Source organism: Lepidochelys olivacea (genome assembly GCF_965140295.1).
Source record: "Lepidochelys olivacea isolate rLepOli2 genome assembly, chromosome: 9".
Taxonomy (NCBI): domain Eukaryota; kingdom Metazoa; phylum Chordata; order Testudines; family Cheloniidae; genus Lepidochelys; species Lepidochelys olivacea.
In genome coordinates, this window is record NC_140419.1 from 61,069,764 (window position 1) to 61,186,408 (window position 116,645).

Below are 116,645 nucleotides of genomic sequence, written 5' to 3' on the forward strand. Positions count from 1 at the left end.
ATTCTATGGGGAGCCAGTGTTAGTCTATGGGAGGACAGCTCAGAGAAAACTTGTGCTGCTGAGGAGATGCTCTGCAGCGCTCTGTATTAGTTGGTGTTTCCTAAGTGCTGTTGGCTTCCTGCCCAGGTGCCCCACATTGCTGTAGCCCAGCCCAGTGGGGATGAAGGCATGAATGACTGAGCCCGGGTCATCATCTGGCAGGACGGGCCGGAGCATCCTTGCCAACCGGAGGTGACAGAAAGCATTCCTTGCAGGTGCTACTATGTGAGAGCTCAGCACCAGCGAGGAGTCCAGGGGCCTCCTGAACTGCAGACTGAATTGCCCAATTGTGTGGGGGTGAACCTTCAACAACAGGATGCTGCACCATGGCTGCAAACTTCTCAATGTGCAGAAGGTCCACTTAGCTGATGACCTCGCAGGGCAGCATGACTCTTTGCTCCTAGACTGTCCACAATGGGCCCTCTCCCCTGTACATTGCCCCCAGGGGTAGAAACCTGTAACAGATGAAGCGTCCGGGGCAGAGGGGAGAGCTCCAGTGGACGCTGTTCCCGGAGGCTGATCAGTCATGGCCTAGAGCAATTGTCAAACTCTGATGATACGAGGGAGGCAGAGGCAGCTTCCTCCCCTCCATGCAAGCATCTGCGCAGATTTGTCTGGGTGGAGTCCCCCAGGCACTGGACAGCCCAGGGAGTTGTGCTGCCCTCGACTGGAAGCAGGTCTGAGTATTTCTTGCTGTAAGGAGTGGCCGAGTGGCTTGGGCTGAGACTGGCCTTGACTGGGACTGGTATGAGCCTGCCTGCAGCAGGGTGAGCATCTTCCCTGCTTGAGTGTTGCTCAGTCTCAAGGCCTGAGTGTTTACATGGGACATACAGACTGTCTAGGCCTGGTGCTGCCTTCTTTCCGGGGGAGAGGGAAGGTTCCTGCAAAGATGGGTAATTGTTGTTGAAATCTAGTTGCAAGTTGCTTTACTGAAGTATCCTGGCGGGGCAGTGGGTTGGTGCAGCATGTCCTGTGGCTGGGTGACATGGCCGCGCCCACGCCCAAGTGCAGGTCTGCCACGCACACCTGCAGCCATTCACGCCCACCTGTGCCCACGTCAGTCAAAGAGGAAATTTCTTTTGCCAACTTATGCTAAGTACTGATTCAATTTGTTCCTGTTTCCATAACAACCTCCCAGTGCTTTCTGGTCCTCTGTTGTTACACAGACATTGAGATTTGGCATGTAAGTGCTCCACAAAATTCATCACGTTGGGAAAGAGAGTCGGGCTCTGATAAATAATAATTCCCAGACCCTGCAGGTTGGGAATGGGCCCAACCTCTGCCAGTGAGCCCCCCATCTCCTTGCCCTATGGGGCGGTGCTGGTGAGTTCAGATCACTCTGCTGCACCGCCCCCCTGGAAGGCATTAGTCTAGTTTTCTCCCCTGCATGCCTGAGTGAAGCTGATGAGTTTTAGGGATTGTGAAGATGGGAGGCTAATAGCAGTGATGTGTGCCCAGCTTTCCAGGGGCAATGGGCGCTTCCCCACCAACAGAGCTGTCAGTAGACTCCCTTCCTTACCTGCAGGCCCCTGGGCTCCCTGCAACCCTCAGCTCTGCTGGTGCCCCTCAGTCCCAAACCACAGCCACCTGCTGTCCCAGCCCTGGGCTCCCCACAGCTCTGCCAGTTCCCTCAGTCCCAACCTGCAGTCCCAACACTGACCTCCCCTCCCCCAGCTCTATGAGTGCTCCTCAGTCTTGCCTACAGCCCCCTCTCTGAGCGCAGAGTTTTGTCTGGTGTATTTTAACTCTGTAACTGCCACATAGGCGGTCGAACAGCTGTTGGAAGTGGGAGGGTTAAAACAACTGATGTTTGCATAGGCCTCCAGAGTTCCTCTGAGCGTGGGGGTGTTTCTGTCTATATGGGGGGGGGGAACTATCAAATACATGAGTCCCAGGCAGTGACCGGGCTCCTCCAAGAGGCAAGTGATGTCTCCTGGGCTCTGTGCCCAGCTCACTGCATGAACCAGAAGCCCCCTCTGTCTGCATGCCCCTATCTCTGAAGGGGGTGCCGATGCAGATCTTCCCAGGGGTCGCTAGGAGGGGGTGCTCAAGAGCACTAAGGATTCCTGTGCTCCGCAAGGCTCCTGTGCTCAGTGATCTGTGCTGGCTGCCTTCTCCTAACCCAGGCACAAGATGAGCTCTTGGCTCACATCAGGCCCAGGCTGGGCAGCCTTGGCCATGCCTCCGGCCAGTGACCCTGCTACAGTGAGGATGGGGATGCTGGCTGGGCATGCGCAGCACCAGGCAGGCTGGATGGCAGGAGGCTGGCACCTTTAAATGTATTTCGGTTGCTCCTGCAGCATGTGCTGGGCCTGCCCCCGAAGTCCACTGAGATACCAGGGCACCCAGCAACGGCACTAGTGTTGGGAGGGATAGTCCCCAGGTGCAGTTCTTAGGGACCCTGGCACCTTGCGGTACTCCCCAGCACAGGCCCACCATTAACTCAACACCCACACAGATGTAGGGATGTCCATTTTTATTTGCAGGGTATTAGCTCCCGCAGGGAGAGAAGACTCCAGTGACCTCCAAACCCACCCGCTGCCTTAACCCTGAGCTCATGGACTCAGCTGTTCCCCATGCCAGTGGCAGTACACCCTCAGGATGGGCTCCCCAACCGAAGGGGTAAAACCCCAGAGAGCCATCCCTTTGTCTCTAGCTGCTGATGCCTCTTGGCATGGGCTGGTCACAGAACAATCCTGCCATGCGGGAGCACTAGAGGGGGCCTCTTGACACCGGGCTCTATATGCAAGTCACTTCCCGTCTCCATTTCCCTTCCTCCCCTTTGTCTGTTAAAGTGGAAGCTCTTTGGGGCAGGAGCCCTGGCTGGGGGCCTGTACTGGGCCCTGGTCTCACCTGACTGATGCTAGACAAATGATTAACCTAGATACCCTGATTTCTGTTCAGTCCCTAGAGGCTGAGCAGCTTGATCCCTGTTCAATTCAGTTGTGCCTATGCCCTGGGGGAGCAGCAGGTGGGGCCATGGGACTTGCTGCAGGGTCCCCCGCCCCCCTTTCCCCAGGGCAGCACAGGCATCTCCAAGCCCAAAGCCTGGAAGAGCTGCCAGGGCAGGCAGTAGCTGAACCTCCCAGACCCCTGAGAGCCTGCAAAGCCCGCAGTGGCCCCGGGGGAGCAGCGCTCCATGTGGGGGTGTGCACACACGCTCGCACGTTTACATTCCTAAAGGGGCTGCTGAACGGAGCCATGCCATTGGCTGCCAGCGATGCAGCTCCTGGGTATCCGGCTTCGCAGCTCCTCGAACAGCAGAGACCCCTCGGCACAGCAGTGGCCGGCCTGTCTCCCCGGAGAGGGGCAGGGCCTGGTTCCGATCTCACTCCAGTTCCACATCTGATTCCCCTGGGGTTCCTCCCGCCTCCCAGGTGTCCCTGGCCGGAGCGTGGCCATGGGGTGTCAGTCCGGAGCGGCTGCTCCGGCGCCGTGGGCGTGAGCGCTGCAGAGACCCCCGCTCCCGGCGCGAGTCCGGCTCGGCCGCAGGTCCCCATGGTGTGAACGTGCCGCGGCCGGGGAGCCGCAGCCTGGCGGGCCCCCTGCCTGGGTCCGGCGCGGGGCCGCCGACGTGCCGGAGCGCGGCGCGGGGGCCGGGGAGCGCGCCGCGGGCCACCCGAGCCCGGCCTGGCCCAGGGCGGCATGAGGGCCGGCTGCCCGCTCCGCGCCCTGGCTCCCGCCCGCCCCGGGGGCCGCTCCCCTCAGCCCGGCGCAGCGCTACAGGACCCCCCGAGCGCGGGGATGCTGGAGTCGGGGCGCAGCGGCGCCGAGGCGCGGTGACCCCCGGGCGGAGCCGCCGGCGCCCAGGTATGGGCAACTCTCAGCGCAAGCCGCCGAGGAGCCCCCGGCCAGGCAAGATGGACTCGGCAACAGGTACCGCCGCGGCGCCCGGGCTGGGGGGGTCCCTCTCCGTGCCCGGCTCCCCGGGGCCCTGCCTGGGTGCGCTCCGCAGCCCCTGTTCCGCCCCACCACGCCCGCGCCCTCTGGCTGTGTCACCCCCAGCACTCGGTAGTCTCCCCTCCCCTCGTGCTGTGGGTGCAGTGTAAGCCCCCGCTCTCCCCTCTCCGGCATGAGCCATGCAGCTGGGATCCTGCATCTGCCTGGGGGAGGGTGTGGGCAGCACCATAATCCACCTCTTATATTGCCTCTGCCATGCTGTGCTGCCCAGCCCCCTGCCAACCCAGTGTCAGGGCAGGATGAGCCTGCCCCAGCCCTGGCAGCCCAGGCACCGGCTCTTTCTGCTAGCCCCCTGCCAGTGCAGCGCCAATGCAGGGTGAGCCTTGGCAGCCTGGGCACCGGGCTCCTGCCAAGCAGCTTCTTGCCTGCCGTGCACTCCCAGCCCTGCGCCCTAATCCTCCTCCTGCAGCCTAGCTTGCCCTCCTGTTGCTGTCACACATGTTCCCGCCAGGTCACAGGCAGAACACTTCCTCTCCTCTCCCTGGAGACCCCTCCTCCTCAGGCCAGGCAGGGGCAGGTGGGGAGGCTGCCTAGCTGGGCTGCAGGCTCTGTTCCCTGGAGTGCTCTGAGTTGCGGTGGTGAGGGGGGGCTGACAATACATGCTGAGTATCTGCAGGTGCTCTGGGGTTTGCTATAGCAACAGGAATGACACTGGGCTGTGTGCTCCAGCAGTTCCCCAGGGAGCTTTCATTCCCCCTGGCTGGCCCAGAGTGTGGGCCTGCTGCATGCAACCCCCTGTTCTAGCTGTGTCACATCTGGAGAAAGGTTAAGGGACTTGCCCAAGGTCACACAGTGAGTCAGAGCCAGGACACCTGGGTTCTGCTCTTGGCCCAGCTGCTAACTAGAATATGTCACCTTCACTCCAGGTTGTGTGTGTGCAGGTGCTGGCTTGCTGCTGCCCTCTATTGGCTGGAATGTGGGTGACTGGCTTCAGTGGCTCGGGGGCCCCCCTGTAACCAGCCCAGCTGTGTTAGCCCAGTGGAGGGAGGCAGGCTTCTCGGTGTTGCACTGTAACGCTGTGTGTGGGAGAGAGACATGCACTGCTGATGCCCTCTGGTGTCTGGGCCTGCAGAGAGGATAAGGCACTGGTGTTGCTGCCAGCTCAGGGAGCTCTCCTACGTGTTTGGAGCTGACTGAGACTGGCTGTGTGTTGGGGCAGTGGCGATTTGGAGAGGAGTTGGACCGTCTGCGGCACTTGAATTTGTTGCACATGTGTAGTGTGATATGGGGTCCATATCTCAGCACCCACTGCTCATTTGCAGGGAAACTCCAGCTGGAGGGCCTGGGGTCTGTTCTCTCCCCTCACTGCATGGGTGCAAGTCTCTTACCGACTCCTGGGCTTGAGTCAAGCACCGTAGAGGGTGCGTTACGACTCGCTGTGTCACTGGAGAGACCCAGGCAAGGAGGCAGTGACAGAACCTACCCCCAAGGGACCTGTGCGGGTTACCAGGATTCACTGCAGAGCTCTTGGACTAGCAAACTAGTCCAACCTTGTCTAGCCCTGACCTTGCTTCACACAGGGCTGTCTATTCACTCCTCTGCCCTCCCCTGGGCTGACCTCGGCAATTCAGCTACTTGGGAATCTTGCCTCCACCTCTTTCTGACCCCTGGCTCCAGGAGATGTGAGGATGTGCTCTGCACATGCTCAGATCTTGCCGTTTTCCCAGTGCTTGGGCTAACCTTTGTCAGGTCTCCTCAGACTATTCCGCATTCAGTTCAGCCAATCCTTAGAGCTCAAAATGCTGCCCTGTCTCTTACAGATACCTAGTGAATGGGAATATGACAGCTCAGGGAGAACTTCATGCCTAGGAGTCCTGGCTGATGTTAGCCCTGCAGAGCCCACACAGCTGAGAGAGGGGGAGCTGGAGGCTAGTCTGGCTAGATGCAGGAGAAGGGAAGGCCCTGGCTTGCCCCAGATCCCTGGGGAGCATGCAGGGCCAGCTATTTAGAAAACAAACCTGTATCTCTTTACTTGTTAACTGAGTGCATGTATACCATGGAGTCACCCCCACTAATATGACCCCTCTCCAGTGCTGCGGTTTAATTTTGGGTAACTTCTCACAGCAAAGCTGCCCTTGGATCCTAGTCGATGTGCTATGTTGAGGGTTTTAGCTAAGTCATAATTGCGAATTTGCCTGCTAGAGAATTTTCACACTCATCTCATATGTAAAGTGGGGACAACTGAGACACACCCAGTCCTGTTAGTGCTAGAAGGCTGTTGGGATTCTGATGGCCCAGGCATTCCTCCTGGAAAGGTACCGCCCTAAAACCAAAGCTGAAGGTGAAGCCTTATCTGCTGAGTAAGAAGCCACTGAAACTCGATAGCTCTTAGTGCCTGCTATCCCCAGAAAAAACCAGGCCTTTGGTGGGTCCCCTCCCCAGACAGGTCAGAACCAGATCAAGTGATTGCAACACTCAATCACAGGGCTGGGCAGTGGGACTGCAACCAGTCTCAGATAGGCTAGAAGGGCTGCGGAGGCTTCCATGGACCTGCTGGGTGGGGACATGTTTCCTGACCTAGGAGGGTTTTTTCCAGCAGTGTGGGCAAAGCCTAAGTCAGCCCCTGGGAGCAGAGGAAAGAGGATCCATTTTGGGAGCAGCAGGGCAGGATGCATGGCTGGAGTCCAACCTGAAGCTGACCACTACCCTGGGAAAGTCCAGGCTAAGGGTAGGAAATGCCTTTGTTGGCCTCCCCTATCCAGTGAAGTCCTGTGCTCACACAAACAGCCTGTGCTGTGTGCTGTGCTTGCTCCTTGTGCTCTCCTTAAACAGCTCTTTGTTCTCATCAAATACGCATTGGTTCTGACTCTTCTATGGGGAGCAGCCCTGAGAGCTTGTCAGTCACCTGCCTCCTTTCCAGCAGAGGTGGGGAAGGAAGGGGCTAAGGCCTGCGGGCTGCGGGGGACCCAAGTCAGAACCGACCCACCACCACCACCAAAAAAAAAAAAAAAAAATACTGTCGTAGGCCGGGTTCTGACCACGTGGGCAACAGCAAGTATGTGGCAGGGGAGGACTGCACTGAGGTTCTGTCTGGTCCGGTGCGGCAGGGCGTGGCCGTGCCGATGCTCTGACCTGGTGCAGCAGGGGCTGTCTATGGAAATGGCCATCCTGAACTTCTGACCCAGTAGGGCAGGGGGGACTGTGCCGATCATCTGATCCGGTGGGGCAGGGGGTGGCTGTGCCGATGTTCTGACCAGGTGTGGAATTTCCTATGTCCTTATGAAGACGAAGTGACTGGCAGGGAAAGGCCAAAGCTTTGCAGGGGAGGGGCTCTGTAGTGAGCCAATCTGTCTGTTGTAACTGGTCGCAGTAATAAGGTCTGTGGGAGTTACTAACCATGGCTCCAGAACTCTCACTAACATGCAGCCCCCCCAGTACTGTGCAGTGACTGCCAGTGTGAGGGCAGGGAGATGCTGGTGACGTCCCCCAGGACAGTGGCCGAGATGAATGGCAGTGACATCCAGCACTGGACGTCTGACCTCAGTCCCTGCAATTCAGGTTTGTGACACTCCATCAGACCCTGCATATATGCTGTGGCCTCATTGCAGAGTGACACAGTCTGCATGGACAGTGACTGCACACTCCAGGCACCTGTGTGCAGTGTCTGTGTAATCCAGTGCTGCACAGAGTGACCCTGGTTACCATGTGTCACCCTGGGGACCTAGGGCTTTAAGAGCACGTCTGCACTGCAGCTGGAAGTGTAATTCCCACCTCAGGCACATGTGCATGTGCTAATTCTGCTCACGCTAGCACGCTAAAATCAGTGGTATAGCTGTGGCAGCCTGGACTAGCCACCGGAGTCCAATCCACCCAATCCGTGGGGTACGTACTGGGTGCCTAGCCTGACCCACTTGTGCTGCTGCAGCCATGCTGCTATTTTCAGTGCTCGAGCAGAGCTATCACGGGTATGTCTACCCAAGCTGGGAATCCCACCTCTGACTGTTGTGTAGGCAGGCTGTAACTGTCCTGAGAGCCCCCAAAGTGAGACAGACCCATGGAGACTGGTGGGTTTGGTGGAGGCCTCTGGCCCTGACGGGTGAGTGAGTGAAGCAGAGCCATTTTTTGACTGTGACACTGTCATCTGCGGCTGGAGCTCTGGGCCACAGTTCACTGCCTAGTGTCAGCAAACAGTCTTGAGATGTCTTGGCTGAGCAGGCTGGAGATTGCTGACCTGATAGCGCATGAGGCTGTCTGCTCCGCTGAATGATAGACTCTGGGGCGGAACTGTACCGCTGCCGTCAATGGAGGTACACTGGTGGAACTGAGCAGAATCAGGCCATCTGCATCTAGCCATGGCTTAATCCCTTACATTTAAAGTCCTTTATGAGGGGGAGTGGAAGTGCACAACAGCCTCTGCAAACAGCTCCTCTGTTCATGCCTCACCCCAGGACAGAGGGCAATGCAGGAAGGAGTCTTTATACCCACTCACGCTTACAGCTGTTCCCCAGTAATGGCTGGCTTAGCCAGGAATACGTGCTCAGACACAGCCTCCACAAAGTGGAGCTAACATTGTTAAATACGTATCCTAGTTAAAGGTAAAGCATAGGTCTTACAAGAATGCATTGGGGTTAAAAACCTCTGTTGGAAAGCCAGGACACTCTAAGTTAGCGTAACACCTTAAACAAATGTCACTGTTTGGGACCCTTTGGTAACCTTAACTCTGCCCTTCTCCATCTCCCCATGTGTCCTCAGTATACGGTAGAGAGATGTCTGAAACAAGCATCACAGATTGGCATAGGGCCTGATGGCCTAGTATACCCACAGCTCCTCCCCATTTCACCAGGAAGTAAGTGTGTGTGTGTGTAAGTCTCCTTAAATTTCTTAGTGTTTTTCACAAATTCCTCTGTGATGCCTGGATGATTCCTAGGCTGGCTTTGTGAAGCAGGAGTGCCGAAGGACAGTCCTTGTAATGGATCTAGTGTTGCCAGGGATCCTGTGTAGATCTGCAGGAGACCTTGTATCAGCTTGACTCTGCATCAGCTCTGCAGGAACCTCCCTTTGAGGTTCCACACACCAATCTGTTGTATTGCAGAGGCTCCCTCTCCTTCCCACTTCTGTATGAACCTGAAACTTCTCTCCTGCATCAGGGTCCTGGACAGCAAAGCTTCTGCAGAAAGGCTGGAATAGAGAGTACAGTGTATGCCCGAGAGCCAAACCCAATCAAATCTCTATTCGACATTGGTGAGGCCTCATCTGGAGTACTGTGTCCAGTTTTGGGCCCCACACTTCAAGAAGGATGTGGATAAATTGGAGAGAGTCCAGCGAAGGGCAACAAAAATTATTAGGGGACTGGAACACATGAGTTATGAGGAGAGGCTGAGGGAGCTGGGATTGTTTAGCCTGCAGAAGAGAAGAATGAGGGAGGATTTGATAGCTGCTTTCAACTACCTGAAAGGGGGTTCCAAAGAGGATGGCTCTAGACTGTTCTCAATGGTAGCAGATGACAGAACGAGGAGTAATGGTCTCAAGTTGCAGTGGGGGAGGTTTAGATTGGATATTAGGAAAAACTTTTTCACTAAGAGGGTGGTGAAACACTGGAACGCGTTACCTAGGGAGGTGGTAGAATCTCCTTCCTTAGAGGTTTTTAAGGTCAGGCTTGACAAAGCCCTGGCTGGGATGATTTAACTGGGAATTGGTCCTGCTTTGAGCAGGGGGTTGGACTAGATGACCTTCTGGGGTCCCTTCCAACCCTGATATTCTATGATTTACATGCATTGCTGCCCTCTACTGGACTCAGCTCTGCTCGTTCTGGGTAGAATCTGTCTCCCTCTGGTGGCTGGAGGCCTGCAAAGAGGAAGAGGCTGAGTGAGAAGCATTGGTTTTGGAGGTTGTGGCCTGGTTCTTTGGCTGATGTCATGCATGCTGTTTGTTTGTAGATTTGCTAGTGTGTGCTGGGGCTGATTAGGGAAAGCTGCCTTTCTCCCAGACTGTTTGCAGTAAGCAGTTCATCAGATGAATTAGCCCCTCTCCTTGTTTGAGGATTAGTCCCAAACAGGCTTTGGTTTCACGGATGTGTTGATTAATCCACAAGTGGCTGTGCAAACCTATTTCAGCCTGTGGAATGCTCGTGAACTCTTCACTGCCACTATTGCTGAATATTTGTGCTGTGAGATTAGTCACAGAGTTGCATGGTATTGTTTCCACTTCACAATTTGAGAGTTGCCAGATCTGCTAAGAACTTTTAAGCTGGCCTGGGGAACATGGCCATTGTGAATAATGATGCACACACCCTCATGTGCAAGTATGCCCGATGCTTTCAGTTTCCACAGGGTTTCTTGAGGACAACATTTTGCTCACAGAAATGTGTGCAAAAAGTGACCGAGGAAGGTGGTGGGTCCGGGAAGTGATGTGTGTATTCTGTCCTGAGCGTCTGAGTGTTCACCTGCTGCCTGGGTGCAGGGTCGCTCGATTCTAAGAGATTGATTGCAAAGGTAAGCCATGCAGCTGTGGAGCATGACGGCTCGTGCAGGGTTGGAAATGGAATTCCGGCACTGCATTGTGAAACCTGCAGAAAGGTCGCATCCAGAGAGCTGCTTCCCTTCTCTGTATTTTTCACATTTTGCTTGTCATGTTTGTTGGTTCAAAGAAAACGAACAAAGAGCAGCAAGGAAGATTCAGTCCTGCAGCTACGTGGAGTGTCAGGCCTGCCGTAACCTGTGGAGGAATGCTGGGGAAACGGCAGCAAACACTAGCTCAGCAACACCAAGTCAGCAGCAAGCAGGGGCTGTGCTGAGAGTCCATTCCAGGTGGGCAAAGGAATCCAGTTCCAGTCCCTAGTCTATCTCCACATGAATTGCAGGACAAGAGCCCCCCTTCCTGTCCGACACTTGCGCAGATCCTGCTAGCTAAACAGTTTGATCTCTGGTGGTCACATGTAAACTATGGCCTGGCTAACCTGTGTCTATGGGAAATGGGTTCTGCCCATATTTCCCCACACCTCGGCCACTACACTGGTATTTCTTTGTATTACTGTAGCACCTAGGAGCCCCAGTGATGGGGCAAGACTCCATTATGCTATGTGCTGTGCAAACAGAGCAGAAAGATGGTGTCTACCTCAGAGAGCTTCAAGTAGGCATCTTGGCAAAGGAAAGCTGGGAGGCAGGATCTGAAGGAAGAGAAGGGGTCACTTCTGCAGATGTTTACAGTGAGCTCCTCCCAGATGTGGGGACAGCACGGGGGAAAGCGTGAAGGGGCTTGTTTGAACATGTAACTCATAGGTTACCCATGAGTGATGGAGTCTGGATTCATGGCTCGGCTGGAGGTGAGCCTTGTCATGATGAGAGGTCGGGTGGGGATGGTCTGTGGAGGGACTTGGAAGTGAAAACAAGTAGCTCCTGTCTGATGCAGTGGAGAAGGGGGAGCCCGTGGAAGGATGCAGAGAGGATGATGTGGTCAAAGCTGCGGGCTAGAAGAAGGATCCTTGCAGCAGAACCCATTGTTCTGAATGGGTATGAGTGGGACGAGGTGACATTGGTCAAGGCTGGAGAGAAGGATGTTGCAGTGGGTGAGATGCAAGATGAGATGAGAGCCTGGGTGAGGGTTTTAGCTGTGTGGATGGCTCGGAAAGGCGTAGCTTAGACATAGCCTGGATGTGAGGACCTAGAGAGAAGGCCCTGGCAAAGATGATGCCCAGGTTATGGGCCTGAGCGCCAGGCAGGGTTGTGGTGTTGTCCACAGTGATCGAGCAAGGCAGAACAGGGAGGGACTGGGGGACATGAAGAGCTCTGTTTCAGCCATGTTGGGCAGCTAGACATCCCCGAGGAGCCATCAGAGACAGGCTGCGATGGCAGTTTGAACAGACGGAGCCAGGTCTGGAGAAGAGAGGTAGGGCTGGGAGCTGTCAGCGTAGAGATGAGAGCTGAATTTGTGTGTGGATGAGATGACCCATGTCCCCAGCTTACTCAGGCTATCCCTGGGGGCTGGGTGGCAGGGGCGGTTGCTGAATCTGTGGTGCCTTAAATACCGGCTCTCTGGGAGATGTGATGCCCTGGTACCTCATCTTCCACTTGTAGTGGGCAAGTAGCAGCCAATACCCAGTTTGGGTTGCAGTGGAGTTTCCGTCAGCACCCCTGGGTTGGCTCCTTTCTGAAACCCACAAACAAAGGAGCACTGGGCTTGATTTTGAAAGTGCCTGCGTGATTTAGAATCCACGTCCTAGTCTCAGAAGTGACATGGGCACTGAAGGGCCTAGCCCCCGTTAAAGCCAATGAGATGTAGGTGCTGCAGTGCCCAATTCTCTTTGGAAACAGGCCGTAGACACCTGAGTCACTTAGGTGCTTTCAGAAATGTTGCCTGTTGGCCTTACAGCAGGGTGGTTAGTCTGTGGCTGAGGCAGGATCAGGGGTGAGTGGGTTCTGGCAGCCTAAAGATAGAGGAGTTGGTCAGAGTTCAAAACTCAAAACTTCTCCTGTCTTTTTGCCACTTTTGTAGGAAAAAGCCCCATGAGAAGGCGGCTCCCTGGCCTGGCCCCCAGTGGGACTGAGCACCCAGCCCCAGCGATCAGGGACTGGGCATTTGCTGCCCACGTTATGAAAAGGGAGCGTCAGCCCAGGTAGCGGGAACTGGTGTGCTGGCCTTGGCAGGACTGGAAGCAGGAGTCAGCCCTGCGTGGGGGCACCACTGAAATTAGCAAAGGAAAAGGCCCATTTGGTTCCTGACAGTTCAGGAGTATCCCTGACTGTACCAGGGGACTGCATTGTCCAGCCTAGTTTGAACTGTCCTAAGCATTGGGGCTCCTGGAGAGACTTCCCCAGTATTCAGCCTAAATTTCCCTTTAGTTCCACCCTCCTGACCCACCCCAAATAATTTCTCTCCAATTCTGTGGCTTGCACCTTCCAGCATGTGCAGCCTGTTCCCATGTCCCCACCTAGCTGTGAGTCCTCCAAGCTTGTATTTCCTGTACACACACACACACACACACACAGATAAGCATGCACGCTCTGCCTGGCGGTGATGTCTAGTAGCCAAGAAAGAACAAATACAAAGTTTCCAGAAGAGTGAGTGAGAGCACAGTGTGTGGTCACCCTGCCTGCACCCCCTCCCAACTGGCTCTCAGTCTCACATTTAAAGGGGAACGACACTATAAAGTACACATGCCCCGTGAAAGGATCTGAGTCTGCATCACTTAACCAGCACACATTCATCAGTCCCTCCAGATCCCAGTGACATGTGAGTGATGTGCTCCATGCCCACCCCCCACATCTCTGCTACAAAAGTGATTGACAGATACAGAGCTGGCAAGGTCCATGCCCCTCTCTTCTCACTGCACAGAGCAGAGCAGGAAGCATGGATTCACCAAGGGAAGGTCATGCCTGACTAATCTAATCGCCTTTTATGATGAGATTACTGGTTCTGTGGATGAAGGGAAAGCAGTGGATGTATTGTTTCTTGACTTTAGCAAAGCTTTTGACACGGTCTCCCACAGTATTCTTGTCAGCAAGTTAAGGAAGTATGGGCTGGATGAATGCACTACAAGGTGGGTAGAAAGCTGGCTAGATTGTCGGGCTCAACGGGTAGTGATCAATGGCTCCATGTCTAGTTGGCAGCCGGTATCAAGTGGAGTACCCCAAGGGTCGGTCCTGGAGCCGGTTTTGTTCAATATCTTCATAAATGATCTGGAGGATGGTGTGGATTGCACTCTCAGCAAATTTGCGGATGATACTAAACTGGGAGGAGTGGTAGATACGCTGGAGGGGAGGGATAGGATACAGAGGGACCTAGACAAATTGGAGGATTGGGCCAAAAGAAATCTGATGAGGTTCAATAAGGATAAGTGCAGGGTCCTGCACTTAGGACGGAAGAACCCAATGCACAGCTACAGACTAGGGACCGAATGGCTAGGCAGCAGTTGTGCGGAAAAGGACCTAGGGGTGACAGTGGACGAGAAGCTGGATATGAGTCAGCAGTGTGCCCTTGTTGCCAAGAAGGCCAATGGCATTTTGGGATGTATAAGTAGGGGCATAGCGAGCAGATCGAGGGACGTGATCGTTCCCCTCTATTCGACATTGGTGAGGCCTCATCTAGAGTACTGTGTCCAGTTTTGGGCCCCACACTTCAAGAAGGATGTGGATAAATTGGAGAGAGTCCAGCGAAGGGCAACAAAAATGATTAGGGGACTGGAACACATGAGTTATGAGGAGAGGCTGAGGGAGCTGGGATTGTTTAGCCTGCAGAAGAGAAGAATGAGGGGGGATTTGATAGCTGCTTTCAACTACCTGAAAGGGGGTTCCAAAGAGGATGGCTCTAGACTGTTCTCAATGGTAGCAGATGACAGAACGAGGAGTAATGGTCTCAAGTTGCAGTGGGGGAGGTTTAGATTGGATATTAGGAAAAACTTTTTCACTAAGAGGGTGGTGAAACACTGGAACGCGTTACCTAGGGAGGTGGTAGAATCTCCTTCCTTAGAGGTTTTTAAGGTCAGGCTTGACAAAGCCCTGGCTGGGATGATTTAACTGGGAATTGGTCCTGCTTTGAGCAGGGGGTTGGACTAGATGACCTTCTGGGGTCCCTTCCAACCCTGATATTCTATGATTCTATGAAGCAGATTACCCCAAATGAAAGAGCTGGGGGAGGGGAAGGGGAACGTCTTTACTGGGTGCAACCAAACCCCAGGTCTGACTCTGTCTGCCTGCAGCAAGCTGGAATCCTGACCCAAATCAGCACCCCTCCAAGGGAGGCTTTTGAGCTGTGGGTTTGCATATGGTCCCCTCTCTACTAATGAGCCACAGCTGGAGCTCAGATCCAGGCCCAGGGCTCGGACCCAGCCCTAGCTGCTGTTGGATGTAGGTGTTTGTTTTGCTGGGAGGTGAGCCGCTGTTCCCCAGCTCTTGCAGCAAGAAGGCCCCAGGCTCACTCCTGATCCCCACCCACCCCAAGCCGAGGGGCTGTAGGAGGAGGAAGTGCAAAGAGAGCTTGGGAATGGGCTCTGGGCCTCTCACCGCCCTGGGCCTGGCCTGGAGTGACTTGTTGGAGGGCTGTTCTGAGCTCTGTGGGAGCTGCACTGGAGCAGTCTCCAGCCACACCTCATGCCGACAATAATCAGGTTCTTTGGGGGTAGCATCATGCTCCAGAGCCCAGACTCCTACTCCCCAAGACGTGATTCCTCGGCAGGAAAGCCATGGAGGGAGGCAGAGTGTGCCCTGCCTGTGCTGTCCCTGCGCTAGGGATTCACAGGCCTTTCCTCTCCAGGGCTGGCAGTCTGGCTTCCTCCCCAGTGCTCTGCCCCTTGCAGTGCAGTCACTCTGGGGTGAGGGGCCTGCGGGCTGGGTGCTGCTAGTCGGCGAATGCTGGTAGGGAGGCAGTTGAACACCCTGGCTGGCTGGCTGGGTGGTGGCAAATGGGCCATGCGATGTGGGGCTAATGAAGAGCGAGGGCTTCGTTCACTGCCCCACGGAGCTCCGGGTCCTTCTCCTTTGAAAGCTGCACGCTTTTCCAACCACTTCCTCCCTCGTCTGGATTAGACCTAGGACAGGGCCATTTGGGTCATGGCTTTGCCAGCCGGGCTCTGCTGCGCCCTGCGTTTGCAGCATGCCTTTGGAGTGACTGGAGGGGGGCTGTGACTGCCATCCTGTGTGGAGGGACAGCCTGGCCGGCAGAGGCCCTGGGGTTCTCCCAAGTGGGTGAGTTGCCAGCACCAGCAGTACTAGGGGTTCGGCAGGGATCAGCCTCCCAGCAGCACGCTTCAGGCAGAGGCCTAACCCTTTGGCAACTCCAGAGCTTCATGGAGTGCCCCCTCCTCCTCCCTCCCCTTCCGCTCGCCCAGGGTTGAAGGTGGCGCCTGCATCTCTCTAGGGGCTGCCTCGTGCTCTGCAGGCCAACAACTCTGCCCCACGGAGCAGGAGCCCTGAGCCAGCCTGGCCAAGTGAACACTGCAGTGCCCCTGCTCCCTCCAGCGCCATGGACAGCCCACAGGGCGGTCAGGCATGTGCAGATGGGGTGGGACAAACGGGGAGTGGCAAGGGGGCTGAACCGCTGGGAAGGAAAGGGGTGGTTGGGCTGCAGTGCGACTCCCCACATTGGCCCAGAAGTCTTTGTGCCAGTCACGCTGTGCTGCCTGGGGTAGGGTCTGCGCCTGTGACCCAACCGCCGCCCCCCCCCCCCACCCCACCTCACCTCACCCCACCCCCTGTACACACAGTGCTGGGCAGCCTCCTCTCCCACTGACTTTTGGGGTTGAGGGTGCTCAGCACCTGGCAGCACCCAGCCCCTGCCTAGGGCACCCATCACTGTGGCAGCTGGGTGCAGAGAAATGGCCCTGGGAGTCGACAGGAGCATTCTGGGGCACTGGGAGGGCTCCAGTTCCAAGGGCTGGCATTAACCTGTGTCTCTGGGAGCTGGCAGTGGGCTCCTTCGGGGAGAGCCACAGCCCAGGAACTATTGCCAAGGGGGGAGTTTTAGACGACAAACCTGCATCCCTGATCCTCCGCTGCAGGCCGGGCCAGCCCCTTGGTGCTGCTTGGGGTGGGGGGTTTGATATGGCTGTGGTGGGGAGCAGCTGAGAGGCAGCTCTGCTGCCTTGGGTGGAGCTTCTCCATTTCCCAGTGGCTGGGCATCTGGCCATCAGCGTAGGACTATAGACAGGCCCAGCCTCCCACAGGGGCTGGCTCCAGCTAGGAACCCTGGGAGGGGTTTCTCTGCCTGGGGATAACAGTCCAAAGCAGGGTCCAGATGTGTCTGAGGAGGGAGGGAGAGAATGCAAAGCAAGGCCCCTCCCCCAGCCTCCTGTGCACTTGGGAAGGAAGAGGGGACAGGGCCAGGACAATGGGCTGCAGGGAACTGACTCCAACAGCCGGTTCCTGGTCATTTCCTCCCTCTGTCGCTGGAGCGGGGTGGGGAGGCAGAGGAAGTTCACCCCTCGAGGTGTTTATGACATAGGACCCAGTGGGCACCAGAGGCAAGCGCCGTCCAGCCTGTGAGCGGAGCTGTGGGGACCCCCAGCCAGAGGAGCCTTGGCTGCCGGGGCCGGCTGGGGGACCCGCCCCCTCCCCTCCACGCCTGGCTGGAGCGAAGGCACTATTTGGAAGCAGAGTTGACCCGAGCCGTGGGGTGTGGCCAGGGGTCTCCGGCGCAGACTCTTCTGTTGTTTTGGTTGGATGTTCCCATAATCCCTGCTCTACCGCGGGGGTCGGCACTTTATGTGGAGTCATGGGCAGCTGCCGCACGGCCATGGACTGGTCTGAGTCACTGGTCCTTTCCCGGCACAGGGCAGGTAGGATGACAGCGCGGTGAGTCCCATGCCAGTGGGGTGGAGGCCAGCTGGGCGTTTGGTGAGGAGCACAGGCAGGACACCAGAGAAACCCTGGAGCATTGGGGATGGTTTGGTTAGGTGCCAGTGATGAGCTTGGCACTGGACATGGCACATACAGGGGCATCTTGCTCTCCAGTGGGGCAGCATGGACTTGGGGCCCCTCCAAGAATTCTGAGGTAGACTCTGAATCTGGTGGAGTCCCACCTGTCTGGACTGGGCCCAGGGCAGAGATCACTGAACCTGGCCTGCATATTGGAGGCAGTTTCAAAGACGTCAGGCTGGTTCTGACCACTGATGTGGGGGCTGCAGCACGGGGCGGCAGCCTCTGCCTTTGCCAACAGCTTTTGGGGCTTGTGACATGGCACTGGGTCCTAATGCAAGGGTTCCCTTAGCAGGGCAATGGGGGCGTTGGTGTGCACAAACCAGCCCCCCTTTATAAAGCTATTCTGGGGTGTGCTCAGCACTGGGCTGGAGTCCTGGGCAGAATGGTGCTCACTGTGTGCTAAGGGCTGCACCTGGTGGCGAGTAGCTGGGTTAGCGAGGTGAACTTGATGCCAGAGGCAGCTCTGGAGCCAGGCACAGACATCCTGGTCCACAGCTGCGCACCCAGCACGTCACCCCTTTGCAGGGCAACAGGTAAAAGAGACTGGAAGCCCCCACTCCCAGGGACACTGCGGCGCTGCTGGGTAGACAGAGCAATAATGGTCCCTTGCTTGGGTGTTTCTCTGTCGGGGAAAGTGAGGAGATGCAATGAGTGAGTCGCACACCCAGAGTGCAAACTGCCTCTGCTTCCTTCTGCCCCTCTAATCATGCCCAGACTCAGTGAGCAGCCCTCCCTTCACTGGCAGCCAGGGCGGGGAAGCCACCTGCCCTCAGCCTGGCTCACCTTCATCTCTCCAGTGGGCTGCTGTCTCCAGAGTGGCCTGTGCACTGGGGGCTGTGGCCATGCTGACACACTGTAACTTGTGTTCATTCTGCCCCACTGATCCTAGGGGGTGGGGACAGAGCCGGGATGTGGCATGAGCAGCAAGGAAGTGCAGCGAAGCACCACTTGGAGAGTGTCCTGTCTGGCTGGGACCTGGCAACTGCTTCCAGAGCCTCTCTCCTGCATATGCGATGGGAATATCTCAGGGCCAGATGGTTGGTGGGGCGGGGCATAATACAGCTTAGAACCAGAGCTAGAAATGGGATAGTTGAACCCGCCAGAGCCCAGCCAGGTCCATTCAGCTCCAGCGTTGCCCTGTCAATGGGCAGTTGGTCTGGCTAGTTAGCTTTAGTTACTGTTGGTGACACTGTGCTGTGGACACTCAGGATTTTGGATGTTCCAGCTAAATGAGGGTTCATATTTAGGGTCCAGCTGCTCTGGATTCTATGGGGCTCTCCTTCATGTTCTGGTACAGGTCCCTGCCAGAGGAAAAACATTGAGCTACGTGGACCAGGGATCTGATCTGACGTGGCAGCTGGTGGGGTGCAGGGCGGATGGACCAGGAGTACGGTCTGATGTGGCAGCTGGTGGGGTGCAGGGCGGATGGGTCAGGCGTCTGACCAGGACTAGACCACATGGAGTCTGGTCACTTGGCAGGAGGCAGGTTTCCAGTCCAGCTGTGTCAGCGATCTGATCGGGAATGGTTGGAGCTAGCTATTGGGCTGGAGGGCCAGAGGTCTGATCTGTGCAGGAGCTGAGAGATCAGTGGGCATGGAGCAGCAATTAGTGCTTCATGCAACTGCTGTGGTGCATCCCCTGGATTGTCCATTGTGCTTTGGGGACGTATTTGGTGGCCAGGGCTCGCACTGATGGATTGTGCAGGGTTCTCCAGCTGTGCTGCCCTCCTCCACAGCCAGGTGATGGGGCTGGTGCCTGGCTGTGCAAGCCAGCACTGCTGTAGTCCTTGCCCTGCTTTCTAGTGCTACCCCCATGCCCCGGGGTTGTAGCTCAGTGCTGCCTTGCTGAACCTGGCCAGGAGCATGAGGTTTTTCCTTCTCCCTCAAGTGCTTGTTTGAGTTTCCCAGCCCCTTGGGATGTAATTACTCTGCTGGCAGCTGTGAACATGGCAGGGAGCCCTGCTGAGCATGCATTTCCATCCATCCAGTGCTACAGCAGGCTCACAGGCGGGTGTCTGAGAGCTCTGAATCAGGAACTGGCTCCCTCCAGCACTCGTGGCTTCTGCCATTGTACTGTTTGGATGTGCAGTAAAGTACAGGGCAGCACCGTGACCGGGAGAGGAACAGTGACTGACTCCAGGACTCCTGCGTCCAAATGAATGGGAGCACAAGGTGGTCTCCATGACCCATGGTCTGTGGGGCACTAGGAGGAGGGGGATACGGAGTGGAGGGGGATATGGAGCAGCCAGAGGGGATGGAGTGGGTGTCAGAGCTGAAATCATATTGGGAGGATCCAGAGCTGGAAGGCGAGAGAAGGAAGCTCTTTATAGCTATGGGAATGTGCCCCCTTGTTGCTGAGAGGAGGGTGGCACTGCCCTATTGGCACTGAGGCCATGTGAGCCGGGAGGTTCTTGGGACTCCAGGCTTCTGCCCCAAAACAGCTTACACAATACACTGAAGAAAATGGAGAACATGGCTCCATGAAAGAGACCCAAATGTCATTGAAAGGCAGGCGCATTCCCGCTGGGTACGTGGGACCTGCGCTGGGGAGTGCAAGGGCTGAGCAAGGAGTTTGTGTGATCACCAGTGGCAGGGGTGCTTGTGTGATGGCCAATTGGAAAGGCATGTGGGCATGAGTGGGGTATCCTGGGCTGGGTGTCGTCTGGCTTACCGGACAGGTGTGTGTGTCTGAGATGCTGGCTGGCTGCCTGGCCCGTGGGAGGTAAATGCTGGGGTCCCAGAGCACAGGGTTTGCATCCCCTGTGTTCCGGCTCCCCTCCTGGGCTGGGGTGGGAGTTCAGGGCTGCATTATTTGGGTGGGGAGGGGGTGCTGGGAAGGTGCAGGCAGTAGAGCGTCTGCCATGGGTGCTCTGGATGACTGAGTTCTGGGCATTGCTAATGGCTTCCAGCCGATTGTCCTTACAGCTGGGTGCTAACTCTGTGTGCTCTTCCCCACAGGCCCCGCTTCCCTTTCTGTTGGGTAATGGTATTCTCTTCCTGCCCTGCACCGTTGAGCAGTGGTGCTACGTGCTGGTGACAGCCATTGCATCCCCCAGAGGCAGCTGCAGGGCTGGGAGGGGTGGGGGTGGGGCCAGGACCTTTAGGCAGAGCCCTTTGCTATAGACTTGGGGATCGATGTTATTTCAGCAGCTGCGTGCGGGGTCAGGTGTCTGCCCTGCCCTCCCAAGCCCTTTCTGATCCCACGTGTCGTGTCGTGCCTCTTGGTCCCCTTGTGCAGCCTCATTCCTCTAACACACAACTTCCTTACATTGCCCTTGGGGACGGAAGAACCTGCATTGCCGTGAGGGTAGCGAGGTGCATGGGGAAGCACCATCTTCCTGGAGTCTTGGGTTCCCCGCAGCATGTTAGTGCCTGGGAGCTGCAGCTCCCCCAGTCAGCAGCCGTCAGCACTTCTGCAAGGGCAGAGCTCAGCAGCGACTGTGACAGCAGCCCTTCTCTGGGGGACCCTTCCTTTGTGGCAGGGCAGATATAGTGCTGCCCACAAGCGCAGCTGTCCTCCCCCATCGTGCCCACACACTGCCCTGCCAGTGCGCCTCAGCCATGACTGGGGGCATCTCTAGGGGGAGAGAGGAGTCCAGCCTCTGCCAAGACTGACAAAACAGCCAATGGTGGACACCTGCCCTCTAGGAACTGCACTGAGCCCTCCCCTCCCCAAGGCCACTGGGATCCTGAGCAGTGACTCCAGCCTGGGCTGGAATTGCACCAGGGCCTCCATGCCCTACACCCAGCCCCGGGTGTGCCTCACCCAAGTCCCTGCCCATGAGCCTGGGTCTTCAGCACGGCAGTGGAGAGCCTGTGTTGCTGCTAGGCCATGAGGCTGGCCCGTGGCCCATGCCCATCGCAGCTGTCAGCCTCCCCCATTCCATCATGACAGGAGAAGCCAGGCTTTCACTGCTGGCTGGTTTGGTACCGGCATGATGGGGCGTGTGCCGCTTGGAAACTGGGCAGTGCAGCCTGCAGGCAGCTCCCACATCCTCTCCTTCCTCTGTCTGCCCTCTATGGACGAGTTGACAAGCTGCCCTGCTGGCTGCTCCCTCCACACCAGCATGCTTCCACTTTCCTCTACACTAAGCTATTTGGGGATTCTGTGCACTGGAGGGGCTCTTCTGTCTTCTCTGTGCACTTGAGACACAGACAACATTGCTGACCACTAGGGAGGGGGTGCAAAGGGGAAAACTAGGAAGAGCCCCCTCCCCACAATAATAAACCAGGCCTAGGTCAGTGAGGCCTGGCTGGGACAGCCTGAGCCGGTCTGTGCTGTGTGACTGAAAGCGCGATGCGGTGAGTTAGGAACCCAACAGCTGTCTTTTTATTAAGTGCTACAAGCACCTGAGGCCTGGTCTCTGTGCAAAGTTGCTCCAGTTTCCCAGTGAACTGTTTTTTATAGAAAGCAATCAAGTGAAGCTAAGTCGATAGGAGCCAGATTTAAATTGAATTTGAATGTCCACACAGGGCTTTGCACCATGGTACCGAAACCGCTTGAAAATCTTGGTGGTAGTGAAAGCAGTGCCGCAGGGATTGCAGGCGAGGCCTGAGGTGTGCCCAGGCGGAGTTCAGATCTAGATCCAGACCCACCCTGAGCGGGTCACTTCTCTCTCGCGGCTGGGCCCTGGCCCTGTGACAGCATGCTGCAGCTAGAAGGCTCTCCGATGGCAAAGTTGTAGGGCTCTGTAGGCTCCCCTGGAGCTCTTGCATTCATCCCCTGGGGTGACTGTGCGTACCTGGCCATGGACTCTTACTTTTGGTCTGGGCTTTGGTTCTGGTCCGTTTCGAGAAGTTGGTGTAAATAGATGGCTGTTGGTTGGGGGTGCGGGGCAGCGCCTGAAGGCCCCCTGGGGAATCAGGGCCCCAGCGTGCTGGGCTTTGCACATACAGTGCATAGAGGCAGCAGGGGCCGCTGTGGGAGGGAAGGCGGAGGGCAGTGACCGACAGTTTCCCTGGAGGAGATGGGAGCCTCTTGGTGGCGCCAAACCACCGGGAAGTGTGGGTGTCGGTTTTTTGTTTTAAATAAATAAAATCAGTTGCTCCCACTGCCCCCCCCCCAGGGCCGTTCTGGGGGGATCCCTGGGGCCTGATCTGGCAGAGTGGGGACCTGAGCTTGGGGGCAGGGGGCAGACTGACCCTTTTATCCCATTCAGTTTCCAACAAATTCAGCTCCCAGAGCTGCCGCAGAGTGTGAAGTGACAGCGCCCTCAGACAATGAGAACGCAAGCTGGCCTCACTACCATTGGCCCAGCCCTGACCCTGGCAGCTGGTTAGCCCCTTCCTGGGGCCGGTCTGGGGCTCCCAGGCAGGCCCTTCGGCACGGGTCATCCCTCGCTGCGTTCTTGGCCCTGGCCCGCTGTTGGCTGGATGGCACTCACTCTACCAGTGTTTGTGGGTGTTTGTGGGTGTCATGGAGTCCCCGGGCAGACTCCATGACACCCACAAACCCAATGCTCTGGAACTGCTCCCTACGAAGCCAGGCAGGACTCTGGGGAAGTCTCCTTTCTGTGAGCAGACTGTCTGCAGGACACACAGCTCACACAACTTCCACCTTCCTGGGTCTGACCTCGGAGCATTCAGCATCCTCTGCCCCTCCGTGCACTTCCCACAGCGAGTCCGCCCAGGCAGGCTCCTGGGGAAGCCAAAGGATCCTGCACCCCAACTCCGCAATCAGACGTGACTCTCAGCCAGCCAGTAAAACAGAGGTTTATTAGACGACAGGAACATGGTCTAAAACAGAGCTTGCAGGTGCATAGAACAGGACCCCTCAGCTGGGTTCATTTTGGGCGGCAGTGAGCCAGACAACCACGTCTGCACTTCACTCCATGTCCCAGCCAGCCCCAAACTGAAACTCCCTCTGGCCCCTCCTCCTCTGGGCTTTTCCCTTTCCCAGGCCAGGAGGTCACCTGATTCCTTTGTTCTCCAGCCCTTTAGCTCTCACCTTGCAGGGGGGAAGGGTCCAGGCCATCAGTTGCCAGGAAACAGGGTGTCGCCCATTCTCTGTGTCTAGACCCCTGCACACACCTGCCCTCTAGGGCTCTTCTATGATCATACACCCATATCCCACCCCTAAATACTTAAGAACTGCATAGGGGAAACTAAGGCACCCCCACACTATTCAGAGGAAACATTAAGGACAGTCCCAGTTCATCACAGTGAGCAAGAGCTGAATGGGGCTGCCCACACCCTGCGCTGCGGGGCTGCCGCCAGCCCTGAGCACGGGCTCGTGGCCTCCCAAAGGGGGGGCAAGTGGGGCAATTTGCCCTGGGCCCCCACAAGAGTTTTCAGGGGCTCCTACAAGAGTTTTCGGCAGCAAGGGGTCCTTCAGTGCCGCTGAACACACCCAGAGTGAAGGACCCGCCGCCGCTTCTTCTGCTCTGGGTCTTCGGCGGCAATTCGGCAGCGGGGGTCCTTCCCGCTCCGTGTTTTTGGCGAAGTGCCCCGAAGACCCGGAGCGGAAGGACCCCCGCCGCTGAAGACCCCAGGCCCCCTGAATCCTCTGGGTGGCCCTGCATGGGTTACAGCTCAGCAAGGTACCCCAGGCGGGGCGGCCAGCAGGGTGCCTACCGCCGCTCTGTGCCAGGCACTGTCCAGCTCTTCGTGCAAAGCTCTGGAGCCCCCTAGTGCACTGCTGCCTGGTAGGACACGTTATCCCCCTACCCCCAGGGATTGTTCCCCAGCAGCTCATGGCAAAGCGTTGTTCTGTATCCCTTACAGAGGACTGGCAGCAGTGGTACAGGTGCCTTCCCTGTGCATGGAAAAGGGGGCTGCTTGGTGCTGGAGATACCAGGGGTGACCTGACCTGCCTTGCCTGTTTCTGCTGGAGCTGTCCTTGGAGGATCAGGGGTCTGAGGAGGTGCTTTCCTTGCCGTCCAAGGGCTGGGGGGCTAGAATCTGTCCCAAAGAGCTTTTCTCCCAAAGGGGCAGTTTAGGCAACAAACCTGCTAATAATAAAACAAACAGCTTGAAACAGCCTGAAAAAAACTACTCCCCCTCTGCAGTGCTCAGTGAGATCCTGCTGCTCTCTGTTTGTCCACAGGGTCCTTCAGCAAAGACAGTCAGGCCTAAAGCCTCCAAGAGTTAAAAGGGCACAGATCTCATTCGTTTCCTTTCCCGGTGATCCTTCGAGCCTTGGGTCTGTGGATCCAGGAGGTAGCAGGAGAGAGTACAGGAGATGAGTGGCTCGATTTGGCTTTCCTGTCTTGGGGGATTGCAGCACCTGGTACCTGCCCAGGGGACAGGAGAGAATGAGAAACCAGGGGACAAAGAAGTGGTAGCTCCTTGCATACACAGCCTCCCTTCGCACTCAGATGAGAGTGGCACAGAACTGCCCTGTCCCAGCACTGGTAATACTCGGTGTGCAGCTCGGTCTTGCCCGGTATTTGTGAGCCATGGTGCCATTGGCAGCCCTGCACCTGGCTATTCCGGTTCTGGCTGACAGAATCAGGCCCCCTCCTCGTAGCTTTTGGCCGTTGCTCCCTCGAAGGGGCTGAGTGAGTTAATTTGATTAATGGCTGAAGTACTAGGTCAGGCTGCATGCCACTTCCATCTCACACAGCAAGAGCACAAGACATGCTGGGCCTGATCCTGTGCCATTGGCTGACTGGGCCAGCTGCTCAGATGCGGTGAAGCCATGGGAATGCGCTGACGTCAGTGGATCAATGGCACTTCACCCCAGCCAGGGTCTGGCTCTGTGGCTCCAGACTCAAATAAGCCAGCCGTGGCATTTCAGTTAGCTACAGGGACTCTTAATGGGATCTGAGCAGCAGGCAAATTAATGCCCAACTTGTTAGCATAAGTAGAGGTGGGCGTATTCCCAAGCTGTACCCAGCCCACTTCCTGCCTAGTCTCAGCTACCAGTGCAAGCTGCTAAGTGCTTCATACTCTACCTACAGCACTCCTCCTTAAAGGGGCAGTGACCATACAGCCACCAGCGTTCCCCTCTCTCCGCCCAGCAGCACATCCTCACTGCCCATCACTCCTGTTACAGGCTAAGGTGCACTAATTTGCCTATGGGCAAATCTCCTGCTAACCCAGGAGGGTTGTGGCTGGCTTCTGCCCTACAGCATGAGGCTTGTGGTTGAAAGTTGTTCAGATCTAGGGGTGAGGTCTGGCTAGGGTTGCCAACTGTCTAATCACACAAACCCAAACACCCTTGCCCCGCCCCAGGCCTGCCCCTTCTCTGAGGCCCCGCCCTATTCAGTCCATCCCCCCTCCCTCTGTTGCTCACTCTCCCCCACCCTCACTCACTTTCACCAAGCTGGGACTGGAGGTTGGAGTACAGGAGGGGATGCAGGCTCTGGAAGGGAGTTTGGGTGCAGGATGGGGTTCAGGGCTGTGGCATGAGATTGAGGTGTGGGAGGGGGTTTGGGGTGCTGGCTGTGGGAGGGGGCTCAGGGCTGTGGCAGGGGGTTGGGGTGCAGGAGGAGATGCGGGGTGCAGGCTCCGGCCAGGAGGCACGTACCTTGGTCGGCTCCTAGTTGGTGGTGCAACAGGGCTAAGGCAGGCTCCCTGCCTGCCTGCCTTGGCCCCATGCTGCTCCAAGAAGCAGCTGGCACATCCCTGCGGCCCCTGGGTGAGGGGCCAGGGAGGCTGTGCGTGCTGCCTCTGCCCACAGACACCACCCCTGCAGCTCCCAATGGCTGCAGTTGCCAGCCAATGGGAGCTGCGGAGTTGATGCTCGGGGGGAGGGCAGCGCAAGCAGACCCCCTCCTCCCCTGCCCCAGGGCCACAGGGATGTGCCAGCTGCTTCCGGGAGCGGGGCCAGGGCAGTCAGGGAGCCTGCCTTAGCCCCGCTGCGCTGCCAGACTTTTAGCAGCTTAAAATCTCCTGGTTTGGCTTCATTGGCCTCCAGGAGATAGAGCCCGATTCCGGGAGACTCCTGGCAAAATTGGGAGGGTTGGCAACCCTAGGTCTGGCTCATTTACAGAGATAAGGGTCATCGGTAAAGTCTGGGCTGAAGGTCAAACATGGGGGGGTCTCTGGAACTGGGGTTTTGCTGGGCCAATCTGTGGTGGAAACACCTGGGTTGGGGAGAGCCTCCAGTTCCCAAAGTATGCAGGGCTGCTTATCTACATACGGATCCCTGAAAGTGGGGTCAGCTCACAGCTAGTCTCTGCCAAGCGGGGGTGTCAGTGGTGGGAGCAGGCAGAGGCATGCTGAGTTCTTTCCTACACTGTGCTGTGTGAGCACCTGGAGAGAATGGTATTGTGGTTAAAGTACTCTTAGGTTCAAGTCCTGGCTCTGATACTGATTTGCCTGTGGCCTTCAGTGGGTCCCATTGCCTTCTTGTGCCTCAGTTTCCCCACCTGTAAAATTCAGCATGCACTGGGGCATTACAGGGCTCATTGAGGACTAATGTTTGTGAAGCATGAAGATTGTACTGTTTGGAGCACCATTCAAATGCCTAGAAGTAAACTACTGTTTTCCTCGTTTTGGCTGTCATCTTCTTACTGGGGTGGGTGCAGCGTCCAGCAGCCTAGGTTACAGGGCAGGCACAGAGAAAATGGTTTGTGGCTTGCTGTCCCACACATCCCCCATGCTGGAGCGAATCACCCGGCTTGGCATGGGAACAGAATCTGGAGTCCCATTTCCTCTGCTATCCAGATTCAGGAGGGTGAGTGTGAGAAAGTGCATGACTTCACCTCCTTCCCCTCCCCGCAGGGGGAGCGGAGCTGCAGGAGGGGTTTGGACAATGTCAGAAGGCTGTTCTCTGAGTCAGGCCAGTCACTGCCCTCCCTAATCCAAGGGCTGAGCAGAGAGTGGTGGAAGAAGTGCTCACAGCAGGCACCGAGGGGTCCAGGGAGGATGGTGGGGCTTTGCCACAGTCTACACAGGGCCCGTGAGCTTTGCCAGGCTTTTTGTAAAAGTGCCACGTTTGATGAGGAGGACAACCAGATTTCCCCTCTCTAATGGTGACCATGGAGCATCTGGAGCTCTGCAGAATGGATCATTCTGAGACCCGAGCAGGATCTGGGTCCTTTAGAAGAGCTGCCTCATGTGGAGCATCCCCAGAATGGAAACCTACCCTGGTTTGTTTTGATTTCCTGACTTCCAGACAGGAATAAATGAATTCTCCTGACTCTGTGAGGTAGGATGGAATCACGGTTTCTCCATGTTACAGGTGGAGATACTGAGTAGGCAAGAGACTCTCACGCAAGATCACCCAGGGAGTCAGTGGTGGAGCTGCGGATAGAATCTGGGCCTCCTGATTCACTCATTCCAGCTCTAACCACGAGACCCCACTCCTCTCCCAGAGCCAGGAGAGAACCCAGGAGTCCTGACTCCCAGCTTTGCCCTCCCCCCCCGGCTCTAACCACTAGACCCCCCTTCCTTTCAAAGAGATCAATCTTCACTGTCTCCTTTATGATAATCTCCTTTCCCACCCTCCATACCCCGCACTGTGCCTCCCCTAGGAAGTCGCCCAGCTGGCCTGCGTGGGGCCGTGTCCAGCTGCGCTGTGCTGTGGGGTCTCTAGGACTGTATCCCAGCAGGTTCCCAGCTCTTTGACTGGCAGCGCCTCTTTGGCTGTTGCTGTTTTCACCTTTTATGGCTGTTCTGTCCCTGAGTAGGTGACAGTGCTCCCATTGCCATGGTGACCGCTCCTGAGTACTGGGGAGCAGGGGAGCCTCTGGGCATCCATTGCTCCTGCCAGGGCTCTGGGAAGGAGGGGCTGAGCTGGTGCAGGTTTCAGGCCAGCCCAGTGGATCCTGAATGTAGGGCACTGCCATTGGAGGCCCAGATGGCTTGGGGCATTGGGGATGCACAGGGGGCTGAGGCGCAGGCCAGTACAGCTGGTCAGGGATTGCTAGAGACAGTTGAGGGGTCAGTGGAGGAGGCACTCAGTAGCCCCGTGTCAGCAGAGAGGCCAAGGACTCACCAGGCCGTGGAGACCGAAGTCCTAGCTGAGGCTCCCTGGTAGGGTGGAAGCTGACCCTGGCCCATAGATAAAGACAGACTCCATGTCTCCCGACCCCTGAGCTGAATCAAAGCTTTCATTGAAAAAAAATTGTGTGTCTAGCACAAAGGAGACTCTGAAAAATAGGAGTTTGTATTTACAAATCAAAATAATGGTCTCTTCCCGTTCCCAGGCTGGAGAGGAAACAGTGGGATGCGCCTCTGCGGGGTGGAGGGTGCAAAGGAGTTAGTGAAGGAAAGTTAAATCAAAGAACAAGGTGAGCATTGCTTTCCTGGATCTGTTAACTGAGTGTAACTGCTACCATGTCACCTTCATGAATCTGCAGCTTGAGAAGGGTGAATTGCCCCATTCATCTCTATGATCTGTTAACTCTGAACCCTAACAATGATACTGTACATACTAACATTAACTATTGATGAATATTTTAGCAGAAACAACAACCAATATGCTTATCTCACAATCCCAATTTGTCTCCTACCTACTAAATGCCACAAATGTCCCTTACTCAGCTGCCAAAACCATTCACTCCTCCCACGACAGCTTTGCCAATGCAGTTCTCTCCTGCAAGGGAAAAATCTGCTGCACAGTGAACAGTGGAAATGTGGGACTGGTATAAACTCCATTGAATTGAACAGTAGATTAAATAGCACAGGGCCCACTGTTTAGATTGTATTAATTATTGTCATTGAATTCCATCAGAAGTGGCATTGTTTAATTGAAGTGAAGCCGGTGCAGAAGTTCCAGCCCACTGCATCGGAGTGCTGCAGCATGCAGTGATTTTGCCCTGGAATGATTGGTGCTCCTGGCTGTCCCCCTGGTTGCTGCCTGAGACTTTCTAAGACCGTGTTTTCAGTTGCTTATACCTTTGCAAGGCTTTAACCAGCCAGGCTGAAATGTCCCATGCCGGGGATCTGACTTAGGCTGGCTGAGTTTCAGCTCAAACAGTGCAGCCATTTCTGAGACCAACATTAGGGGAAAATATGCTATTTTGCCCATGCTAAAACCATTCTTCCAACTTTCACAGAGAAGTTCTAGCACCTCCATGCTGTTAAGCAGGGGCTTGAAATTTGGTGGAGGAGTTTCCTTTGTGTCGGGGATGTGCGTTAACTGTCCCCTTGGGAAAATGCCCAAACTAAGTCAAGCCTTTGAAAAATCTCAGTTTTCACATACTCAGTAGAAATTTGTTTAGAGTTTGGTAGCTAAATTCTCCCAAAAGTCTCCCTGTGCCAAGCATGCTCTAGCCCCTCCCATCTCCTAGTGCTGATCAGACTGTGCAGGCCTGCTCCATCCCCAGGTCGGGACAGAGCATGCTCCAGCCTGGGAATGCAGGGGCTGAATGGGGCTACTCTACAGTTGCTGTCATGTTGAACTGACATGTTGACTGTTGAACTAAGAGCAGGGAGTCTGTCTCCTGTGTTCTGAGACCTCCCACCCCCAGCTGGCACCCAGGCAGCCTGGAGAAGGGAGAGGAAACAGTTTTGATGGGAATGGAGGGGAAAAGATGAAGGGGACGGGGGAATAGGAGCCTGAAGAGGAGATGGGTTAGGTGAAGGAGTGCGGGGGGAGTATGGGGGCAGAAGCTGGGATGGGGGTTGTAATAAGGGTTTGGGGGGAGAAGGGGCAGGATCTGGGGGTGGGGAAAGGATAGGACTAGGGGGAGAGAGGAAGGATAGGTTGGTGATGGGGCAGGAGTCAGGGAGAAGGAGATGGGAAGGGTAGGAGCAGGGGGGGCAGGAGTTGGGCATGAGCTAGTGGGGAGAGGAGCAGTGAAGGGACAGGAGCAGAGGAAGAGGCTGATGTGCAGGGGCAAAAGGGTCTGTAACCACCAGAGTGCACTTCCCTAACCAGTCTGGAATTGAATGTAACATTTCTGAGTCTCACCAGTCCTCTGCTGTCAGCAACTAGCAGGGAAAGCCCAAAGCAGTGTGTGTCTCATCCCTCTCTAGTGGCAGGTCCCAGCCTTCTCCTGCTACCCGTCACTCCCTTAGCTCAAGTCATGTATCTAAAGATTCTTGCCCTGTCTGTATGGTTCACAGTATGACAGTTTGGGGATTAAATAAAACCTTGGAAATTGCATCCAATACACCTTCATTAAAGAACATTATTAAGGTTGCAAAGCCAAACACTGAAAACATAGGAAATGCCAAATGAAGGTTGCCCAACAGCCTTAATTTGGCCCCTTTGTGCGTGAGCATTATGATATGATCTTCAGCATCCAGAGCTGTTAACTTGGCACATTTAAGTGGGGCAGCTGCACCAGCCTGTGTGTGAGTTCAGTGTGAGTCAGGCTTCAGATGAGAAACGTTCTGTGCAATCCCTTCTAAATCCCGTTGGTTCCTATTTTCTGCTGCTCTCCCAGTGGGCACTGCCCAGCATGCATTTCAGCTCAGGTACCACAGCGAATGTCACCCAGCTCCTCTGACAGAGCGCTGGGGCTGCTTCTCTTCTCACTTACGCTGGAGGAAGCTGAAATCAGTGAGGCATACCAGAGGAGGAGCAGGCCTGTTATTGCCTTGGCATGCCCAGTCAGAGCGAGTGGCAGGAAGGGGGTGAGCGTAAGGCTTGCCATTTTGGTGCCTTTTGTTTCCAGTGCTTGAATTCAGATTGTTACCAGGACTGAGGTCACCGAGCTCCCTGTAACCGTCCTCCAACTGCTCTGAAAATCGGCCATTGTGTTACCATTGCGTTGCTACCACACCACCTGCTGTGGCCACTGGTGCTTTGTTACTGGTGCTCCACCAGCTGGAGCCACTGCAGAGTTTGTTTGTATGTCTGTGCCACCACTTGTTGCTAGTGTCTGGCCACCGTGTGTTACCACCTTCCATCAGCGAGGACCAGAGTGGCAAAATCTGCATTGCTATTGCTTTGTGTTTGCTTTGAGACTATTCAGTGAGGAGAGTTTTGATGGTGCCATGGATTTTCTCATTCTTTGCGCTCTCTGCTGTCTGCTCTTGTTCTCTCCCCACCAGGACTGGCGCCTCAGGTACAGGCAACCATTGTAGAGTGACGCCACCAAATATTAACATTACCCAGAATTAAAATGACTCTCAGGAACTCTGCTGAGCTTTTCTCTATGAACTGGTGATGCCCAGGCACTAGGGAAAGGCTTGGAGGGTCCTGTGGGTATGATTCCCAGGGGTACCCTCTGGGGGGGGTACACACATACACCAGTCCAGGAATAAGATGGTAACCCAGCCTGTAGGGCATGCCCTTCTCCTAGGAATCTCAGCCCAGCACCAGTGCCCAGCCCCCAGGCACCAATGCCTCCTCAAGGATTAACGCTAATCAGAACCCAAGGCAGAGAGCACACGCACCTGTTGCTAACACAGGTCCCCCTGCCCAAAGCCTCACAAACCGCAGTACAGTACAGGCTGAACATTTGCTTGCACACTGTGATAAAGAACTTGGAAGACTATGTGTAGCAGCACCATCTGGTGACCCCTGTCATGCCAGTACCTGTTAAGCAAAGCAGTGCAGGCTGGACTGTTAGCCTGGTAACCCATTTAATGATAGCGATATCAGTGCAAGATCCCCTGGGTCTATGTTTGTGGTTGGTACCTCTAGCATGGCTTTAATCCTTAGCTGCAAGTGTGCGTGCAGAGACCCCCTTGTACACGCATTTTGGGTTATCTCTGGTGACATCTTCCATTTAACCATGTGGAGCCAAGTCCAGCTCTGATGCAAATGGCGGTGAAAATGGGTGTAAGTGCAAAACAAATGTCATTGAGTTGCCTGGGGCTGGGAGGGAGAAGTGTGGGTGGGGGTTTGAAACACACAAGCTGTGGTATCTTTCACTGCCCCTGATACCTCCAGGCCCTTGTCTAAGCCACCCCTTCCCCGCCCTCCCCAACTTTGGGAGGGAGGAGGAGGCCCCATGGCATTGGCGACTGTAGCTTGTGCTGCTGCTGGACTTTGTATTGCCTGCCCATGGGGATGAGGAGGAGTAGCCTTTCAGTGAGGTGGGGTAGGATCTGAGCAGGAGACTGGGAGCGAGGAGTCTGGGCTGGCTCCCTGTGACACCTTGGCCTTGTTCTGCCATCAGTCTGTGCCTCAGTTTCCCCTGGGTAGCATTCAGATAGTGAGACTTGACTAAGGACTGTTTGTAAGGCACTTGCGGAGCCTCGGGCTAGGGAAGGGCCTGGGCTATTCTTTGCACACCATATTCCTCTGCCAGGAGGAGGGAGGGGGGAGTGGTCAGGCACTGAACTATACCTCCAGTTAAAGGCCTCCCTGTGACAGCCGTCCCTGAGTGACTGGCTTATTTTGAGCTGACCTGATAAGGAGAGGCCAGGGAAGGGGAAAGATGTGTGAGAAGGAGAGAGTGGTGCTGAGAGGTCACAGCAAGGGGCTGGGGGTTGCTGTGTCAGTGGGCTGAGCCTTGCTCTGTGGGCTCTTTGCCTAACTCTGGGGAGCTCTGAAGGTCAGGACTGTGTCAGTCAATCCAGGGCAGTTCCTTGCTGGCTCTGGCTGGGGTGGACAGGCAGGAGCTGAAGCAGGGGGCAGTAAGCACAGTAACAGGAGGCGTAGTGGGGGAAGCAGCAGCTCCAGTGGGGAGACTGCTGCCCTGCAAGTCTCAGACCTGGGGCCTGTCCCAGCCCTGCGCTGACTTGCGCTGTCTGTGGGTGACTGAGCCCCTCTCTCTGCCTGACTGCCCCTCTCTGTGAACTGTGGGTGACCAGGGCTGTCAGTCTGGCTCTAATTTAAAAGCAAACTGTCCCAGTCTGTTAGCATTTGTTCCTGGGCCTGGGGAGGGTTGGTCGTGCCAGCCCCTGCTTAGACCCAAGCAAGCCCAGCTCTTCTCTGTGACACTACCAGCTCCCAGGGACTTCCTCCCTGCTGGCTGGTCTGATGATGTCCCCTTTGTAAAGAAAGCGCCAGTCTCTTTCCTGGCAGAAAGGCTCACTATTAACCCTCTCCTCTCCCCGCACGCTCAGCGTGCTTTGCAAACATTAGGGCAGTGAGTCTTAGCTGTCCCTGGGAGATGGGAACACTGCGGCACAGAGATTGTCCCAGCCGGAGCCAGTGCCAGAGCATTGCTCCGGGGCCTAACTCACTGTAGCCCCAGAGCCACAGGAGGGTGTGGTGGGACACAGCCACGCTGAGCAGTGTGTTTTGTGTGTGTGTGGGGGGGGGTGTGGAATGGTTTGTGTGAGGGTGCTGACACACTAGAAATGATTCAGTTCTGCGGGGACCTGGTGGGTCGTTTGTTTTCAGTGTCCATCACCTGCAGACCGCGCTGCCCCTGGAGGGATGCTGTGCAGAAGGGCCACCTCAGCTGGGAGGGTAGAGTTATGGGAGGGGGAGCCTGACAACCGTGGGGCCACCTACGGTGGAAGGTTTGGGGGGTTTCTCACTGCCTTGTGCACCTGGTTTTCGTATCCCCTTGCTTTGCAGTTGTGATGGCAATCTGGATGGGGAATAAAGCTCGCTGTCTGGGCCAGCCACAGCTCTGACCTGACAAGGCCCCGCAGTGATCTCACCCCATCATAACATGGGATTCAGAGCCTCTTCAGCCACACAGACTCTATCCGTCTAGCCAGGGTGGTCTCCCAGGGTCAGGGCAGCTGTCACCACTGCTCAGCTGGGGTTAACAGAACTCTCCATCTCCGCTAGTGCTTTCCAGCCCCTGGGCCCCAGGCTGGGCTGAAGGATGGAATCCACAGCTGCTCTGGGTTGCAATCTGAGCGTAGGGGAGGGTCTGTGAGCAGGGCTGCCGTGTGCCCGGGGGCTTGTAGCCAGCGTCAGCACGACAATCCAGGGTACTCTTCCCCTTTCTCGATGTGACTTCATCTGAGCACAGGCCCCAACATGCAATGTGCCCTCTTGAGCTAAGCACCAATGGCTGGATCTCACCTGCTGCAACTGTCTGCTTGGAGGCTGCTCCTCAGCAGGAAAGACAGGGCAGCTGCAGCCTGCTCCTCATATATCCATAGCTGTAACCGCGGCACTTCTGCTCCATGTGAGGGGCCACCGGGGTTACCAGCTGGAGACAGTTGAACTGGAAAAGCAGGGGGAAGGCAGCTTCCAGGGACACCTTTGAGGTGTGAATCCCCCTTCTACTAACACAAGAAATGCCCTATTTATTGCCAGCTTGTGGGGAGTCAGCTGCAGCCAGCAGAGAGGCTGCCGCTCTTATGGAAACACCCGACAGGATTGGATGGGCTGTATGGAAACCTGTTCCAGCCTCGGGGAGGACACGGAGCCACAGCATGCAAGCCTGGGAAATAGCCTCTGCCCTGGCATTCTAGTACACAGGCGCTCAGCTGTTAGTCCTATTGGCTGGCCCAGTCTGCAGGGCATGGGTGGATGGGCTGACACCCTTTCCCCTGCTGGGTCTGCTGCTGCTTACGGTGTCTGGGTTCCCATGCAGCCTCCCTTCCCATGTGGCTCCGCCAGCCACCTAGCGCACTGTGCCTGGTAGTGCTGTCTGAGGATCAGACCACCTTGGAGTGACGGCAGCCCAGCCCCAGGCCTAAGCCCTGTCCGGCTCCTGGGCTGAGCTGGCGGAAATGGCTCCTTTACTGCACAGGTTCCCACTGGGTTTCCATGGGAACGCAGAACTTGACGTAGTGCTGCAAAGTTGCTCTTCGACTGCGAACCATAGAAGAGCCTGGCCCTGCTGCGGGAATGGGAACGAAATGGCCTGATGAGCCCTCGGGGCTGGCTGAGGCAGCTGATGGGGCTGTGGTATGGGGAGAAGGGGGCTCCTTGGTGCCAGGCATTGCAGGAGCTTCTGCACTCAGTTAAAAATGAAAGATCTTGCCACGTCCATGTTCCCAGGCAATATGGGCAACCCCTGAGCCTGTCACACACCCTGTGAGGAGGGCAGCTCTGCCCTGCTGGCCTCAGAACCGATGGAAACCTGCAACTCTGGCTGGAGATGGCAGGCTAGAACATGTGACCCCTGGTGGCTCGCTGGATGAAGAGAAGGGGACAGCTGCAGATTACAGCTCCGTGATTCTCACACCCATCTGCACTGACTCACTCTTTCCTCTCCTGAGTTAATAATACTCGCAGTGAGGGAAGTGAGTTTGAGCGCTCCCATCTCCTTTCCCCCAGCTGGGGGTGTCTGCTCCTCTCAGTTTGGATGGTGAAACTAGAATCCTTGGTCCCACTGATTTTTCGCTCTCAGGCACAAGCCCAGGGCTGCAGGCTTTGTAAGGATCAACAGGACTTGAACCCAGGCCCACAGGGCTATTTGACAGCCCCCACTGCCACCTGGCACCTGCTATTACCGGGCTTCTCCTTGGGACCCTAGTGCAAAAAAGTTACATGCCACAGCAAGCTCAGCCTCAAGTGGTCTTAGCGATCCCTGATTGGCTCCTTGTCCCTGTATTGGCCCATGGGGTATACCAGAAAATGCCCAGGTAATATTGTTGATTCCTAGCTATCTGTTGCGATTGCCCTGCTTTTCCATTGCCAAGCTCCCTGACTCTGAACCTCAGCTCTGACTTGGAGCCTGGCTCCCAGGAGACCCCAGGACCCCCAACAGGGGCCCTGAGACCTGCTATTGCACCTCAGCCAGATTCCTGACTCTTGACTCTGGCTTGACCTGATAGTGCTCTGTCCCTGGCTTCAGTTACTGCCCTCAGTCCTGCCCCCCTTTGCCCAGGATCCCGACAGGCAGGGGTTTGTCTGGGTATTGAGAAAGTTTGCAACTTGCAGGGGGACAGTAGTGACCGCAGACAGAATTTTGTGGGAGATGGGGTTTGGGGAAGTTGGGTTTGAACAAACCCTGCGCTGCGGGGGAGATGTGCCATGGCCCAGCTCCATAGAGGTGTCGAGGTTCTTCCCTTCCACGCATATCAGTGGGATTTAGGAGCCTGAGCACCTCTGAGGATCTGGGCCCAGGTGACTTCTCCAGCTAATGTGAATTCCCTGCTCTGCCATGTGCCAGGCACTGCCTTCCCCTGCCTGATCCCTAATGAGAGGCATTGTCCCCCCATCTGTGTGATTGATTCGTTAACAGTTAGGCAGCACTGGGAAGGTGTTTTATTACTGACTAGCAATGACAGGCCCCTCCCCAGCATCAGCCGGGTGGAGAGAGTGCAGCTCCTGGGATGCTGGCCCATGGAGAGATAGCAGAGCTAGCCAATGAGTTCCATTCTCCGTAGCAAGCTCAGCTTTTCCCCGCAACCCTCTCTTTGGGCTCTGAACACAGCTGATGGGAGTGGGGCAAGCTCTCTACCCTCCCTGCAGGTCCTGGCGGGAGCTGAGCAGCACAGAGCCATAGCAGGGAGAATGGCCTGGAAAGGAGAGGATGGAGGCTGCCGAAGTTTCCAAGAAGCACAGAGACTCTTACAGCAGGGTGGGGCTCAGCTCTGCTCTTGGCCTGTCTCTGCTGGACATGGGGCTCCCCTGACCTGCAAAGGATACTATTGTCAGCGCCCCCTCTCCTGCACTCCATGGAGTCAGGCCCAGCCTCCGTCTCAGGGGCTCTCATCCCTCACCACTGTTGGGTTCAGTCAGGCCTGAGCTTCATCGATTCCGAGGCCAGAAGAGACAAGTGTGATCATCTAGTCTGGCGTCTCAGGTTAGAGAACCTCCCTGAAATAATCCCTAGGGCAGATCGTTTAGACAAACAGCCAGTCTGGATTTAAAAATGGTCAGGGATGGAGAATCTATCACTGTGACCTCTGGTAAATTGTTCCAATGGCTAATTATTCTAATCGTTAAAATGTTTGCCTTATTTCCAGACTGAATTTGTCTAGCTTCAACTTCCAGTCACTGGATCATGTTAGACCAGGGGTCGGCAACGTTTCAGAAGTGGTGTGCCAAGTTTTCATTTATTCACTCTAATTTAAGGTTTCGCTTGCCAGTAATGCATTTTAACGTTTTTAGAAGGTCTCTTTCTATAAGTCTATATTATGTAACTAAACTAGTGTTGTATGTAAAGTAAACAAGGTTTTAAAAATATTTAAGAAGCTTCATTTAAAATTAAATTAAAATGCAGATCTTATCAGTTTAGTGCAGTGGTTCTTAACCTGGGGTGCACGCACGCCCTGGGGGGGCAAGATGCCCTTTCTGGGGGTGCGAGATATGCCAGATTTTTTTAGAAGGTAAATCATGGAAAACAAATTAAGCACAAGCACATAAGTACAACTACTTTGTTGCATCAAACCTATGTATTTATTAACATTATACATTTTTAACGATTACTGTAATATACAAACAAAGTTTTTAAGTTTTCAAATTTTTACGCTAATTGTAGTGTAATTTTTGATAAGGGGCAAGAGAACATATTTTGAGAACTCCAGACCATCAGCGGGCTGAGCAGGGCCAGGTGTAGGGTATTAAATTGTTCCCCATAGGAATGTGCTACTTACAGTGTACTACTTAGGGTTGCCAGTCCTGATGCTCTGAGTGGCATGGTAAGGGGCCAGGGAATAGGGGTGGTTGGATAGGTGTGGGAGTCCCAGGGGGCCTGTCAGGGGTGTGGATAGCGGTCGAGGCAGTCAGGGGACAGGGAGCAGGGGGGCTTGGATGTGGGGGTGGATAGGGGTGAGGGGTCCAGGGAGGGGGAGGTCAGGAGACAAGGAGCCGGGGGGGGGGGAGTGGGGATTAGATGGGTGGAGGATTCTGAGGGGGGCAGTCGGGGCGGGAAGTGGGCCTGCTGTTTGGGGACACAGAGCCTTCCCTACCCTGGTGTACTAAATTTCTCCCTGTAGGAATGTGCTACTTACGGTGTACTACTTACAGCTGCCAGTCCTGGTGCTCTGCAAGTAGCACATTCCTACGGGGAGAAATTTAATACACTACACCTGCGGACAGAACCCCAGACCGGCAGCAGGCTGAGCAGCTCAGCCCGCTGCCGGTCTGGGGTTCTGGCCGCTGGCTCCTGCCAGCCGGAGTCCTGGCCGCCGGCCCCTCTCAGCCTGCTGCCGGTCTGGGGTTCTGTCTGCCGGCTCCTGCCAGCCGGAGTCCTGGCCGCCGGCCCCTCTCAGCCTGCTGCCGGTCTGGGGTTCTGTCCGCCGGCTCCTGCCAGCCGGGGTCCTGGCCGCTGGCCCCGCTGAGCCTGCTTTCTGCCGGGGTTCCATTCACCCAGGCCGGCAGCGGACTGAGCGGGGGCAGAGGCTGGGACCCTGGCTGGCAGCAGCGTGCAAGTAAAAATCGACTCACATACCACCGGTTGCTGACCCCTGTGTTAGTCCTTCCTCTGCTAGACTAAAGAGCCCATTATTAAATATTTGTTCCCCGTGTAGGTACTTAGACTATAATCAAGTCACCCCTTAACCTTCTCTTTATTAGACTCAAGGAGCTCAATCTATGTAGCTTATCTCTCTAAGGCAGGTTTTCTAATCCTTTAATCATTCTCAAGTCACTTCTCTGACCTCTCACCAATTGATCACCATCTTCTTGAGTTGTGGGCACCAGAACTGGATACAGGATTCCAGCAGTGCTCGCACCAGTGCCAATGCAGAGGTAAAATCACTTCTCTGCTCCTACTTGAGATTCCCCTGTTTATGCATCCCAGGATCTCATTGGCTCTTTTGGCCACAGCATCATATTGGGAGCTCATGTTCAGCTGATTGTCCACCACGACTCCCAAATCTTTTTCAGAGTCACTGTTTCCCAGGATAGCATCCCCATCTTGGAAATATCGCCGACATACCTTGTTCCTAAAGGTGTGCATTTACATTTAGCCACAGTAAAATACATATTATTGCTTGTGCCTCGCTTACCAAGTGATCCAGATTGCTCTGTATCAGTGACCAGTCCTCTTTGTTATTCACTGCTCTTCCAATTTTTGTGTCATCTGCAAACTTCATCAGTGATGATTTTATGTTTCTTCCAGGTCATTGATAAAAATGTTTAAAAGTTTAGGGCCTAGAACCGATTCCTGCAGGATCCCACTGGAAATACAGCCATCTGATGATGAATCCCTGTGTACAGTTACATTTGGAGACCTATCAGTTAGCCAAGTTTTAATCCATTTAATGTGTGACTTGGTAATTTTATATTCTAGTTTTTTAATTAAAATGTCTTGTGGTACCAAGTGAAATGCCTTACAGAAGTCTAAGTATATTACATCAACACCATTTCCTTTATCAACCAAACATGTATTCTCATAAAAAAAATCAAATTAGTTTGAAAGGATCTATTTTCCATAAATCCATTTTGATTGGCATTAATTATATTCTCCTCCTTTATGTCTTTATTAATCAAGTCTCATGTCAGCTACTCTATTATCTTGTCTGGGATTCATATCAGATTGACAGACCTATAATTACCCTGGTCATCCCATTTACTCTTTTAAAATATTGGTACAACATTAGCTTTCTTCCAGTCTTCTGGATCTGGAACTTCATTAGTGTTCTGAGACTTATTGAAAATCAATGTTAACAGTCCAGTGAGCTCATCAGCCAGCTCTTTTAAAACTCTTGGATGCAAGTTTTTTGGACCTGCTCATTTACAAATATCTAACTTTAGTATCTGCTGTTTAACACCCTGCAGAGATACTAGTGGAGTGGAAAGGGTGTTTATCATCGATGACTACATCATCTGTTTTTATTCCCAAATACTGAACAGAGATAAAAAGAAAAGGAGTACTTGTGGCACCTTAAAGATTAACAAATTTATTTGAGCATAAGCTTTCGTGAGCTACAGCTTACTTCATCGGATGCCTGTAGTGGAAAATACAGTGGGGAGATTTTATATACACCACAGAGAACATGAAACGCTCACCTTACCTGATCACTCTTGTTACAGTCTGTATGGTAACACCCATTGTTTCATGTTCTCTGTGTATATAAAATCTCCCCACTGTATTTTCCACTACATGCATCCGATGAAGTAAGCTGTAGCTCACGAAAGCTTATGCTCACATAAATTTGTTAGTCTCTAAGGTGCCACAAGTACTCCTTTTCTTTTTATCTCTGTTCTGTTCTTGTCAACTGCTGGAAATGGCCCACCTTGATTATCACTACGAAAGGTTCTCCTCCCCCCCTACCCTCGCTCTCCTGCTGGTAATAGCTCACCTTACCTGATCACTCTCCTTACAGTGCGTATGGTAACACCCATTGTTTCATGTTCTCTGTGTGTATAAAATCTCCCCATTGTATTTTCCACTACATGCATCCGATGAAGTGAGCTGTAGCTCATGAAAGCTTATGCTCAAATAAATTTGTTAATCTTTAAGGTGCCACAAGTACTCCTTTTCTTTTTGCGGATACAAACTAACACGGCTGCTACTCTGAAACAGAACAGAGATATTTACTGAACATTTCTGCCATTTCTATTGTTAGGATTCTTTTTCTTCCTAATATATTTTTTAAAAAACCCTCCTTCTTATTATCATTAACTCTGCTGGCCATAGATTTCTCCTTGTGGCCCTTTGCTTCCCTCATCGATTTTCTACAGTTCCTAGCTTCTGACTGCTGTTCATTACTATCAATTTTCCCTTTCTTCCTTTTGTTTATATACAGTTTTTATGGCTGTTTTCACTTTCTGTCTAAACCAGATCAATTTTTTTAACCCATATGGAAAACTTCTCAAATTGTGGGATTGTGGCTTTTTGGGCGAATAGTAAAGAATTCTTAAACAATTCCGAATTATCATTCACATTTTTCTGATTAACTTCTTCCTCGCAGTTGACTTGTCTTATAATTGTTTTCAGCTTTGTGAAATTGCCCCTTTTAAAGCACCGACTATATGTATCACTGGTCTGGAATTTATTCTGTTTACACATTGCAAATGTGATCACATCACTTGTACCTCAGTTACCGTTAACTTTTATTTCTGTGATCAATTCCAGTCTGCAGTCTGTATTCAAATTCTCCCATGTTGGATGCACCCTATGGAGGTAGAAAATAGGAAATGGCTGCTGGCTGTGGCGTTTCAGCACCTCCTGCCCTATCTCCAGCTGCGCTGCCCCTTCTAATTGTCACACCCTGCAGAGTGAGGGGGGCCGTCCGAATCCAAGCGGAGGAATGGATGGGAGCTGCCACCACAGTGGGAGACAGCCCTGAGCCCTGTCCTGCTTAAAAGGATGGGGTCAGCAGGGTGGGGCTAAGGAGACAGTTGCAAGCCTGTTTTGCTAATGCTGCAGCTGTCGGATGCCTCCCTGCATCCTGTGCAGCGCCCCACTTCCCCCTTCTCCTTGCACAAGAAGGGCCGTGGCTCAGCACTGCGGTTTGCACACATGACCAGAACTGGTCGGTTGGATCAGGCTGAGGGTGGGGCTGGAGGGCGCCCACTGCCCTGCAGCACTTGCCGCCCCTGCTCCAGAGTCGCCCAGAGTGACTAGAGCTCGCAGCGAGTCCAAGACTGAGCGGGATCAGGGGCCAGTGGACACGTAAGCAATATGCCTAGCACTCTCACACCCTGCTCCCTATGGCGGAGGGTGGTTGCTTTCATGTCCCAGCTGTGGTGGCTGCAGCTGCCTTGTTTGTGTCTAGATGTGTGAAGGTAACGGGGTCCCAAGAGGGCATGGAAGGTGGATACCCCTGGCAGCTGGCAGGGAGCTCTGCAGGTTCAAGCAGTGCCAGGCTGCTGCTCTCGGCCAATGAGGAGTTCATTTCTGGAATACGGTCCTATGTCTGGGCACTGGTAAATGCTGGTTCCCGGCCCATAGGCCAGTGTCACTGATTTAGGCTCCCTGTGGTCAGCCTGGGTCATCAGTGTGCCTAGCTGCAGAGAGCTTAGCGCAGAATGACTGGGCGTTGCCAGCCTGGGGGGTGCCCTGGGCCAGGAATGTACTGCCAGTCTGCCACTGCTCTCCCTTTGTTCCATGTGAGCTCCCAGCCCCCTGCCTCAACCTCAGCACGCAATCTGCAACCCCTGCCCAGGGGGCGTTTTTTTGGAACACCCTGCTTGCCTAGATTTGCTGGAGAAAACTGTAAGTAATGCTGTGTCACTGGGGGAATGTAAGACAACACTTCCATCTGTGTTCAGATTGCAGGGAGCCAGGCTTCGGCTAGTCTGTGCCGACTGGGAGGAGAGGCAGAGGCATGGGCTCTCTGTCCCCAGGATGGCATTTGATGCTGCTGCCACCACCCCTCTCAAAGCTGCCACAGGTGCCAGGGCCGCAACCCTGGACTCCACCCCATTCTGTGTCCCACTTGCTTGAATTAAACCCACTCTTCAGGCTCCTAGAGGGTGGGGTTTCTGTTGTGATGCTGAAGCAAACCAGTCACATCAGACAGCATTTCCCATGCCCAGCCTTGAGCATGACCTGAACCACAAGGGACGACTTGGGTGGAGCCCAACAGGGCGGGTTAAGCAGGAGAGCCACCCAGAGATCCCCCAGAGGGGCTGGTTGCAGGGATTTGCCTTGCACAGTGACCACTGGGGCATACCAAAGAACAGCAGGCAGGGCTCAGCACCACTGCTGCCGGGCAACCTGGGAAAGCCGGAGCCAGTGGCATTTAGAGTGATGGTAGCTATATGGTTAAGCTAGCAAGCAGGGCAGCTGGGCCCATGCTCTCGACGTGCTGCTGGGGCACTCGCTGACCGGTAGAGACACGTGCCTAGGTGTGATCCGTCCAGCAGAGGCAGGGAGCACATACACGCTTGTCAGTGCACGGCTAGCACAATCAGGGCCAGGTCCATGTTAGTGCTGCGCACACACCAGCCAGCATGCCTGGGGCTATAGTGCATCCCCTCGCAAAGTACCTGCAGCCCTTTCCCCCTGACCCACCAGGAGCCACTGTTCACCTGCCTGTGGGCTGCAACCTGCTTCCAAAGGGTTTGATCCCCCTCTGCACTGCAGCAGCTTCACACATGCCCAGCGCCCAGCCGTGCTGCTGGCCCAGCGGGAGAACATGGCAGCCCTACCTCTGCTTCACTCCGTTGCTGGGAGCAGCACTGCACAGACACACACCGCTCCTCACAAACCTGCGGGCGATGCTCCGTGAGTCTCCTCTTCCTCACCCTGAGATAGTTCAGTTTCCAGAGTGGGACCCCACAAGCTGGCACTGACCAAAGAAGGAAAATGCCTATGTGACGAAGTGGGACTGTTCTTAATGTTTCCTCTGAATAGTGTGGGGGTGCCTCAGTTTCCCCTATGCAGTTCTTAAGTATCTGGGGGTGGGATATGGGTGTATGATCATTGCAGAGCCCTAGCAGGCAGGTGTGTGCAGGGGTCTGGACACAGAGAATGGGCTACACCCTGTTTCCTGGCAACTGATGGCCTAGGCCCTTCCTCCCTGCAAGGTGAGAGCTAAAGGGCTGGAGAACAAAGGAATCAGGTGACCTCCTGGCCTGGGAAAGGGGAAAGCCCAGAGGAGGAGGGGCCAGAGGGAGTTTCAGTTTGGGGCTGGCTGGGACATGGAGTGAAGTGCAGACGTGGTTGTCTGGCTTATTGCCCCCCAAAATGGACCCAGCTGAGGGGTCCTGTTCTCTGCACCTGCAAGCTCTGTTTTAGACCATGTTCCTGTCGTCTAATAAACCTCTGTTTTACTGGCTGGCTGAGAGTCACGTCTGACTGCGGAGTTGGGGTGCAGGACCCTCTGGCTTCCCCAGGAGTCCCGCCTGAGTGGACTCGCTGTGGGAAGCGCACGGAGGGGCAGAGGATGCTGAATGCTCTGAGGTCAGACCCAGGAAGGTGGAAGCTGTGTGAGCTGTGTGTCCTGCAGACAGTCTGCTCACAGAAAGGAGACTTCCCCAGAGTCCTGCCTGGCTTCGTAGGGAGCAGTTCCAGAGCATCGCCCAGGGACTCCGTGACAGCCTACCAAGTACTTTCACAGAAACTTACTGCTCCCTGGCACCTTACCCTGCATGCTGTGGGCACTAGCTCTCCCACTGGAGTGACAGGCTGTGGGGCCGGTTAGGGGATGCAAGATCAGGTGCTATGGGGCAGACAGTGAGTGCAGGAGTGGGCGCCAGGGGGGCAGGCGGGTAGTTAGTGCAGGAGTGGGGGGCGGCCGGGTGGGGAGCGGAGGAGTGGGCGCTAAGAGGGGCGGGCAGTTAGTGCAGGAGCGTGCGCCAGGGGGCCACCTGGCAGTGCAGGAGCAAATTAATGGGGTTTGGTCACAGATGTGTCAGCAGTTTCCATCATCGCTGGCAGGCAGCTCTGGTTTTGCCCCAAGTGGATGTTTGCAGGGCTACGCCCTTGCCAGGGGTGGTTCTGGCCTCAGCGCGATGCTCTATGGATACCTTGACAGTCCCAGGAGCCGTCCCCGACAGAGGCTCAGCCCTGTACACCAGCCCTCTGCCACATGAGCGGAAGGGATTTCCTGTTAGGTGGTGCCTCCACACATCTTGTCCTCTCGCCACAGTACTGAGAGGGCAGCCTCGCATGCTGCCCAGAGCCAGTAGCTCACTGTGTAAGGCAGACGGTCTCTATGTGTCCCGTGAGAAACCATGTTCCTGGCAGGGGGCCCATATTGAACTATACAGAGCACGTTCTGCCCTTCCCACGCTGCCCCCGGGCAAAGACTCATGACACGAAATCCGGGTCGCCCAACTCTGCTCTGCAAGGCAGCCCAGTACACCTGTGGCAAGAGCACTCACTCTCCCGCGCAGGTCTCATGGACACGTCCCGGCTGGGGAAAGGCCATTCTGCTCCATGTTTTTCGGGCACACGTGTGCGCGCACACAGGCATATTGACACATGCACACACATGTCTCCATGCGCACGTGTGTGCACATGTGCGTGCACACATGCATGCACACACACGTACACCTACATGTGCACCCATCTCTCTGTTGATATGGAAACGAGTCAAATTATTTAAAGAATAAAAAGTCGTCTGCTAAATGCCGTCGTCATGGGAACATGAATTGTGGCAGTAGCTAGGCACAGGAGATGGCATGTTGCTCTTTGATCCCAAGCTTTGTACAAACTCCATGGCTCAGCAAAACCCCCAGGGAGGTGGGAGGGACGGGGTGGCCTGGTAGGGACGAGGGGAGGAAGGCCCGGGGCGGCCTGGATGGTCTCTGGAGCACAGAGCTTCTGATGCTGATTCTCATGTCCACTGTGCCCAGTGCTGGTATGGCAGTGCTTTGAGGACATGCTCCCACCCTGCTGTGAGTCCTGTGCCCCTGGGGAGCAGGAATATAGCCCAGCTGAAGCACCTGCATATATGACAGAAATGACCCACGCACTTGCTCCCAGTGTCAGCCCAGCCCCCCTTCAACCCCCAACTCCAGTGGGAGCTGAGGCGGGTGTTAGTGATGTCAAATGCTGGGGGAGGATGAACTATACAAATCAGTAAAAAGAACAGGAGGACTTGTGGCACCTTAGAGACTAACCAATTTATTTGAGCATAAGCTTTCGTGAGCTACAGCTCACTTCATCGGATGCATATCAGTGCAACCTGTGGGTCTGTGCGTCAGGGTGTGCGCATACACCTGTATGGGTGTATGGTTCTGTGCATCTGTTTCTGGGTGTGTTCCTGTCTCTGTGTCTCCCTGTTTGTGTGTGTGTGTGTGTGTCCCTGTCTCTGACTGTCTGTCCCGTCTTAGGTGTGTGTGTGTGTGTGTATTTGTCCCTCTCTCTGGGTGTGTCCTTGTCTCTTAGGTGTCTCTGTCTTTGCATGTCCCTGTTTGTGTGTCTGACCCTGGCCAGGCCTGGGTGTCCCCGCAGTCAAGCAGAATACCACTTTTGTGAAAACCATGCCCAGGCCAGCAGCTCAAGGTGCCACTCTCTCTCCCAGCAAAGGGGTATGGGAGGCGCTGGGCGCTCAGAGGAGGAGGTTCCTCACATTGCTCTCTAGCAACAGGGTGGCCAGGCTGTGGAGGAACCGTGCCCTGTCTAGACTAGTCGAGTCAAAAAATGGTCACTGCATGTTGTGGCTCTGGGTGAAGGGAATTAGCAGGGGGAATGTGGAGGAGGGGGTTCTGAGACTGAGGGACCCAAGGGTTCCAGCGTTGGGGTTCATCCATTGTAGAAACAGGGCCAGCACTCCTGGAGTTTGGGTGCACCCCAGTCCTCATGGGGCTGACACACACCTGAGCAGAGGGGCAAGGGGGGCCGGCACTGACAGAGCAGGGTTGGGCCGATTGGGTTTTATCCATCTCAGTGTCCAGAAGCCATTCTGCCTCCCACTGGGTGCCCAGCCTGGGGGAGCAGGGCCTGGGCCGTACAATAGCACCAGTAGCCATTCTCTGGAACTGCCTCCCACAAATGAGTTCTGCCCCACAGCAGCCACTTGTGGAATTGCTTTTCCTCATTTCCTCTCCAGAAGCCTCCCATGGGGTGTGCCCTCACCCAGCTGTTGCGTTCCGCCCGAGAGGCGGGCCCGAGAGGCGGCTGCCTTTCATCTGTGGGGACAGTGACATGATCACCTCATTGGAGTGAGGCTGTAATTCTGCACCTCACTCTGAGGCCTGCGGAGGGTGCGCTGTCAGTCTGTGAATAGGACTGGCGGACTCTCTTCCCCATTGTCATTGGCACTAATTAGGGTCAGGCGTGTGGGGCGGGGAAGGGCTCCCCAACAGGCAGCACAAAGCAGTAGGCTGCCTAATTCTGCTTGCAGTCAGGTGGCTGCATCTGAACTCATTGGTTTCGGGTCAGGGAGTCTGGAAAATACTGGCAGGGTGGGAGCTGGGGTGGGCTGGGTTAGTGACAGGGACCGGCTGGGTCTGCTGAGGTCACGGGGGAAAGTGAGACCATCTGTCCTCCTTCAGGCTTGCTTTAGAGGCCACTTGGGGCGTTCCCATCTCCCTGCTGTGTCAGGCCTGCGTCCTTCTAGGGCTACTGCAAAGTCCTTGGCAGTGGGGAGGGGACTTGCTCTGCACTGTTCTCATGGCCCCTGCCAGCACCGCATCCCTAGAGTCAGTAACTCATGTGAGCTTGGCTGCCATGTGGCTCACTGCAGAGTTCTCTAGCTGTTGTCACCGTTGAGCAGCATGTTTCAGGGGAAGGGTTAGTGGTAGGAGTTCTGCTTTCTGACGGGGAGGGGTTTCCTGCATTCCATGGCACCCAACCCTCCCGCTGCCACCTCTGGGACATTGGCTAGGAGTGATGCAGGACCCGGGCCTAGGTTTAGAGAAGAACCCAGGTCAGGTGCTGAACCAGACGCTGCAAACAGGCAGGCCTGATCCTGTGATGTGCGAATACCTCTCCGACAGGGGTCTGAGCACCCCCAGCTCCCACTGACATCAGTGGGAGCTGTGCTCAGCACTCACAGGATCAGCCCCTCTGGGATGCTCTTCTTGGATAGTTTTCCAGACTTCTTGCTCCGGCTCAGCAAGGTGTGGGTGGCTGGTAGGACAGGGAACAGGCGCACCCAGGACTGCTGCATCCCAGCTAGTGCAGGCTGGGAGCTGGACAGCCAGTGAGCCCCGCAGGTGTGTCTGTGTCCAGCAGCCCCCAGACAGCGCTCCCTTTCTCTTCACTGAAGCCCGCCCCTGCTCTACCACGAGGATGCTCCGCGTTGGATGGAGGTTTCGGAAAGCCTGATACCTCTGGGGTGGGGGAGATGCAGGACAGTCCCTGAGGAGGGAACCGGCTCCCAGAGGTGCAGAGGCTCATGACAATGGAACATAAGAAGGGGAAGGGGTGGGGGAATAAACGCAGGAATTTCGGTTTCCAAGGGTGCTGCGGTTTGGGGCAGTTTCCTGCCACTTCCTATTTTATCAAAAGCACCTTCTACCCCCTACCTAGGCCAGTCTACATGTGTCTGGCCCCTGTAGGCTCCCTCCACATGGCGGGAGAGCTGGCTTGGGAGCTGCTAAATATTGCTTGGAGATGGGCTCAGAACTGCCAACCCCAAGTGTGCAAAAACCACGAGTCAGGGCCCCCAGCTCCCAAGATTGGCTTAAAAGTCAGCAGATTTTAACAATAATCAAGGCTGGGTTTTTGTATTGGCCTTCCGATGTCAGACCCGAATGGGGTTCTGTGCAGCCAGAGCGCTAGGAATGTACCCTTCTTAGTGCAACTGAGATTCTCACCTAATCACAGGACTCCCGGAGCTGTGGCTTTCATTAAATACCAAATCCTGCGAGCCGTGTGATAAGATTGTGAGAGGTGGTCATGCTGCTGAACTGATCAGAAACCAGGGTGCAGTGGGGCAGTGGATGTGGACTTTTGTTCTGGCCCATTCTGGAGATAGTGAGCCTGGCCCAGTGTTTGGATTTAGCTCAGAATTCAAGCATGCCCAGTTCTGGCGTTTGTGTTTGGGCCCATTGTTTACATTCTGCCGCACCACAACTGAAAGTCCTATAGGAAAAGGGGAAGAGTCAATGGAGACTACACCAAATATGAGCCCCAGGAGGATACAGGATGGGTTGAAGAGGATTACAAGGGAGAATAGGAATGGAAAGAATTTGCAGCCAGAGGGAACAGGGGATAGAATCGGAGAATCGCATGTCTCCAGAAAAGGCAGGTCCACGTGATCGGGGACTCCTTACTGAGAAGAATAGACAGGCCTGTAACCAGAGCTGATCCAGAGAATAGAAGGGTGTGCTGTCTTCCAGGTGCTTAGATATGGGATGTGGACCTGAGGTTGAAAAGGATCCTAAAGGGAGCGGGAAAGAATCCACTGATTGTCTTTCATGTGGGAACAAATGATACCGGTAGATTCTCGCTGGAACGTATCAAGGGAGACTATGCCAGGCTGGGGACGCTTAAGGAAATCGAGACACAGGTGATCTTCAGTGGGATTCTGCCTGTTCCTAGAAAAGGACAACAAAGGTGTGACAAGATTATGACTATCAACAGATGGCTCAGGCAGTGGTGCTATAAGGAGGGCTTTGGGATGTATGGCCACTGGGAGGCATTCATGGACAGAGGACAGTTTTCTCAGGATGGACTTCATCTGAGTAGGGAAGGAAATAGACTTCTAGGATGGAGGCTGGCACAACTGATTAAGAGAGCTTTAAACTAGGAATTTGGGGGAGATGGTTGGGAGATGTCCAGGTAATCTCCACGCCCGATTTTAGCACTGAGAGGGAAGAAAACAAAGTAAGAAGGGATACAGCCGTGGGTAGGAGAATGGACATAAGGAGGAAGGGCAGTGTGGATACCAGTCTAATAGGTCATACTGGCTGTAGAATGTCCGTGCCTAATCGGGTACAGAATGTGAGCGAGGCCAAACAGCAAAATGAAGATGTTTGTACCCCAGTGCGAGGAGCCTCGGTAACAAAATGGAGGAACTCGAGCTACTGGTGCAGGAAGTGAAACCAGGTATTCTAGGGATAACAGAACCATGGTGGAGTAGTTGTCATGACTGGAGTTCAGGTATGGAAGGGGATGTGCTGTTTAGGAAAGACAGAAATGAAGGCAAAGGTGGCGGAGTAGCATTGTATATCAATGATGAGGTAGACTGTAAAGAAATAAGAGGCGATGGAATGGATAAGACAGAGTCCGCCTGGGCAAAAATCACAATGGGGAAGAAAACTACTAGAGCCTCCCCTGGGATAGTGCTTGGGGTGAGCTGTAGACCGCCGGGATCTGATTTGGGTATGGATAGAGCCCTCTTTAATGTGTTTAATGAAGTAAATACTAATGGGAACTGCGTGATCATGGGAGACTTTAACTTCCCAAATATAGACTGGAGGACAAGTGCTAGTAATAATAATAGGGCTCAGATTTTCCTAGATGCAATAGCTGATGGATTCCTTCATCAAGTAGTTGCTGAACGGACTAGAGAGGATGCCATTTGAGATTTGGTTTTGGTGAATAGTGAGGACCTCATAGAAGAAATAGTTGTAGGTGACAACCTTGGTTCAAGTGATCATGAGCTAATTCAGTTCAAACTGAACGGAAGGATTAACAAAAATAAATCGGCGACTAGAGTTTTTGATTTCAAAAGGGCTGACTTTCAAAAATTAAGGAAGTTAATTAGGGAAGTGGATTGGACTGAAGAACTTATGGATCTAAAGGCAGAGGAGGCCTGGGATTACTTCAAGTCAAAGCTGCAGAAGCTATCAGAAGCCTGCATCCCAAGAAAGGGGAAAAAACTCATAGACAGGAGTTGTAGACCAAGCTGGATGAGCAAGCATCTCAGAGAGGTGATTAAGAAAAAGAAAGCCTACAGGGAGTGGAAGATGGGAAGGATCAGCAAGGAAAGCTACCTTATTGAGGTCAGAACATGCAGGGATAAAGTGAGAAAGGCTAAAAGTCAAGTAGAGTTGGACCTTGCAAAGGGAATTAAAACCAATAGTAAAAGGTTCTACAGCCATATAAATAATAAGAAAACAAAGAAAGAAGAAGTGGGACCGCTAAACACTGAGGATGGAGTGGAGGTTAAGGATAATCTAGGTATGGCCCAATATCTAAACAAATACTTTGCCTCAGTCTTTAATGAGGATCTTAGGGATAATGGTAGCATGACAAATGGGAATGAGGATATGGAGGTAGATATTACCATATCTGAGGTAGAAGCAAAACTCGAACAGCTTAATGGGACTAAATCGGGGGGCCCAGATAATCTTCATCCAAGAATATTAAAGGAATTGGCACATGAAATTGCAAGCCCATTAGCAAGAATTTTTAATGAACCTGTAAACTCAGGGATTGTACCATATGACTGGAGAATTGCTAACATAATTCCTATTTTTAAGAAAGGGGAAAAAGTGATCCAGGTAACTACAGGCCTGTTAGTTTGACACCTGTAGTATGCAAGGTCTTGGAAAAAATTTTGAAGGAGAAAGTAGTTAAGGACATTGAGGTCAATGGTAAATGGGACAAAATACAACATGGTTTTACAAAAGGTAGATCGTGCCAAACCAACCTGATCCCCTTTTTTGAGAAAAGAAAAGGAGGACTTTTGTGGCACCTTAGAGACTAACAAATTTATTTGAGCATAAGCTTTCGTGAGCTACAGCTCACTTCATCGGAGGCATGCAGTGGAAAATACAGTGGGTAGATTTATATATACACAGAGAACATGAAACAATGGGTGTTACCGTACACACTGTAAGGTACACAACAGAACCACTAACCCAGGAACCTATCCTTGCAACAAAGCCTGTTGCCGACTATGTCCACATATCTATTCAGGGGACACCATCATAGGACCTAATCACATCAGCCACACTATCAGAGGCTCGTTCACCTGCACATCTACCAATGTGATATATGCCATCATGTGCCAGCAATGCCCCTCTGCCAAGTACATTGGCCAAACTGGACAGTTTCTACGTAAAAGAATCAATGGACACAAATCAGACGTCAAGAATTACAATATTCAAAAACCGGTCGGAGAACACGTCAATCTCTTTGGTCGCTCGATTACAGACCTAAAAGTGGCAATTCTTCAACAAAAAACTTCAAAAACAGACTCCAACGAGAGACTGCTGAATTGGAATTAATTTGCAAACTGGATACAATTATCTTAGGCTTGAATAAAGACTGGGAGTGGATGGGTCATTACACAAAGTAAAACTATTTCCCCATGTTTATTCCCCACCCCCACCCCCGCTCTCCTGCTGGTAATAGCTCACCTTACCTGATCACTCTCCTTACAGTGTGTATGGTAACACCCATTGTTTCATGTTCTCTGTGTATATAAATCTACCCACTGTATTTTCCACTGCATGCATCCGATGAAGTGAGCTGTAGCTCACGAAAGCTTATGCTCAAATAAATTTGTTAGTCTCTAAGGTGCCACAAGTACTCCTTTTCTTTTTGCGGATACAGGCTAATATGGCTGCTACTCTGAGACCTGTCATTCTTTGAGAAAGAAACAGATTTTTTAGACAAAGGAAACGCAGTGGATCTAATTTACCTAGATTTCCATAAGGTGTTTGATATGGTGCCACATGGGGAATTGTTAGTTAAATTGGAAAAGATGGGGATCAATATGAAAATTGAAAGGTGGATAAGGAATTGGTTAAAAGGGAGGCTACAGCGGGTCATACTGAAAGGTGAACGGTCAGACTAGAGGGAGGTTACTAATGGAGTTCGTCAGGGATCAGTTTTGGGACCAATCTTATTTAATCTTTTTATTACTGACCTCGGCACAAAAAGTGGGAGCGTGCTAATAAAGTTTGCGGATGATACAAAGCTGGGAGGTATTACCAATTTAGAGAAGGACCGGGATATCATACAGGACGATCTGGATGACCTTGTAAACTGGAGTAATAGTAATAGGATGAAATGTAATAGTTAGAAGTGTAAGGTCATGCATTTAAGGATTAATAACAAGAATTTTAGTTCTAAGCTGGGGATGCATCAATTAGAAGTAACGGAGGAGGAAAAGGACCTTGGAGTATTGGTTGACCACAGGATGACTATGAGCCGCCAATGTGATATGGCCGTGAAAAAAGCTAATGTGGTCTTGGGATGCATCAGGCGAGGTATTTCCAGTAGCGATAAGGAGGTGTTAGGCACTGATGAGACCTCACCTGGAATACTGTGTGCAATTCTGGTCTCCCATGTTTAAGAAGGATGAATTCAAACTGGAACAGGTACAGAGAAGGGCTACTAGGATGATCCGGGGAATGGAAAACCTGTCTTATGAAAGGAGACTCAAGGAGCTTGGCTTGTTTAGCCTAACCAACAGGAGGTTGAGGGGAGATATGATTGCTCTCTATAAATATATCAGAGGGATAAATACCAGAGAGGGAGAGGAATTATTGAAGCTCAGTACCAATGTGGACACAAGAACAAATGGATATAAACTGACCATCGGGAAGTTTAGACTTGAAATTAGATGAAGGTTTCTAACCATCAGAGGAGTGAAGTTCTGGAACAGCCTTCCAAGGGAAGGGGGGCAAAAGACCTATCTGGCTTCAAGATTAAACTCAATAAGTTTATGGAGGAGGTGGTATGATGGGATAACATGATTTTGGCAATTAATTGATCTTTAATTATTCATGGTAAATAGGCCCAATGGCCTGTGATGGGATGTTAGATGGGGTGGGATCTGAGTTACTACAGAGAATTCTTTCCTGGGTATCTGGCTGGTGAATCTTGTCCACATGCTCAGGGTTCAGCTGATCGCCATATTTGGGGTTGGGAAGGAATTTTCCTCCAGGACAGATTGGAAGAGGCCCTGGGGGTTTTTCGCCTTCCTCTGTAGCATGGGTCACCGGTCACTTGCTGGAGGATTCTCTGCACCTTGACGTCTTTAAACCATGATTTGAGGACTTCAATAGCTCAGACATAGGTGAGAGATTTATTGCAGGAGTGGATGGGTGAGATTCTGTGGCCTGCATAGTGCAGGAGGTCAGACTAGATTATCATAATGGTCCCTTCTGACTTTAATATCTATGAATCTATCTATATCCATGAATCTATGAAAGGTGGGGCCTGCTTTCTGCATCAGCTGGCCCTGGACTTGCCCTGCTCTCTCCTGGCCCATGCCCGAGGCTGGCAGGGCAGCATGATGAGCATGGCTTTGGTTTGGTTTGTTTAATGCTCACTTGGGTGTCTGTGCCATTAAGACGACAGTGCCCTGGTTAACTCAGCAGCAGAGCAGGTGCCCAGACAGCCAGTGACTCGTTAAATGCCCAGCTTTACCCTCAGCTAAGTGGTCTGACATGGAATGGGAGGGGAATTGTCTGGGCCCTGCTGCCGTGGGCTGTGTGCGGGCTGTAGGGGACTGCCAGGGGCTCCCAAGCATCCCTTACCTCGGTTGTGTATGCAACCCTGGCTTGCTAATGCAGCTTTGGCTTCTTTTCCCCCTTGCCTCCTAGTTCTTGTGGGTTACACGGGGAAGTGAGGCCAGCGCGTGGCATCCAGACCCAGCTGCCCCTGTGCTGCTGTCAGGAGCCCTGCATCCCTTGGGCATCCCACGGCAGCCAGCCCTAGGGTAGACAAGGCCTTAGGGAGCAGAGCCTTGCCGAAGGGGCTCGTTTGTGGGAGACACTTACACACACATGCAAATCGTGGATGTGTGTGTGTTTGTGCATACCTGTGTGTGTGTACCTCTGTGTGAATGTGTGTGTATACCTCTGAGTGAGTGGGTGTCTGAGTGGGTGTGTATACCCATGTGTGCATGTGTGTACCTCTGTAAATGTGTATGTATACCAGTGTGTCTATACACTTGTGTGTGTAAATACGTCTTGGTGTGTGTATATCTGTGTGAACGGGTGTGTGCATGCCGTGTGTGTGTGTATGCCATGTGTGTGTGTGTGAATACATGTCTCTGGGTGTGTGTATACCTCTGTGTGAATGGGGGTGTGTGTACCTGTGTGCACTTGTACACGCAAGTGTGTTCTGTGCATGCATTTCCATGTGCACGTGTCTCAGGACAGGCCTGTCGTGTGCGTGTGTGCAGGGTACATTGTGTGGAGGTGCGTGTAGTGAAGATCTGAGGGCAAAGGAAGGGTCCTTGGAGACTGTCCTGTTCCCCTTCAGGCCTCCCAAGGCCAGCTCTGTGCCCTGGCCCGGGTGCGGTGCATTGTGGGTAGGAACAATACCCTTTTCCTCCTGCTCTGGGCTGGGCAGGGTGCAGACCAGGCCATTTCCAGGTGGCCTCGTGTGACCCTGCTTGCGGCTGTGAGCGTCTGGGCAGGGCAGGGCATGTTGCTCAATGTGCCAGTGGCACGGCGGCTGTAAAGAGGCTGGGTGGTCATTAGGGGAGCCGTGCATGGCAGCCTGGTGCTGGGCTTCCTGCAGTGATAATGAGCCAGGAGCCCTCCCACAACAGCTGGCACCGTGCCTCTGCCCCTCAGAGTTCAGAGCCCACGCAGAGCAGGAAGAGAGCAGCCAGGAGCAGCTCCCAGCTGAGGGACTCAGCATCCTTGGACCAGGCTGGGAGAGGGGGAAGGGGACCCCCAGATACATGTGTCGGCCCCCAGCGCCCCCCAAAGTCAGGGTGCTGGGAGACAGAGACCAGCCACAAAGTCTGGCTGTGGATCCAAACGCTCTCAGAACACAGGGGGCCAGTGCAGGCCCTGAACCACAGGGGCTCCCAGGGTGGGGTGGGGGATCGGTCTCCCAGGCTCAATGCATTGGGCTCCACTTCGGCTGTCTCTGTGCAATCGGACTGGGATCAGGGCAGCCGGCAGCCACCGCGGGCCTCGGCTGAGCTGGGGTGTAACTCAGGCAGGTGACACGAACCCACCTTGAGGTGTGCTGAGTGTGGCAGTGTTCATACCCGCCCTTCCTGTCAGTGCAGAGCCCCCGCCTCTTCCCCACCTCCCACCCCCCCAAGCGAGCGCACAGAGATGTGATGGTCCAGGAGCCGTGGGGCAGCCTCATGCTGCAGAGCTGGGGTGGTCTCCACAGAGCCTGTCTTGGAGAGATGTGCTAGGTTGTGGTAGGTCAGGGGCCACGTTTGCAGAGAGGCTGTGATCTGCACACCTGGCACATGGTGCAGACAGGTCTGGGTTTACCTGGCAGAGGATGCAGGAGGGGGGTGTGGATGCCTGGCAGAGGGGCCTGGGCATACCTGGCAGAGGAGCCTGGCAGTGCCTGCAGAGGGGCATTGGACTGCCTGGCAGAGGGGCCTGGGTGCATGCTGTTAGGATGGGGCCTCTGGCAGAGGGTCCCCAAGGGTCCCCAAGCGGGTGCCACTTTCCAAGTTCCCTCTCTCCAGTCCCAGCCGTGCTTGGGGTGGGCCGGGGCTCGATCCCTGGACAACTCTGCTGGCTCCGACAAGTGAGGATCAAGGGGGAGCTTGCCCCTCCGCCCCCATGGGGGTAGTGGGATTCAGTCGCATGTGAGTGCCCTGGCTGACACTCCCGTCCCTGCTCTGACCTGAGGGTGCGGGTGGCACCACTGAGCCCTGTCAGCCCTGCTTGCCTTTTTAATTGATCAAACCAATGGCACACAAAGCTCTCGCCAGCCTCTAGCCCTCTCCAGCTGCACCACTGACTTGCTTCAAACTTGGCTTGTTTTGTAGATCTTCTTCAGACCCAAGAACCCTGGCAGGTCTGCTTGGGCTGGGCTGGGCCTTACTGGGCCTAAGGGTGCGGGGGAGATTCTGGTTGGCACGAAAGATTAATGAACAATTTCTTCTGCTGTAAAAGAGTCCATGTTTTAAGGCACAAGCACAGGAAGCAGAGCTGGGGCTGAGCTTTCCCCTTGCCTGCAGCTCCTGAGTACTTGGTGTCTCAGGGCAGTGGGTTTTGTACACAGATCCTGTGGATTGCACAGCGCTTTGGGAGCTGACTGTTCTTACTGGAGTTCTACTATCTGGGGTCCACCCAGGCCAGCGGGAGCAAAGTGAGCAATGAATCTCCTCTGGGTCTGGGCCACTGGGGTCAGAGGCATAGCCAGTGACTTGGGCACTGAGCCCAGGGACTGCTGGGGAGGGCTCTCATGCCCTTCCCCCTCTCCCCCGCCCCCCGGCCATCCCTGTGCTAATCACACTGGCAGGAAAACATTCTCAGCAGGAAATCCGCTTCCCGTTCTGTCCAGCCGCTTCCCTGCAAAGAGAGCTCTGTGCTTAGCTAGCCCAGCACCCTGTACATGGTCCTGTCCACTTCCTGGGGCGAAGCCAGTCCCAGGAGTCTCTCCCTGCAGAGGGCAGGGCACCAGCGCTGTTACGGAGAATATCTAGCATGCCAGGGGTCCCAGGGACATGCGCCCACCTCGGGGCGGCGCACAGCAGCTTGGAACAGCCATGCACACAACATGAGCTACACCGAGTTCTTCTTCATGTATGGGAAATGTATTCAGAGTGTCACAGCTAAATACAAGATAGAACACATTGTTTAGCATAAGTAGTTAGTACATATTTCAAGGGACCATTCAAGGTGAAGTGGCCTGTAAACACCCCTGCAGACACAGGGAAGAAAGGAACAGAGAGGAGAAAAATAAGAAATTAAAAAGACAGTTGTTAGTGGGGCGGATATCTGATTGTTGTAATAAGCCATGAATCCAATGTGTCTGTTGAGTCTATGATTTTTAGTGTCTAATCATGAATTTAAGCTCCCGGGCTCGTCTTTTGAAGGTGTTGTACAAGTGTGAGAGTGATACAGTGATTGTTTTGTGAAAAGTGTTGGCCCATGGGTGAGAGGGTGTTTTTGTCTGTGTGAGTTCATTCGAGAGCGCAGTGATTGTCTGGCTTCACTCACCTAGTTGTTTTTATTTGGGGCATTCCGTGCACTGGCTGAGGTACACCATACGTTGTGACAGGCATGGATGGGTAGGACCTATGGATCTTGAAAGGTGTATTGTGGGAAATGATAATCGCAGCAGTGGAGCTACATCTTCAGGTTTTGCATCTGTTGTTCTGACAGGGTTTGGTGCGGCTTTGAGTTGGTGGGTCCTGGACTGTGGGGAGCTTGCTACTGATGAGGAGCTTGGCGAGGTTGGGGGGTTGTTTGAAGGCCAGAAGAGGGGGTTCAGGAAAGATTTATTTCAGGATGGGGTCCCCATCGAGTATGGGTTGTAATTGTTTAATGATACTCCCTCTAGGTTCCAGTGAAGAGTGGAAGGTGACCACTAGGGGTGTGTGATCAGAAGGGGTTTTATTTCCGTATTGAAGGTTCTCTCTGGAAATGTGGGTGGCCCATTCCTTGATGCGATCTTCTCAAGATGGCGTTTCCTTGTTTGGTGAAGGCGATTTTAAGTGTGTTAAGGTGTATATCCGTGACTTTCTCCTCCAAGCATATTCTGTGGTATCTGAGTGCCTGGCTGTAGCTACAAGATTTCTTGATGTGTTTGGGGTGGTTACCAGATCTGTGGGATAAGTGTGGTGATCTATGGGATTCTTGTATATATCTGTAGGGTTGCATAGGTGAAGCTGACTGTGGTGTCCAGGAAGTTGAGGCTAGTGTGGGAGTCTTCCAGAGAGAGTTTAATGGAAGCATGGTGGTTGCTGAAGTTGTGGTAGAAATCTATGAGGGAGTTTAGATGTTCTGTCCAGAACATGAAAATATCATTGATGTTTTTCAGGTTTCGTGGTGCATTTGTCCAGGAGATACATTCTTCCTCAAGGTGGCCCATGAAGACCATGGCCTACTGGGGAGCCATCCTAGTACCGTTGGCTGTTCCCATGGTTCGGACAAAGTGTTTGTTGTTGAATGTAAAATGGTTATGGATGAGGATGAAATGGATGAGTCTGGTGCTGTTTTGGGGGTGGTATCTGAGGGGTGTCTATTATCTTGTAGATAGTTGAGGCAGGCAGTGATGCTGTCATTGTGAGGGTTGTTGGTGTATAGGGAGGTGACATGCATGGTAGCGAGGATGGTGTTCTGAGGAAGGTTATTAATGTTGCAGAGTTTCTGGAAGAAGCCAGTTGTGTCCTGGACAGGGTGGATTTAATTTAAATCAAAATGATTTAAATCATGATTTAAATCACTAGTCAGGAAGACTTGATTTAATCATGGTTTTCTACATAAAAGTGCATTCTTGTTGGTTGTTATAGCCTTAATACATATTCTTCACAACTCAGAGATAGATGTAGGTTTCATTTTTAGAAGGTACACACTGTACATTTTCAAACAGTGATTTATTTTGAAAACTTTTCAGATTAGTTTTACAGCAAAATCAGAAAATGAATGATTGTTTAGCTATTTCATTTCCAAAGGTAATTGAAGCAGATATTTATGAAGTTATTGGGAGGTGAACTATCTCCAATTCAACAGGTTAATAATTAATATTTGGAGGATTTTCTTGCCATGCTGTATTAGGAGGAGAACATCACCAGACAGACATTTAAATCGTTTTATTTAACTAAAACAACAACGTTAAGTATTCTGGATTTTTTTCTTCAACAGCAAACATATAATATTTTAACAAAACAAGCATATGTCCCTCACGTCTCACATTTCTCTCCGGACTTCTTTTCCTTGTCCAGATCTATTCCGCCCCCAACAATCTTCTATTCATTGAACTTTTTGAAACTTTGCACTTTTAGAGAGAGGTAAGGGATTGACTTTGTGTACACAAATTTGCAGAGGCACAATAGAGTTGAGGTCTGTTATTTCTCACCTCTATATAATATTTATTTATTTAAAAACATTTTTGCTGTTAACAAGCATGTTACCTCTGGGGAGACAAATCCACAGTTTGAGAACTGCAAAACTAAGCATCTCTGATGGTATCTTCTAGACTGAGCACTGAGTCCCATTGGGTAGAGAGAAAGATTAACCTAAATAATCTATACAGAAGCCCCTGGAACCCCATAAAATGGGGTCCGTAATCCATGAACTATTGGAACTCATTTACAAAACTTTTCTTAAACGTTACATGAATATATTGTCTCATACTATAGAATTATAATTTATAATCCCTATTCCATGATGAGATATCTTTGAGCTATAGTGTATCTTAATTAAAACTATCTTTAGATAGGTTTTTTTCCTCAAAAAGCATTTTATCAAAAAAATCCAATTTAAGTAAAAAAAAAATCCAATTTTTTTTTTTTTTTTTTTTTTAATAATTGATTTTTGTCCACCTTGGTCCTGGAGGAAGCCAGCCCTTTGTGTGGTGAGTGGTCCGAGGATGGTTCTATGAGTCCCCATATTCCTTCAGCAAGGATTCCATGGCCAGATATGATGGGTCTGCCTGGGGTCCCTTGTCTGTAGAAGGTCTCTGGGATGGGTTCATGGGGATGAGGTTGTTGAGTTTCTCTTGGAGTTGTTTGGGGAAAGATTCGATGATATCCCTTAAATTCCTGGGTGGACTGTGGTGTGGGGTCTCTGAGTTCTTTATGGCAGGTGGTATTGGAGAGTTGTTGCTTGGCCTTGTTGCTGTAGTCATCGCGGTTGAGGACTGTGATGGCGCCCCTTTGTTTGCTGGTTTGTTCACTGTGTGGGGGTTGAATTTCAGGGACTGTGTAGCTGGAGAGATTGTGCCCGCAGTTTGGTCTGCTGCTATTTAGTGCCATCTAGTGACGCCAGGATGAAAAGCAGGCAGGAAAACCCAAAGCAAGCTCCAATACCATTGTGGTGTAGGGTCAAACTGGGGTGTCGGGGCGGTGGGGGAGGAGCTGTTTGTTTGCTAGCGAGAGTCCGTACGTGCGCTGTTTATTACAGCCCGTGCCTGGCTGGTATGATTGCCTCAAAGCCTGTGCAGTTCTTTTCTGTTGACATGAGGCCTGACCCCTGCACTCTAGGAGGGGGCTGGAGAATAACAGCTGGCACTGTCCATCCCTAGAGCCCAAAGTGCCTTGCAAAGCCAGGACAGCCCAGAATCCCCATGCTACAGAGGGGAAACTGAGGCACCCAGTGAGCAGTGGCAGAGCTGGGAACAGAACCCAGCTTTCCTGGCTCATGGTCTGGTGCCTGGTGTCAGGCCATGCTGCTGCTTCAGGTGTTGGGTTAGAGGCTGGTTGGTGGGCAGGGAGGGAGGGGATGTGGGCTGGAGCCAAGGTCCGTGACTCAGGACACCAGGGTTTTGTTCCCAGCTGAATCATCCATTTATCATATGACCTTGGGCAGGTCCCAACCCCTATCTGCCTCAGGTTCCCCCTCCTAGCATGGGGATAACAGCACTGACACCACCACCACAGCCAGGCGTAACTTGCCCTTGATGAAGGGCTGTGTCCCAGGTGAGCACATCGGGGCCTTGGGCTCCGGGCTTGCAGCTCACCCTTGGCTGGGGAGGGATGAGAGGGTCTGGGGAGCTGCAGCCTGTGTCTCACCCCTCCTCTCCTCTCTGCAGCCACCTCTAACTTGGACCTGGAGAGCAAGAAAACGCCCCACTCCAAATTGCCATGGCAACAGCCCGTGAATGTGTTCCTGGCTGCGGGCAGGTCGCCCTGCGTGGAGGAGCTGCACCAGGAGGCCCAGTTCAATCTCCAGAGCTTGCTGCAAGGTACCCCGCGCCGAGGGGAGGGCTGGGGCTGCCAGGCTGGCTCTCGGCCAAGACACACCCATGGCATGCAGGTACAGGCTGTTTCCGCAGCTCCTGCCATGCAGGGGGCAGCAGAGAGCAGACTGTCCCATTGCTGACAGGAGGGGAGGAGAGAGCAGGGAGCAGAGTGATCCTTGGGGTGGGGGAAACAGGGAGCAGACTGACCCATCGGACACAGGAGGGAAGGGGGAAGCAGGGAGCAGAGTGACCCATGGGGAGGGGGGCAGGAAGCAGATTGACCCATTGCACACAGGGGGGAAGAGGGGAGCAGGGAACAGACTGACCCATTGCTGACAGGAGAAGGTGGAGTGCTCCCTTCCCCCTGTCCTCTTGTGAGATTGGCATCAGCTGCTCCCTCCTCTCATCCCCCCCAAACCCTCCAGACCCTCCTGCAGGGTGTGGGGCCATGTGGGGCTGTTAGAAACACGTGGGTCCCAGCGAGAGCCACTTCCTCCAGCCAGGGTAGTTGTCTGGTTCCTCTGCCTGTTAAAGCACGTGGCTTACTAGCTGAGGAGGAAGAATACCCACTTGGGGCTGGTGCCCAGAGGCCAGAAGCCGTGTCCAGGCCCTGGCACTCCCCCCGTGCAGCTGCACGAGGCCAGCACAAGGCTGCTGTGCCCACCAATTCTCAGGAGCTGCCGCCGCCCCCAGAGAGACCTAGGAGCACCTGAAGCAGTGGCTCCCATGTGCATTGCTGCAGGCACCTGTCCAGTACCCTGGGGCAGGGCAGCCAGGCAGCACTAGGCCAGGCCCTGCCCCACACAGCTCCAGTGGTGACACAAATACAGGCCTGGGGACGGGAGGATGAGGTGTCCAGCACAGGCAGCGAGCAGAGGTTTGCCCGCAGCAGGGCTGCCAGCTAACCAGGCTGGGCGGCGCTTTGTGGAGCACTCGGGAGCAGGTAGGAGCTCCTCTGCGCTCTTCTCCCCATGTGTGTGGGGGGGGGGGCAGAGAGCAGGGCCCCATTGCTGTGCAAGGGGCCCAGAGAGTGCATTATTGGCACATGCCCAGTGCATGTCCCACTAGCCTTTGGCTCAGCACTGGGGTGGAGAGGGCAGAGCGCATCCCAAACCGCCAACTGTGGAAATGCCCTGGCTGCTTGTATTTCAGAGGAGTATGAGGAGCAGTACACAGAGGCCAGGGTCACTGGTCAGACCTTCAGGAACGCCAGCCACCTGCCTCTGGACGCGCCCCCTGAGCCCTCTCCCAGGGCCCTGCCCGCCAAGCGCCTGGAGTTCGTGTTTATGGTGAGTCCATCTCTGTACAGAGAGAACCCCAAGGCACTGTGTCTCAGCAGCCTTCCTGCGGCCATGGGCTCGGGGACACAGGGTACCAACTCTGCCTGAGGTCACCCAGAGAGGTTACTGCAGAGCAATAGATGGGGCGGCGGGGGGGTTGTGATTCGGGAGTGAGAGGCATCGGCAGAGCTGATGGTAGGGGAGAGCGACAGGCTGGGGTAGCTGGGGGCTGTGGGTCAGGAGTGAGGGGCACTGGCAAAGCTGGCCCTGAGCTGGGATTGCTGGGGACTGCGGGTCGGGAGTGGCACAGGAGGGAAGGATAATCCTGCCTACAAGGTTTTTGACTCAAGCCATCACTTAGTCCCTCATTCTGAGCACTAGATTCCTCCACACACACACAGTCACTCCTGCTCCCCACATGCCCCCCTTTCTCCCCCACGCTCCCACAATCCCTCCCTTCCCACCTTCCCCACACTTGTTATCACCCCACCAGGACACTGGTGTCTCAATCCATTTCCTTTGTTCCCTGACAGCCCGCGGCCCGGCGAGTGAATGAGGATGAGGCCACCACACTGGGTGTGAGGCCCCCAGAGCCATTCCTGAGCCTGCCCACCACCCCAGACAAGCAGCCGGCCTGGACCCGAGCCTTCCCTCTGCCCACCGTGGAGGAGAAGAGGTGGCACCAATCCTGCTCCACCCAAGCCAACATTGTCCCCATCAATGTCTCTGGTAGGGCTGTGCCCCTTCCAGGCCCCCTGGGAAGCATGTGTAGGAGCATGGGGGAGCAAGGGGTTAAATCTGTCCAGTCAGCTCCCAGCAGCGGCGCTGGGGTTCTGAAGCCTGCACAGGGCGGCTGTGGGCACAGCACTGGCTGGCTTTGAGCCCCGGGCGCTGTGATGCCACCTCCAGGGAAAGTGCAAAGGTCCTGTAAAACCAAAATGCAGCGATGTGGGGAGGCAGGGCCAGGCACAGGGAGGTGGGGCTGGCCTGCAGCAATGTGAGGAGGCAGGGCCAGGCACAGGGAGGCGGGGCTAGGCTGCAGGGATGTGGGGAGGCAGAGCCAGAGCCAGGCCCAGGAAGGCAAGGGTGGCCTGCAGTGATGCTATTGGCCCACATGTGCTGTGGGTTATACAGAGGCCGGGATCATGTTCAGTAGCCAGGCCGAGGAGAGCCCTCAGGGGGCAGTTTGCAGGGCAGCATTTCTGTGCTTTGTTCATGTATTTTACCACCCGTAACATCACCCTTCATTTTTGACCGGCTAGCCACATCATTAAGTTAATCCAGTCTCATCTGCATCATCTAACGAGTATCTCTGAGCTAACCGGTCAGTGTGTTCTGTTGTCACCTTGGTTCTCCCAGTGCTTGGGATCCATCCATCTGTGCAAGGGAACTCATGTGTTCGGCAGGAACACGAGGCTGTAGGGCCCTGGCTGCGGGCAGCAGCTCCGCTCAGTGTGGGGCCTTCAGCAGCACCAAACTACCTGGCTTCTGGAGGAAACTAGCTCCCCCACCCCCCATGCCCTCCTCCCCAGGCACTGCGTGAGCACTCTGCTCCACAGCTGGCTGGGAGGACACATACCCCTGCACCTTCCCGCTGGCCTCCCTAGCAATGTCCAGGCTGCCATAAGGCCCTGCTAGAGATCAGGCTGGAGCTGCACGAGGCCTGCAAGGAGCCCCAGAGGAGCTTGCTCAGCCCCCTGACTCCTCCCTTCACACCTCATCAGACGCCTGGAGCCAGGCCCTCAGCCCGGCCCAGGGGGCTCTGAGCTGTGTGGTCAGAGCCCCTCTTGTGGGGAGAACCTGCAGAGCATGTCTCTGCCCGTTTGTCACTGGGCTGCCCCTGAGCCCTCCTGCCCAGCACCAGGGTCCCCAAGCTGGGGGGATGGGTCTCAGTGGCTTCCGATACATTGTGTCTCCAGCAGCGTGTCTCCGTTGTCTCTGTATTCCCCCTGGCTGGCTTGCCCAGCAGCATGTGTGAGGCCCCCCTGGAGTCATTTACCCATCCATCACGCCATCTCTCTCCAAAGGCCTGCGTTTCGCTGCTAACCAGCCCCTCTCCCTGAGCACCAACTTGCTCCTGGCATCGACCCCTCAGCTGCCTGGCCAGTCACCAGCAGCCCGGGAGTGGGTAGGGGGGAAAAATGCGGCTGCACGCCAGGGGTGACCTGCTTCTCTGGCGCTGCCATTGCTGGCCCTTGGCAGCCACAGCCCCCTCAGGCAGCACTGCCTGGCCATGCCCAAGAGTGACCCTCCCCCACCCTTTGGAGCCTGCCCTGGGCCACCAGGGCCGCCTCCCGGAGCAGAGAGCAGGGGCTGGCCTGACCACCTGCCCCCTTTGTCCAGCAGGCAATTATAAAATGGCCATTGGCTTGCCACCTAGGGAGATGGGATGCGGGCGCCTGCCCCAAAGTCCAGTACTCCAAACCGTGGGTTTGGGCCGCTTGCTGACACACACCTGAGCTCGATGCCATAGGGAGCCAGCAGTGCCCTTTCCAGTGGGACGAGGCCTTGGTTTCTAGCCCTGTGGCTTGTGACCTGGTGTCTGCCCTGTCAGCGCCTTTCTGGGGATCTACATACTCCTCTCCCGAGGCCATGCAGTAGGGCCCATGAGAGTCGGGCACCTCCAGATAATGTCCATAAACACTCTCTGGCTGAGTGACAGATCTGCAGAGCAGCTTGTCTGGAGTCCCTGGCGAAAGCAGAGTGGGGGTGGGCAGACAGCATGTGGGTGACCCACAGGACTCCCCTGGAGTATATCACTCATGACCGATGCACACGTCCCAAGCACAGGCCCAAAACGCTATACCCCGTCTCTGCCTCACACTCACACGTGTGTAAATACATACATAAGTGACCACACTCCTTGTTCTGTGAGTGTCCCCACCCCTGGCCACATGTGCTGCCCTGCAGCCTGCCTGGCTCCAGGACAGCAGCCCACTGTCTGTGTTGCTGTGCTGGTGCTTGCAGTTTCCTAGTGTGACCCCCCACCATGCCTGGGACCTTCCCAAACACCACTCATGAACCCTGGAACCCCCTCCCTACCCGAGCTTCGCCCCACGGCTGCCTGCGTGCTCCAGCATAGAGCCCTCGTGCTCACGCAGGAACGGGAACAATGCGGGGGAAAGGGCAGAGCCCTTTGTTATAAACCCCAAGAGCCAAATTCACTTTAGTACAATGCAGCCTTAGGCAAGCGAGTTGGGGAGCTAACGCAGGGAGAAGGTGGCCTGAGTAGCTGGGCCAGGGCCGGACCAGGCGTTCTCCATGCCCCCTGCTTGCTGCCATGTACAGTGTGTTTGTTTTGGCTACAGGACAGCTCTTTGATAGGCACGCGAGTGCGCGGCACTCCTTGTTTAACACGGAGACCGCGGTGAACCCCAAATCCACGCTGCGGCGGAGAAGGACCATTATCGGATTCCCTAACCTCGCGCTGCGAGACCAAGGTGACAACGACAACTGTACAGCTTCTCTCCCCTGTCCCAGGCTAGAGAGCACTCAGGGACTGCCAGGAACATGGCTCCTAAGAGCAGGTGTCCCCAGGCCATGCTAGGGGCCATGCAGCCAGAGCCGACTGCAGGCCGCCCTCATTTGTAGGCAGGGCCACTCCTGCTGCCTGAGATGTGCTAGCTGAAGGAGCAGCCTGGGGCTCCACACAGAGCCTTGGTTTACCACCCTAGGGAGCTCAGGCCAGGCTGGGCAGCTTAGAGATCTAATCAGCCTTCTCCAGCTCTGAGGCTAGGCAGCCAGTACCCCTCTTTCAGGGGCATGTCCTCCATTTCCCTGGCTGCCCCAGTCCAGGAGAGGGATCCCAGGAGCTACAGCCTGACACCCTGAGCTGGGGAGCAGGGCTGGCTGGTCCATCATGAAGGGGCCTGGAACAGGTGCCCGGGGTGGGATTCCTGGCCTTGCTGGTGCCTTGCCGTGTGACCGTGGGCCAGTCATTTGGGCCCACGTTTTCTGAAGTGCCCACTAGTTCTCAGGGCCCTGGGTGCGGGTGCGCCAGGTGAGTGCCAGAGGCCTGGCTGGAGGGTGCTGAGCACTGGCAGAGGTGGGTGTGCAGCTCCTCTTAGATCTGAGCACTGGGGAGCTCAGGCTGGGGATGGAGTTCAGGGTCTGCTGCCCTGATGGCCCTTGGTTTGCAGCATCGGCTCCCCGCTGGATTTGCTAGTGCAGTTGCTGGGAGTGCTAGGGGAGTTGTTGCCAGGATGCCGGTGCTTTTGTTCTGGGCTCACACGCGCCTGACAGCTCCTCTGTGAAATGCTCTCTCTTGACAAGCGATTAGGGGTAATTTGGGCTCTGTTCACACTGGCTCTTGGAAGGGAGCGGAAGTAAAATGACAACTAGATCTCTAGTGGCACAAGCAGCTTCTTCCCCAGATTTCAGAGTAGCAGCCGTGTTAGTCTGTATTCGCAAAAAGAAAAGGAGTACTAGTGGCACCTTAGAGACTAACCAATTTATTTGAGCATAAGCTTTCGTGAGCTACAGCTCACTTCATCGGATGCATCCGATGAAGTGCGCTGTAGCTCACGAAAGCTCATGCTCAAATAAATTGGTTAGTCTCTAAGGTGCCACAAGTCCTCCTTGTCTTTCTTCCCCAGAGTCACACTTCACAGCCCTGGGGTCCAGCCTCTTCCACGACTCCAGAACAGGATGTCGGGAGCCACCCAGCAGCACTGGCTGGTGCTGAGGAGCTGAGGGAACCTCAGGGGGTGTGTCCTGCAGCCTGGGCACAGAGAATTCCCTTTCCCTGCAGCTCAGCCCAGTCCTGGCTCTGCTCACCACCAGGGCTGGTGCTGCTGGCTGGGTTGGAATGGGCAACAGGTAGCAGGGAGGGAGGGTTCCTCTGGGATGGGAGATCGCTCATGGCTGGCCTGTACTCCATCTCAGAGGGGAGAGGCCTCGGCACCGCCCCCCAGAGAGGCCAGAAGGAGCTGCTAGCCGTGCTGTGGGCTGGCCGTTCAGGAGTGAGGAGGGCTCCCCTCTCCTAGGCACGCTGCAAGCCATGGGAAGAGAGGCTCCTTGGGTCTCGGGACCTGTCCTGCTCCCCACACCTCTCAGGATAACAACATCACCCCACCCACATTGGGCTTTGTGAGGTCCAGGCCCGGCCCTGGAGGAAGCTGTAGCTGGGATTGGGACCCAGGTTGGAGACAGGAGCCTGGGGAGACAGCAGTCAGGCTTCCCCACCCTACAGTCCAGGATGCACTGAGCAGAGCACTGGGTCTGGGGCTGGCACCTGCAATGCCAGTCCCTCTCCATTGTGGGCTGGGGGAAGGTTGCCTCCAGTTCACCTCTCTCCTGCCATTCTGGGTCCAGCTGCCTCCAGTCCAGAGGGGCCCAGTCTCCAGATGCAGGCTGGATTTGGCCAGAACCTGGTGAGAACAGCTTGTGAGACTTCAGCCCAGCCAGATCCTGCGCCTAACCTGACTGCAGCCATAACACCCCCACCGCCCTGGCCAGTCCAGGGGTGGGAGGAGCTCCTGCCCTGCAGCCCTTGCTGGGTCACAGCAAAGAGTCCCTGGGGGAGCAGCAACTACATGGCTCCGTGTGCTCAACCCAGGGAACCAGGTCCTGCGAGGTGCTGCATGCACAGCTGTCACTGGGAGCAGAGGCTGCTCTGTGCTTCTCAGGCCTGGCCCTTCCTTAGCCCGGGTGCTGTTGTGCTATGTGGGGAGCTCTGCCCTGAAAGCTCTAGCCATGAGCGGGGAGCAGAGCACGGGGGGTGTCTCGCTTTGCTGGGAGCTCTGAACAGCTAACTCAGGAGTGAGGGCAAGTCTGAGGCTAGTGTCACCAGTGGGGTGAAGTACCTCCGCCCTAGGAGTGGGGGCTGACAGTGAGGGGTGATGCCTTTATCAGGGCTCCTGCCCTCCCACACCCCCAGTGGAAAGGCCCCTGCTCTGGCCCCGCTGGGGGGAACCCATCTGGCACTGGCAGGCCTGCGTGGATTCACCGCGGGGGAACGCAGGGCCTAGTAGGCAGTACTGGACAGTGGGTGCTCTCCCATCCCTGGGGTTAGGGAAGCGATGCCAAAGCCTGCACCCAGGAAGGGGGCTTGCATCCAGTCATGTTAAATCTGCAACGTTGGGAACACCTGGGGGATTCATTCCTGGGCTCCTTCCTAATGTTCAGGGATAAGCTACAGGTGCCAGTGCAGGGCTCTTGGCTTTCCCCAGCATTCGCTTCCTCTGCCCCTGGTGGATTTGGGGCACTGCTGTTCCCCACCACCTCCAGCAGTGGCTCTGGGAGTCAGCAGTCAGGCTGGGAGTCAGCAGTCCCCAGCCGTGCATTCTGCTGCAAGGCAAGGGCTGGGCACATGCACTTTGGACCCGCATAGCCAGCTTGTCCGGACTGGAACCCACCGGTCAGATCCTCCCCAGAGGAACCCTCTGTGCAGGCTCCTAAAGCTGGTGCATCCCCAAGGGTCTGCCTGGACCCTGGGTAACAGGGTCATTCCTGCAGAAACCCTGGCCTTCCACACTGTCTCCACTGCAGCTGACCGAGCAGGGCCAGGGTCTCTTGCTCCACCATGGGGGCAGGAGGACAGAGTGGGTCCCAGGCTGATTTCTGCGGAGCTGGGGGTGGGGGATCCTCTGCCCTGACCCCAGCTCATCCATCCCCCAGCCTGCCCTCCCCCACTACTCCCCCACATGAACGCAGGACTGTGCAGAGTTGGGCACTGATGCTGCAGACGGCTGAGCCCAGCTTGCATGATTGGAGAAGGAAATGATCGCGTGGAGGGTCCCTTCTGTTCAGGGCGGGCCCAGCTCTCGCTCTGTTCAGAGGCCAGACAGAGCTCAGCACCGCGCTGACACCCGGTAGCAGGGCAGAGGCAGGCCAGCTGGGGCTCTGGGCGCAGAGCAGACAGGCGCCCGGCGCGTGTGGTGCGGGTAGGCGTGAGCGTGGTTCCCAGGGCTCTCCGTGGGCAGTGGATGAGTGCACAGTTTGGTGGCCCCTCCTGCGGCTGGAGCTCCATTAGCTGCTTGCTCCGCGCTGACCTGTTCTTGTGTCTGTCCTTCCAGGCAGCAGCAACGGCCCCACGTTCACGCCCCACGCGCCCATTGGGGAGTCAGTGTCCTGCAGCTTTGTCCCCGAGGCTGCAAATGGGAAGAGCGTGCCCCGGCATCCCTGCACCCCGCAGCCGCCGGCAGTGCCACTGAGAAAGACGTTCAGTGACCTTGGGGGAGGCCTGCAGGCGCGCTGCTACCAGCCTCCTGCCAGGATGGAGGGCACAGCTGTGGCCTGCACCCGCCCTGCCTGCAATGGGCCAAAGGACGCCACCTTCTCCCCTCCCTGGAACACAGCTTCCTTCAACTGCCTGAGCCCGGCCGAGGAGGACGCAGCGTATCCCTTGCCCGGCGGCTCCCCGGGGTCTCCAGGCCTGGGCTCGCCCGAGCGCTGCGATGGCGCGGCCTCCTTCTTCATCGCGAAAGACCAGCAGCCAGGAAGCAATGGGCCCTGTGTGTTCCCCTGCACTGCTCCAGAGTCCCCACTGAACGCTGCCAGCAGCGAGACACCTGAGGGGAGAGAGGCCAAGGTGACCTTCCTGGACAGTGGCGCAGAGGGGGCTGCGCCCTCCCGGCTGGAGCTGGGGGGCAGGGCCTGCCCGTTCCGCGAGAGGTCGCTGTCTGTGCCCACAGACTCGGGCTCGCTCTGTTCTGTGGACATCACCTACCCTGAGAACAGGAGAGGCAGCGGGACCTACGCCCTGAGCTACCCCAGTGCCAGCTCCGAGGGCAGCACCAGCACGGACAACATCTCCCTGGGGGTGGAGCAGGATGCCCAGCGGAGGCGCCGCTCCAAGAGCATCTCTCTCAAGAAGGCGAAGAAGAAGCCGTCTCCCCCCATGCGCAGCGTCTCACTGATTAAAGATGGGCAGGGGCTCAGCACAGAGCCTGGCACAGCGCTGCCGAAGGAGCTGCGGCCCAAGAGCCTTTGTCTCCCCTTGGATCCTCAGGGCTGTGCTGTGGTGCCCATGGACACCCAGGGTAACACAGCAGTGCCTCCTGCCAGGGACCTGGACGGCGGACGTTTTTCCCAGGACTGGTGCCTTGCGGACTGGAAAGCCAGCGATCCCTACCGGTCCCTGTCCGGTTCCAGTACTGCCACAGGTACCACTGTGATCGAATGCACAAAGGCCCAGGGCAGCTCTGAGTCCCTCCCATCCCCCTCCATTTCCAGGGCCACCACGCCCTCCCAGCTCTCCGCGGAAGTGGAGCTAAAGAGCTCCTCCCCAGGGCGGCCCGTGAGGCTGATGTCCCCCTCCAGTGGCTACTCCAGCCAGTCGGAGACCCCAACGCCCACCATCCCCACCTTGGCAATTTTCGGGCATTCCCCCCACCAGACCGTCAAGGTGAGGCCGCTGGTGCCCGAAAGGAAGTCCTCCCTGCCCCCCCCATCACCGATGGAAAAAAGCCCCAAATCCCGGCTCTCCTTCGACCTGCCCATCACACCTCTGACACACCTGGACCTTTCTGGGCTGAAGATCTCACTCAAGGGGAAGACCAAGGTGAGCAGGCATCATTCGGACTCCACCTTCGGGACCAAGCTCGGCCCGAAGACGAGCCCGATCCAGCCCATCATGCCCGTGGTCACCCAGTCGGACCTGAGGTCCGTGCGCCTGCGCTCCGTCAGCAGGTCCGAGCCCGAGGATGACCTGGACAGCCCAGACCGCGCCGAGGAGCATGAGGGTGATGCCATACCACTTCCAGGAAGGAAAGCAAAACCGCCCGTGGCAGAGAAGCCACCGCTGGCCAAATGGCCCCCAAACATCATGGCCAAGCCCCCACCTCTGCAGGAGGAGTCTACCCTGGCATCTCCCACCTCCCCGCCCACGCTGCAGGGCACCTCTGCCCAGGAGAGGGGGCTGCAGGACATCTACATGGTCATTCGGAAACCCAAGCCTAAGAGGAGCCCAGAGGCCAGGAGCCCTGGAGAGCTCCCCTCTCCGCTGGCGCCCTCCCAGGGCTGCCCAGGGATCTTTTTCTCAGGACTGCGGCGACTGTCCCAGAGCAGCCTGGAGGAGGAGCCCAGAGCCCAGCCAGAGAGGAGCGGCGCCCCCCGTGGACCCGAGGGGGAGAAGAGGAAAGCCAAAGTCCCGCCCCCCGTCCCCAAGAAGCCTAGCGTGCTGTACCTGCCGCTCACCCCTCCTCCGCCCCACCTGGGAGCCTGCCTGGGGGATCCCAGGCTAACGCCCAGCCCCATCATCACCTTGCATGAGGACACCAGCTGCTGCGACCCAGACGCGGACTACCTGCCATCACCCGAGGCCATGGGGAAGAACTCGAGCCCCCCAGCTGCTGCCATGCCTGGGCAGAGTCCTGCAGGTCAGTGTCACAGCTTCTCTGCCCCCTCGGCACCCTGGGCATGCCTTGGGAATCGCTGCCATGTGCAGCTCGCTGGGGCGTCTGAATGGCTCACTGCACACCTGGGTGCACAGCCTTGGCCAAGCAGCTCCTTGCGGCGTGGCCAGACCCCTTCCCCCCCCCCCCCCAAGAAACCATGCCGACAGCGTCGGTGTTAGACCCCAGAGCTCTACCCACACCGCTGCCCAGGGATCGTCCCACCCAGCCCTGAAAAGCAGTTAACTCTGGGGCAGAGCGTGGCAGCTGCTGATCAGCCCAGAGATGTAAAAGACCTGGTAGAGAGTGGAATGTGTCTGCAAGGGAAGTGGGCTGCCCCGAAGGGCAGGGTGGGGTAAGCACCGGCAGGCAGGTAGGAGCTGACTAGTCTAGCCCTGGTCCTGGCACTGGCTTGCTGGGCTCCTGTCTGCAGGTCTCTCCTGGCCTGCCCACCCCAGGGGCACTGGCAGGCTCCATTGGCTGAGGAGGGGAAGGGGGTATTATTAGTTAACGCATCCATTGCAATGGTGCCAACAGGCCCTGCTGTGCTAGACGCTGTACGGACACAGCATCGCAGACAGTTCTTACGGACCAATAGCCAGCGCAGACTTGGGGAATGGGCAGAACACCCCAGCAAAGCGACCAATGGCAAGGCAGCAAGTGGGGGGGCACTTAAGAGGGGTGCAGCTACTTGGGAGGGAGGGGGAAGGTAAGGGGGCGGATGTGGAGTGAGGCTGCGGGAGAGAAGGGGGGTTGGACAAACAGCTGGTGAGCACAGGGCAGAGAACGTCCAGCCGTGCTGCAGCGAGTTCTGCGCACGTGAGGAGCCCTGGCTTTGGCTGCAGCTGCTGCAACTGGCTCTTCTCTGCTGCGTTTCCCCGCAGCCCATAGGAGGTGGGGTGCATTCCCCAGAGCCGGTATAAAAGTGGGAAGTGCTCAACAGAGCTGGCAGGCGGCTACCCATGCCAGGACGTGGCCAGGGCACCCTGGGATGCCCAGCCGGAGACCCCATGGCCAGCAGCCAGAGCTGCCTGTGCGAGGACTGCAGGATCGTTGTCTGAGTCTCATTGTAGCCCAGGTGTCTCCCGGGTGGTGCGTGCGTGCAGGAAGGGGAGCTGTGCGCTTGTGCCGTCTGGTCAGTCGCAGCGCCCGGGAAGGCGGGCAGGACAGGTGCTGCTGGTACTAACTCTGGGATTCTGCTCCTGTTGAGCCACAGGAATGTGCAGAGCCAGGTTACCTAGGGGTGCCCCAGTCCGGACACACACATGGATACAGATATCCTCAGCTTGTTCCAACGGGCTGATCCCACGCATCTCCTGGGAAAGGCCCCCGCCATGCTGGGAACATTTCCCTCCATCCTGCTCTCAGCAAGCCCAGCTCATGGCTGTTCTTCCCTCTGTCTAGGGGATTCCGTGGAGCTCAGCGCTGATGAGAGGAGTTTTGTAAGTGACAAAACAGCCGAGTCGATCGTGGAAGAGGATGATGATGTATTTGTGACAACCCGTACAACAGAGGATCTATTTACCGTCATCCACAGGTACCAGCCCATGTTGTGAACGGAAAACTCACACCCCCATCGCGTTTACCCACTGTTGGCCTCTGGGAGTCTCCGGCCCAGCAGGCAGTTATTGGGGGCTGGTCTCCGCAGAGCTGAGGACTGAGCAGTCCATGGGGCTAAACTCATCTGGGTGAGGCCAGTCCCAGCTCTGAGGATAAACAAGGCCCCTCTGTCTCCAGGGCTACCGGCTTGGCTCCCACCCCACGCACTGAGTTCCCTGAGCAGACCAGGGCAAGAGAGATGACCATGGCATGGCACCCCGGTTCCAGTTGTGTGTCTAAGTGCACTCGGGGCCTTCAGCTGCAAGCCCCGACCACTCTGGTGGTGCTGGGCCCATTGCTCACCGAGAGGCCGGCTCTAAAATCTGGACAGATTTCTCTCCAGGACGCCGGGCGGTGCTGCGGCTCCACAGAGAGCCCTGGGCAGCCAGCTGCCTTTATTTCAGATCTTGTGTTCCTGGCCTGCTGTCAGCACAGGGCTGGACGCAGAACCCGAGTCTCACCCTGTGCCCCCAGCAGCCCTTTGTGCCTGGGACTGGCCCAGCTGCAGAGCTGACCCTGGGAAGTGCACCAGACAGGGCCTCCCGTCTGTGCTGGCTGGGGCAGCAGCCCTTTAGCCAGGCCCCTTTCAGTTCTGCCAGGGAGCCAGGGCTTGTCACAGGAGCTGGACAGCTCTGTGCTGGCGGGAGTGGGGGGCACCACTGGACTGGGGAGTCTATAGCTCCTCACTGGTCATCGCCACCTGCTGGCTGCTCTGTGGCTTCTCGGAAGGGAAGTGGGTGGATTCAATGCAGTTCCCGCTATCCACAGCGCATCCCCCCATCACCAAGTGGCACCAGTTGTCCCCCTTGCTGGCCAAACACTGGATGTGCCAAGTGCCCTGGAGGCTGAACTCCCCTCCCCTCCTGGTCTGGGCACTGGGACGAGCGGGAGGGTGGCACCATGGCAGAATATAGCACTTCCTGCTTCTGCCTCTGCTCTCCTCACTCCAAGGGGAAGAGGGTCAGGGTCCAGAGCTGCCAGGCCAGGACCTCTCACTGGCCTGAGAATCCTTTGCAGGCAGTGTTGGCCCAGATTCTTACCTAAAGCAGCTCCACTGACTTCAGGGGCTGGCACCAGGGGTGAATTTGGCCTATTCTCGATGATGTTGTGCAATGGAGCTCAGTGAAGTAACTGGGTTCTGCATCTCTCTGCACTGATTGGCCGTGCTGTTGGCTGTTATACGTAAGTTTCCAGTGGATGGAACATTTCCGGGTCGCAGTGAGGGCACGGCCACATATCTGGGGGTCAGGCGTTCACCACAGTTATGGGTGGGATGCAGCCGCCTGCCTGGGGGTTGTGGGGAATGCCCTTTTGTGAGCGCCTCTGCCTCAGGATCTGGAACACACCGCCACAGCCACGCCAACCACAGGCTTCTTTTGTCTTTAGGTCAAAGAGGAAGCTGCTGGGCTGGAAGGAGCCAGGAGATGCCTTCAGCAGCAGGCAGAATTCTCACTCCCCGGTGAAGAACCCAGCTGGGCACCCGGCCTGCGAGTCCCCCCCAGCAACAGGAGGCCCTGGCAGAGCCTCCAGTCGGAATGAAGACTTCAAGGCCCTGCTACAGAAGAAAGGCAGCAAGGCCAGTCCCGGTACTCGCACCTCCGCAGCAGAGCTTCTTAAGAGCACAAATCCACTGGCTCGGCGGGTCATGATGGAGTTTGCCCCTGAGTTAGACAACCCAAGCGGTGCCAGAACCCAGCCCTGACCACCCCGACTTCATCCTGGCCAGGGAGGGGTGGAGACAGCATTGCTGGGAGTTTTATGCTGGCTCTTCAAAGCCCAGCTCCAGCCGCAGGGGCTGCACTCTACCAGGCTGGTGCTGTGAGGACATCCTGTCCTGCTGGGATTTGTGTAATTTTTTCCTTTCTTTATTGGCAATTTGCAAATCTTTTTTGTGTCTCCCTGGGGACTCCAGCAGACGGAAGGTAAATGTCTTAACTACAGAGCCCGCACCCCTGTGCAGTCGGCTCCTGGCCTCGTTTCCAGCGGAGATACAGTGGAAGGAGACGCCTGTGGAATGGAGAAGGCAGACATCGGTCATCATGAGCAGGGCCATCCTCAGATGACAGTGGGCTTCCTATTCCTTCCTGCATCAGCCCAGCAGCTTCCCAGGGTCTGATGACAAGTGGGGACTTGTCCTCCTGCTCTTTGGGGCTCTGCAAGTGGTCTCCAGTTCAGCCCCAGTTGTAACCCAGTGCCCACGACGAAGCTAGCTTGAAACTGTTCATTCGCTTCAGCGTGTGGTACTTTAAATAGCTTTGATCCTGCGAAATGTTGATGATGTTTTTTCTCTTTCATTTGACTTTGTAATTTTCCTTCCCCGGACAAAGACCCCAGTGCTGAGTTGAGCTGAACAGATGGCAGCAGAGACAGAAGGGCCAGTTAGAATGTAGGTTGCTTTGGAAGAACTGAGATGCTCCAGACGCACTGTTCAACCAAAGTGACCCTCAGTCACTCCCTGGCCAGGTTCTAACGCTCTTCTGAGAGCTTCCACCGGTGCTGTCCACACGATGCCAGCTGCCAGCCCCTGGCGATGCTGCAGGGAGAGAAATGGACCTGTTGTCAGCCAAAAGGAAGGAACATCCAGAACTGACGCTCAGAGAGGGAGCAAGCCAAGGCCAGGCCCAGCCCTGCCGTGAGTGCTGTATGCTCAGCCCAGGGGGAATCTGTCTGGGCACAAGGGGCCACATGCTCTTAGCAGGACCAAGACCTGAAATGGCAAGTGCCTGGGGCAAACTGATCCATGGTGTAGCCTGGCTGTCCTTGGGATTCTGCTCAGGATGACTTTGGCCCAGCTAACCTACGAAAGGAGGTGCCTTTCTGCAAAGGAAACGGGAAGGCTGAAGCAACTTGCTGAAAATCAAAAGGACCGACTTAGCTAGAGGCACTTGGCAAGTCATTGGCAAAGCGGCTTGTGTCTCCTCCGCTGGCTCTGTGTCTGACATAGGATTGAAGGGCATTGTAGGAGGCCATGGACTCAGCCTCACCAGGAATCTTCACAGCCTGGTTCCTCCTGCCCCTGCTGGAGACAGTCTAGAGAGTCTAGGGTCCTACTGAGCACGGGAGGGACCCACGGCATGGCCTTCCCTGCCCAGACACCAAGCATCCCTGGGACCAGCCCCAGGGGTTCTGCCCAAACCATATTGTAGCTGGCCTTGAAGAACAACACCACTCCTCTCCTGTGAGTCAGATACGAGCCGTGTCTCAGGAGGTGCTAGGCATGGCTTATTTTCCTTCATAAGACAAACTCTCTTACCTATCAATCTGATCTGATTGATCAGCTATCTCCCACTGGTCTGCTCTCCTTCCCTCTAGGATATCTGAGGAGTCTGTCACCTTGCTCACTAAACGCACTTTACCTATGCTCTGGTGTGTCCCTCGGACGCAGGCAGGCTGCTGTTCGGTGGAGTTACACCTGGGCTGAGCCAGGCGCCGCATCCCTGCGACACATGAGCATTGTGTGTGCACACAGCTGGGCCATCCTGCGCCATGCACACTTGTCACACACACACAGTGGGTGTCTGCTAATGTGACAAGGATGCACAAATCCCGGGCGAGTCATGTACAGGCTGCCTGACAGCCGCCCAACCCCCCTTGAATGCGGTGACAATCACTGAAGAGCCGAGGCCCCGGCCTGCTTCCATTCCCACACAGGCAGGCAGTGCCCTACACCCATTGGCACTTGCACTGCAAGCCCCCAGGCTGGCTGGCCTGCTCCCTGCTGGACAGCTTTGGGTTGTCTGAGAGGTGCCTTAGCCATAGCTGGATTTCAGACCCCTCCAAGGTGAGGGGTGTTGGGTTGGGGGTTTGCTCTGGCCCCATTCCTGGCTTTCAGACAACAAATTCCCCTCTCCCTGAGCTTCCTCCTGCTGTGCAGACCTGGGTCGGATACAAATGCTTCCAAATCACAACTGGCTTTCACAAGATTGATTGCTGTGAATGCTTCTGTCAGGGTCCCCCGCCCACAGGCATTGCGCTGTGAGCTCCCTCCCCGCGGTACTCTAGTGGAAGGGAATCAGCAGTGGGTTTGGGGGAATGGCTCGCTTTAAAGCAAAGCTACTGAAATGAGCACCAAGCGCAGTCTTTGCATTGCTGAGTCAGGGCCTGATTCTGCGAGCGCCCTGCGCTCCTGATGACTCAGCCCCTTGCAGAGTCCCACAGGCCTGTATTGATGTTTTATCAAACAAGATGCTTTCCCCAGTCTGCATTCCCTTCACTCCCTGTCAGTCCCAAGAGCTGCTGCCGCAGGAACACGCTGATCAAAGACACCCAGACTGTTCACTTAATATTTTTAACATAATAATAAAAGTGGGGGGAAACAACCTGCCAGTGCCACGATCAAAGGTGCAGCTGTCTGCTTCCCATCAGCCCCCCGCCAGGCTCTGGCATGCTCCTTGTCTGAAGCGCACAGCAGGAGGTGGGGGTGACTGCAGCATGGAAGGAGCCAGCAGCACATTCATCTGAGGGCAGCCCCCAGTCTTCAGCATGCCCCTGGAACTAGCTGGTGGGTCTACCCTGGGGAGACGCCCGGAAGGAGTGGGCAGCAATGGATGATCATGTCCCTGTTCTGGTTATATAGCACTCGCTATGCATGATGCTTTGCAGAGAGGCAGAGACAGTGGACACGTGTGTGAGGCTATGGGAATGCAGAGAGAACTCCCTGCTGACAGGCCAGGATGATGCCACACCACCGAGAAAGAGCTTCTGGTAGCCAGGGGTCATCCCGAGCAGTGAATTATTCTGGCTTCATCTAGTGGCAGAAGGAAGGAAAAGCAGACATCATTGGCAATCCATGAGTAGTTAGGAAAGGCCCAGAGACTGAGCCCTCTAGAGACCAGAGCTGGGTCTGCCCCTGAACTACACATCACAGCTAATCCAAGTAATAACTAAAAACAAGCCAGGTGAAAGTAGTGGGAGCCAGGACTCTGCTGAGGTCCACGCACTATGCTGTGACTGCGTGCAGGACTGGACTTGTGAGGAATGAGAAATCAGTGGGGCAACGCAATCAGAGCTGACCTGCTGTGGTAGGGTTATTTATTCTGGTGCAGCACAACTCTGCATGGTAATTTTGAGGATGCTGTTTGTGTAAGCAGAGCTGTCACACGGGGGGCGGTTGTTGGTAGACATTTGGCAATGGCCAGGCACTCGGGAAATGCTTCATGGATACAATGTCCCAGGGATTGTAGCACCAAGGTTTATTCACCCTGCAAATGGTGTGATTCCTGAGTCACCTGCCTAAATAGTTTCAGTCATCCAATCAGAGAGCAAAAACACTGCCATGTGACTTCGGTGGTGCCCAGTCTCACAAACGAGGTCAGTGGTCTCCGGTTTGGGCATTGTCACAAGCAACAAACCAGCCCCGAGAATAGGGCTCAGGGCTCACAAACCAGAGAGCCAGTTCCAGGGATCCCCACGCTCGGCCAGCTCAGCTCAGCAGCAGCATTTCAGGGGCGCTTGTGCAAACCCATTGTTGGTTCCATTCCCACAAGGAGTGCCATGCGCTCACCTTGTGCTGTCCCTGCACCGCGGCCCTGGAGGGGACGGAATCACAGCAGTAGCCTTCATGCCTATGTTGTGTGCAATGTCCGTGCCTGGCACCTTCCCACTAGCAGCCCCAGCAACAAGGGGGAGACCATCTGATTGTCCTAACAGGCGCATTACAGTTGTGCTAATGGGATGGGAAGTACTTCGGGCTCTGACCATATCCGGGCTTTTCTTTGGAATCTCTCCTTCCATTGTTAAGAATTAAACCCCCCAAACCTAGCCACGTTAGCCAATTGTACTGTAAACCCTCAAATCTACTGCCAGGAGCTCCCCACAGCCAGGCCGCAGGCACGTCAGAAGGTGTTAGTGACCAAGTTAGTGTCTACGCGCAGCCGCAGTGTCAAGTAGGGGCCAGGCACCAAAGCCTGGCCTAGGGTTCAGATGGCAGTGTACTCAAAATAGCTGGCCCCTCCTGCCAGGCCCGATGCCATGGCTACACTGCTATTTTTAGCGTGCCTGCTCAATTCCAGGTAGCGCAGGTCTGGCTGCCTGAGCTAGAAATTCCCTCTCCAGCTCCAGGGTAGATGTACCCACAGAGACACCATCCACGATCCACACACAGAACAGTGTGGGCCAACAGCGGGTGGGGCAAGGCGGGCAGATATTCACACTACAAACAGCCCCATTCAGAGTCCAGCATTCACCAAAGGGAAAAACTAGAGAGTGGCCCAAAAGCAAAGTCCTGATCCCCCAGGCCCAGAGCCCTGGGGCTTGCCCTGGCCTCTCAGGCCCTTTTCTAGACAAATATAGACAGTGTTTGAAAGCGAGTCTCACAACCACAGCATGAACAACTGGCTTGACCAGGGGGCTCCCAACCCCTGCCAGCCAGTCTGGTAGCAGCAGGTCTTGCCTTGCTCATTTACCCATCCCAGTTTGCAGGGTCTCCACTGAAATCCAGGGGTTCTCTATCTAAACGTTTTCTTGCTTGACTTCATGGCCAGACCTCATTTGGCTCAGAGCTTGCATCACACACGGTCCCTGGAAGACAGGACATTTTGGTCGGAAGGACCCCGGGTGTGAAGCACCAATAAGAACTTTGCATGTCCCATACACGCCTACCAGATCCCTAATGATCAAACCGTGGCTTGAGGGATACAGGGCAATTAGTAGTTGCTGGCTGATGACTAATGGGTGGACAAGAACTTGACATTTAATGGAGGATTTTTGAGAAAAAAAAAAACCCTGGACTTTTCTTCCTTCTGTATTTGTCTAAATACCAATGTGCTGGTGTGTGTGACCCTTTGCACATGGCGAACGGAACTCATTGCAGCAAGTGAGCACACCCCCAGCAGCCCCCCCCCCCCCCATCCAGGACTGGCTGAGACAAAACAGGCATGGGATATCCTGGAGTGATGCCCTGCCTTGAGTGGCCTTCCCTTTGGAATCTGGTACAAGGAGGACCCTGCAGCAGACCATAGTGAACGACAGTGACTCAAGGTCCTGATCCTGTCACGCTGATTCCAGCAGGAGCACTGGCGCTTAGCACCGGAGCTGGCTGAATAATGCAAAGAGCTGCGATATTTTCACAGATGAAAGCGCTGGGGTTTGTGGGGCCGTTATTGCCAGCTGGTGAAGATTTGCATGCCAGTGGTGTATGCGGGAAGACACTCACCAGTCCTGGTGGCACCATGCATTTTGGCACAGGTGGGGGTTTGTCTGGATAGTAACACAGGTGAAGGTCACGTTAGGTGGTGGGTGTTATTCTTCTGTTTTAAAAGTTTCAGGTATCCAGTCAGAGTTGAAATGATACCATGTGACTTCAATGATCAGTCACACCCCATGAATGACAGCAAGTGGCTAGTCACAATAAAAAGAGCTCACAACCCAGCTGGAAATCTTTGTGAAGGCCAGAAACCCAGGAACTGCTTCTGAACCAGAAAAAGGGCTAAATTCACAATGAATCATTCGACCTGCTTCCCTCAGCACCCCCAGGATCTGTTCAGAATTGTGCCCTTTCCATGAGTTCTCAGGCTATTCACCTATCAGACAGGCCAGGGGATAGCAGATGTTTCCATCTGCACAGCATGCATCACGGGGAGGGCCCTGTGAAGTGGACGCTCCACGGACACTCTGCAGCGAGCGTGGGCGTTAGCTTTATGGCAGCCCTCAGACCCTGAACACCTGTGGGTTGTAACATGAAGCTAAAAGCCCACTCTGCTGGGAGATTTAATGCCGAAGAGTTTCCTGGCTTACCGGTCACCGTTTGCTACCTCTCCTTGCTGTACTTGACCATGCAAGGTGCTGCTGCTGTCACCGGCACAGCAGCTGCCCTGGACTGAGCTCTCATGATGTGGTGTGTCTCAGGAAAAGCAACCAAGCTGGTGTCACAGGCTCCTGTGTTGAATGAACTGTCCCTCTCTGACACGGGGTGTGGTATGTGATTGACACAGTGGGCCTGTTTCTGTTCTCTCTTTAATGGATTGCACCCAGCTGACTGTGCTGGCCTGGGCGGGATCACCCAGGTGTCCGTGTGAGGAGAATCAGGCCCCTGTGGCTGTGTCAGGAAAACAGGCTCCAAACCCAGTGCAGGGGAGCTGGGGTTGTGCCCATTCAGCAGGGAGGAAGTGGGGGAGTCAGGCTGTGAAAATGGCAGGGCCATGTGTCCTTAGTGCCAGGTGGGTTCCTGCAGCATGGGAAGATGCCACGTGACCCAGGGGAGGGGCTATGATCAGGCTCGGGTTTCACTGCCACTCTCAGGTGAATAGGCTGCTGAATCCAGCACTGGCAAGAGCTCTGAGCTCCAATCCCCAGCAACAGCCCCACGGCAGCTGACAAGTTCCAGGCCCCTGCGAACTGAGGGGTCCACACAGCATGGTGATGGTGTCCACTCTAGCAGTGCTCCTGGCATGGCCTACACCTGCAGATGGTTCTGAGCCCCAGGGGTGCAGGCGAGGATTGGTGCCTGACCCATCATTCTGGGGAAGGGAATAACCCACGTGAGTGGCTGTATCAGAACCTGAACTGGATTCTGGCTGTTCAGGGGATGGGGAGGAGTAGGGGGGATGCCCGTTCCAGATGAGACCAGACAAAACCTGGGTGTCGTGCATTTGGTGTTGGACAGTTTCCTCCCAACTCTGATTTGACTGAAGCAGCACCAGAGAGTCATCTTTGCGGAACCAGTCTGTAGAGCAAAATTATACTCTTAGACCCAGTCCTAGAACCTCCACTGCTTTCCTAGGAACATAGCACACCCAGAGCGGAGAGCCGGCTCTTCTCCCTCACTAGGGAAGTCCTGCTGGAGAAGCACCAGGCTCTTTTGTGTTTACTCCTTGCTCTGCCTTTATCCCAGCAGAAGCGTTACTGGCCCATTTTTACCAAGATGACTTTGTACTTTGCTCTACAGGAGGCTCAGCTCTTCACGCTGCCAGTTCTGGTCTCTTTAATTACATGTTACTCCTTCCGTTGTCATGGATTTGCAGAATTTCAGCCTGTAGTTAACAGAGCTGAGAAACTCAGGAAAAATAGATCATAAAAATTTCTAAGCTTCACTGTTGTTTCTTCTGCCTCTGCCACCAATAGTCTTCAGCCTGCTGTCTCCACAGGAAAGACTTCAGATGCCGCTGAGGCTGAAGATTCTCCCGGCTGCACGGTAGTATCTGTCTCCCATCACAGACCCCCTCTCTCTGGAATTCACATCCCACATGTTCCTGGAGATGGATTCAGTGGCCCAGAAGGACCTTCCCATCTCTGTCCCCTATGTATCTGAGACATGGAATGTGACTCACAAAGTTGCTTACGTCACATGAAGTGAGGCGAGCCAATCACTGTGCTCTGTTGAATAAGCGCACCTTTTTCTGGGTTATAAAGTGCCATGTGTGATCACAGCCATGTTGAGAAGACAAGCGAAGAGTCACTACATACACATCAGTCAGCTGGATCTGTCACCATGCTGTGGGCTCCTGCTGTTCACAGGGTTGCTGACTCCACTGCCAAGGAGCTGGTTTATTTACCTGGTCTCATTTGTGTTGACTGGGTCCAAGCAGCATGGGTCGAGGCTTGAAATGTGGCCCAGCCATTGGTCTATGCCTAATATCTCTACCTTGTAAGGAAGGCAAAAGACACAGCACTGGATCTTCCAGTTGGATTTGCCAGATGGCTCCTCCAGGGCGGAGTTTAGAACCTCTGCTCTTCATCTCAATCTCATGCACTGAAATGTGGCATTTTGCAGGATTTTGGCAGCAGATCAGCATCCTGCTGAGGCCCATGTCTGCCCCCAATTAAGGCCCCGATTTTATTTTGGTTTTGCCCAAACAGGATCTCCAAAGTGGTGTCTGGCGTAGGAAGAACAGGTGAGATGGGAACCCCAGATTTCTCTTGGAACTGCTACCCACCTGGGAATGTGCCATAACCCTTCTGCTGCCAGCGTCCCCTCCCTTGGCCAGCGGAACAAATGAAGAACAATTCCTTTGCCCTATTAACATGCTGTTGACCAATTAGAATGTAGTCTGAGGTCATCTGATACTCCTGCTCGGTTCCAGTAGCTGGATTTGTGGCTGCGAAAACCAGCATGACCTGGGTTCCAGTCCTTGAACAACTCAAACAGGTTGTGCAAAGTTGTTATACAATGAGCGTAATAAGATGCCTCAGCATTTCCATAGACATTTATTCCTCAATTGGCTTTAGGCCAGGCAAAAACGTAAGCCTTAGTAGAAGCAACATGTCCTTAGGGAAGTGTTGCATATTGCAGGGTAAAATCTGAATGGTCAGTATACAAATAACATGTTTAGTTGCATAAAGTTAAAGAGAAGCTACTGCTGGAATTTATGGCCAAGAAAAAATGCCAATAACCCTGTACAGTATTGTACACGATTGCTCAGGGAAAAGATGCTACACCCAGCAGTTAGCAATGGCTTTGTATGATGTGACTGAGGTGTGATTTTTAGCACTTGGATTGTAAATGTCCTGCTAGGAAGGGACTTTGCAAAGCGCTTCTAATGAAAATAGCTGCTTCAGGAAAAGAATCTTCCCTTGATTTTCTTCACCATCAAAAACTCACTTTTTTAAAACAAAACAAAACAAAAAGTTTGAATCTCCGCATCCCGGCCTTAAAAACCCGTGGGTGAAATCCTGGCTCTAGTGAAGTCACTGGGAGGTCTGCCCTAGACTTCAGTGGGGCCAGGGCGTCCCCCCCCACAATGCTTTAACAGAGAACGCGGCTCTTGTTTTGCCAAGTTCAACGTCTGCACCTAGTTCTGGTTAAACTTGGATTTATGCTGGAAATGGCCCACCTTGATTATCATACACATTGTAAGGAGAGTGGTCAGTTTGGATGAATTATTACCAGCAGGAGAGTGAGTTTGTGTGTGTATGGGGGTGGGGGGTGAGAAAACCTGGATTTGTGCTGGAAATGGCTCACCTTGATTATCATACACATTGTAAGGAGAGTGATCACTTTAGATAAGCTATTACCAGCAGGAGAGTGGGGTGGGAGGAGGTATTGTTTCATGATCTCTGTGTATATAATGTCTTCTGCAGTTTCCACAGTATGCATCCGATGAAGTGAGCAGTAGCTCACGAAAGCTATCCGATGAAGTGGGCTGGAGCTCACAAAAGCTTATGCTCAAATAAATTGGTTAGTCTCTAAGGTGCCACAAGTCCTCCTTTTTAGGAAAGAAGTGTCACTTTGCAGATCTGGAGCGCTGCAGGGAATTAATTGGATTGCTAGGGATGGGTTTCCTCATATGTCCCCCAATTGAACTTAGACAAAATTATCGGACTGGTTCTGTGCAGCAAAGATGGAAGTAAGCCCTATAGATATATAGGGCTTGTTTGTCCTAAGTGGGCCAGCCATGGGCAAGATGAAAGAATGTGAACTATTTTTGTGTGTTATGCAAACAGTTCCCCCTCCCCCGGCGTAAGTGGCCTCTTTTGCAATGTCAGCCCAATCCCTGCCCGTGGACAGCCCTCGGAGATGGCGAAAGTCACATTTTTATATTTCTGAATGTTGTACTTTTTAACTATTGCAAGCTTGGTAAACTCCAATAACTGTCACATCCACCGGTTGTACGTGTGCTTTTCTTCCCCAGAGCCACTCAGAGCCTTTGCCTGCAAAGGTCCTAGAGTTGAGCTCTGTGAGGGCAGGGTGGAGGGTGGTCAGACACTTTAAACCCAGTGAAAATATTAAAATCCTATTGACTACACGGCTCCTATCCCAGCCTTGTCAGGTGCACCTGTGTGAAGTTTAAACTGTGCCAGGGCTCTGGGTGGAATAGCAGTTATAGTGTCCAGCCATACACCTCATAGAGGTTTCCAAAGCTGGTATCATTAGCTCCATTTTACAGATGGAGAAACTGAGATCCAGTGAGGTGAAGCAGCTTGGCCAAGACCACTTAGTGTATGTCTGCACAGCCAGATAAGCCCAGCTCTGAGCCTGGGCTCAAGGCAAACCCCTCCTTGTATCCACCCTGCAATTGTGCTAACCTAGGCCTCAGACCCAGGTCCCTGCAGGGCTGGAGGGACTGAGGCTGAGTTAAGCTGGGACCTAGTGCTTTCCTGTGTGCACAGCCTGGCTTGACTCAGGTCCCGGGAGTCCTCCGGATCTATCCCACAGCTCCTGGGGGCAGTGTGCACTGCAGGCAGCCAGCCCAGAGTTTGCCTGCTCTCCCGTCCTGTTCCAGCTCGCTGCTGCCCAGAGTTTGCCTGGAGCAGGGATCAAAGTTGCTAAGTGCCAGCCCCAAAGCTTCCTTGCAGGCTCCTGGGTGCAGTGGGGGCAGGGATAAGGGAGCAGGGGGAGGTGCTGGAGCACACTGCACCCCAATCCCTGGGGATGCACTTCGCCACTCTGCAGCGGCAACAGCCAGGCTGGGTGTGTGTTTAAGGGACGGGGGATCTTTGGGAGGAGAGCAGTGATCCCCCCAGCTGGGTCATGTGGGCTGGGGCCACACATCTTGGGCGGAGTGGAGCAGGGAAGGAAGTAGTTAGTTCTGGGGTTCCCAGGGGGGAGTGCCTAGCACTGAAGACCTTGATTATTAGGCAGACCCATGGGTCACCATGTTGCTGCTTCGGGAGACTTGTCAGTAAAGTGGGTGTCAGAAGGCTCCAGCGGCTGCACGCTGGGGGCTGCTTCTGCACCCAGGACATTAGCCAGGTGTGGTGTCTCTGATGCAGTGTACGTCCCACCTGGGGCGTTCCTCTGCAGGGGGCGTGAGCTGTGGTTGGCACATGCACACTCAGAGCATCCAGGGTTTCAGTGCAGCCGGATAAGCTGGAGCCATGTTGCAAAGCCATTGTGCCCCCCTCCACCCTACTCACAGCCTTACATTGTTTTCCCATCATGCCATTCTGACTTCCGCTACATAGCACTCAAGATCACTCCCCCCCACCCCCGCAGCACTGCCCTCCTGCCAAAATGAGCCATCTTCTCTCCCCTCCCCAGCACATAACACCATTTACGTCAATGGCATTTGGTAGGAATAGTGGCCCAGCTGGCCCATGAACACAGACAGTAGAGTTTTCCCACAGTGCACCACGTTCCTAGGCCTAGAGTGTCAATGGGGGGAGCATTAGGCATGCTGGGATACAGTTTGCTCTGGATATGTGCACTGCAGTGTGGCTGCCAGCACCCTAGGCTCAAGCATGGGTCAGGAAATTCTTAATCTAGGGTTAAAAGCCAGTGTAGTCACTCCAGCCCAGGATTCCCTGACGTGGGTCAGCTGACCCAAGTCCCACTAACCCTAGGCTTACATTGCTGTGTAGACACAGCCTTAGTGAGTCAGTAGCCAAGTTAGGCATCCTGCATGCACCTGATACATCATAGGAGTCCAATCTGATTACATATCATTTATGGCCCACACAGGATAGGTCCTGGGCATGCTGGTATGGCCTGGGCAGGACAGAGCTATGTCTGTGGAGGCCAGGCCTGCTGGGTTAGGAACCCACCCTAGGCCTGGGGGGAGCAGCACAGGTGGGAGAGACTTCCATCACCTCTGATTGGCAAGAGCAGCCCCCAAGTGCACTGAACTGGCTGCCTCCTGGGAGACCCAGAGTAAGCAGTGACCCTGTGCCAGATTTCCGCCCCCCGCCCCAAGCTCACAGCGGTTAGCCACATCCTGCCAGCAGCATGCTGGGGCTCCAGGGGCAGGGAGTATGAACCACCCTGCTTCTAGGGCAGTGGTGCCCAAACTTTTCCTGTCCCGCCAGTAATGGAATCTGTCCACAAACCACCCCTGACCCCCACACTACTGCACAGTTGGCTCAGCAGAGGAGCTGGGGGCTGAACTGGGGATGGGGGCGGAGCTGGCTTGGGGGTGGAGAGGGAATGAAGGCAGAGCTGAGCTCAGGGTGGAGTGGAAGGGCTCTTCCTCCCTGCCTTTTGTGGGGGCTGGCCCAGGCCCAGCTGTGTGCCCCCAAATGTCTCTCTGCGTCGTCCCCCACCTTAGGGGACGCACACTGTTCTCGGCAGTGTGGCTGAAGAGGCTGGTGTGTGCAAATACACGCTGCCCTCTGCTGGACAGAATCAGACCTGCTCAGCTATGACTGGGAGCCGGAGATGAAGCTACTGACGCCTATGGAGATGCTCTTGGAAGTCCCGACCCCATTTAAGCCAGTGGGCGTTTTTCCATTGACCTCACTGGGCCAGGAATTGCCCTTCCTTGCTCGCCAGTGAACATACTGGCATTTGGCAACCCAGGGCCCTTCTCATGTGATGCCCGGATAGCAGGTATACTGGGGGGGGGGACAGGACTTGTTGCCTAATTAATCACTGGGCTGGCATTCCCCTAGCAGGCACAACCATAAGGGGCATCCAGACCAGAGAGTTCACTGGCAGCTGGAAACATCTGCTGGGAGGAGATGCAGAGACACTGCAGATGGCAACTAAAAGGCAAGGGGCAGGAGCAGAGAGGCAAAGTGCCAGAATCAGCAGCACCTTTCCCAGGAATGACCCAACAGCAAGGGAATCGTAAAGACCCATTGAATCTGAGCCTGGGAATTGGGGTGAACTGAGGGCAGGACCCTGCTGTCTCTGAAAGCAGCCCCTCTAGTCTCCCACAGTGAGAGCAGAGCTGGGAGCAGCAGCCACTCTGGCCCATCAGCATCTGGTCAAGGACAGTGGGAACGTCTCAGAGACTCAGCCAGGCAAAACTGGGAGATAGGCTGACCTCAGCCCTGCTGGTGAGGTGATCAAGCTCTTTAAGAGGTGCTGCTGGGGTGGGAGAGAAGAGGAGAGGGGATCATGAGGGGCAGCTCTCAGAGACAGCAGGGTCCCTTCCTCACACCGATTCAGAGGTTCAGATTTAATCAGTCTTTAGGCTTCCTCTCGTTTGTGTCTTTCCTGGGAAATCGCGAACCAATATCTTACTAAAAATGTTTTTTTCCCTTCCCCTAATACGTGTTCTCCTACTCTGTACAGATAGATCAGCCTAGAGCTGCCTTTTCACTGCACAGGGTCATAGCTGGGAACGCAGCTTTTTTTTACAGGATTTTAAAACTCCAAGAAACAGAAGTACAAACATCTAGCTCAATGCAACTCCAAGGCTGCACAACTCTTCTGCGGAAAAGGACCTAGGGGTGACAGTGGACGAGAAGCTGGATATGAGTCAGCAGTGTGCCCTTGTTGCCAAGAAGGCCAATGGCATTTTGGGATGTATAAGTAGGGGCATAGCGAGCAGATCGAGGGACGTGATCGTTCCCCTCTATTCGACATTGGTGAGGCCTCATCTGGAGTACTGTGTCCAGTTTTGGGCCCCACACTTCAAGAAGGATGTGGATAAATTGGAGAGAGTCCAGCGAAGGGCAACAAAAATGATTAGGGGACTGGAACACATGAGTTATGAGGAGAGGCTGAGGGAGCTGGGATTGTTTAGCCTGCAGAAGAGAAGAATGAGGGGGGATTTGATAGCTGCTTTCAACTACCTGAAAGGGGGTTCCAAAGAGGATGGCTCTAGACTGTTCTCAATGGTAGCAGATGACAGAACGAGGAGTAATGGTCTCAAGTTGCAGTGGGGGAGGTTTAGATTGGATATTAGGAAAAACTTTTTCACTAAGAGGGTGGTGAAACACTGGAATGCGTTACCTAGGGAGGTGGTAGAATCTCCTTCCTTAGAGGTTTTTAAGGTCAGGCTTGACAAAGCCCTGGCTGGGATGATTTAACTGGGAATTGGTCCTGCTTTGAGCAGGGGGTTGGACTAGATGACCTTCTGGGGTCCCTTCCAACCCTGATATTCTATGATTCTATGATTCTAACTCAAAAAATACATACATACATAGAACAATCAGGAAAAGTAAAGGTGGGTTTTTTTCCAGGCAAGAGGAACTCAACCATTTCCTACAGAGGGAGCATTTTATATGATTGGTTAGAATGCTATATATCAGGGGTTGGCACACGAGCCAATTTTTACGGGCACGCTGCTGCCAGCCAGGGTCCCAGCCTACGCCCCCGCTCAGCCCGCTGCCGGCCTGGGTGAACGGAACCCTAGACCAGCAGCAGGCTGAGCCGGGCCAGCGGCCAGGACCCCCACCAGTCTGGGGTTCTGTCCGCAGGTGTAGTGTATTAAATTTCTCCCCGTAGGAATGTGCTACTTGCAGAGCACCAGGACTGGCAGCCGTAAGTAGTACACTGTAAGTAGCACATTCCTACGGGGAGAAATTTAATATACTACACCACAGTACAAACAGCTGGCCCACTTCCTGCCCCCTGACTGCGCCCTTAATAACCTCTGACCCATCCAACCTCCCCCTCCCCCCGCTCCTTGTCCTCTGACCACCCCCTCCTGGGAACCCCTGCCCGCTGACTGCCCCCCTCAGAACCCTCCACCCATCCAACCCCTCCTGCTTCCTGTCCCCTGTCTGCCCCGACCTCTATCCACTCCCCCAACCCCTGACTGGCCCCCCAGGACTCCCACGCCTATCTAACCACCCCTGTTCCCTGGCACCTTACCGTGCCAGTCAGAGCATCAAGACTGGCAGCCGTAAGTAGTACACCCTAAGTAGCACATTCCTATGGGGAACAATTTAATACACTACACCTGGCCCTGCTCAGCCTGCTGACCGTCTGGAGTTCTCAAAATATGTTCTCTCACCCCTTATCAAAAATTACACTATAATTAGCCTAAAAACTTTGTATATTACAGTAATCGTTAAAAATGTATAATGTTAATAAATACATAGGTTTGATGCAACAAAGTAGTCGTACTTATGTGCCTGTGCTTAATTTGTGTTTTCCATGATTTACCTTCTAAAAAAAATCAGGCAGGTCTCGCACCCCCAGAAAGGGCATCTCGCACCCCCAGGGGGTGCGTGCACCCCAGGTTAAGAACCACTGCACTAAACTGATAAGATCTGCATTTTAATTTTAAATGAAGCTTCTTAAACATTTTAAAAACCTTGTTTACTTTCCATACAACACTAGTTTAGTTACATAATATAGACTTATAGAGACCTTCTAAAAACGTTAAAATGTATTACCGGCAGGCGAAACCTTAAATTAGAGTGACTAAATGAAGACTCGGCACACCACGTCTGAAAGGTTGCCGATCCCGGCTATATATGCTCTAAATTAGTCTCCATTAGGTACAATCTGGCTGAGTTAATATTGCTACAGCAACTTTTGTTTGGGCATTTTCCGACCACTGTGCTCCAATTTTCACCCTTTCCACTCGATTAGTGAAGGTTTTTACATGTAATCTTCACTCTATCTGAAACGCATGTGTAGTTCCCATTTGCAGAACACCAAGGAGAGCACACTACTTAACAAATAATTATGACATACATTAGTTTTTCATTCTAGACAGGCTAAAACTAGAATTCTTTGAGTATGTCAACAAATGAGTAGTTGAAGAACCGTTGACATAATTCACTTCGAGTTTTCAAAAAGCCTCAAGCAACGTCCCTCAGAAGAAGCTATGAAGGAAACTAAGCAGTCTGGGGTGAGACGCAGAGTTCTGTCCTGGATCAGAGCGACGCCCCCGCCTTGTGTCCTGTGCTGTTCCCAAGAGCAGACTCTACCCCTTTTTCCTCCATGGGGTAGCAATGCAATATAGAAGGAAACTGAGGCACACATAGAAGCAATAAAAGTATTACAGAAAATTCTCACTTTGTCACAACTGCCACCAAGTATTACTGAGGCCAAGAGCTTAGCAGGCTGACATGGGCAATCTACAGTAGGATTAGGTAGGGTAAAAACATGTAAGGGAGATAATCTTCTGGCTTCAGGCTCTAGCCAGCTACTGACACAGATTTAGGAACACATGCAGCCTGTTAGCAGGTCATTCCTTAGTGCCTCCTACCGAGTTCCTCAGAACCTCCCCCTTCCCCCGAAACAGCTGGTGCTGGGATACTGGGCTAGCTGGGCCTCAGGACAGATCCAGAGTGGCAAGTCCTATGTTCCAATAAACCAACTTTGATTTGGGAAAGCCAGCCAAGCCCTGTTGTCCTAGTGAAACTTGCATGGCCTGGTTCCCTTCAACCCCTCACATGAGCAGTGGATATGTGAAAGAATGAGGGGCACACTGTACCCTGTGTTACCTGTATGTGAGTTATGCAGAGAAATATGGTATCTATACAAATGTGGCTGCTGTGTATTTTTCGGCATACTGATTTATTATATGCATACTATTCCTCAGGTGAAGGAGGCAAGGTGGGTGTAGCAGTGTATCCTACAAAGAGAGGTGAATCTAGGGCATAAACATAGGACTTGATCAAGTGATCAGATACCTACCACCCAAAGAACTAAAGCTACGAGTCAGAGGGAAGAGAAAGGGAGAGCTAGCAAGGTCTAGGGGCAAAAGCTCTGATGTCTCTCAGCTGGTGATAACAGCTTTCTCAAGTAGCAGCAGAGTAAAACTAACATTCTTGTCAGTTTAACTGGTGCACACAGGGATCTGGACAGCAGCTATGAAACTGACTGGGGTATTGTTAATTTCATTCTGCTGTTTCTTGAAAATGCCATGAAGGCCAGCAACCACAGCAGCACTATCTACTGTCTACACACTGAAGGAGATAACGGTGCTCCAGTCACACGTCACAAAGTTTTATTTGCAGCCATAAGGACTATTATTATTATTGTTGATTATTTGTATTACAGTGGCATGTAGGAACCCCAGTAACAGACCAGGACCTTGTTGTGCTAGGTGCTGTACAAACACAGAACAAAGAGACTGGTCTTCCCTGAAGAAGCTGACAATCTAAGAAACTTAAAAAAAACCAACAAGGTTAAATTCCACAGAAATTGATGGCTTTGGGTCCTTCATGCATCAGTGGCAAGTATGCGACACATTTCAGGTGCTGGCTAACTTGGGGTGGGGTCGTGTGGACCCTCCAAATGAGAATGGTGAAGATAAAGCCAGTGACTAATGTTATGCCTAGGAGTCTTCAACAGGGAAGAAATCTGGCAGTTCCCTAGGCCTGCCTTGTCCACACACACAAATTGCATCAATATAACTTAAGATAATTATACACTGGTTTACTTAAACTGATGCCAAAGACTGTGTGTAGACACACTGATACTGGTTTAAATCAGGCTCAGATCAGTTTAGCATAAATCAATTAGAAAGACAGTTAAATCAAAAAATCAGCATCCACACAGGGTGGTTTGTCTAAAAACATTTTAGGTTAAATCAGCAGTGCAACTTCTGTAGATAGATAAGGCCTCCATTTCAGGAGTCAGATGAACTGAGCAGAAATTCCACTAACTGAAAGTCCCCTATATGCACCATTGCATACCTAGATAGTTATGTAACTGCTTTCTCTCCTTCCCTCAGCAGCACCTAGAAGCAAAATATCAACAGTGAAGGCATGACAATAATTTGACTCAATAATGCATCCTTTACAGCTGCAGTACACATGTTGCAACATTGCAAACAATTCTCCAAATTTTCAAAAAAGGAAGTAAAGCAGGGAAAAAGGCAGGTAAATATAAAGAATCTCCCTGAGATTGTAAGAGGCCCTTGTAGTAAGTGTGATAAAAATGTGAATGCTTAAGGTTTTTTTTTTAGTTATTGAAAAGTAAAGCTTGACAAAATACAGTTCTCTCAAGGTGAGGAAGAGGAATGATATAAGGAATCACTTGTTATAAAATATGTTTGCCAAGCTAGTCCTGCTTATTGTTTTTATTTCTATAACACCTAGATGTGTGTTAAGTACTTTACAGCCTCCTAATGAGAGTTTAGGCACTCAGGCATTAGACGACTGGCAAGGCGCATACTCAGGATACGACACCATAGAAGAGATCAGGAAACGTTTTCTTCTCATTGTCTCATCACCCTGCCCCACCTGCCTAGACAATCTGTACAGTGGGGGTGCCGAGAGCCATTGAACCAAACTGTAAACCCTGCATATGATGGAAACCACTTCAATCCAGGGGATGCGGCAGCCCATTGTGGGGCAGAGAGGGGAAGGGCGCTGGCCAAGGTCCAGTCCCATGGGGGGGAACGGGAGCTGGGTCCAGTCCCATGGGGGGGCAGAGAGGGGAAGGGCGCTGGCCAGGGTCCAGTCCCATGGGGGAGGGGGAACGGGAGCTGGGTCCAGTCCCATGGGGGGAGAGGCAGAGAGGGGAAGGGCGCTGGCCGGGGTCCAGTCCTATGTGGGGGGGGAACGGGGGCTGGGTCCAGACCCATGGGGGGAGAGGCAGAGAGGGGAAGGGAGCTGGCCGGGGTCCAGTCCCGTGGGGGGAGAGGCAGCGGGGAAAGGGCGCTGGCCGGGGTCCAGTCCCGTGGGGGGAGAGGCAGCGGGGGAAGGGCGCTGACCGGGGTCCAGTCCCGTGGGGGGAGAGGCAGCGGGGAAAGGGCGTTAGCCGAGGGCCAGTCCCATGGCGGGGTAGGGTGACCAGATGAAAGGGACAAAATATCGGGACAGGAGGAACAAAACAAACAAAAAAAGCGCCTGGAGCGGCCACGGCCGCAGTGCCGGGACAAGTGGGCTCCCGACCGAGGGACAAAGAACTAACAGTCGGGCCGGGAGGCCTGGTCGCCCTCGGCAAGGCGCGGGCCGGGGCCGGGCGCTGTAGGAGCGAGCGGGGGTCTCGGGCGCTCCCCGCGCCGGGGTCTGTGCCGCGACCCAGGCTCGCAGCCGTTCCCCGAGAAGAGGCGCCTCGCCGCCGCCAGGCACTTAGCGCGGACAGCCCGGGCTCGGGGCGCGCCGCGCTCGGCCGCCGGCTGGGGCCCTCGCGGGGCCCTCGCGCTCCCAGCGGCGTCGCGCGCGCGGCTCCTGGCTGCGGAGATGCCCCCCAAAGGGAAAAGCGGCGGGAAAAGAGGGAAGGGTGAGGCGGGGGGCTGTAGCGCCCCGAGGCGCGGGGAGGGGCGGCGGGCTGTCGCGTCCTGGTCGGGGGAGGGATAGAGGGGGATGGGGAGTCGCCCTGCTGGGAAGACCATCGCCCGTTCCCTCAGCCCAGGGCAGCCCGTGTCCTCGCCAGGCGGGCCCGGGTCTGTGGCAGACCCTGGTGCCACCCCAGGAGCCGCGCCCGGCTAATGACGGTCTGGTTTGTTCCCAAGGAGGAGCCGCTGGCGGCGCGAGCAGTGGGGAGAGGCAGGCCCCGGCCCCGGCCCCGAAGGGCGGCGGCAGCTCTGTGAAGGTGAGTGGGGCGCGGAGGGGTAGCGGGGCTATAGGCCCATCGCCCCAGCTGCCGCCTTCCGCCAAGCACGTGGTGTGCCTAGGCGGCACGAGGCACAGGCTGTGGGCGCCCAGGCAGGGGCTCGGGCTCGGCCTGGCTCCGGGGTTCAGGGGTTCGTGCCGGCCCACATGGCGGCAACCCTCGACTGCCCAGTAAGATCCAGGGGGTGAAGATGCCTCTCAGAGGCAGCTGCTAAGTGCAGTCTGCCTGCGTGACAGGGCAGTGGGCCTGGGTGCAGTGCTTGGGACTGGGCTGCTGCCAAGCTGGTGTGCCACTCGCAGCAGCAGGAGACAGGCTGGGCAGAGGACTGCCTGGCTCTGCCCTGGCTGCTGTTTGGGACAGCAATTGAACTGAATGTCCTGGGCTGGAGGTGAGAAGCCCTCCAATGGACTCAACTCTACTGAGAAACACGCTGTGAGCTGCAGCAGTCAGGGCACAGTGGCACTGACAGGAGCCTATTCAGTTAACTGCAGTAAAATGACTGTTTTGTAGGGAGCTGAGCTGAGCCTCCAAAATGTAACTTCTCTCTGCTTTTGCATTCTAGGTTAGACACATCCTGTGTGAAAAGCACAGCAGAATCATGGAGGCCATGGAGAAACTGAAGTCTGGAGTGCGCTTCAGTGAAGTAGCCTCACAGTACAGTGAAGATAAAGCCAGACAAGGGGTACGTTTCACTGATTGTCAGGCTTGTGCTGACAGCTCTTAGGTGGACTACCTGATGTCAGGGAGGCACCATTGGCTAGTGTAGAGGTGGCTATACGGAGGCCTGTGAGCCACATGTGGCTTTTTTACAGTTAAAGTGTGGCTCGTGAAGCCCCGCACCCACCCTCAGTCCCCCCATTCTCTGCCTACCAGACTGGGGCAGCGGGAGCTCAGGGCTTCTGCCTGTGGCAGAGTGGTGGGGCTAGGAGCTTTTGCCCTGCTAGGGGGCAGGGGGGTCTTGGGGCTTCATCCTTGCAGAAGGAACCTGCTGGGGCTGAAGCACCGGCAGGCACGCCCAGCTCTCGAACTTCGGAAGACTATCGTATGTGGCTCGGAGAGTCAGTAAATTTGGCCATCCCAATCTAGTCGTTAGCAGGAGACTGGGACTCTGGGAAATCTACCAAGTTCCATAGTACTTATAAGTGGTGTCATAGCACTTAGCGGATAAATGATGTTGCATTGGGAAGTCTCTTATGGACTTCTTGGATCTCCTGCTCTTCCTCTTTCCTTGAAATAAGAGTCTTTGGGTGGGCCGTATTTCTCCACCTGCCCCATCAATCTGGTTTTGCAGGGAAATGCTCTGTCACAGAGGAGGGTGTTACAGTATGCACTCAAAGTACTTCAACTCCACATTAGTCTGATCCTCTCAGTAAACTCAATCCATAGCCAGACCCCCTTGACAGAACACTAGCTCTAGCTTTTTACTCCTAGGGGAATTCATCACCAAAAAATTTAAAATTCTGCTCACAATATTTAAAAATTCTGCATATTTTATTTGTCAAAATAACACAATGTAATCACGCCAGTTTCAGTTATTTTAGTAATTTATTTCAAAATGCTTGTCAGCAAGTATGTCTAACAATACACAGAAAGGAGGAGTCATCCGGTGGCACCTTAAAGACTAACAGATCTATTTGGGCATAAGCTTTCGTGGGTAAAAAACCCACTTCTTTAGATGCATGGAGTGGAAATTACAAATACAAGCATAAATATATATTGGCATATGAAGAGAAGGGAGTTACCTTACAAGTGGAGAACCAATGCTGAAGGCCAATTTAGTCAGGGTGGATGTTGTCCACTCCCAATAATTGATGAGGAGGTGTCAGTACCAAGAGAGGGAAAATTGCTTTTGTAGTGAGCCAGCCACTTCCAGTCCCTATTCAAGCCCAAATTGATGGTGTTAAGTTTGTAAATGAATTGTAGCTCAGCAGTTTCTCTTTGAAGTCTGTTTTTGAAGTTTTTTTGTTGAAGAATGGCTATTTTTAAATCTGTTGTTGAGTGTCCAGGGAGACTGAAGTGTTCTTCTACTGGCTTTTGTATGTTACCATTCCTGAGATCTGATTTGTGTCCATTTATTCTTTTACATAGAGGCTGTCTGGTTTGGCCAATGTACATGGCAGAGGGGCATTGCTGGCACATGATGGCATATATCACATTAGTAGATGTGCAGGTGAATGAGCTTCTGATGGCGTGGCTGGGTCCTATGATGGTGTCACTAGAGTAGATATGGGGATAGAGAAGGCAACGTAGGGATTGGTTCCTAGGTTAGTGTTTCTGTGGTGTGGTGTGTAGTTGCTGGTGAGTATTTGCTTCAGGTTGGGGGGCTGTCTGTAAGTGAGGATTGGTCTGCCTCCCAAGGCCTGTGAGAGTGACGGATCGTTTGCAAACTTATCACCATCAATTTGGGCTTGAATAGGGACTGGGAGTGGCTGGCTCACCTACAAAAGCCATTTTTCCTCTCTAGGTACTGACACCTCCTCATCAATTATTGGGATTTCTTTGCTTCCCCACAGAAAAATGACTTCTGATGGAGAAACAAAGGGAAATCCACAAGAGCGGTCATGTGCCCTTCCCTGGCAGCGCAGGCAGATTGGTTCGGGCGCCTGGAGCAGCTGGTAGAAACGTAAATCACCACTGGGATGGGGTCGGGAGGCTGAGCAGTCATGCATGTAAGAGGGAGAGAGACACTCTGTCCCTCTTGCTTGCTATTGCAGCACGTTCGGTGTGGAGAGGCAGGGCTCTAGGGTGTTTCTGAGGAGGTAGGCATGAGGCAGAGCAGAATGTAGCAGCTTGCCTGCTTAGTGAATTGTTCCCATTGTCTTTGTGAATTCCCCCAGGAGTATAAAACAGGTGTAAAAGTTTTAAGGCTCCTTTACATTGCCAGAGTGGTGTAAAGGACAGTATGGCCTTATAAATTCTTAAGGTGCTTTAGTGACTAGAACTGGTCTAAATTTTTTGGATTGAAAAAAAAATTCCTATCAAAATGTGCTCCATTGCCTGTTTGGTACTTACCTTCTTGGAAATGGTCAGTAACCAATATAAATTGTGAATTTGAGTCCCCAGCCCTCACTTGCTCTTCAGTTGCCTATGATGTAACACTGACCATATGGCTGCATATATTTGTTGACTAATAACTAGAAATAAAGGGTCAAACCTAGCTACATTATTATTTGACAAAGGGGGTTTGGGGATTTCTTCCAGTGCTCTGCACTCCCATTCTCCATCCATTGTATTGTAGTTTAAATAAATTACCAAAATAATTGAAACTGGCATGATTTTATTGCATTATTTTGACAAATAAAATGTGCAGAATTTTGTAGAACTTTAAAATATTGTGTGCAGAATTTTAAATTTTTTGGTGCAGAATTTTTAATACTTTGGCACAGTATTCCTCCAGGAGTAAAGAGACAACTAAGGGGAGAATATGATAAAGGTCTATACAATCATAAATGGTTTGGAGAAAGTGAGTAAGGAAGTGTTAAATGCCCCTTCACCTAAGAAGCTGGGTCACCCTATGAAATTAGCAGATAGCGGGTTTAAAACAAAAGGAATTACTTCTTGACACACTGCACAGTCAACCTGTGCTACTTGTTGCCAGGGGATGTTGTGAAGGCCATAACTAAATTTTAGAAAAGAGCTAGATAAGTTCATGGAGCATAGGTCCATTAGTGGCTATTAGCCAAGATGGCCAAGGATGCACCCATTTTGAGGGTGTCCCTAAGACTTTGATACTGGGACTGGATGACAGAGAATGGATCGTTGATAATTGCCCTGTTTTGTTAATTTCCTTGAAGCATCTGACATTGGCCACTGTTGGAAGACAGAATGCTGGGCTAGATGGACCATTGGTCTGACTCAGTTTAGCCATTCTTATGCTCTATTTTCTATAGGTTTTTATTCTGAACACATTGCCGTAGTATCTGATGATACTCTCATTCCACACACATCTGTGCAGTAGTAGACAGCTGCAAAGTTTAAGGGTCCAAGCACTGAATGGAAGAAGGTTATTTGTTCTTAAAAACCCTGTTTGTTGGATTTTTCTCTCTGCTTTATAGAAATGTTACGCACTCTGTCTCACAATGCAGCTCTGGGCATGTTTTGAAATGGGATACTCAGACCTGACCATTTTTGTTGACTCTTTCAGGGAGACTTGGGCTGGATGACCAGAGGTTCTATGGTGGGACCTTTCCAGGAAGCAGCATTTGCCTTGGCAGTCAGCAGTATGGACAAGCCAGTGTACACAGACCCTCCTGTCAAAACGAAGTTTGGATACCACATAATTATGGTTGAAGGGAGAAAATAAAATATAAAAAAGAGTGAAGCTGACACTTACAGTTCTATACAGTGAATAGGAACTTCCCAGCAGATTTGTTGTGGGAGTTGTTAGGGTTGGGGATATGTAGGACTCAGGAATCTGGACTAGTTTTGTAAATGGTTTGCACTAACAGGTGCCATAAATACCCAAGTATAAATCAGCTTAAGAGACTTGTGTTAAACATCCTTTGGGTGAAGTGTCTGCGAGCCAGTGTTGCTATGATCACTAATTAGCCAGCCAGAGTGAGGCCCTACATTCAGTTTAATGGCATTTGTCTGTAAGGTGATAACTTTTGAAAACCACATCTGATCAATTCCAAAATGTCAGGGGATGTTCCAAGCATTAATAGGCAAAATCCTATTGATCTGGGTAAAAACCAGAAAAGCCTGATTTCAAGTCAAGGCCCCAGAGTGTCCATTTGGTACTGCAGGCAGAGGAAGCTCTCTGGCACCCTCTGCTGTTGCCCACATACATCACAAGCCGCAGTCACTAGACTCTTGTGACTAGAGCATCACACACTTAATTACTTATGTAGGTAGAGCTGTATACCCTTTCTCCAAACTCCCACCAATCCCCCTCAGACCCTCCAGAGTGCACACTCCCCAGACCTGCATTGAACTTAGAGCTCAGCCTCCAGGAGCAATTAAATGTGCAACCCTCTTACAAACCCATATTTGTAATCTGTTTCCTATCTCTTGAATCTGATGTATAGAGTACTTTGTTAGTGTGTTGGCTGTTGCTTTAGCAACATGCAAATGAGAAGCCAGCCGTGTAGATGTTGGTGCTGGGAATAGAAGCATATTTAAAGTTGTCACTTTGGCCATACTTTCAGACAGGCTTTGTGCATTATTGGAGGCAAGAGCTTAGGTGCAGGAGCTGTGAAAGGAGGGAAGACTGCCTTTCCAAAGGTTACATGTAGCAAAATGTTAGACCCAGGCAGTCTGTTTTCCCTAACCTGGGTTTCTCAGGGGGAATTGAAATCTGGCCTCCCCTGAATTCAACCCTCAAAGATTCCATCACCAGCACTGTTCTTAAGAATAGAATGAGTCAGCACCTTTTGCATTAAGTATGACCTATTCCAGATGGGAAGTCATCTCAAGGCCCCACCTCACCACTGCTTGGTTTACAAAATATTTCACTCGGTTACTCAAGCTAGGAGGCCTAGTTGTGTACATGCCTAAGAGTCCTTGCTATTCACATCAATAACATTGTGAAGTAGTATGGCCACAATGCTTCTCACTAAGGTCATTCTCAGTGAGACAAGTGGTTCAGAACACAAATTAACATAAAAACCATACAACTCTAGTTAACCAAGCTTAACTGAACATGGTGCTGAAACACTGCAAAGCAGGCCAGCTCAGTTGTGAGTAGCCTCTGCAGTGACAGGACCCCTTTGCATCTAGTTTGGCCTTTGAACTAGTTCTAATAGGGCAGATAGTAGCTGTTGATTGAAAGGTACTCCAAGAGATTTTTCAGCTGTTGAAGAACCATCTACAGCAGGGGTGGGCAAACTTTTTGGCCAGAGGGCCACAGTGGGGTTGCAAAACTGTACAGAGGGTCGGGTAGGGAAGGCTGTGCCTCCCCAAACAGCCTGGCTCTGCTCACTATCTGACCCCTCCCACTTCCCACTCCCTGACTGCCCCCCTCAGAACCCCCCACCCATCCAACCCCCCCTGCTCCTTGTCCCTTGATCGCCCTCTCCCAGGACTCCACCCCCTGCTCCCTGACTGTCCCAATCCCTATCCACACCTCTGCCCCCTGGGACTCCCATGCCTTTCTAACTGCCCCCTGTTCCCTGTCTCCTGACGGCCCCCCAGAACCTCCACCCCATCCAACTGCCCTCTGACAGGCCCCCCAGGACTCCCACACCTATCCAACTGCTCCCTGCCCCCTGGCTCCAGCCCCTTTACAATGCCGCTCAGAGCAGCATGTCTGGCAGCTGCACTGCCCAGAGCCAGACACGCTGCTGCACTGCCCTGCAGGAGCATGCAGCCCTGCCACCCAGAGCGCTGCCTGTGTGGCTGGGGGGGGAAAGGGGACAGCTGGGGAGGGTCCAGGGGCTAGCCTCCCCAGCCGGGAGCTCAAGGGCCAGGCAGGATGGTCCTGTGGGCCCAATGTGGCCTGCAGGCTATAGTATGCTCACCTCTGATCTACAGCTAACTGTTCTGCAATGGACCTGGGGAACACCTTCTGCTGAAGGAATGGTGACAAGACAGCGATGCATTATCAGTGACTAGAGCAAAGCCACTGAAGAATGGGAAGGACAGAGGGTGGGTAGAGATGACAGTTTTCGCAACTGGAGTAGGGGTGTGATGGAAGCACATCAGATGCCCATGGGAGGATTTGGCAATTGGGGGCAGAGAAGTTTGGTTACTGTACTTCTGACACATGGTGGTTCTGACTCTTGTGTTCCACTGCCACAATGAACCTTCTCCATAACACAATAAGGGAGAGTGACCCTTTGCAATGTGGGACATGATTTTCCTCACACTGGCATCTCTGCATTGCCCTGGATGTCCCTTCTTCACTCCTTCCTTGTGCAAAAGGAAAGAAACCAAGTACAGTTGGGCAGAGACGGCCTTGAGTGGTAGGAAAGTACCAGAGTGGAGCAGTGCAATTCATTGCTGTCAGGGCACAGTGGCTCTGCTTGGTGCTTAGATGGCACAGTAGTAGTAATCTTGGATTGCATGGAATAGACAGCCATCTCAAGCCAGAAGGGCATAGATGAGTGAGAAGTAGCTAGCACCTGCCCCCCCAACCACATGCCAGATTTTGATCTCCAACCCACACCTGTAATTTCCACTGAAGGTGCAGGAATTGTCCACATGTGCCAGGGCAGAATTGAGGCCACATTATTTAATATGGGAGATGGGTTAGATAAGCACACAGGTACTATGATACTAAGTGTGCAGCTAGCTGGCTCTACCACTGACTTGTGTAGTTAGGACAAGCTATTTGTGCACCTCTAAGAACCAGGATTGTTATACTTACCACAGACATGCAGGAAGCAGGGTTGTACAGCAGTGGTTCTCCACGAGGGGTACACATACCCCTAGAGCAGGGGTCGGTAACCTTTCAGAAGTGATGTGCCAAGTCTTCATTTATTCACTTTAATTTAAGGTTTCGCGTGCCAGTAATACATTTTAACATTTTTTCGAAGTCCTCTATAAGTCTATATATTATAGAACTAAACTATTGTCATATGTAAAGTAAACAAGGTTTTCAAAATGTTTAGGAAGCTTCATTTAAAATTAAATTAAAATGCTGATCTTATGCCGCCGGCCCGCTCAGCCTGCTGCCGGCCTGGGGTTCCGTTCACCCAGGCTGGCAGCAGACTGAGTGGGGCCTGTGGCCGGCACCCCCGCTGGCAAGGGGCTGGCAGCCAGAACCCCAGACTGACAGCGGGCTGAGGGGGGCCAGCAGCCGGGACCCCAGACCAGCAGTGGGCTGAGCAGCTCAGCCCACTGCCACTCAGCCCGCCGCCGGTTTGGGATCCCAGCCCTGCCTACATAGAGTGGGTATCTACCTTCTCCCTGGTTCTAGCCCATTCTCTTCCTCTCTCTCTGCACTGAGCAGAGGGTGGGAGTGCACTGAGCACAGGGCTGGGATGTAGGACCTGGCCAAGACCTAGAATGAGGGAGGAGGCTCAGGGTTGGGGCAGGAGGTTTGGGTGTGGAGTGCTTACCTGGGCAGCTCCCAGTTGGTGCAAGAGCTCGTTTGGTGCTCAGGGTGGGGGTTGGAATGTGGGGGGGTGCAAGAGTCAGGGCATGGAGTGTGGAGGGTGCAGGAGTCAGGGCAGAGAGCTGGGGGCATGTGAGGGGGTGCAGGAGTCAGGGCGTGGGGGGGCTGGCTATGTGTGTGGGGTGCTGGAGTCAGGGCTGGGGTCGTGGGAGGTGCAGGGGGCATGGGCTAGGGGCATGGGGGTGATCCCAGCCCCCTGCCCAGAGCGGCTCACAGCAGGGGGCTGGAGGGGATATGCCCTGCCTCCTCCCTGAAGCAGGGAGTGCTTGACTCCGCTTCTCCCCCTCCCTCTCTCCCCCTCTCTGGCAAGGGCCATCAGCTGACCAAGGGCAGGGAGGGAGAGAAGGAGGGGCAAGAACCCAGCATACTAGGGGAAGAGGCGGGGGAGAGGGGACCTTGCTTGCCCTGCAGCAGTAGCCCGCAGAACCAAGCTTCTTCACCCTGTCCCCATGGGGTCGTGGGGTGGGGGTGGGGGTGAAGAGTGGGCCGGAGCGGGCAGAATTTTTAATGGCACGCTGCTGCCTGCCGGGGTCCTGGCCACCGGCCCCCCTCAGCACACTGCTGGCCTGAGTTTGGCAGCAGGCTGAGTGGGGCCAGCACCGGGGACACAGCAGGCAGCAGCGTGCCATTAATCAGCTCATGTGCTGTCTTTGGCAAGCGTGCCATAGGTTACTGACCCCTGCCCTAGCGGTACACAGTTCTTCCAGGGGGTACATCAATTCATATAGATATTGGCCTAGTTTTATAACAGGCTACATAAGAAGCACTAGCGAAATCAGTACAAAGAAATTTCATATAGACAATGACTTGTTTATACTGCTCTACATACTATACACTGAAATGTAAGTCCAATATCTATATTCCAATTACTTTGTTTTATAATTATATGGTGGAAATGAGAAAGTAAGCAATTTTTAAGTAACACCGTGCTGTGACACTTCTGTCTTTTTAGGTCTGATTTTGTAAGCAAGTAGTTTTTAAGTGAGGTGAAACTTGAGGTATGCAAGACAAATCAGACTCCTGAAAGGTGTACAGTAGTCTGGAAAGGTTGAGAGCCACTGCTGTACAGCACTTCTCTTAGGAAACGAGGACATCCAGAACCCAGCTAAATTTCCTTGTCAATACTCCAGAGTCAGAAACTAGGTCAGACTGGAAATAAGGTGTAATTTTTAGCCATTTGGAACAATTTACCAAGGGTCATGGATTCGCCATCACTGACAATATTTAAATCAACATTGGATGTTTTTCTAGAAGATCTGCTCTAGGAATTGGTTTGGGGAAGGTCTATGGCTTGTGTTATACAGGAGATCAGAGCAGATCGTAATGGTCCCTGCTGGCCTTGGAATCTATGAAACTGGCAACCAAACTTAGGACATCTTTGTGCCTAGTTTTCAGAGACTGATCATCAAGATGCATGGCTACTCACTATCTCTGGCAAAAGTCACAGACCTATTGTCTCACAGCACAAGACAACTACAAATGCAGTCCACACAAGTGAAATTTAAGTTAACTCCTGCTTGGATGTTGGGCTGGTCTGTCTAAGCAAAGGCTGAAAACTGGGCTATGGCCCATGCCCCTATAAATGTGTTAGTCTCTAAGATGCCACAAGGACTCCTTGTTTTTATTCCATAAACAAGTGAATGACTCTTTAGTAACTACGCTCAGACAGATGCCCCCCTTAATGTGGTATGGAGAGAAGGCACATCTGATCTTCCAAACAGACTGCAAGGGGGCACAGCAGCCAGGAGGCTTGTCCTCATTTGAGCCTCTTGTGGGAGGGGACATGCAGATTGTTGCCTAGTCCCACATTTAAGTTCATGTCAGAGCATGAGCCTAACCCTGGAAAGGGATGTAGCTCAATTACAACAAACGTGTATTTTGGCTACAAGGATTTAGGAAAAGAGCTCTTGTCCCACATCCCCCCTCCGCAACAGCTAGAGGGGTAGCCATAGGACAAGGCAGCATCTACCAAGACAGTGTACCAGCCTGCGCCCACCACCAGATGCTCCCAATGTGGCAGTGCTTTGCTCTCTCCTATCTTCCCAGGAAAGGCAACTTAAATCCACAGCAATAGCTGGATGGGTTGAAGCTACTCCTGACTGTTCTGCAGGTGTCTGTGCCAAGATGAAAAGTTCAGTAATCCCCCCATGGGAAGTTTGGGGCAGATACACAGCACTCCTAACATAGTTAATGAGGCATAACATCAGGGACACAAGTGAGTAGCAATGGGTACCATAGAACCCTTGTACTAGCCCAGTTCAGGGGCTCAGCAGTAACAGTAGTTTCCCAGCATTAAATCAGATGCCTCAATGACCGACATAGGCTGCAACTGTGAAGCCTAACAGTTTTCCATGCTTTAGTAATCAAGCCTCCCTCTTCACTTGGTCTACGGAGGGACAAAATATATTGACCAAACTTGAAGGGAAAAGTATAAAACACAGAGGCAAGTTAGTATACTGCAAGTAAGACAGACATGGAGTATAGAAAGTAATTGTTTCTCTTTTTTTAAACTTTAAACATTTTTCTAAACATACAATTAGTGACTTTTTGCCTTTGTGAACTGCATGCAAAATAAATACCCTTCTCTCCAGCACCCAAGTGGAAGTTACAAACTGCTCTTGAAACAATACCTTGCTCAGAGATGCAATTGTAAAATTTGCTCTATCCTCTTTAAAAAAATTGAGTATGTTTACCTCCCAAGTCTCTTTTGTAGTTTTAGTCTCACCTCACTGTAGCTTCTGTCAGTGCCAGCCTTTTAAAAAAGTCAAATCTTGTCCATTATCCAAGTCAATTCGGTAGCTTAGATAAAAGGTGGTTTTTTTGGGTCCTTCCCCTCAGAAAAAGTGAGATTGGGTTTGCGATTGTTCTTTTGGGAATTGACTTGTAACCAAGTCCTCACCTCTGCGATAGTTGTTTATACAAATTTAAAGTTATAAGCATAACTTCAGGATCTCCATTTTTTATGTCAAGAGCTTGCAGGAAACAGTTCAATGCATCTTGTAGTTTTCCATTGTCTTTCAGTTTCTTCCCACACTCTATCAGGGCATCATAATTATCTGGTGCATGAAGAGAATCTACAATAGTCAGATTATCTTTCTGGCCTGCACTCTCCTTTGAAAAGCAGTCCATTTGCTCACCAGATAGCAGCTCAGGATCACCAGTCGATTCCTCTTGAGGCTCTTCCTCAATATCATCTGCCTCAGATATGACAGATTCTGTATCATCTAAATAACTGGTTGTACCTTCTGTATCAAGTGTTTCTCCAATAGGTTCTTCCTCAGGCTCCACACTATGTTCTTCAGCTTCTTCTACCACAAGTTCTTCTTGTACCTCATCACTATCCTCTGTTTGGCTGAGAGCTCCTATGGTTTCTTCAATATCCTCAACCTCGTCCAACACTGCAATAATAAGAGATCTTCTAGAAGCTGTAGACTTGTTTCCTCTTGGGGAAAAAATGGGGTTTACTATAGATTTATCACATTTAGGAGTAGATGAACTAATCCCCATCAGAGATGGGCATAGAGGGCTGTTTAAGGGAGAGGACATTTTTTCAGGCGGATTTTCATCCAAAATCATGACTGAATTATCTTCATCTTCACTATCAGAAACAATTCTTCTTGCCCCCTTCTTTTTGCCAATAGGCATGTCATCACCACTTTCCATCAAGGCTTCACTCACTGGTATAGAGTCATTTAGGTTATCCATGGCTACATTACAGGAATTCCCAAAGTTGTCATCATCTTCTCTTACCCAAGAATTCATTGCAGAACTACCATGGTTTCCTACTTGGAGATGAAAGCCTGTGTTTTCTGTGTACTCCAGTAATTTTTCCCTTTTTGAGACGTCTTGCTGTCCATCTTCAGAGTCTTCCAAAACAAGATTGAAGTCAGCCTGATACTGAGAAGATGCGACAGATGTAGCCTCCAAACTGGCTTCACTCACATGAGACTTCTGGAGTCCACTAGGGAATTCTGACATGACATTCAATAGACTTTTGGATGCTCCTGGAGAAGCTAGCTCAGGATTTTCATTCCCATCATCTTCTGGGTCATAAGGATCATGAGTTTGAAGTGACATTTCTGCATTTCTGTATCTTTTAGGATCATCGGCAAAGACAGATCCATTAAACGAAGGCTGTGAAAACAGCGAAGAGGTAATTTGGACATCGTTTATGCTTTGTGAGCGATGAGAGTGTCTTCTTGATTCAGGACTATGACTCTCTTTGTTAACAAATGAGTAAACTCCAAGGGAAGAAGGTATAAAATTTGGATCAAGTTTTTGTTCAGGTTCATGTATATTGGATTGTTTTAATACCTTACTGCTAGTATGCAATTCATTAACATCCATATTAGACACATCCTGTGCAGACTTCTCTTCCTCTGAATCCACAATAAGCAAACTTGTCATTCTAGCACTGACATTAGCAACATCTTCATCCTCTGTAAGATCAACAGCTTCATCATTTGCAGGTTCAACTAATACAGGTGGTGAAATAAAGTGATTTGTGTTAAACTCTGGTGATTTATTTTTTGGTTGTGAAGATGATACTGTTGGTCTCAGCCATGCTCCCTCAGTATCACTTTTGATTCTCCCCATCAATTGGTCTTTGAGCTGAGATTCTAACTGGACCAGCTCTTGGGCCTTCTGTACCCTTTGTTGAATATACCGATGAGCGTCTTCATTTTCAGCCTGTTCTTCTTGAGCTATTTCTCGTGTATACATTAAGTCATGATCCGAAATGCCAAACATTTCCAGCGAGTGCAGATAAGCAATATGTTCATCCAGCTCCAAGTCAGTCTTTCTTTGGGTGGCATGCAAGGACTGCAGCTGAATCTGCGTTGCAGAGGTTCGAGTGTCTCCCAACGTAAAGAGCTCCCTTAATTCCTGTTTAGTGAAATACCTAAATGGGTTCTTTTTGTCACCAGTAGTTTGTCTTATTAATGAATCCTTGAAGACTTGTCGCCTATATATTTTTTCTTCTACTGTACCACAGGTAATCAGCCTATAAATTACTACATTTTCTTTTTGTCCAATCCTATAAGCTCTGTCCACAGCTTGGGCATCAGTAGCTGGATTCCAGCTGGGATCAAAGATCACCACTCTGCTAGCTGCCGTTAAGGTTATGCCAACACCACCTACTTGTGTAGTAAGCAAGAAGACAGAGTAATCCTTATTACTCTGAAACACACCAATCCTCCTTTCTCGTTCCACTAAGTGTGTCACTGTTCCATCAATACGCATGGTCCTAAAATGTCTGTGAGTTAAAATGCGCTCCAAGATATCCAGCATTTTTCTTGATTGAGAAAATACCAAAGTTCTATGCCCCTCCTCTTGCAGCCTTTCTAGAAGTCCCATGAGGAACATCAATTTTCCAGACTCTTGAATCAGAATCTCATCAGAGAGATGATCAATTTTGTTAGTTCCTGAAAATGCACCCCCTTCATTCTCATCATCCTGCTCAGGGTAACCACCTCCTTCCAAGCCAAGCTGGCTACATGCTCGTGCTGACAACAACCTGGGGTGATCACATAGTTTCTTTAAGACATTCAGCTCAGCCAAAGGCGACCGTGTTGTCATTAACACCTCCTTCACATGATCCAAAGAGAGAAAGTTCCTGTATATTTCTTCTTGAACTGGTGCTAAATACACCCACACAATGAAGTCATTTTTCCTGGTAAGAGAGGGCATTACAGGAGCAATGTTCTTACTCTGATCTTCAGGAAGATGGGTTTTAACTTTGTCAGAATTGTACTTCTTTTGTATGTCTTCTTTAGTTCTTCGGAGAAAGTATGGCTTTATAATGGTCATTAGATTTTCAGAGATCTTAAGTCCAAGTGTTTTCTCTCCTGGAGTCGCATCTTTCTCCCTTGCCCTTGTAATAGGATTCTCATATTCCATTTTAAAGGTCTTCGCTGTTCCTAGGAGGGACCCCTGACATGCAAAGTCAAACAAGGACCACATCTCACGCAGATTATTTTGGACTGGTGTCCCTGTGAGGAGGATGCGATTTTTTGCAGGAATAGCATATACAGATTTAGTGGTTTTAGCAGATGGGGACTTAATTTTATGGGCTTCATCAAGAATAATATAGTCCCAGACAAATTCTCGTCCACTAAGGCTAGAAAGCTGTTGCCAGTTATTGATCAGCATTTGATATGTTGTGATCACTATGCCATTCTTTCTTTGGATTCTCTCTAGTTTTCTGTTACGCTCAGTCTTGCTGGTGCCATGAAAGTCTTTCACCCTCAGTCCTGGAGTCCACTTAGTAAACTCTCTCATCCAGTTGCTAACAAGGGTGGTTGGCATGACTAGCAGTACAAACTGTATGAGTTCAGCATCAAACATCCCAGAAAGGAGTGCAATGATCTGGATAGTCTTTCCCAAACCCATGTCATCTGCCAATATACCTCCTTGCCTTCCATCACGGTAGAGACTGTATAGGAAGGCCACGCCTTCTCTCTGATGCTCAAAGAGTTTGTTGTGCATCTCTCCATAGATCATTAGACCACTGTTACATACATCCACGAATCCCTCCTCTTCCTCTGTGGCAAGTGCCAGCTCTGCAAGTGTTTCCTCAAGCCTTTTGATTCTGCTTCTCAGCTTTTCACTGGGATGAATTTCATTTGCAAGGTTGAAAAGTTTAAGAGACTCTTCCAGATTTCCATTCCTGGCCTCTTCTTTTGCCTGAGTCACATACCTGTAGAACACAAAACAAAGGAGCAGTGTTTGCAGGAGTCAAACAATTAACACAAACATGCATAAGTCCATTTGTTTTAACATAATTAAGTCTGATGTTTGTATAGCAATTTGAATATATTAACTGCCCAAGAACTTCATTATAGCAGAACAGCTACTCTGCCATAGTTAAGGTGAAGACCAGCTTTCTGTTTAAAAGCTTGACTGTTTAAGTGCTCTAAACTCCACACAGTTAATCGGATTGCCTTGAAATTTAGTGTTCCTCTTGGGGGGCACAGGATACAATCAATTATCCAAATTTGGGGGCATTTGACCCAGAGATCGCTAAGGAAAAACCAAAACCAAAAACAAAACAGCTTTTCTTAAAGTTGACACAGTCTGTCAACTTTTTTTGCCCACAGATAGAGATCAAAACCAGGGCTCAGATCACCACACCAGGGTCAAAAACACTTGAGGGTACCCCAACAGAGCACATGGCACCCAACAGCCTGGGGGGGGGGTGGTCAAACAAAACGTTATTTGAAAAAGTTTGCGCCTCCACTCTTGCACACTACAGCTCCCATGCCCATTTACACACCTACAGAATTAGTGAACATGTGCAAAGAGGAAATCCATTTCCATATCACAGGACCTGGTTGTCTGTAAGGATATGTTGTAGTTATCAAATCTGTGCACCACCCCACACACTGTTCTTCAAATCCAACCCAGAGTAATATCTGAAGTGAAAAAAAGCAGGCATACTGCTCTAGTCTGCCTCCATCAAAGGGCGATTTCTATTTTGTGGAAATGTAATCTAAGTACAGCAGAATACTCCCAAATGGTCACTGGGAGGGGACGGTGATTAGGGATGCACGAGTATGTGGGAAGAGGGGTTTGGGTCTGTAGTAAGCAATGGGAGTATTATGGCAGGTAGATAAATGGGAATGGGTGGGAGAGGAGGGAAGAGGAGTTGGGGGGCTCAGGTGAAGGACTGGGGAAGTAGGAGGGGAGAAGACAGGAGAGGTTGGGGAATATGTGATGTAGCAGAGGAAGTTGGGGGTTTAGGGGTGGGGCTGTCACCTTTGAAGTTGCCCCTTCCTTGTGTGCTGGGATTAGTGGAGCCCTACCCTGCTGCAGGGGGACGGGGAGCCCTACTTGTTATATGAGCTGGGGTGCAGGGAATGAAGGTAACAAATGGCTGGGGAAGCCTGGCTGAAGCAGGTGCAGGAGTCCCAGCTGGGGGTGGGGAGAGGGAGTGAGGGGCCCAGCCCAGTGTGCAGTTTAGGCTACATAACCAGGTAGCATGAGGCCCTCCAGTAATAGTCTGTGACAGACGTGTGTGCACAGCAGCACAAAACAAGGAGGCAGCAAGAAGCAACTTCAGACAGGTCACTGGTTTCTGCAGGGCCAGCTCATGGCTCAGGACGGGAAGGAGGAAGTGTTGGAGGGAAGGGGCGGGGAGAAGGTGCCACACCAGCCGGCCACAAAGCAGTCAGGGTTTGGGACATAGAGCAGGGGTGGGATTTCTGTGACCAATCACAGACCAGCCCCGCCTCCCAGCGGAAGGAGCACTGGCCCGGGACCATGCCAGGTTCCGCGGCTGGGTGGCCTCCGGCAAGTAGCCGCTCCGTGCCTCCGTTTCCCCTCCGTACGACAGGAGATGGCAGTAGAGCTCCGTGAGCCCCACCGCGGACCGGCGGGGCTGTCGGCTCTCCCGCGCACAGCGGCCGATCAGCGGCGAACCCAGCCGGGCCCCAGCCCTGTCCCTGCTCACACGCCAGACTGAGGCGGAGCAAGGGAAACGGGCCGCTCCCAGCGCCTCAGGGCAGACGCAGTGCCCCGGCCCGGGCAGCCCGCGGCGCTGACGCCAGCCCAGCCTGCCGGCAACCCCGGCCTCACCTCTCGTAGAGCCCCGCCGGGCCGGGCCCCGCCATGGCGCGCTGCTGAAGGGAGACGGAGAGTCGCCCGCCGCCGCGCGACCATTCAAAATGCCCGCCGCCTTCCCGACCTGCCCCGGGCGGGGCCGCCCCGCCAGCCTATCAGCCGCGGCATGCAAATGAGAGCCGGAAACATCAGCCAATTGGCGCTTCTCGGCCGCCGCAAAGGGAAGAGCCACGGTGAGGCCTGGCAAGGGGGCGGGAGGAAAAGCGCGGGGGCAGAGGAGGCGCGGGGCTGTGTGGACCGCGATTGGTATTTTCTGTGGGTCAGTGGTTCCCCCACCCCAGTCCGAAGGTTTTCAGGCGGGGGAAACTTGGCTGCTGGTGGGGGTGGAGCACCTGCTAATTTTTCCTCATGGATGCTGCAGCCCCGCGGCACCCACGGAGTCCCCGCCTACGCCACCGAGGCGTCTTCCTGTTTGCTGGGTTGTTTAGTTCCAGGCGTATACACAACGTAAACGTTTGCTACTACCTTATAACCGGATGCAGATAAGTAAAACCAATGCAAGTAACGTCCCGTTTGTTTTCATGGCGTTTCAACTGCAATCTTATACATTTAACAATCACTTTGACCTATATTAATACACAAGTGAGGTGTCCTGGGGCTTTGGCCTGAGCTGGCACCTGGTCTGCCAGTGTCACACCTTCCTGCTGCGGGCAGGTAGGGAGTACCTCTAGCTCAGTTAGGAGTGACCCTCCAGACATTGTGGAGAGTCAGCCCTGAGCCCCTTGTCCAGTGCAGAGAAAGAAACACAGACCACATTCCTCAAAGGAGCCAAGCCACTCTAGGAGGTAAAAGTCCCTTGTATTGTCCATCAGGAAACAAGCAGGAGCACAAGGCAAAGCATCCCCTGTGAAGAGACACTGCCCAGAACCCTAGTCAAGGGTTATCGACCCTGGTACTGGTGCCTGGGCTATTAAGGCTGACCCCTTCAATGATACAGCAGCAGCAGCAGGGAAATCTCTCCTTACCAGGCAGTGGCATTGGAACAATTTGTATAGTGGGGGTGCTGAAGGGTATTAAACAAACCTGTAAGCCCAGGATATCAGGAAAACCTCTTCAAGCTGGGGGTGCTACTGCACCCCTAGTTCCAGGGCCCCTGGTACCAAGAAACGCCTGAGGCCTATGCAGCAGCATAGCATCTGCTCTGTCTCTTGATGCTGGATTCTCCAGTCGTGCAGGAGACAAACTGACTGGGATTGCTTGATCCTCGGGCTTCTGTGACCCCAGGAACCCCTCAATGACAACTAGCAGAGGGTTCCCCATACTGTAACTCACCTCAAACCTGATAACATTTGTTGGATCATATTAAAGAAGTTCTGTATTAAAATCACAAATGAGTTTGATTCCCCATAGTTTAAATTCCAGGGTATTACTAGTTAAGAGGTTTCAGAGTAACAGCCGTGTTAGTCTGTATTCGCAAAAAGAAAAGGAGTACTTGTGGCACCTTAGAGACTAACCAATTTATTTGAGCATGAGCTTTCGTGAGCTACAGCTCACTTCATCGGATGCATGATGCACTTCATCCGATGAAGTGAGCTGTAGCTCACGAAAGCTCATGCTCAAATAAATTGGTTAGTCTCTAAGGTACTCCTTTTCTTTTTACTAGTTAAGAGATCTCTTGGGTTTTGGTACTGTTTCTCTCCCTCTCTGTGTGAAACTTGCAAGCTGCTAATTGTGTTAGTACATTCTAAGACAGAGTCTGTTCTCAAACCAATTCTTTGTAGCTACTCACACAGAGAGAGACTCAAAGCAATACTCTGTAACAACAGAAACAGCACCCAGAGACTTCCCTCCCTTTTGTTGTATTCATCTCGCTTTGTTAACAATTGTGATTAAAATAGAGATAGAGGATGTATGTGGATGGATGCTTGGTGTAGATAATAACTGAATGATCAGGGAGGTGCCAGCCTAAGAATCCAGTGTCCATCGGCTGAAGAAGGCGTCAAGTGGAAATAACCAGAGGACCCCCAGAGGGCAGACTGGAATCCACCCAACAGCCTCAAGGATGGGAGAACCAAAGAACAAGATAACATCTGGCAGCACAGAGCCATCAGGAATGTGCCATCTGCTGATTGATTCAGCAACAACATGATGAAGCAATTCCCATAGACTGGCATACGAAGAAATTCCTATAAAAAGGGACTCTAGAAAGTGAGAACTTTGGGGTCTGATTCTGCAAACCAACTTCCAGGAGCATCAGATGAGCATCTGACAAGGCCCTGCTCCCTCCTCATGTCCAGGCCACCTGGCCAGTGGCTTGGCATGAGCAACTTTGAGGCTGGTAACTATGATAACAACCTTGTAGAACCTGTGTGTGTGTGTGTGTGTATGAATAAATATGAAGTTGAATGGAATGTTATAGCTATAACTAACTGCTTACTATGATTCTGTATTCACAATAAATGTGGCATTTTGCCTTTTCCCCTTTAATAAGATCCTGCTGGTTTTTATTTTATTGGTATAACACATTAATTGCCTCAACACACTCTTATCATAAGATATATCCCAAAGGTGTCATGTAAGGTATGATATGTAAACTGGTGACACACTGGTCCCCACATCATTGCATGATGTATGTATGGGTTGTGCATGAGTTATAGATGTGTGCTGAAAATATGTTCTTAATAAAACCAGCCTGCCCTAGACAAGTGAATGTGTATTTACCTTTCTGACAGGCTTGGTTACAGGCAAAGAACAATTAAAGTGTGTTTATGTATAAGGGAAACAAAGCCATCAAATTAAACGAATGGGGGAGAAGACCACTCAACAGAATTTGCACCCCAGGAAGACTTCCTGGCTCTTCAGGCAGAGACAATGGACTCTGAGTAATATAAGAGGTGCAAAAAAGACTCAATGGCAGGGAGAGCACAGCAGGCTGGGAGTCAGAGGCACTGGGAAAGATTTGTGAGGCCCCATGACAGGAGCTGCAAGTCAGGATTGAGGTGCATTAGCAAAGGTTTGTGGGAACCTGGCCTAAATCACCAGGAGTCAGGCATCTACGTGTTAGTCTTGTGCTGTTAGATCAGTGCAGTATCAGCTAGTTGAAATTCAGCTAAAAAACAGTCGCCTGAGCTTTTAATGGCACAACAAAAGTAAATGGTTTGTTGCACGCTTTAATCAAAGGTGCTGTTGGATTTTGAGGCCCTGACCCAGGTGCTTTTGGGGTAAGACCAGGCAGCTGATCTGCTCAACCACCACCCAGTGACCCAGCCTTCTCCCTTAGGAAGTAGGCAAGCCTTCTTCTCTTGCCTGATGGGTCCTGATTGGCTACTGCCTCCTCCCAGCCCTTTCAGCCACCAGAGGACCAAGTCTTGTTGGTTCTAGGAGACCACTTGGAGTTCTGAACTCACTGCCCCTCTTTCCTAGGTGACAATTCTCCTTGGGTAGGTGTGTCAGGGCAGCGACGCCTCCAGCAGGGGCAGAGAAGGCCTGGTACACCATGTCACAGGACCAAGATGGAAACAGGCGGGAGTGCTGTGGCCCTGGACAGTGTTTGCACTGGCTGCAGTTTGGAGGACATACGCACTGCTGTATCTCAGGACAGATGTTAGGGTAGAGCTTTTCTGGGAGCCCAAGACTACGCTTACAGGGATGCTATGAGGCCAGGATTCAGGTGCACTGAGCAGCATGCATAGCACCCTCCTGTGGTACAGCCTGTAACTGGCTCTTGTCCATGCTATCAGCCCCTCACTCTCGCAATCATGAATAACTAACTTTCCACAACTATTTAGAGAGAGAGAGAGACTGTAACATTTCAAACAGCACAGTGAAAAACTTCAGAGCCTGGCAGTGATGCGCACACACACGTGTGTGTGTAACACAAGGGTGTGTGTGTGTGTACCAGGGTGTCCCAGATCAGTGTAGTATCAGTAGGCACCTAGCTGCAGGATGTGACCTGCTAGGCTGCAGTGATTTGGCCCATGCTCTCAGTGCCAGAGCTATCTCCTGCATTTGTACATCTTCAGCCACTAACATGGTCCCATTGGTGTTGTTCACTGACTGGTCACTGTGGGAGAACCTCGTTTTACTGAGTAAGCTGCATGTCAGGACCCTGTTTGGTCATTTCCCTCATGGGCCTGAGTCAATTTGCAATGAAAGGTTCTGCCATTTTTCTACCAGCTTGGGTGTGGATGGTGCAGTGATCACAAGCCAGTGATATGGGGTTGTTCAGTATGGCTTCAGGGTTCGGATTCACAATTCAAGGCCAGTCACAAACAACTGCTCTGCTTCTTGAGCAAGGGCCAGCCTCTCTGCCAAGTACCTGTGACCTCAGTATCCTGCCAGTCACCAATAAGTAACAGGCAGGAGAAGAGGGGTGGGGAGAGGGGAAAGGGGAGTTTCTTGTGATCTCACAGTCCCACCAAGCCATGACTTCCTCATGTGCACAAGCCACTGAAGATGTAACTACGAGGGACAGGAACTGTCCCACTCATCCCAATGGCATGTGGATGATTTATTTCAGGACAGCCCTCCTGCCTGTCCACTTCTGCGAGCTCATTGACTCGTGTGACACCACTGGGCTTCCCAACAGTTTATCTTCCTAAAACAATGTGCCTTGCAACTGTCATCAGGATCCCTGGACATACAGGATGCATCTCCATCTGTAATGAGCACTCAGCAAGGGAATGGCAGCAGCATTAGGAGGTACCATGGAGGCCAAGAGCTTAGCAGTGTTGCATAGCAAGACTAGCCAAAGTTAGAGTGGTGAGGGTCTCAAATAATGCAGTGGTTTGGAAGGGAGTTAAACTCTTGTGAATCAGGGCATAAGCCAACCTCTAAACCATTTTTTTGCAGGGGGAGGTTTGAGGTTTCCAGCCACATTACAAAATAACTATAGAACCAGACCAAGATGGTTCATTAATTTTAATACCAGGAGGGACCACTATAGTCATCTAGTTTGTCCTTCTACATAACACAGGCTATAGAAATTCCTCCATCAGCCCCCACAACTAGTGGTTGTATTAGAGTACATGTTTTGGAAAAATAGTCACTCTCCAAGTGCTTGGAGAATCCCTCAGAAAGCTGTTGCAATAGTTAACTACCTACCTCCCTGTTCAAAATCTGCATTTCAAACCCAGCACAGCACTCCCTAGGCATGGTGACAAAGACAAAGGCAACCTGGAGAGGGAGAACTACTGGCTGCAGAAAGAGAGGCTGCTGCAGCTTAAGAAAAGGAATCTATCCCAGAGCAGGAGCTGATGCAACAGCAGGAAAAGAGGCAGCCAAAGAGAGCAGGGTGGAGATCCAGCTGCCTGTTTGTAAAGTCTCCACACCAGGAAGAGCTTCCCTGACATACCTGTCCACTCTTTCACCTTTTACATCTTCTCACACCATTAAAAAAAAAAAACCACCTTGGGGGATTGGTGGTTCCAGGAACACTTTAGCCTACAGTGATAAAAACTAATTTCACTCCTTCCTACTTACTTGAATAAGATAGAGATGATTTTGTGACTGAACCAGGGAATAATTTGTCAGGACTCTCTGGATAGGATGTAGCAGTGTTTTTATTTGGTAATAACTGCAAATATTTCCACAAGTCATCACCAGGGCTGTCTGGGGTTTGAACAGCTGAGCCAGTATCTGCAATTTGGTTCTCATTTCAGAGCAGGCTTATCAAGCATTTCATTCCTATTAACTATGCAAACCCAAAAGGCAGCTTAACTGAGGCGGTAGGGAGAGACTCTGAGGTTGGTAACAAATCCTGCTGTAGGAACCCAGCATTTCACAGGCCGTGCCCTGGAATCACTCAGCGGCCACCCCCATTTCTGCAGGGCAGAGACAGGCTCCTTAGCATTGCTGTAAGTGGCAGGGCAGGCGCATTTGGCAGAGTTCTAGAGCCTCCATGGTTGTAGCTGGGCTTTGCAATCAGTGCTGGGGCG

The 116,645-nt window shown here is 53.1% G+C and overlaps 3 protein-coding genes across 3 annotated transcripts; 2 read left to right on the forward strand and 1 right to left on the reverse strand.

Moving 5' to 3' along the window:
* The first annotated feature begins 3,783 nt into the window (after positions 1–3,783).
* On the forward strand, positions 3,784–84,565 carry NHSL2 (NHS like 2). The gene is made up of 8 exons (XM_084639508.1): positions 3,784–3,915; positions 60,664–60,816; positions 61,966–62,102; positions 62,627–62,822; positions 65,402–65,533; positions 69,110–71,413; positions 72,833–72,965; positions 74,414–84,565. The coding sequence occupies exons 1-8, from the start codon at positions 3,852–3,854 to the stop codon at positions 74,727–74,729; spliced, it is 3,435 nt and encodes a 1,144-aa protein (XP_084495634.1). The 5' UTR covers positions 3,784–3,851; the 3' UTR covers positions 74,730–84,565.
* Positions 84,566–93,611: 9,046 nt separating this feature from the next.
* On the forward strand, positions 93,612–98,569 carry PIN4 (peptidylprolyl cis/trans isomerase, NIMA-interacting 4). Its single transcript, XM_084638501.1, has 4 exons — positions 93,612–93,761; positions 93,994–94,073; positions 94,657–94,776; positions 98,239–98,569. The coding sequence occupies exons 1-4, from the start codon at positions 93,722–93,724 to the stop codon at positions 98,395–98,397; spliced, it is 399 nt and encodes a 132-aa protein (XP_084494627.1). The 5' UTR covers positions 93,612–93,721; the 3' UTR covers positions 98,398–98,569.
* Positions 98,570–103,064: 4,495 nt separating this feature from the next.
* ERCC6L (ERCC excision repair 6 like, spindle assembly checkpoint helicase) lies at positions 103,065–112,267 on the reverse strand. Its single transcript, XM_084638839.1, has 2 exons — positions 110,725–112,267; positions 103,065–108,847 (listed from the first exon to the last, which is right to left on the reverse strand). The coding sequence occupies exons 1-2, from the start codon at positions 110,757–110,759 to the stop codon at positions 105,046–105,048; spliced, it is 3,837 nt and encodes a 1,278-aa protein (XP_084494965.1). The 5' UTR covers positions 110,760–112,267; the 3' UTR covers positions 103,065–105,045.
* Between the last annotated feature and the right edge of the window lie 4,378 nt (positions 112,268–116,645).

Bases quoted from the DNA above. Each gene is read 5' to 3' on its own strand.
- NHSL2 (XM_084639508.1), top strand. From the start codon at position 3,852: ATGGGCAACTCTCAGCGCAAGCCGCCGAGGAGCCCCCGGCCAGGCAAG. The intron at 60,817-61,965 runs GTACCCCGCGCC...CTTGTATTTCAG, and splicing joins TCTCCAGAGCTTGCTGCAAG to AGGAGTATGAGGAGCAGTAC. The intron at 71,414-72,832 runs GTCAGTGTCACA...CCCTCTGTCTAG, and splicing joins GCCTGGGCAGAGTCCTGCAG to GGGATTCCGTGGAGCTCAGC.
- PIN4 (XM_084638501.1), top strand. From the start codon at position 93,722: ATGCCCCCCAAAGGGAAAAGCGGCGGGAAAAGAGGGAAGG. The intron at 94,074-94,656 runs GTGAGTGGGGCG...TTTGCATTCTAG, and splicing joins GCGGCGGCAGCTCTGTGAAG to GTTAGACACATCCTGTGTGA. The intron at 94,777-98,238 runs GTACGTTTCACT...TGACTCTTTCAG, and splicing joins AAGATAAAGCCAGACAAGGG to GGAGACTTGGGCTGGATGAC.
- ERCC6L (XM_084638839.1), bottom strand. From the start codon at position 110,759: ATGGCGGGGCCCGGCCCGGCGGGGCTCTACGAGAG. The intron at 108,848-110,724 runs GTGAGGCCGGGG...TGTGTTCTACAG, and splicing joins CCGGCGGGGCTCTACGAGAG to GTATGTGACTCAGGCAAAAG.